Source organism: Ornithodoros turicata, chromosome 1, assembly GCF_037126465.1.
Source record: "Ornithodoros turicata isolate Travis chromosome 1, ASM3712646v1, whole genome shotgun sequence".
NCBI lineage: Eukaryota > Metazoa > Arthropoda > Arachnida > Ixodida > Argasidae > Ornithodoros > Ornithodoros turicata.
This window is the reverse complement of record NC_088201.1, coordinates 91,255,685-91,395,663: the sequence shown is the minus strand read 5'-3', so window position 1 is coordinate 91,395,663 and position 139,979 is coordinate 91,255,685. Positions and strand designations below refer to the sequence as shown.

General features: G+C 46.8%; 5 protein-coding genes, 1 long non-coding RNA gene and 36 other non-coding genes across 42 annotated transcripts in view; 40 read left to right on the top strand and 2 right to left on the bottom strand.

Annotated features, from left to right (window-relative positions):
- Nucleotides 1-870, top strand: part of LOC135378735 (THAP domain-containing protein 1-like) — a 3,234-nt gene extending 2,364 nt beyond the window's left edge. Inside the window, exons 6-8 of the mRNA XM_064611827.1 lie at nucleotides 14-73; nucleotides 191-241; nucleotides 781-870. Coding sequence (XP_064467897.1) covers nucleotides 14-73; nucleotides 191-241; nucleotides 781-822 — 153 coding nt within the window. The 3' untranslated portion in view covers nucleotides 823-870. The remainder of the gene's footprint in view (nucleotides 1-13; nucleotides 74-190; nucleotides 242-780) is intronic.
- A 13,887-nt stretch (nucleotides 871-14,757) lies between these two features.
- LOC135366237 (uncharacterized) lies at nucleotides 14,758-15,179 on the top strand. Its single transcript, XR_010414120.1, has 2 exons — nucleotides 14,758-14,810; nucleotides 14,866-15,179. It is a non-coding gene; the product is annotated as an uncharacterized LOC135366237 (long non-coding RNA).
- A 20,959-nt stretch (nucleotides 15,180-36,138) lies between these two features.
- Trnap-ugg (transfer RNA proline (anticodon UGG)) lies at nucleotides 36,139-36,210 on the top strand. The gene has a single exon. It is a non-coding gene; the product is annotated as a tRNA-Pro (tRNA).
- A 5,272-nt stretch (nucleotides 36,211-41,482) lies between these two features.
- Nucleotides 41,483-42,358, bottom strand: LOC135378706 (uncharacterized). The gene has a single exon (XM_064611800.1). The coding sequence runs from the start codon at nucleotides 42,356-42,358 to the stop codon at nucleotides 41,483-41,485; it is 876 nt and encodes a 291-aa protein (XP_064467870.1).
- Nucleotides 42,359-47,334: 4,976 nt separating this feature from the next.
- Trnap-agg (transfer RNA proline (anticodon AGG)) lies at nucleotides 47,335-47,406 on the top strand. The gene has a single exon. It is a non-coding gene; the product is annotated as a tRNA-Pro (tRNA).
- Nucleotides 47,407-47,529: 123 nt separating this feature from the next.
- Nucleotides 47,530-47,601, top strand: Trnap-ugg (transfer RNA proline (anticodon UGG)). Its single transcript has one exon. It is a non-coding gene; the product is annotated as a tRNA-Pro (tRNA).
- A 123-nt stretch (nucleotides 47,602-47,724) lies between these two features.
- Nucleotides 47,725-47,796, top strand: Trnap-ugg (transfer RNA proline (anticodon UGG)). Its single transcript has one exon. It is a non-coding gene; the product is annotated as a tRNA-Pro (tRNA).
- A 123-nt stretch (nucleotides 47,797-47,919) lies between these two features.
- Nucleotides 47,920-47,991, top strand: Trnap-ugg (transfer RNA proline (anticodon UGG)). The gene has a single exon. It is a non-coding gene; the product is annotated as a tRNA-Pro (tRNA).
- A 4,866-nt stretch (nucleotides 47,992-52,857) lies between these two features.
- On the top strand, nucleotides 52,858-52,929 carry Trnap-ugg (transfer RNA proline (anticodon UGG)). The gene has a single exon. It is a non-coding gene; the product is annotated as a tRNA-Pro (tRNA).
- A 123-nt stretch (nucleotides 52,930-53,052) lies between these two features.
- Trnap-ugg (transfer RNA proline (anticodon UGG)) lies at nucleotides 53,053-53,124 on the top strand. The gene has a single exon. It is a non-coding gene; the product is annotated as a tRNA-Pro (tRNA).
- A 123-nt stretch (nucleotides 53,125-53,247) lies between these two features.
- Nucleotides 53,248-53,319, top strand: Trnap-ugg (transfer RNA proline (anticodon UGG)). The gene has a single exon. It is a non-coding gene; the product is annotated as a tRNA-Pro (tRNA).
- Nucleotides 53,320-53,442: 123 nt separating this feature from the next.
- On the top strand, nucleotides 53,443-53,514 carry Trnap-ugg (transfer RNA proline (anticodon UGG)). Its single transcript has one exon. It is a non-coding gene; the product is annotated as a tRNA-Pro (tRNA).
- Nucleotides 53,515-53,637: 123 nt separating this feature from the next.
- On the top strand, nucleotides 53,638-53,709 carry Trnap-ugg (transfer RNA proline (anticodon UGG)). The gene has a single exon. It is a non-coding gene; the product is annotated as a tRNA-Pro (tRNA).
- Nucleotides 53,710-53,832: 123 nt separating this feature from the next.
- Trnap-ugg (transfer RNA proline (anticodon UGG)) lies at nucleotides 53,833-53,905 on the top strand. Its single transcript has one exon. It is a non-coding gene; the product is annotated as a tRNA-Pro (tRNA).
- Nucleotides 53,906-57,664: 3,759 nt separating this feature from the next.
- Nucleotides 57,665-57,737, top strand: Trnap-ugg (transfer RNA proline (anticodon UGG)). Its single transcript has one exon. It is a non-coding gene; the product is annotated as a tRNA-Pro (tRNA).
- A 121-nt stretch (nucleotides 57,738-57,858) lies between these two features.
- Trnap-ugg (transfer RNA proline (anticodon UGG)) lies at nucleotides 57,859-57,930 on the top strand. Its single transcript has one exon. It is a non-coding gene; the product is annotated as a tRNA-Pro (tRNA).
- Nucleotides 57,931-58,053: 123 nt separating this feature from the next.
- Trnap-ugg (transfer RNA proline (anticodon UGG)) lies at nucleotides 58,054-58,125 on the top strand. Its single transcript has one exon. It is a non-coding gene; the product is annotated as a tRNA-Pro (tRNA).
- A 123-nt stretch (nucleotides 58,126-58,248) lies between these two features.
- Trnap-ugg (transfer RNA proline (anticodon UGG)) lies at nucleotides 58,249-58,320 on the top strand. Its single transcript has one exon. It is a non-coding gene; the product is annotated as a tRNA-Pro (tRNA).
- A 123-nt stretch (nucleotides 58,321-58,443) lies between these two features.
- Trnap-ugg (transfer RNA proline (anticodon UGG)) lies at nucleotides 58,444-58,516 on the top strand. Its single transcript has one exon. It is a non-coding gene; the product is annotated as a tRNA-Pro (tRNA).
- A 2,792-nt stretch (nucleotides 58,517-61,308) lies between these two features.
- Trnap-ugg (transfer RNA proline (anticodon UGG)) lies at nucleotides 61,309-61,380 on the top strand. The gene has a single exon. It is a non-coding gene; the product is annotated as a tRNA-Pro (tRNA).
- A 123-nt stretch (nucleotides 61,381-61,503) lies between these two features.
- Nucleotides 61,504-61,575, top strand: Trnap-ugg (transfer RNA proline (anticodon UGG)). Its single transcript has one exon. It is a non-coding gene; the product is annotated as a tRNA-Pro (tRNA).
- A 123-nt stretch (nucleotides 61,576-61,698) lies between these two features.
- On the top strand, nucleotides 61,699-61,770 carry Trnap-ugg (transfer RNA proline (anticodon UGG)). The gene has a single exon. It is a non-coding gene; the product is annotated as a tRNA-Pro (tRNA).
- Nucleotides 61,771-61,893: 123 nt separating this feature from the next.
- Trnap-agg (transfer RNA proline (anticodon AGG)) lies at nucleotides 61,894-61,965 on the top strand. Its single transcript has one exon. It is a non-coding gene; the product is annotated as a tRNA-Pro (tRNA).
- Nucleotides 61,966-67,021: 5,056 nt separating this feature from the next.
- On the top strand, nucleotides 67,022-67,093 carry Trnap-ugg (transfer RNA proline (anticodon UGG)). The gene has a single exon. It is a non-coding gene; the product is annotated as a tRNA-Pro (tRNA).
- A 123-nt stretch (nucleotides 67,094-67,216) lies between these two features.
- Nucleotides 67,217-67,288, top strand: Trnap-ugg (transfer RNA proline (anticodon UGG)). The gene has a single exon. It is a non-coding gene; the product is annotated as a tRNA-Pro (tRNA).
- Nucleotides 67,289-72,292: 5,004 nt separating this feature from the next.
- On the top strand, nucleotides 72,293-72,364 carry Trnap-ugg (transfer RNA proline (anticodon UGG)). The gene has a single exon. It is a non-coding gene; the product is annotated as a tRNA-Pro (tRNA).
- A 123-nt stretch (nucleotides 72,365-72,487) lies between these two features.
- Nucleotides 72,488-72,559, top strand: Trnap-ugg (transfer RNA proline (anticodon UGG)). Its single transcript has one exon. It is a non-coding gene; the product is annotated as a tRNA-Pro (tRNA).
- Nucleotides 72,560-72,682: 123 nt separating this feature from the next.
- On the top strand, nucleotides 72,683-72,754 carry Trnap-ugg (transfer RNA proline (anticodon UGG)). Its single transcript has one exon. It is a non-coding gene; the product is annotated as a tRNA-Pro (tRNA).
- A 123-nt stretch (nucleotides 72,755-72,877) lies between these two features.
- On the top strand, nucleotides 72,878-72,949 carry Trnap-ugg (transfer RNA proline (anticodon UGG)). The gene has a single exon. It is a non-coding gene; the product is annotated as a tRNA-Pro (tRNA).
- A 123-nt stretch (nucleotides 72,950-73,072) lies between these two features.
- On the top strand, nucleotides 73,073-73,144 carry Trnap-ugg (transfer RNA proline (anticodon UGG)). Its single transcript has one exon. It is a non-coding gene; the product is annotated as a tRNA-Pro (tRNA).
- A 123-nt stretch (nucleotides 73,145-73,267) lies between these two features.
- Trnap-ugg (transfer RNA proline (anticodon UGG)) lies at nucleotides 73,268-73,339 on the top strand. The gene has a single exon. It is a non-coding gene; the product is annotated as a tRNA-Pro (tRNA).
- Nucleotides 73,340-73,462: 123 nt separating this feature from the next.
- On the top strand, nucleotides 73,463-73,534 carry Trnap-ugg (transfer RNA proline (anticodon UGG)). The gene has a single exon. It is a non-coding gene; the product is annotated as a tRNA-Pro (tRNA).
- A 108-nt stretch (nucleotides 73,535-73,642) lies between these two features.
- On the top strand, nucleotides 73,643-74,662 carry LOC135378681 (uncharacterized). The gene has a single exon (XM_064611765.1). It carries the CDS (start codon nucleotides 73,643-73,645, stop codon nucleotides 74,660-74,662), a length of 1,020 nt encoding a protein of 339 aa, XP_064467835.1.
- Nucleotides 74,663-82,681: 8,019 nt separating this feature from the next.
- Trnap-ugg (transfer RNA proline (anticodon UGG)) lies at nucleotides 82,682-82,753 on the top strand. The gene has a single exon. It is a non-coding gene; the product is annotated as a tRNA-Pro (tRNA).
- A 123-nt stretch (nucleotides 82,754-82,876) lies between these two features.
- Trnap-ugg (transfer RNA proline (anticodon UGG)) lies at nucleotides 82,877-82,948 on the top strand. The gene has a single exon. It is a non-coding gene; the product is annotated as a tRNA-Pro (tRNA).
- A 123-nt stretch (nucleotides 82,949-83,071) lies between these two features.
- Trnal-uag (transfer RNA leucine (anticodon UAG)) lies at nucleotides 83,072-83,143 on the top strand. The gene has a single exon. It is a non-coding gene; the product is annotated as a tRNA-Leu (tRNA).
- Nucleotides 83,144-106,591: 23,448 nt separating this feature from the next.
- On the top strand, nucleotides 106,592-106,667 carry Trnap-agg (transfer RNA proline (anticodon AGG)). The gene has a single exon. It is a non-coding gene; the product is annotated as a tRNA-Pro (tRNA).
- Nucleotides 106,668-106,981: 314 nt separating this feature from the next.
- On the top strand, nucleotides 106,982-107,053 carry Trnap-agg (transfer RNA proline (anticodon AGG)). The gene has a single exon. It is a non-coding gene; the product is annotated as a tRNA-Pro (tRNA).
- Nucleotides 107,054-107,176: 123 nt separating this feature from the next.
- Trnap-agg (transfer RNA proline (anticodon AGG)) lies at nucleotides 107,177-107,248 on the top strand. Its single transcript has one exon. It is a non-coding gene; the product is annotated as a tRNA-Pro (tRNA).
- Nucleotides 107,249-108,770: 1,522 nt separating this feature from the next.
- On the top strand, nucleotides 108,771-108,842 carry Trnap-agg (transfer RNA proline (anticodon AGG)). The gene has a single exon. It is a non-coding gene; the product is annotated as a tRNA-Pro (tRNA).
- Nucleotides 108,843-109,219: 377 nt separating this feature from the next.
- Nucleotides 109,220-110,404, top strand: LOC135378674 (uncharacterized). Its single transcript, XM_064611752.1, has one exon. It carries the CDS (start codon nucleotides 109,220-109,222, stop codon nucleotides 110,402-110,404), a length of 1,185 nt encoding a protein of 394 aa, XP_064467822.1.
- A 9,748-nt stretch (nucleotides 110,405-120,152) lies between these two features.
- On the bottom strand, nucleotides 120,153-121,741 carry LOC135378651 (THAP domain-containing protein 2-like). The gene is made up of 2 exons (XM_064611742.1): nucleotides 121,592-121,741; nucleotides 120,153-120,791 (listed from the first exon to the last, which is right to left on the bottom strand). Exons 1-2 carry the CDS (start codon nucleotides 121,739-121,741, stop codon nucleotides 120,153-120,155), a joined length of 789 nt encoding a protein of 262 aa, XP_064467812.1.
- Nucleotides 121,742-139,979: the final 18,238 nt, after the last annotated feature.

Below are 139,979 nucleotides of genomic sequence, written 5' to 3'. Positions count from 1 at the left end.
AATTTCTTTTCAGGGCTCTTCCGTTTGTCTGTTCACAAGCTTGACTCCGAACACTAGCAGGCCTGACCCCATGGTAAGGATTGTGCTCTCAGTGGAAAGACTAGGATGTACATAACTAACGCACAGGGGTTATGATCATACTGAACATCCTGTGTGTTACATTTGTACTGCTATTTCCACGTCTTTCCAGGACACAACCCCCAGTGGCTCAACTCCAAGCACCAGCAGATGTGAACCTTTGGTAAGAATTATACTCGACGTGGAAAAGAATTGCATGTTCATAACTAATACGTTAAGATTCCACTGTAGGTGCTGACTGCACCATTCAAGTATATGTTCCAGGAGCAGGCTTTCAAATACCTTATTTCATACAGTACAGGTGCATAAGGGAAAACCAATTAGACTTGAGCATACAGTTTAAACATATTATTGCCCCTTTCACGTCTACATTTCAGTACAGTGCAGTGCCGTTAGTTGCAGCCTGTTGTATAGTTACTGGCCCGAGGAAACATTTCTCAAATTATCTGTTGCCAGCACTTATTGGTGTTAGCAATGGGTATGAGGGTAGTCTGAGTGAACTAAGAGGGACAGTCTTTCTGACAAAACTGATCTGTCTCTGCTGCAGCGATGCTGGCAACACTTGTAGCCTAATAGTTATAGTTACAAAGCTCAGAGAGTGCTCTATATCATGGAGGGAATTCCCAGCTTGGTATGCATGCTGCTGATTATTACTAACCCCAATACTTGTCACAATGAATTGTACTGTTTGAATCAATAAAGATGGATTTGATCAAGCGCAATGGCGTGGAGAAACTTCTGTGATCTGCATGGCTGACTTTTTGTCATCTACTGTGACCACTGCAATGTGGATCTCTCCTCTAGTGAGTATATGCACAGTGCGTCAAAAAAGGAGCAGTGTTGTGCTACTGTGTCTCGTGATACTAGGTCCTAATTCACAAAGATATAAGGGTGCGATTGCTTCCATTCAGTGCTAGGTAAGTACGTCAAGAGTGCTCATAGTAAACAGTTAAATTCGAGACATCCAAGGTCTGTTTATCTGTACGAGTGATACGCTGAGAGCTGGCAGCTCACTATAGGCAGGCTAACTGCCGCATCAGATGTTTTTTTTAAATTTTAGTAAACATAATGTTAGGACAGTAACTGTAGACCTTCATACTTTCTTCGAATAGCCACCATATGAGTAGGTCCTGTACCAGACAGGCAATCATGCTGTGTTGTAAAGGAACTCTGAGCAAGCAGCTCCTACATGTATCTGACCAGAAGCACAACCTGTGCATGACTGCATGGCCTTGCATGTGGCTGCCACGTACTATCTAAATTGTTCACAGCTGAGTATTAATGAGGTTATTGGTACCTGTTGTCTCAGGCGACATCCTCTGAAGACACGCCAGTAAAGGCCTTCCTCAAAAAGGATGTCAAACGTATAGGCAACCTGCATACCCTCAGCAAAAAACGAATCAAGGCCTTGCAGCAGGCACAAAGACGCATCAAGCAGAAAGTTGCAAAGCTACAGCATGTGATATCCCATCTCACATCTCAGAACATTTTACTTCAAGAACACGCAAGCTGCCTCGAAAACATTGCCGGTGCAAACAAGGACTTGCTGATGAGGCAGTCAGCAAAAAGTGAGGGGACAAGCTTGCCTCATAAGTACAGCCCAGAGTTACGAGCGTTTGCACTTACCTTACATTTCTATTCGCCACGTGCATATAACTATGTAAGGCAGGTCTTTGACACGTGTCTACCCCACCCACGTACGATACGGAAGTGGTACCAGTCAGTCGAAGGTGAGCCAGGGTACTCAAAAGAAGCGCTGTTAGCCCTGCAGATGCGTGTTACGGACAACAACCAGAAAGCACTGTCAACTGTATGCAGTCTTATGGTTGATGAGATGGCGATTAGGAGGCATGTCGAGTGGGATGGGAAAAGGACTTATGGCTTCGCAACCGTTGGGCCAACCTCGGAGGATTCTTGTGCTGTAGCAAAGGAGGCATTTGTCATCCTACTTGTTTCGTTACATGAGCAGTGGAAGCTGCCGATAGGATACTTCCTTGTAGATGGAATAACTGGCGAGCAAAGAAGTAACCTTGTCCTTCAAGGCTTGTCTCTTGTGCACAATGTTGGAGTGAAGGTTGTATCTGTTACCTGCGACGGTGCTGCAGCAAACTTGTCAATGTTGCATAACTTAGGATGCTCGCTGCAGTTTGAAAATCTAAGGACCAGCTTTCCCCATCCTGACACAGCCGAGCCCATAAGCGTATTTCTTGACGCTTGCCACATGCTGAAGTTAATACGAAATGCATTTTCTCACTTCAAGTCCTTCATTGATGAAGATGGCAAGGAAATATCATGGGACTACATAGAGGCACTCCACTCACTTCAACAGAAAGAGGGGCTCCATGCCGCAAATAAACTAAGGAGGGCGCATGTTCAGTGGCAGCGGCAGCCCATGAAAGTCAATCTTGCTGCAGAGCTTTTAAGCATGAGCATTGCAGATGCCATACATGAGTGTCGTGATCTAGGTGTATCAGGGTTTGAGGACTCGGAGGCAACTGAGAGGTTCCTGAGAGTTATCAATAATGTGTTCGATGTGTTGAACTCCGTCAATATGCACCAGAAGTCATGGGAGAGGCCGCTCTGCCCGGAAAACATCGAAAGGGCACGCACAATGTTTCAAATAGCCACAACATACATTTGCAGTCTACGGAGGAGCAACTCTGGGCCACTTCTTGTGCAGACTAACCGGAAAACTGGGTTTCTTGGTTTCATCACATGCTGCAAGAGTGCCATCGAGCTCTATGACTTTCTCCCACTCTAAGAACCTTGTGACATACTTCCCAACACATCGCGTCAGTCAAGATCATCTGGAACTGTTCTTTGGTTTAGTACGTTCGCACGGAGGATACAACAATAATCCTACTGCAAGGCAGTTTGCAGCAGCACACAAAAGATTGATCATTAACACCGAAGTGGAAGCCTCTCAAAAAGGAAATTGTTTACCACTCGAAAATGTCTCCATACTGCACGTCAGCAGCGCTAGACAGCCCCTATCGGAAGACATAATTAACTGGACATCAAGAGGAAGAAGCATACCTGCAGAAGAAGTGACTCTACAGGAGGATCTACGTGAGCATAACTACTTCTCAGACCCAACGGAGCCATCAACTTTTGGTGAAAGAGTGATAGTGTACATTGCAGGACGTATAGTGTGCTACCTATGCGAGTATCTGAAATGTGACATCTGCATCTCCCACCTGACAGTCCGTACACCTTCCCTCTACCATTCACTAATACAACAAAAGGATTACTTTCACAGACTTCCCTATCCATCTGATGATGTGATCACCATTTGCAGGAAATCTGAGAAGCTGCTGCGTGCAGCTCTTTTCCAGGAGGGCATATCATCGGCAACACTTCTGCAAAGGTTAATCTTACAAGTGCTGGAGTCTATGATGGACAGGGGTGTGTTCAGCTCCATACGTAATGACCACATGCTCGAACAGACGTCACTTGAAAATCACTACTTTCATCTAATACGATCTATTGCTCACAAATACTTAAGCATACGCATTCATCACGCTTGCAGACTACGTACAGAAGAGTTGCACAAGATTAGATGCCGGCAAATGTACACTAAGCTTACCCAGTTCAAAGGACAATAGTTGCCTTAGGAGCCAAAGTACATGCCACTGTGATTTGTTATTATATTTGCCCTAATAAGTTGTTGTTCCCAATGATAAATGTGTACTAATTGGGCCATAATACTGTCATCTGCATTCATATTCCAATACTATACCCAGACGTTGCCCCAGTCCTGAAGCAGTGTCAGCAAAAAGGATTTCTTAGCACGACAGGAGAGAGCAGCCCTACAGCTATAATTACAGGAGAAACGCAAGTACTGCAGCTGATAGACTGGAACAAACGCTGGCAAGCTGCTTGAGGAATGATTGTGTGTGCGCATGAAAGTGAGATTTCGGTGCCTGATGCTGAAAACTGCTACAAGCTTTGTTGCTTTCGGGGTGATTTGGAGGTAAAAATTTTCGAGCACAGTGAGAATGCAGTTTATTGCTTAGAACGTTTTGTCAGTTGCAAAAATGCAGAAGTCACACTGCCTCCTTCCTTTGGTTGTATAATCAGCCCGGCTTTTGCAAGCAAAACAAAGCAGTCTGTTGAGAAATCAGCTTTACAGGCACAGTATGAGGTGACAGAAATCAGCAGACCTAGCGTGAAACAATGCGCGCAGGCTGCATTTCAGGTACTACGGTAATTCTTCAAATGTATTATCAGTGATTGTGCCTTATAAATAATGTGAGGTGAATGGAGGAATTACAGTTTTACCCAACAAGTAAAGTGGCACAAGTAATAAGCTCTCCTACAGCATTATTTCGTTTTTCAGACATCCCACTGTCTTCTAATTGTATTACACTTGGAGACCTACTTTTCTACTACAACGCGACAGTAATAACCAAAGCTGGATGATCTTATAAAATGAAACGGACAAAAACAAACGAACGGCGTTACAATGTTTACATCGACCCAGGTCGCGGTTCGTGGGCGCCGCCATGTTTATGGTCACGTGTGAACACGACAAGATGGCGCCTACTGGCACGCTCTCGTGCAGGTCCCCCAAGGTCGCCATTTTCCCATGTATTTGTTCCTATCCCGATGCGTGCAATGCCTATGGTGGGCTAGAAAGACTGGTGTGCTTACCGCCATATTCAATACATGGAATGCGCGATGCCCCTGTTTTGAAGCCAAGCTCCTGAGCTCCGGCGCTATGCGCTCGCTGCGAACCAAGCGGGTTCTCGTTGAACTAGTCCAACATGTGCCGTGTGTGACGGTGTATGTGTGCTTGACTATTTTTATAGCGAATATATTTGGACCAGCACTACGTTGGTTTGCCGCACTGACTGTTTACTAGCATCCGCAGTTCTTTGTAACTAAACCACGTGACATTTGCTACCGTCACGTCTGCCTAGCCGACGACCCCTGCAAGCGAAAGATATCGGAATGTTGCGAAGCACGTGACCGCATGTCTTATCTTCGTTGGATGATGACAGACGGGTCGAAAAACAAAATAAAGAGCGGTACTGCGTCCGAGAGCTCGCCTCCTTGATGGTTTCTTTCGCTTCACTCTTTCTTTTCAGCCTAGATTATCGAGTTGCTGTGTACAGGAAGCTGGGAACACTTTGTCACGGAACATAGGCCGATGGTAGATTGTTCAACTAAATTGTCATTTAGCTAAACTATGGCGCTTTCTATACAGTGTACCTCGCCGCACATCTTAGTTGTTATGTAATTCTTTTGTTCCCTATGTAACTATAAAGGAACATGGTGTCGGCATAAAAACCAAATTGTAGCATCGCAGTAGTATTCTCTCTGCACGCACGGTTTTACTGTTGACCAGTAGAACGACCGAGTCATACATATATATAGCGCGAAAGATATATTCCTTATTTCCTTGCTCCTTCTTCCTTGCTCCTTATTTTGTTGCAGATAGAGAGAGAGAGAGAGAGAGAAGAAAAAATGCCACACTTGTATTATTAACCGAAAATGCTTGAATGGAATTGATGTTATACAAAGGGTTCCTAGACCATCATGTAAAACTCATTTTATCCACTGATTGAGCGGCTTAAGAGCGCTGCTAGCGTGACATTATACAATAACAACGAATACACTGATGATGATAAATGGGGAAATTCGCCACCTGGGTTTGTGGCCCACAACCGACAGCCTTAATGCCGTCATTATAGATTATAAAGATTCAAGTTGAAAAGCGTAATATACATGTGCCCTATGACTTGCGAAGTGCCCGCTTGGTGTGCCCCCCCCCCCCCCCCCCCGCCATATTACTTGTGTCATACTACCCTCACTCGTTCTGAGACCTTTGTCCTACATTTTGCAATCGATCCGTTCACCGTATGTGCATCTGTTTGCATTTTCGTCGCTTGTAGGCGTCCTGGGGTGGCCCCGACTCTGTCGCGACTCATATCCCCATCTTTTCTGTTACCTCATCACCGCCATCATCAGGTTATATTAAAAAGGGCGTAACATAAGTTACAAATGAAACCTATTGACATTGAACACGGTTAAGGATATAATGTCATGATTGTTCAGTATATGGCCCCATGTTGAAGTGTAAATTAGGAAACCCCAACCGGAGTTTGAGACTTCATAAATGAAAATGCACTACTTGATATTGCCTTTTGCTATGAGGTACACTAGAAGTCAAGAGTCTTCTGCTTCAATACGTGATCTGTTCCTGGTGCCTAACACCCTTCACTGGAAATGGGACTGCCAAGTACTTGGTTGACATTCAGATCACAAGATGGTTCTTGAGATGCACCATATAAAATTTAAGCATGACAGACCTAAAATCCAGATATTCCACGATATTCCTTGGGCAGATCCTTGTACAAATTTTAACTGGGTCTGTAGCATCTGGAGAAATGTTAATATGACCTGAAATTTTTTCAAGGCCACTGTACACATGTCCACAAGAAAGTTCGTGTCCAAGAAGCCTTACAGGGGGAGGGGGGTAATATGTTTATTAAGAAAAAAAAGAAGGAAAGGCTAGCCAGGCAAAGAGCCGGCTTGCTATTTAAAAAAAAATGGGAAAAACGAAAAAGAGAAGGAAGGAAAGATAAAGGAAAAAACGTGGAAAACGAAAAAGACAAGGTCTACACTCAAAGACCATGGCTGACACGCGAAGCTTAGCATCTTAAACGTCGCATAAACAAAATTAGACCGCGATGGAAACTAACCCTGGTTTCAGGTTTGACGAAGGCACTGAAGGCGAAATGAGGAAATTAAGTGAGACTAAAAAGAAATATTATAGCTACGTCTTTGTTGCGTACTCCCAGCAAATTTGGCATATGACTACTCAAAGTATCGAACAAAAGAGGAACAAAATGACGCACAGCTGAGAACATATTATATAGAAGATGTGGGAAACTCCTAATTGATCTATCACCGTTGTCGCACAACTTAAAGTCCCGAATTATTATTAGTATGACATTACTTTAAAGCAGCACTTGTATCTCTATTTCTTATTAGGTCACTGTGGGAGGTAAATATGAAGAAGTCTTCTGCGGGTAGATCGGCAAAGGAAAAAAGTGGATATGCTAGTCCAAAAAGTCTCGGGACTGATTACTTCAGGACGCGATATTGTGGTCTTCTGGGCAAGACAATATTCCGAATGATTTTCTTAGAAGGTACGCCGAGTAAGCTGCGCAATTCCTCAAAATTATTTTCCAGATATCGCTGGACGAAGGGACTGTCCCGAACGAATGTAAATGCGCTCGTATAAAACCGATACGTAAGGCAGGAGTCCCGACTTTGGTTTCGAATTTTCTCTTCTTTCCAGCTTTTGTGAATTGCTAAAGCACATCTTTTGCAAACAATTAACATCATGATCAAGTAACAGCATTCCTTGCAGCATATCTTTCGTGGGGGCTACTCCGCTGTCATGGCCCTGTTTGATTTCATCCACGACTTTACATTTGCTTTATATAATTGAATTATATATTTATATAATATTACAAATTGAAATATTGGTTTTGCATCTCTCCAGGGCATTTGACCGTGTACGTACCCTATAGAAAGCTGACACATAATACCAAGATCATGGATTGGCTTCGGGACTGATTCCCTGTCTGATCGAACCCCATACATCTGGGGTATACGTCAGGAGTCAGCCTTGAGACTTTTGCTGTTTCTTGTCTATATGCACGATATGTTAAGTAACATTAATTGTAAAGCATGTTTATTCGCTGATGACTGTGTAACATATCGCGCGATATATTCCGAAAAACATAGTGATGTCTGGACGTGCGTCCTCAATATGCCGATCGTTCTCTCTCTCTTTTTCTTTCTTTTTTTTCTGTGTGCTTTGCTTATGGCTCACCTTGCTCGCCTTATATTACGCACCTTTGCAAAGCAGTTTAGAACGCATCAACGAGTGGTGTTACAAATTGCAAATCAATTTGAACACCGACAAAACTGTGTCTATGCTGTTATATGTAGAACAAAGGCTTTGCCAACATCATAGTATACTTGCAAGGGAGCTTAGTACAAATATCTTGGGGTCGCCGTCCCGTCCGATTTTAGATGGAATTTTCACGTGCACTTAATAGGCATCACAGTCAAGAGAAAGCCTGCTGCCTTCATTATGCTACTGCTTAGGTCAGACTACCGGTATATAGAACACTCGTGTTACCGATCGTCACGTTCGCGAAGGTAACTTGGGACCCCTTTGCTGCGTCTCTTTTGCGGGTTTCTTTCGAATTGTCGCCACTATACGAGTGTATTATGTGTATATATTATATAATTAATGCACGTTCCCTACTCCTTCCCAGGTTCTTTCTGGGACCAGTATTCTGAAATAAATGTATAAATCGTTATATTTTCGTGTCGTCCCCTTTGTCTACCGGATTCCTTCCCTCTACTGACTGCTCATATGCAGACTGTACAATTCTATCGCTTCCGTTGGTTAACTGCAGTTAACGTATGTCTCACGCTTATAGCCCACCACAGACTTAAACATTTCTATCACAATCCCCCGTCACCGGACCTCGCAACCTGGAAGGTAAAGGTCGCTCAGATGAAAGGAACGATGAGCACATATCACGAATATCACTACCCAAAGGCAGAACCGGCTGCTCGAACACGTCTTTATCGTTATCAAAGTACACGTGTCCCAGACCCGAGGGCTGATAGGGACACGCCGACGAATGTCAGCACTGATATCTGGGTGTGCCATTCGTTTGCTCCTGCAGGTAACACTCAAGGGGCATTTTGCATGCAGAGCAAAGAAAAGGCACGCTCATGGGTTAACGGCAGGTGTGTAATCACGTGACGAGTAGCACTGAAATGAGCCGCGAGAGGCGATTAGATCGCATAGCGCCGAGATACGCTTGGCGCCATCTCTCGGCAGGAACATCGGCGGGTACATTCGACAACCGCCGAACGGCTCACCAGTCCTTCTAGCCCACCATACAATGCCGGAGGCCGCCCTTAGATACCCCATTGTTACCAGACGTTGGCTTGCGTGGATTGTAGCGCGCTAAAGATCCAGTTGAAGCACAATCCAAGCCAGGCCAAGTCACCGAAGGAGAAATGGACGACTGCAGCGCCTGCGGCGCCTGGTCCGACAGGTACGCTATGTGATGCACGCAGCCGTGCATTAGATCCTTCCGATCGCTCAACACGTTTAAAAACGGACCAAAAAGTGAAACACGACAGAGAAAGTTGTTATACGCGTTTTATTTGGACATATAAAGACTAGATTCATTCGCAGAAACAACAAAAACATTTTGCCGCTAAACTTAGCGGGCTGCAGTGATCCGGAACGGCAACAGTGGGGTATCTAGTGGCGGCCTTCTTCATTGCACGCTTTTCCGAGGTGAATTTGGGGGACCTGCTCTCGTGTATGGGCGATTGCATTGAAGGGCCGCCCTGTGCTGGCAATGCACCGAAGGTCACACAGTCACGGAAAATTCTTGTGTCGTTACGAATCCTCTCTTCTTAGTCACTGTATTTGAAAATGCGACAGCGCTCGAAAGTTTTCCTCAGGCGTCAGCTCACCAAGCATTCCAGTTCCGACTTGGCTAGAATTTCCGTAGGTTGATACTTTATCGGAGATCAGTACATAGACATAGTCACTATAACTCACGAACAAACCCGCGAATACACTTCCTCTTTGGTCGTTGTGGCCAACCGACATCGGCGAGCCGCGGAGACGCAGCCACCTTGCTTGGAGCCTGGCCGACTGCCCGCGAAAAGTGAGCTGTCAGGTATTTCGAAACTTTGTCAACCAATCCCGGAGCGCGCAACATCCTTCGGCCAATGGGCATCCGTCATGATGCCTGACGATGCAATACCACGTGACTATGACGTGGTTTTCTTTTTCTACTACCGCGAATGCGGGGAGCTATGGAGGCCTGATATTTTCTCTACGAATAACGATCACTTTGTGTAATACTTAGAGAATGCAGGCATTCGTCGGCTTGTTAGGCTAGGGATATGATTCTCGCTTAGGGTGCGAGAAGTCCCGGGTTCAAATCCCGGACTACCCCTCAGTTTTGTGTAGGGTTGTCTGATGTGCTTCCTAAAGTGTGGGTTACACACCGCCGCGGTAATTCTTTTCTCTGCGAATAACGATCGGTTTGTGTAATAGTTAGAGAATTCAGGCATTCGTCGGCTCGTTGGTCTAGGGCAGTCTAGGGGTATGTGTTCTCGCTTCCAGGTAGTGTGTCTTACAATACTCTTTTGCTCCATGCTGACCCGTTTGGGAGACCATACAACGTTGGCAGCTTCGGTGATGCTCCGAAGGACATTGTTTGTAAAGAAGATGCAAGGTAAATGTAGATGGTAGCGATGGATGTAGATGGTAGCTTGCATTGGCCACCACGTCTTCAAGGGCGGCCATGATAAAGACCGTCAGCGCCATCCATCCGTTGCGGGGCAAACTACAAATTCCGTCATAATGACGTCACCTGGTACGTCACCATTACGTATAGCGCGGGGCGGGCGCTCGCGCTGCGCGTGCGTTCCATCGCGATGTCGAGCCGCGGAATGTCAGAACCGCTGTTGAAAGCAAATCCAAGAGCAAAAACTCGAACAATTTGTAAACAGAGAAGAATCAACACTAGCGACATGCGTGCAACAAAGGACACAGGAGACCAGGTGGGGGCTTGCTCTCTTTTATCACAGGTAAATTCGCCATGCCGTTGTAAACAGTATAAATACCCACATGAGACAATTGATGTTCTGAGGCTGGAACACAGAGACTTTTCAGTGACTTCCATCTTTCATCATAAATACCCACGACGGAATACTGCGCAAAATAACCAGTATGACAGTCCATGTACTGAATAAGCACGAAAGGATAACGTACAAATTCCAGCAAACACAGGTGGGGCCCAGGACCTTAATGTCGAATGCATGCTGCTATAGCTGTCCTTATGTACATCTGGAACTTACCACATATCTCTCGTACAAAGAAGGTGGAAGTGAACATATTTGCACTTGAAGATCACATTATATGATATTTGCATACTGTGTGGTGCTATGTCTGCCCACAGTTTTTGGCACTGTAACGAATGCTATGGGGGAATAAGAAGGCACAAGTCCATTAGCTCATTTTAGAAGTCTGTGATACTTTATCTTGCAAAACAGGCACAACAGTAGCAGCTTCCAGCAATGACAACCTTGTTCAGTGTGTACACACCCTGCAGATGACTACTTCTACTTCGATTACAACAGCATTTTTGTATTAAAGGAATGTCAAAGCATCGACAATGTTCTGTGCTTCTGCTATTTTATGCACATTTTGCCATGCGGTGTAGATTTGCAAGCTGCACAAAGTGCTTAGCCCTGCACATAACTGCTCCTACATACTTGCACACAACTACTGAACTCAGCGCAGGATTCAAAATATAAAATTACCTGCCAGGGATCTATGTACACAGGTATACACTTAATATGTATCAAAGAATAGGCAAACTGCTGAAGATTCAAAATAGAAAATGTATGCTAGGTATCTATTTACACAGGTGTACAAACACTAAACATAAATAATTGGCAGCACAGACTACTGAACTCTGCATGACTGTCAAAATACAAATAACACAGTAAGGAACTATGTGCAAAAATGCACTTTGACAAATCGTATGCTTCACAGGAATGAAAGAATTACAAGAGATCATGTGTAATCTAGGTTACAACTGAAAGCACTGGATAGACAACAGAACCATGCATATCCCTTTGCATGGAAAGAAAACTTCTGGTTACATCACAACAACGTGCAGAGATTATGAACTTAGTCTCGCTGCCTGCTGCAGTGCCTTCTGACGTAACGTACTACTTCGTACTTCCTCATTCCTTTCTCGTGCAAACCAGAACAGTCGTACCCTCAGAAAAAAGTGAAATACATCATCATACACGGATGCAAAACACAAACTCAATGTCTTTGGCACAAGTATGTCCAACGCTTCACACAGCTTGGACCTGACCCCTTGGGAGGTGAGGAATGTCTTAACGTTGGCTTTGAAGACTTCCTCACACGCACCCACAAACGTCGCAAAGGCAGGAAGAGGAACCGACAGCTCCAAAGTCAGTACTGTCCACATTCTTGACACTCAAATAAAGCAATAGCTGGCTACTGTCCTGAAATGTGGCATTCCCCCGAGGAATGTCACAAGTTGGACTTGGTGGTTTGAAATTGAAAAGACGACCATGAAGAAGAAAACGGCTATGAACAGTCACAAAGTGCGCAGTCAACGTACAGCAAACTCGTAGCTAACAACATGGAGAGCGACAGGAACCGGAAGAGTACTCGGCTCTGTCTATAATCTTACGTATTACGGGCAGACCGCGCGAATTCCTACATTAAAAACATGCATATTGTATTAGTACAGACATTATTCGCGCCTCCGATTAAATTATTTTTGTTTACCTTCGTAGTTTGCCCCTCAACAAATGGTTTCCTATCTCTGTTTGCTCGGCGCCGAAGTCCGTGATAGTCAGCACTTGAAGCCCGTTCCGGTTCCGCCACCGCATCCGTTACGCCGCGAACTCCATGGCCGCGAATCACAGTGTTGAACACGTTGCCGTATCGGTGGGTGTCAGTGTCCGTTGTCCCAAAAGTTCTCTACTTTTATGAGTCCCTGTCTTTGACCTCCGTTTCGTTTCACATATTTCTTGCTCGCCATCGTTTCCGGTGCCAAATCCCAGGGCCACTTGTAGGGAGCACTGTCTCGGAGCGCCTAGCGCTTTGCAAACCAATATAACATGTGCCGCTGATTCCAATTCACCAGATTCAGATAGCGGACATTTTTTATCACAGCTCTCATATTTGCTTCTCAGTGTTCTCGTATGTAGCATTCCACTTCTGGCGTCGAACAATAGGCCGCTCTCCGGAGAGTTATCATAGAGGTGGAGCACATTTCCTATGTCAGTTTTCCAGTCTCTGTAGGTCGCCAAAGCTGGCTTCTGTTCCATTCGTCTCCTCTAGTCACGCGTTTCTACTGTAATTATCTGTTCACGTATTTGTTTGGCCGAGGGTTTTGGTGAGTCCCGATCCAGAAGCATAACTGGTATTTCGTACTTCTCCGACAGTTTTTTGGCCCTCAGTTTCCATTTCGTAGATAATCCCATTAAGTGTATAGCCTTGTACAGAATTCTTGGCCATCTATGTTCGTCCATAGTGCTCAGTCTCACCTCGTACGTCACCTTGCTGCAAGCTTCTCTTGCTTCGAACGTAGATACTCCCATGTCGCCGAGTACAGCTTCATTAGAGGTAGACTTGTGGGCCCGGAGTGCCATTCGGCCTATTTCCCTTTGTTTCCTCTCCATGTATTCTCGTGTGCTTGATCCAATACAAATTATTCCATTGCCGAAAGTTAGGCTAGGAACTACTACAGTTTTCCACAGTTCCCTTACCACTTGTGGGTAACTGTAACTCCACTGCGCAACTCTGTTTAGATACCCCATTGCCCGCTGTGCCTTCGTTCGCAGCTTCTGCTCATACTGTTGAAAACCAGTTGCAGCAGTTTCGATGTTGATTCCCAGATAGGTATAAGAGTCCAGATTCGGTATATCCAATCCTTGAATTGGGAGCTTTGGGGGGTTACCTTGCTTCCCTATGTATAGAATTCCAGATTTCTTGGTGTTGAAATCCAGTCCTCTCTTTGTTGCAAAACTTCCACATCCAGGCAGAAATCAGGACTGGTTCCCGAATGGTCCCCAAGTGGTTCCATTTGCAGTTGAATGGTCCCAGATGGGTCCCCAAGTGGTATTAACGGTCCCACTCTGGCTTTAAGCGGGTTCCATTCTGGTCCCCGATGGGTCCCCAAGTGGCGTTAGTGGTCCCATTGTGGCTTTAAGCGGGTTCCATTCTGGGCCCAGATGGGTGCCAAAGTGGTGTGTGGTTCCCACTCTGGCTTTAAGTGGGTTCCATTCTGGGCCCAGAAGGGTGCAAAGTGGTGTGTGGTTCCCACTCTGGCTTTAAGCGGGTTCCATTTTGGGCTCAGATGGTTCCAGCACTTCCAGCTGGAGCCTCACAGGTACCATTTTGTTCCCAGAATGGTCACTTGAGACTCCAAGTTGGGCAGCTTCCCAGCTTTCCCCTTTGAGATTTCATCTTGTCCACACTTGCCATATATCCTTCTGGTTTTGTTAGATCTATTACTCTGATCTATTTTAGCACGTGCATGATCTCTTTTTATTGCTGTTTATCCAGGTGCGTGCGACTGCGATCAAATATATGCTGTATCCCTGTAACTCCAATTCGAGCACATATTCTCATCTCAAGGTGCATATCTTAACATATAAAGTACCAGAGAAAGGTAAAAAATACATCTCAACAACAACAAAAATTAAGCTAAATAACTAGAAGAAAGACAACGAAAAAAAGAAAAGGTAACTGCAGAGGCTGATGCAATGTGAAGACGCTACGGCGGCTACAAATTCAAACTTCAAACGGCGAGAGCCGAGAGGGAGAGGAGAGGGCGAGAGAGGCGAGAGTGGCATGGCGGCATGGCAGTTGGTGCTTGAACGCGTCGCAACAAGTTGGTTTGGTCTTCAGTTGCCGTCGCAAGGATGGTGTATCTCCTGTGCAGTATTTACGTGTGTTTTAGTGGGCTTTGTAAGACAATGTGATGACAATGGTTCCTATGCAACACATTGTCGATTTCCCGGAAGAGTTTTGACGCCAAGAAGACGTAAACGGCGTAGGGCAAAACGCACTGTGAAACGCCAATCGGACTGCACGTCGCGAATGTTTGCAGGTATGAGTGATTACCGTGATGTTTTGATTACTATTAAATAGATGTTTCATTTTAGAAACTTAGGAGGAACTTGAAGAGAAACAGGATAAGAAGATTCCGAACGTACGGTGAAGAGGAAGGGGGTGTCGCGACCCGCATGGAAAACAGGAGTGTCATGTGTCATCTTCTCTAAGAAAATACAAGATGTGAGGTGGCCAACGAACGAAAGCTCCCTGTATTCCGTGAGTGCATCGCACAGTCAGGCATATGCTTTGTCAAGACACAGTGAGTGATCAGACTTATACTACGTAGTATGAACATGTAGAGATGTATTGATTATTTCTTTCTGCTCAGTGTATGCTTTTAGCAGAATAAACGGTATTTACTTGAGCAATATCTGCATTTCTACGCATTATTTTCAGTCATGCATTCAGTGGCCTCAGCTGCTAAGTAGCCGGATCCCGGACCACTGGATCAATTCCACTGGTTCCAGTTCAAGTGGGACCATCGTGAAGCTGGTTCCACTTTCAACTGGTCCCAGTCACTAAGTGGGACACACTCAAAGTGGGACCTGTCCAATAAACCACTTTGAAGTGGTCCCACTCCAGAGTGGTCCCATTCTGAAGTGGTTTAACGAACTGGTCCCCCATGGGACCACTTGGCAAGTGGGACCAGAGTGGGACCATTACTGGGGTGGGACCAGGGTGGGACCATTACCAGAGTGGGACCAGTTCGTTAAACCATTTTGAAATGGTCCCATTTTAGATTTCTGCCTGGGTATGTTAAGCATGTTTTGTAGCTCTTCCTCTCGCTCCGAAATTAACAAAATGTCGTCCGCGTACAAAAGTCCTGGTATAGTTAAATGTCGTTGCTTGCCGTCTTCCCAGTATTCCAGTTGGAGTCCCATTTCCGATTTCAGGAGAAGTTCTTCCAGTTCCGCTATATAGATATTGAAGAGTGCAGGCGATAGTGGGCAGCCTTGTTTCACCCCTTTCTTGATTGGTATGCTGCTTGTCGTCTTCCCTTTCCATTTTGCAGCTGCTGTTGCACCATCATACATAGCCTGAATCATTACAGTTAGATCATCTTCAATTTTGTATTGTTTAAGTATATCCCAGAGCTTTTCCTGTTGTACGGAATCATATGCCTTCCTGATATCAAGGAATCCGAGATACAAAGTTCCGTTTTGTTTTCTTTTGATATCTATCAGCTGTGTTAATTCAAATAGGTTATCCTCCAATATCCTGTCCTTTCTAAAGCCGTTTTGCATCTCTCCAAATATTCCTTGTTCTTCCACCTGTTGTTCAAGTCTATTTCCAATTATCCGTGCAAAGGTCCTGTAGGCTGTAGATGTCACAGTTATTGGTCGATAGTTGTTGAAGTCTTGTTTATCCCCCGTTCCTTTATATAGCAGAGTTATCCGTGACTCCTTCCATTTCATTGGGATTTCTTTTGTCCTCCACACATTATTGAATAACGTTGTCAGCCACTTCTTTCCTTTGGGGCCTAGCTGTTTCAGTATCCTTGGAGATACCCCATCGGGCCCTGCGCTGCTTGAGGCATCCAGTCTCTGCAGTGCATGATCCACCTCTTGTAATGTGATTTCCCCTGTGGGGATGCTTTTGTTGTTTTCCTTGGTTTGTGTATCCAGTTGTACGGGTATTGTAGTTCTACCTCCTGTCTCACTGGACATTTGACTGGTCAGCCATTTTTTGGAGCTTCTTAATTTCCTCTATATGGGCTGGGGAACTAGAGTCTGAGTGCTTCTGCGGTTTTTGTGTCAATGACTTGATATAGCCCCAAAATTTTGTCGGTGCCTTTCTGCCTGCTGTCTTCAATGACTGGATAAACTTTTGGTCCACTTGTTTAATCTTGTTTTGTATCATGCCTGCAGCTTGCTGTTTAGCTGTCCGATATTCTTCCCATGGCCCCTTGATTATATCTTCTGGTTCTTGGTTAGCTACTGCTTTCCTGTGTCTTGCCAGTGCTTTCTTCCTCTTTTGAATGCTGTTTTTGACTTCATTGTCCCACCAGCTCTTTAATGTTCTATTCTTTGAGGGAGCCTCCTTAATCCTTGTCTGTACTTCAGTCGCTAGCATGGAGGTCCATTCATCATAGGCTGTAGTCACTAAGTCCTGTTTCTCCAGTTGTTGTGCAATTTCCTCCTCCTCTTCGGGCCGGATAGACCTCCTGCGGTGTAGTTCTTGATTTGTTGTCTGATTACGTCCCCCAAAGGATACTGTTATTCTATTGTGATCGCTTCCAACACTCCACTGGCCTTCTTCGTCTATGTGAATCGTATTCACTCTCTTTGCTAGATGTTTTGAGAGCAGGCAGTAGTCAATACATGTCCTCTTTCCCCTGGCATTCCACGTCTACTTCCCTACACATTTGTCTGTTAGGTTGCCGATGGTAAGGTTATGCTTCTCCGCAAACACTTTTAGTGCAGCTCCCTGTCGATCAGTTTCTTCATCTAATTCTTCAATATGTGTATTGAAGTCACCCATTATTAGGATTTCGCCCTTGTCTTTTATCTCTAGTATATCTTTATGCATGCACGTCAGTATCTTGTCATTATGAGTGGATGAATCATGTCCGGTCCAAAGGTATATTACTGCAAAGTACACCTGGGTTGCTCCAATCCTGCCTTGCATCCATATGTGTTCCCTACATTCGTGTTTCATCCGGCTCCATTTCATTGCTTTCCCTGTGAGGATTCCAAGCCCCCCCCCCCTTGCCGTTCCCCGCCATTGCGGTTACATCCTTCCCAGTGTATTCCATCCAGTGGGGGTGGGGGTTCTTCATTTCGTAAATGGGTTTCGGTCAGTCCATATATGTCTACCGCTCCTGTGCTAATGATGTCTTGTATTTCAGTCCACTTTTGTGCCCTTCGTCCTCCTTGCATGTTTAGGAAGCCAATTGTAATTTGCCTTTTTGTCTTCTTACGTCGATGTCTTCCCCCCTCCCCCCTTATACTTCGTCACTCCTTTATGTTGGTCTGGATCCTGGTGTTTTACCATCTCCCTCGATGGGAAGGGGTCCAACCTCCCCGGTTGGATCCATTCTTGCAATTGATAAGCACTGATGATTACATCCACCAAATCTCTGCCTTGTTGGTGGCGGTGATCCCTGTATCTCCAGGTCTGTCTCCTTTCGAGGTTCTTCAGTGGGAGAGGAATGTACACCATGGGAAGCCCTAAAAAACTTGCTGTCCTGTTCCCAATGGTGACACCAAGCCTTGTGGCAGTCTCTTCGCTGTAATGGATGCCATCCTCATCTACGTCCTGTGGCCTCCATGGAGTCCTGAGTACCTTGCCTCTTCCTCCCAGCATTTCTCGCAGTGCATATATTTCTCTATTCAGGGTTGCAGCAGCGGTCTGCATTTCGGGCCCCCTCTCGTAAATTCCAGGGATGGTGCAGATTTCAAAAGTGGCCTGTGGGTACTCCGTTGATGCCCGTTCGAGCCAGTCATGCGGTTTGTTAACCACAATATCTGCTGTGGCACCAGCCAGCAGGTCATTAGTACCTGCTTGGATTGTCATCCGAATTTCATCCTCTCTGGACGTTTGCAGCTGAAGTTCCGCTTGCTCCAGGATGTCATCCACTCCTGCTCCACCTTTGGCATATACAGTCAACCCGCGTTTATCCGGACTTCATTTATCCGGATCCTACGCTATCCGGACAAAAAAGCATGGGGACGGATTTCTCCCAATGTATGTCGCCCTCGTTTATCCGGACTTCAGCTTCAGGACTCGAACGGGAATTCCAGGGAACAGAAGGGACTAATACCCAACAATCGGCTTCAGTTATCCGGTCATTGTCCAAGAAGGACACTTGGCCCAGGCCCTACACCTATAGTCAAGCGAGGTCGAGAACCCTGTTCGTGGACTCCTTTTTACTGACACAAAGAGGGTGTTGCTAGGAAGAGTTTTCTCCCTTTCCGACTTTGCACGTTACACAAAAGTAATCCACTGAGCAGTCTGGTTATTTCAGACTGAGAAGGTCCGCAACAAGAACCCCTGCGCTGCAATCACTGATGATGACATCGTCAGTGTCGTCGCTTCCGATAGTGTTCAAGAAGAATCTGATGATGAAAGCGGAGATGGCACCAGCTGTGACGGTAGAAAATGCGTGGGCGGCACTGAGAACAGCGCTAGTATCTTTCGAACAACAGAACAATATTTCGCAAGTTAATACCATTAGCAAAGTTTTGCACGAAGTGAATGTGCGTATTAAAACGAAACAGATGACAAGGGATAGTTTTCTGTGTAATGGTCAGTAAAGATGTAATTTTAGGATCACTCTGGATTATCGTGTTTCACTTATCCGGTTCCCCCGCTATCCGGACATTTTCACAGGAAACGGAGCCGTCCGGATAAACGCGGGTCGACTGTATTCTGACGTCGCTACTCTTCTGTGTTTTCTCTCTAACGGTATTGGCCAACCGGAGCATATTTGAGTCTCCCACGAGCACTGCAATCCTGCTCCGGTTCCGGGCACTTCCGCTTTCGAGTTGTGGTTGTAGCTTGCGTCGGGGGCTGTTGTTTGTCATGTTCGGATCTAGGTTGTGCACCTTGTTGCTTGTTTCTACCGTGTTATCAGTGTCGGTTCCAGGTTCCTTTATCTTGGTGTCCTGTTGCACCCCACTGTTGCATCTCATTGTGGCTGGTGTTCCCCCTTGGGCTTGGCAGCGCGGACTGCCGTCACTGCGTTGCGTCGTGGCCTTCCCTTCTCTGTTGGGGGTGTTTTCTTCGCTATATGGAGGGCCGAGATTCCTATCTTTATCTGCACACTGCAGCGCCTCCACTTGCGTCTGTAGCTCCTCTATTTTTTGCTGCATCCTTTCAAGCTCCTTATTGTGGATCTCCTTCATAAGTTGCAGTTCCACCTTCGTGTCGTCTCGTATCTTGTTGTGGTCTGCAAATCTTGCCTCTTCCATTTCCCGTATTTTGTTCTCCCAGGAGGTCTGAATAGCGGCGATCTCAACACATACGGTGCACGTGAATGTAACCTGTTCCGCATCTTTGAAGCTCGAGAAGGGAGTTTCGTCCGTGTAGCACCAGCGCTTGCAGTTGCCGCACTGCACCATGTCTGTCGACGTTCGCTTAGCCATATTTCTCGCCACGTACCTCAAGATTGCGTACCGCACGGTTTACTCTATTTATCCTGCAGTTGGACACAAGTAAACTAGCTTACACTTACTAACTTTTCATGAAAAACTGGAGAAAGCGAAACCACCACCTTCAAACCGCCGCTATGTCGCAAACCCCCGTTTTGCAAGTGTATCATGAAGGGCGTGTATCATGAAGGGCGCAGGGTTGCTAACACAGATTTCGTATTTTTTCCCGCTTTCGCTACCATTTATATTTACCTTGGAAGATGTGGCGAGGTTTGGGTTAGAGCCCTGCGCGGATGAGGTTTTTGGCATCCGCATCCGACCCGCATCCGCGCACACGTTATCCGCATCCGACCCGCATCCGCACCATACACAACAGTTTACATCCGCATCCGATCCGCTGAGCAAAACGCATCATCCGCATCCGATCCGCAAAAATCCGCACGTTTCGAAAGACGCGTAAAGACCGCCGGAAGCATGTTGGTATAATTTCGGATGCCTCCATGCTGTCACGGAAGGACTCAGTCATGACGACAAGCAAAGGTAAACCTTTCAACAAACGCGATATGGAGAGACTTCTGGAACGCGTGGAACGCTACCTCGTCGGCGCTCGCGCGGTTCGAGACGCCTGAATGCCACCTCTCCCGTCTTGGCGCCGTGCATAGTCAAAGATGAACCAGAGCATGCGCTCGCTGTCGGCTGTCGGCGCGCAATACAAATAAATTGCGGGTGGAAAAATGACAGCACGCGGTATATCCGCATACGATCCGCTACCGATCCGCTGCCTTCGTATCCGATCCGCATCCGACCTCGAGCCATCCGAATCCGATCCGCACACCGCAGGAAGTGCTAAATTTTCATCCGAATCCGCAAGTATATTGCGGATATCCGCGGATATCCGCTTCCATCCGCGGATGGTGCAGGGCTCTAGTTTGGGTCATATCAGTTCAATCATGTCTGGGCCATAACATTTCACCGACGTCTTGAAAAAGAAAAGTTGCTAGCACAAGGGGAGCTGGTTGTGAAAGGAAAAAGGTGTATTATGGTTGACCCAAATAAGAAGGAAGTCAACATAAAGATCAATTGGATTCCCATACACGTGCCAAACGAAGACGTTGTGCGGCTTTTTGGATCTGTGAAGGAGGTGGAACGTGTCAAGTGGAAAAATACCTTCTTTAAGGCGTAGAAACTACAACACGAATTGCTCAGATGGAACTGAAAGGAGGAATTACCGCGGATAACGTTCCCCATCTCATAAACATATCAGAATGCCAGGTCTTGCTGGCATTACCAGGTAGACCGCCCTTATGCCACAAGTGTAAAATGGTAGGGCACATTCGAAAACAATGTAGGACGCCCTGGTGTAAATCGTGCCGTACGTTCGGACACACAGAAGACGAATGTGTGAACAGTTATGCATCGAAGCTCCGCAGGTCCACCAGGGAAACAACTGACCACGATGCCCTAGATCTTGCAGACGATCCGGAGATGCAGATTAAAGCACATGAACGTGTTGGTGAAAAAGAGGAAGAACCATCTACTGCAGTGGCTATAAACAACGAGCATATAGAGGAAGAAAGTATTCTAGGCGAAAGTAGCCAGGCAATAGAGAAGGATACCAATGATGAGCCAATAAAAGGGAGGATGCGAGAGAAGGATTCCAGAGCGCTGGACGACACAGACAAACAAAGGAAGCAACAACGAGATGATGTAGTACCGACGGAAAGGGACGAACTTGCAGATGGAAGGAACAAGAGGAGGGAACCAGAAAGCAACACTGGGAAAGGCCTTGAAATTGTGTCTGTAGGACTGTCGGCGCTGGAGAACATGGACTTTGGGGACATTTGATGTGAACCATGTGTCGTGAGAGTGAATGCCCATCTTCACTGTAGTAATGAGGTAAGCTAAACAGTTTCCTCCAGAGAAGGAGAACGGGTATGTGATCCTTTTAAACATGATGGAAGGGCATATAACTGTCGCGACAATCAACGTACGAGGTCTGTGTTCACGGAAAAAGCAGTATCATTTGAAAAGGTTTTTAGATTCGCAACCTGACATAGATGTGATAGCATTGCAAGAAACGAAAATTAGTAGTGATGAAGGGACTAAGGAACTGCTTGAAAAATTTTTCCGACCGCAATATGAGGCAGTTGTAAGCCATTCATTTCAACACTCTGGAGGTTGTTTGCTGCTTGTAAAAGATCACTGAAATATGTACCTGTTTACCATCATGCTGATAGTAGTGGTCGTATGGCTCTGTTGGACATTGCTTATGAAAATGAAATCTGGTGACTCATATGTATTTATGCACCGAACGATGCAAAGGAGAGACAGTCCTTTTTTAATTCTGTGGAAAAGTATGTTGACACAGACTACACAACAGTGCTGCTGGGTGATTTTAATTGTGTGCTGAATAATGGGGGGGGGGACACATGTACATGTAGTTGCCGATTACCGCCGGATGTAGGCATCGAAGCATTGAGGAATATCACACGAGAGTGTAATATGGTGGATGTAGCCGAATGTGCGAGCCAGACTATCAAGTACACTTATTTCCAGAAGGGATGTGACGCGCGGCTCGGCCGCATATACATTTCAGGAAATATAAGGGGCGAAATCAGCAAATACAACGTCATACCAGTTCAGTTCACCGACAATTGCATGGTTATCGCTTCCATTGGGGATATTCCGGCCAAAAGTAAAAAGTTTGGATGGGAACACTGGAAGCTTAACAGCAACCTATTGGAAGATGAAAGTTTTAATGACCTTGTAAGGGAACAGATTGAACAAATGAAAAAGTCGGATGAAGAATAGGGTATCAAGTGGGAACGTCTGAAGTTGAAAGTTCGGGAGGTGGCTATTAAAAAATGCAGTGTGATGGCGTATAAAAGAAAATACGAAGAAAACAACTTGAGGAAAAGGCTATGCACGCTGATTACACTAGAGTGCAAGATGCCTGGGGAATTTTGTGATGACATCCAGCATACAAAGCTTCAGCTGAGCCTGATAGACGAAAACAAAAGCCAGGGCGCACTGATAAGGTCAAGGACACAAAACTTCCTTGCGGATGAGCAGCCAAGGAAAACATTCCATCAGGAGGAAAGGAAACATGTGGCTCGAAACAAGATTACGGGAATAAAAGTCGGTAATCGAAGCACTGATAACAAGAAAGAGGTCGAAGAATGTATTTGGAACTATAACTCGTTACTTGGGGCTGAGTCTTCGGATGGTGACAACATGATCTATGAGCAAATGAAGGATACGATGCCCCAACTGCACAATAAAGAGAAGGAAGAGCTAGAGTTACCGATCACTGCGGAAGAAATGCGGAATGCCATCAATTCTCTTCGAAATAATCGGTCACCAGGACCGGACGGATTAAGTGCGGAGTTTTATAAGAAACACGTCCATCTGCTAACCACTGTCGTGTTGCGGGTCTTTAACGAAGCAGAAGAAAAGACGATGTTACTCAAATCGATGAAGTGCTCGAAAACTGTCCTGATTCCCAAGGAAATACCCGAAGGGTCCACACCAAGAGTGACAGATTATAGACCCATCACACTGAGCAACGTTGACTACAAAATATTCGCAAAGGTTATGGCCGGACGGTTGCAAAAGGTGATACCTCAGCTGGTGGGGGAGCATCAAACGTGTGCAGTGAAGGGACGTAGCATACAAACTAATATACATGTTGCACGAACAATACTGGACTTTTGCAAATTTGAAGGTGACCAAGTGGGCATGCTGCAGCTTGATTTGTCGAAAGACTTCGATAGGGTCAAACATAACTTCCTGTTCTTCTTGCTTCAAGCTGTCAACATGGGACCTCGTTTTATAAATAGAGTGCGCATGTGCTACACAATGGCCCAAACCCAGCTGGTTATCAATAACGTGATCACCAAACCAATAATTCTAAAATCATCAGTCCGTCAAGGATGCCCAATGTCTCCCCTGCTCTTCAACTTATATCTGGAACCTCTATGTCGAAGTATTAATAATTGTGCTAGTGTACATGGATACTCTCTTTACAACGCTGAGATAAAGACACTGGCATATGCAGACGACCTGGCCATCTTCGTCAGTGACAAGAAAAGCATCACGAGAGTTATGCAGATAGTTGAAAAATGTTGTGATGTTTCGGGAGCTCAACTGAACAAAGAAAAAACGGTAGGTGTCTGGGCTGGTTCATGGGGATCCACACCAGCATTGTACGAAGACATCACGTGGCAGACTGGGTTGCCCAAATATTTAGGAGTGCCAATGGAGCAAAGTGTGAACACCAGCCCCGTGTGGAAGACTGTGAGGGACAAAGTGCGCAAACAAACGTTCACGTGGAGGCAAAGTGAACTCTCCATTTTTCAGAGAGCAAATGTGTGCAATGTTTTCCTGCTCGCAAGGATTGTGTATTTGTTGCATGTATTGCCGTGTACGCGGAAGAGCATTCACGCGCTTCACAGGGTTTTTGCCACATTCATTTGGTGCTCTAAGTTTGAGCCAATGCGTCGGGAAAATATCTTCAAAAGTGTCAATGATGGCGGCCTCGGACTGCATCATTTATTTGTTAAGCAAATCGTACTACGACTTTTCTTTTTTCGTAATGCGAGCCATCCTGTTTTAAGAACTATGATACAATGCATAGCTGGTGAATATCTGCCAGGTGTAGCTGTGTCGGTGATAAAACTAAGGCCTAAACTTCGCGGCTTTTACAAGGAGATTGTTGAATGTGTAGATTTTCTGTTGAATATGTTTTTGAGGTCGGAAGGAACAGACTGACAAATGATCTTATAGATTCGCTGTTCCCAACACCCATCTATCGTAGTGCTCCACAAATAACGCACGGCACTGATATATTATGTCGCGTTAAGAAAATGCCAATCAGGTCGAAAATCAAGACATTTTTCTTTCGACTCCATACGGGTACGCTTCCAGAGAAAACGTGGCTGGCCTCAAAAGGTATATTCGTGCCATGGACTGTTAATTGGATTGTATATTGGACATGGACTGTTGTTAAGCGTGTTGACGTTGAAAGGTCAGCTGTTGCACAATGATTGGTCTGAGACGACCCAAATGTACACCACTGTTGTCACTGATCCCGCGAATGATCAGGAAGAGGAGCAGGACATTGGGGATCCTTTTACCCTTGTCACGTACAAAAAGAACAGGCCTCAGGGCATCCCAGTTCTGTTCAAGCCGGTGCAACCGGACAAGTCCTTCTGGAAGGTGAACCCCAACCTGATCGCGAAAGACATTCGGTCTGCTGCGCAGGAGCTAATAGCGCACCATCGTGTAAATAAGGACGGCTTGATGTGCATCTTCGTCACCACGGAGGGCGCAGTCTCCAACCTCCTTTCACTTCGAAATGTCGCTGGTATTGACGTCGAAGTCAGCATCCCTTCGTCATATGTGAAGAACCAAGGAAAAATCAATGACGTTCCGCTTGCTTATACCAATGAGGATCTCACCTCCTACTTAGAAGGCGAAGGCGTCATAGCGGCTCGTCGGCAAATGCGGTACGTCTCCAATGACGACGGCTCGGATCGCTACGTCCCTTTGAGAAGTGTGATCCTGACGTTTCAGTCCAGTCAAAAGTTACCTATGGAAGTTCACTTGGGATTCTCAATCCATAAGGTACATGAGTACGTAGAAGGCCCGCTACAGTGCTTTCACTGCCAAAGGTTTGGTCACCTCGCACGCAACTGTCGCTGGCCCCAACGCTGCAAAATTTGCGCCGGCCCACATAATTTCAAGGAATGCACGGCTCGGCGTCAGCCGAAATGTGCTAACTGTAGAGGACCCCACGTTGTCTCGCATTCCCAATGCCCTTATAAGCGCCAAGCTATCAAGCGTTTTCAAGAGTCTGTTATCAGCATATCCCAACCTGTGAGAGACCATTATGCGTCCGATACTCGTGTGCAACATCACCGCCCCCATGTGTCTGAGGGCCCCGCTATGTCACCGCGGCCTTCTCGAATTGGACAGAAGTCTCCTCGTCAGCTTGATGGCGACGCAGCTCGCGTCTTCCACAGTAGTAATGGGAAAAAGACGCTAATGCCACCTACACCTGACGCCGATACACCCCAGCTTTCACGGGCAACTTATGCTGAGGCTATACGAAGGCCTTGGAAATGCGCTACGCCGAAGCCAGTGATTTCCCGACGATCGAAGCACGCACACACCGCAGTATCGAGTGACAGTACCACAATTTCTGTCCTCCTCCCTCTAGTTCTGGCCGCACTCAAAGCGATTGTGTCCTCTTTCCCTGCTGCTGCGTCCTTACCCGAAGTTCAGCACCTTCTTGCTGCGGAAGGAGTGCTAACATCCCTGCATGGACAGTCTTTATAGGAGAGCTATCAGTGCTGCAGTGGAACGCGAGGGGCATTCGCAATAAGCTCCCCGACCTCAAGTTGTTTCTTCTAAAATATCCCATTCCCATACTTGCCATAAGCGAAGCGTACATTAAGGACGACTTTAGACTCAGCGGGTACAACGTATTTACATCTGGCAGCCAAGGCGTATCAAGGACTGTGCTTTGTGTTCGGAAGGACCTAACGGCTGCCCAATTACAGGAGCCGCATATTTCTTCCGCTGACCAAGTGAGATGCAAGGTTCGACTGGACAACATTGTACTTACTGTTGTAAGTGTGTATCTCCCGCCCTCTATTACCTTGTCGCAGCAGAGCATACGGGACATATTTCTTGGGCTACCACCGCCGTTCCTGGTAGTGGGGGACATCAATGCCCACCATCCACGGTGGGGAAGTGCACGTACAGACAGGAGGGGAATAAGATGGGTTGACATCATCGACGAAATAGACCTGTGTCTGCTCAATGATGGTTCACCAACGTTCCTGCGTAGAGATTTCTCAACTGACGTCCTGGACGTGTCCATCTGCTCAAAAGATGTTTCCAGGAGTCTCTCGTGGTCGACTGATGTCGATGGGAAAGGAAGTGACCATTTGCCCATCTACATTTCATGCGACAGGTATACTGGCCAACCCAGGACCAAATTTGTTAGGTTAATTAACTGGAAGGACTTTCGAACGTCTTGTTCAGAATTGGCGCAGCCGAACATGTCAGCAGAGCAGCTAACCGAAACGCTGACTACTTCTCTTCGATGCTGTTCGCGAACCGTAAAGGTCGCGACAGGACATATGGGAACAAATCCTCGCGTGGAACAACTACGAGCGCAAAGGCGGAGAGCTGAACGAAAGGCTAGACGGTCGGGGCTGTTTCAAGACATCATAGAAGCCCGGCATACTGCCAGGGTAGTACAGAAGGAACTAAAGAATGTTGACAGAGAGCGCTGGCGTCAATTCTGCGCAACGCTGTCGCCTTTTACTCGCGCTGCCAGAGTGTGGAGCGTGGCCCGGAGTCTGAGAGAGACCCTCCCGCCCAAAAATCCTTTGGGAGTGCTAGCGCTGTCTCTCATGCGGTCCGAGAACTCTGTTGCGCTGGACTTCTGCAAGATTATATCCGCAAATTCGCAAGCTTCAAGCACTGACGTATTCCGCGCTTCCACTTCCGAGATACAGGAGGCGATCTCACGAAGAGAACCAGTGGTGAACGAACAGATGGATATGGACTTCACATTGGGTGAATTCAGAGCCGCGGTGTGCCTGTCACGAGTACAATCGACGCCAGGTGGAGACGGAATCTCCTATCGAGCCATCCGAAACCTTAGCGACGGCTGTGTTTCCTGTGTGATCCATGTCTTCAATACATCATGGAGAAGCGGTGAAGTGCCGCAGTCTTGGAAAGATGCCGTAGTAGTCCCGCTGTTAAAGCCTGGAAAGCACCCATCTGACCTGTCATCCTTTCGTCCAGTTAGCCTGACGAGTTGTCTTGGTAAAGTCTTGGAGCGAATGGTCTTGCATAGACTGGAGTGGTGGCTTGAGGGTCATCGTACCTTCCCCGAAGAGATGGCAGGCTTCCGTCGGAATCGTAGCTCCATAGACTCTGTTCTCGATCTCGTCACCACCGTCGAGCAAGCGAGGAGCCAGAAGAAAATAGTCATGGCAGTGTTCCTGGACGTCAAGAGAGCCTACGACACCGTCAGTCATGCCAACGTTCTGCATCTTTTGTTGCAAGCAGGCGTTCCCGACAGAATGTTCTTGTGGCTGGCTGATTTTTTGCGCCATAGAACACTCTCTGTTCGCACAAAAGAAGGAGTCACTTCGAAAGTTGTCTTGACTCAGGGCGTACCACAAGGCAGCGTTTTAAGTCCTATCCTTTTCAACCTTGTAATGGCAGGCCTAAAGCCCTGTATCGCCCCTAAAGTCAATATATCTATCTATGCTGATGACGTCTGCATTTGGACTGTTGGGAAATCGAGGCCTGCAATCCTACGCCGTCTCCAGCATTCCCTGGATAACATCTTGCGGTACCTAACGGAGGCAGGCATGGATATATCAACTGAGAAAACAGCAGTCATGGCTTTTACTCGGAAGCATATGCATCGGTATCAGCTCTTCCTTGGCGATACGCCTCTTAGGCTGGTAGCACACCATAGATTCCTGGGTGTCATCCTAGACTCCAACTTGTCCTGGAAGAAACACATCGATCACCTGGACACAAAGGCACACCGGTGGATTTCCGTCATTCGCCACTTTGCTGGGCCGAAGTGGGGAATGAATGATAAGTCTCTCCTGGCCATCCACAAAGCCCTAGTCCGAGGGACTCTGCTATATAGCCTACCAGTCTTGCACGGAATTTCACAGACGCAAGAACAGCGACTGCGGTGTATTCTAGCACGGAGCTTAAGGGTATGTCTTGGCGTCCCGAGAGCCGCGGAAACGCGGATGGTGATAGCAGAAGCCCGCGAAATACCCATTGAAGTCTTACGGCAGAGGGAGACCATTCGCCATTACTTGCGCCTCAGAGCACACCACCGCCGCCATCCACTAATAGCAAAAGTTTGTCGCCGGAAGCAATGTAACGCATACAACTGTTTCATCGAAGTGAAACCTAAGGTTCCCCCGTTTTCTGCAAGATCAGTGGTGCCCACGACGCCTCCGTGGTCGCTTCCAGTACCATCGATCGCATTGTCAATCCCTGGTCTTAATGTCAAACGAAACCAAGTGCCTACATCAGTTCTGAAACAGCTTGCAGCGGATATGATGCACAATCGCTATTCTGACCACACTGCAGTTTTCACTGACGGATCCTCCAGTCATGAATGTTCATCGTCTGCATTTGTTATTCCAACTGACGGTGTGTCACATGGATACCGTCTCTCACATCGCACATCATCAACGTCGGCTGAGTTATATGCTATCCTGTTGTTTCTACGTAAGACGCCCTGTGACGATCCGCGGGCCTGGGTCATCTACTCAGATTCAAAAGTTGCTCTTCAATGTATAGCCATCATGGGAATACGTGGATGGCTCGCCCCAGTTGTCACTGATATCCTCCATCAGGTTCAGCTTCTAAGCGATCACGGTCATCATATATCCCTGCAGTGGGTCCCGGGCCACTGTGGTTTGAGCGGAAACGAAGAAGCCGACAGAGCGGCAACGGCTGCCCAACAGTCTCGGACTGTTGTACCAACGGTGTTATCAAGAGGAGACAGGAGATCACTTCTGAATGAGCTCATTCGGCCACTAGCTCGCCAGCAGTGGAGTCGGGACATCACTGACAGGTCTCTCATGTATTCGGTGGATCCCACTATGTCCTTCTCAGTTCCTGACCGTTTACCACGCTATTTTACGTCCCTCCTGCACAGGCTTCGTCTCAACGTTGCCTTCACTTCCCAATTCAAGTGCCGAATCGGATACTGTGACAGCTGCCTATGCTCCAAATGTGGCGTTGAAGCGAACATTGAGCACGTCCTAATAGAATGTAAGCTCTACGAAACGGAGAGGCGGCAACTCTGTGCTCAGCTGAGTGGTGCTAGCCGACAGACGTTCAACCTGGCTGCAATTCTTGGCGTCAGAGCCATGTCCAACACCGTCGAGGACTTCTGATGTTCTTGGAGTTCCTCTTGGCTACCGGCTTGCTCCAGACGCTGTAGGGTCCACCCCTGCATCTCAAGGACCATTGGCTTCTTTCATGTGCTTCTTCCTTTTGTGCGACGTATAGCGTTGCGCAACCAGACGACGGGAGTTCGAGTTGTACTTGCACATAACTTCATTTTCATATTTCACATCTCATGCTTCTCGTGTAATGGGGTAGGGTACTGCTCTCAGGCGGTGAATCACCCCAGGCCATAGTCATGATTTAGTTGTTGTTGTTGTTGTTAATTGCCGTTTCTGTAAGGTACCGGAAACCATTGACCACGTCTTCCTGGATTGCACAGAAGCAACCTTTTTCTGGGATGATGTACAAAGAAAGCTGAAGAAAAACCTGTACTTAAATCCTCACACAATCCGGTTTTTACCCTTGGCTGGAAAAACAGGTGCACGTTACGATATGGTCGTTCTAATTGGACTCCATGCGTTGTGGAAGCTTAAAGTTCGGGACAGGAATGAGGAACCCCTACAGCCTCCGTTTGTGTATTTCAGACAGGAACTGGTAGAAACTTTCAAAATAGCCCAATACAGGGACGATGTGCCTGAATCGTTTCCGTATATCATTAGAAATGTGTGTGATGAACAATATCTTCCTTGGATGTAGCATGACGAGTGCACAAGATATTTTAACATTAATATTGTGTTGCGACGTGCACAAGCGTACGCGGTTTGCGGAATAAAAGCTTTAAAAAAAAAGGCTCGTTGGTCTAGGGGCATGATTCTCCCTTTTGGGTGCGAGAGGTCCCGGGTTCAAATCCCTGACGAGCCCTGAATTTTGTGTAGGGTTGCCTGATGTGCTTGTAAAGTGTGGGCTACACACCGCCGCGGTAAATATTTTCTCTGCGAATAATGATGCTGCTTTTGGTTTACAGCCTGTGCGTTTTGTCAACGTGTATGCCCCCACTGATGAGCATGAGAGGAGGTGCTTGTTTCAGGGGATGAGGTCCCTATTAGAAGTTCCGGGCACGCTTGTTGTTCTGGGCGACTTTAATTGTGCTCCGGTTGCGCATGCTCCCCATGTCGTGTCGGGGGCTCAGGAGAGCGCCCTGATTCTTGCCGCAGTGGCTGAGGCCGCCGGTTGTGTTGATGTGAGCTGCTTTGCGGATGCCCCACAATTGCCCTTCACTAGGGAGCAGGCGGGGTCGCACTCCTGTCTGGATCGCATCTACACGAACCACTCCTTTCGCTCCCCAGCTGTCTTTCGTGTACGTCCGCTGCACTTTTCAGACCATCTCTGTGTGTCAGTGAACTTCCCGGAGCTAAATAGGTCACGGCGTAAAGTATCTTTCGAACTCTGGAAGCTGAATAACGCTCTTTTCACGAAGAAAAGTTTCTGCACTGAAGTCGCCAGTATGCTTGCGTCGCTGCATCGATGTACTGGTATCCTGGTTGGTTGGGAAGAGTTCAAGTGCGACCTCAAGTGGATGGCAATTCGTGCTGGCGTAACTGCGGCGCATGAATACAAACAGCTGTTGCGGACTCTGAACGTGCAACTTCGTGAGTTGATGCAGTTGGAGGCGCAAGCTCCGGGTTGTTTCTCTGATGACATTAGGCAGCTGAAGCGAAACGTCGACGACCTGATGCTTATACGGTACAATGGAGCAGCAGTGCGAGCACGGTCAAGGACACTGATTGATAGTGAGCGACCATCCAAGTCTTATGTCGCTGCTGAAATACGCCATGCGACGGATAGCCACATTTCGTCTCTTAACGTGGGCGGACGGATTGCATCATCATTTATGGATATTCTAAATGAATTCAGCAAGTATTTTTCTGGAATACTGGGACGTACAGTTCCCTTGGTGAATGCCTCTCTGGTTGCCCTATTACCGACGGTTGCCCTATTACCGACGGTTGCCCTATTACCGACGGTACCCCAAAGTGTTGTGGACTCTCTAAGTGGCCCCATTACAGCTGACGAGGTTGTCAAGGCCATCACTGATCTGCAGCCGGGAAAGGCTCCTGGTCCCGACGGCTTGACGTCGGAATTCTACAAGCACTTCAAGGATTTACTAGCGCCAATACTGACTAAAGTCCTCAACGCTGCTTTCTCTTGTGGATCGTTGCCACCATCTTTCACCAGCACCCGCACAGTTCTCATTCCGAAGAAACGTGATGCTGACTCCCGCGTATTGATAAGCAACTATCGACCAATCACACTAGCGAATGTGGACTATAAAATTCTTGCGAAAATACTGACTACTCGCTTCCAAGAAGTAGTACCGTACGTTGTTGGGGAGCATCAAACGTGTGGTATTCGCAGTCGTACCATTTTCACAAATGTACATGTGGCGCGAACGGTCCTCGACTGTTGTAGTTTCTTTGGACTGCGAGCCGCTTTAATCCAGCTAGATCTGGAAAAGGCATTTGACAGAGTCAGCCATACGTTCCTTTTTCTCGTCCTGCGCCATGTGAATGTAGGACGTGTTCTCTTGAAGTGGGTTGGCATGTGCTATCGTGATATTAGTACGAGGTTTCAAGTCAATGGCGTTCTGTCTCAGCCTCTGCCTGTGAAGTCGTCTGTCAGGCAGGGTTGTCCGCTTTCACCCTTACTGTTCGCTCTCTATATTGAGCCACTGTGCAGGGCTATTCTGGGGGACCCACATGTCCGCGGCTTCCGGAGACACGAGTTTGAGGTCAAGGTTCTTGCCTACGCCGATGATGTCACTCTTTTTTGCTCAACAGTAGGTAGTGTTCATCGTGCTATTTGTCACGTACGGCGGTTCTGCGAAGCTAGCGGTGCGTGTGTTAGCTGGCCTAAATGTAGTGGATCGTGGCTAGGTAGGTGGGACAACACGCCCAGCCTCATGGCAAATCTGTCCTGGTCCAACCAGCCCCCAAAATACCTAGGGATCGAGCTGCGCTGTTCTCGAGCATCTGGTCCTTTCTGGACGTCCTTCCTTGCCCTGCGTGTTCGCCTGCTGATCCCGAGATCGCGGGTTCGAACCCGGCCGAGGACGCCAGCAACTTGGTGGCAGGGTACAAGTTGCTTAGACACGCCGTCTTCCGCGAGGGACGTTAAATACGGGGTGCCGTGTGATGAGCTTTCATCGCACGTTAAAGAACCCTCAGGTGGGCAAAAGCAATCCACAGACCGACCGCTGTGGCGTCGCTCATGATCTCAGTTGTCTCGCGACGTAAACACCCAATTATTATTATTATTATTACCTTCCTTGCCCGCTTCCGACACCTCGTGGCTGCTTGGAAGCCTCTGGATTTCTCCATTTTTGGCAGGTCCTACGTTGCGAACACGTTTTTTGCGTCGCGGGTAAGCTACTACCTGCAAGTGCTCCCGTGCGCTAGAGTCTATGTAAATCGCATTCAGAGGTGCCTGTGCACCTTTATATGGAATTCCGCGTATGAGCCGATGCGTCGTGGCAACCTTTTTAGGCCGATCAAACTGGGTGGCCTAGGTGTGTCTTGCCTGTTTGTCCGGCAAATTGTTTGGCGTTTTTGTTTTGTACGCGAGCAACTGAATCCCTTCCTACAGCATTGTATCGCTGCGATCCTTCGTGACGAAGTCCCTGAAGTATTTGTGTCCACGGTTTATGACACACCAATGTCTGTCTGGGGCTTCTACAAGGAAGTAGCCGCCTCTTTCCGCTTTCTGTTAGCTTGTTTCTCGAGAGAATATCTGTGCGAGACCACTCGGAAGGGGTTGTATCACGCCATCTTGGACTCACTTTTTCTGCCACCAATGTACCGCACGGTGTTTGAACCCCAGCCCGGGGGTGACATCCTTTTACGTGTGAGCCGCATGCCTATTAGCGCAAAAGTGAAAACATTCTTCTTCCGTCTTCACACGGGGACGTTGCCGCTACGTGCATGGCTTCGTGACAGGGGCTTCTGGGTTCCCTGGAACAATTTCAACTGCCGTCTCTGCCCTGAGGAAGAAACAATAGAACATGCTTTTCTCGGCTGTAGGGATGCCATCTTCTTCTGGGATGTCTTCCAGCGCACATTCAAGGAAGATATTTTCTTGTCTCCCCGTTCAATTCGCTATCTTCCTGTGCGGAGTGGTAGTGCACTGCCGTGGGATATTTTAATCCTATTGGGATTATATGCGTTGTGGGTCGCGCGTAAGATATATGACGCCAATGAACCGCCTGTAGGATCGTGGCCAATAATTCGGCGAATGCTGTTTTCACTGGGAGATTTTTTAATCTGCACGTCTTGTGAGGAGACATCCCAGAAGTGGCTGCACGTGATTGACCTCCTTCGGGCGGGACCCGTTGACTACTGAGACATTTTTGTGTTTTTTTTTCCTTTGTATTGCTCCATCCCTCCCGCCCTTTTGGGTTGTGCTGTACGTTAGATGCCTGTTCGCAGAGTGTCAATGGAAACTATAGGGTTGTAATGTAGATAGTGTACATATCTATTGTTCTACACCGCATCTTGTATATACCATTGACACATTAAAATCAGTTTGAAAAAAAAAAAATCGGCTCGTTGGTCTAGGGGTGTGATTCTCGCTTTGGGTGCGTGAAGTCCCGGGTTCAAATCCCGGACGAGCCCTAAGTTTTGTGTAGAGTTGCCTGATGTGCTTTCTAAAGTGTGGGCTACACACGGCCGTGGTAAATATGTTATCTGCGAATAACGATCGGTTTGTGTAATAGTTAGAAAATGCAGGCATTCGTCGGCTCGTTGGTCTAGGCAGTCAATGCGCGCTATGCGACGAAGAAGAGACGCTGCAACACGTTTTCCTGGGTTGCAAGATTGCCTTCTTCTTCTGGGGAGATCTCGGCGAGGCACTAGGGAAGTCTATGAGGCCTGCCTGGCTGGAACTAAAAACGTTGAGGCCTGAGAGGGAAGACGAGTCAGAACGAATCATTCTGATATTAGGTCTACAAGCTATTTGGAGCACGAGGACTGCGCTAGAACATAAGCACGAAAATATCATTGAGGCCTGGGACAGTTTCTTCATCAAGATCCGAAGGCTAGCGGAAATCCTGAAAGACCAACCGCAGAGGGCACCGGAAGGATGGGAACATATAGTTAAACAGATAGAGAAGTTCAACAAGCTGCGCATGGGCCGTGAAGAAAAGAGAAGGGCCAGGAAAAGAAAACAAACTTGCTACATATATGGGTCATGACGGCGAGCAAGCACACGCGACAGCGTACGAGGGAACAGAAGTACCCTTCGGCATTGCGTGCTCAAACCTAAAAGTGACAGCTGTTTTTCTACCTCTGCTGAAAGACTGACAAGGGCGTATGCCTGTGAACAGCAAGCTGCATTTCAGTGCCATGAAGGCATAAACGCCGAAAAGAAATTCGGTATTATGTACATATGTAAATATATGTAAATGCCCTTTCCTTCGGTCCACATGTGAACACCATTGTGAACAATGCTGTCAGGTCTCTGGGTGTTATAACGCGATTTACTCGTGGCTTCACTGACCCTCGGTGCTTGTTAGTGCTGTATATGAGCCATGTCAGGAGCAGACTCGAACATTGCAGTATTGTTTGGAACCGTTTGACTAAAACGCAGTCAGACCAGATTGAACGTGTACAACGTAAGCTGGTCACTACTGTTTATGACAGATATATTGGTAGGAGGTTATACTATGACTATGAGCGCATTCTTGATTATATAGGACTTCCGTTATTGTCGTGTCGAAGACGATGTATTGATTTGCGATTTTTGGAAAAACTAATTAACGGTGAAATCGACTGTCCCATGTTGTTATCATCCGTTAATTTTCTGTGTACAACAAGGACAAGGGCACGAAATTTGTTCTACATTAGTCATTCAAACGTTGCTTCTCCTTTGTCTCGGTTATTGAAAGTGTATAATGACTACGGTTCTGATCGTGCGACATTTCGATAGTATATCTTTCTCTTAATTTAGTTATCTCGGAATCTTTAATTAGCCAGCATTATGCATCTGTAGTTCCCTGTTGTATATAGAGTATGTATTGTGTTTCGTGCACCACACTAAAGGCCACGGCTGTTTGTGGGCACTTTAAATAAAATCAATCAATCAATCAATCAAATACACAAATAAAGAATTTTGGGAAAAAAAAGAAAAAAAGGCTTGTTGGTCTAGGGCCGTGATTCTCGCTTAGGGTGCGTGAGGTCCCGGGATCAAATCCCGGACGAGCCCTGAGTTTTGTGTAGGGTTGCCTGATGTGCTTTCTAAAGTGTGGGCTACACACGGCCGCGGTAAATATTTTCGCTGCGAATAACGATCGGTTTGTGTAATAGTTAGAAAATACCGGCATTCGTCGGCTCGTTGGTCTAGGGGCATGATTCTCGCTTTGGGTGCGAGAGGTCCCGGGTTCAAATCCCGGACGAGCCCTCGATTTTGTGTAGGGTTGCCTGATGTGCTTCCTAAAGTGTGGGCTACACACCGCCGAGGTAAATATTTTCCCTGCGAATAACGATCGGTTTGTGTAATAGTTAGAAAATGCACGCATTCGTCGGCTCGTTGGTCGGCCAAAGTACTTGCTGCCAGGCTCCAACTTGTGGTGACACAACTTGTTGGCGATCATCAGACATGCGCAATCAGGAACAGGACCATACAAACAAACATCCATGTTGTCCGCTCAGTTCTAGACTGGTGTCGACTTGAAGGAAGTCATGTAGCCCTGCTGCAAGTGGACCTCTCTAAGGCTTTTGATCGGGTGTGTCACAATTATTTGTTTTCGCTCTTGCATTACGTCAACATGGGAGACAAGTTCGTAAGCCGAATCAAGTTGTGCTATGAACAGGTTGCAACGAGCCTGGTAATTAACGGCACTCTTACCGCGCCAGTGCCCCTTCGAGCTTCAGTACGACAAGGCTGTCCCATGTCGTCCCTACTATTTGATCTATACCTTGAGCCGTTATGCCAGCGTATCATCTCTCGTGATGACATACGTGGTTTCGAGCTTCGCGATGCTGTGGTGAAGGTCGTGGCGTACGCGGATGACCTTGCGTTTCTCGTGACAGACAAGCCAAGTGTCGTCAAAGTTATTCACGAACTTCATGTGTTTGGTCAAGTCTCTGGGGCACGTCTAAACAAGGACAAATCTCTGGGGATATGGTGCGGTCAATGGGGAACAGCCCCGGAATTCTTTTGTGGCGTTCAGTGGCAAACCCGTGGTCCTTGCTACCTTGGGGTCCCGTTAGACAAAAGTTGTAACACGACCTCCTTGTGGTCGGAGCGATTACAAAACATTAGGACACATGCTTCGACCTGGAAAAAACAAGATCTCTCAATGTTTCAACGAGCTTCTGTGTGCAATGTTTTTCTGGCCGCTAAGCTGATTTACCTCTTGCAAGTTCTGCAATGCTCCCGCAAAATTATACATCGTTGTCATCGCATATTTGCCACCACAATATGGTGTTCAACGTCCGAAAGGATGCGAAGACAAAACCTGTTCAAGAAAGTCAAGGACGGCGGACTAGGCTTACAGCATCTCTACATCAAGCAACTCGTCATGAGACTGTTTTTTTATAGGCAGAGTTCACACCCGATTCTGGAAACCATCAAGCGGGCCCTTGCGTACAACTACATTCCCGATATATATGTTGGGTTTCACGAAGAAAGTCTACGCTTAAGCGGGTTCTACAAAGAGGTTGTCGAGAGCCTAAACTTCTTGAAGGCTAGATTCAGCTTAGAGTACCTCTTTTCTGTCGCCAAGAAAACGTTGGTAGCTCATCTTCTCGATGTACTCTTTCCTGTGCCCATCTACCGTCAAATCCCCTCCGGATGGCACGGCACGGATGTATTGTGCAGAGTCAGGAAGATGCCGGTCAAGCCCAACATGAAGTCATTTTTCTTTAAATTACACACGTCCACACTGCCCGTGAAAGCTTGGCTTCAACAGAAGGGATTCTATGTTCCGTGGTCCGTGAATTGCAGATTTTGCAATACGCCCGAGACTGTCGATCACCTTTTTCTGGACTGCACATAAGATTTATTCTTTTGGGATGACTTACAGTTCAAAGTCCTTAAGCGCCGTCTTTCGCTTAATCCTCACACTATCCGCTTCCTCCCATTACGCCCCGGTGAAAATGTGAGATACGATATCGTTCTTCTTGTTGCCATGTACTGTTTGTGGAAGCTTCGTATGGCCGATAGGAACGAAGAGCCCTTGTGTCCTCCTATGAAATATTTCAAAGCCGAACTACTGCAGGTAAAGTTAGCTTGTACTCAGCTCTTAGAAGTGCCTGAGTGGTTAGATACAGTCTGCGAAAGGCTGAATGTTTTGTAGAAATTGTGTTATTAACGTGTCCGGTATAGAGGAGAAACATCGTATTCTCTCTCTGTGATTTTGTCGTATTGTGTATGGTATTGTGAGGTTGTAGCGATACAAGTAAGAGACAACCTTCCTGGTAGCTCGCAAGGGAGCAAGTGTACGAACGTTTATTTTGCTCGCGCCTCAACAACAGCGGCGCCGCGATGCCGATGGCAAAGCCGCCACAAATTCCCCCCCTCCTAGCGCGTCGCTGGAAGGCGACGGGTGCGGACCAGGTTTTTGGACCAGCTCACGGAACGGCGTATGGTCGATGGAGGGGATAAGCCTGGACCGGGCGAGGAAGTTGAGAGGGCGAGTTCGGGTGGTCGATGGAGGTCGAGGTCGATAGAGGTCGAGGGAGGTGGATGGGTGTCGAGAAAAGCAGGCTTTAGGCGCTCGATGCTGACATTTTCCTCTTTCCCGTTGACGAGAACGGTGTAATAGCTGGCCGCTCGGCTCAAAACACGTTGCGGGCCGGTGTAGGGGGGCTGCAGAGGTTTTCGCACTCTATCACAGCGAAGGAAAACGTGTGTAGAGCTGCACAGGTCAGGATGTTGGTAGGGACGCCCAGAGTAGGAACGGGAAGGTGCAGGGCGTAAGGCAGCCATGGCGCTGCGTAGGCGGGTGACGAAATCGGATGGTGGGAGTACGGCGGGAGTAGATGGGGGTGACACGAGGTCACCGGGCAACCGGAGCGCCATGCCATACACGAGCTCTGCCGAGGAACACTCGAGATCTGGCTTGAACGCAGAGCGGATTCCCAGCAGGACAATGGGGAGGGCTTCAGGCCAAGGAGTTTCGGGGGATGACCGTAATGCGGTCTTGAGCTGCCGATGAAGTCTTTCCACAAGGCCGTTGGATGCGGGATGGTAAGCGGTTGTTCGAATGCGGCGAGTCCCAAGAGCGTTGGTAAGGCTGTAGAAAAGCGCCGACTCGAACTGCGGGCCCCGGTCAGTGGTGATAATCGACGGGACTCCGAATCTGGAGACCCACTCACGGAGAAGAGCCGCTGCGACAGTTGGGGCCGTGGAATCTGAGAGAGGAACTGCTTCCGGCCAGCGGGTATATCTGTCGATGATAGTGAGGATATATCTGAAACCTTGAGCTGGTGAAAGCGGGCCCACGAGGTCCACATGTATATGGTCGAAACGTTGATCGGGCGGGGGAAAAGGAGAAGGCGTCAGGCGAGTGTGGCGGTGAACTTTGTTTCGTTGGCAGGGCAGACAGGCCTTCACCCAACGGCTGATGTCGCTGTTCATACGCGGCCAGACGTAACGCTCGCAAATGGCCGCTCGCGTCGCGCGGACGCCGGTATGGCACAAAGCATGGAATGTGTCGAACACAGCGCGACGGAAGGCCCGAGGAAGGAAAGGGCGGGGACGTCCTTGGGAAGTGTCGCAGGCCACAAGCTTGGACGCGCCTGGCAACGCAATGTCTTGGATGACCAGGCCAGACGACGAGTTGGCGCGGAACGTGGCGAGTTCAGAATCCATGGATTGGGCTTCGGACAAGGTGTCCAAGGACAGCGTCGACGGGGATTTGGCAGAGTCAACGGTTGAGACAGATCTGCTGAGGGCGTCAGCGACTGGGTTGTTGGTGCCGGTGACGTGACGGATGTCTGATGTGAATTCAGCAATGTAGGCCAGATGTCGGGTTTCTCGTGGCGTATAACTGCTGCTGGCGGATGACAGGGCGTACGTAAGGGGCTTGTGATCGGTGAATATGATGAAAGAACGTCCTTCCAGAAAGTGTCGAAAGTGCTTTACCGAGAGGTAAGCGGCCAGCAGCTCGCGGCCGAAGGTGCTATATCGCGTCTCAGGTGGTTTCAGCTTCTTCGAGAAAAAAGCGAGAGGTTGCCACCCGGATGAGACCTGTTGTTGCAACACTGCGCCAACCGCGGCACCCGAGGCGTCCACCATTAAGCTTGTGGGGGCGTCATGTCGAGGGTGGACAAGGAGTGTAGCTGCGGCGATATCTTCTCGGATCTTGTCAAAAGCCTTGGTAGCCTCTGCTGTCCATTGTAGGGTTGGTGGCGGAGGTTTGCGTGAACAGAGAAGCGCTTCCAGAGGCTGGAGGGTAGAGGCGCAGGCGGGCACAAAACGGCGATAGAAGTTAGCCATTCCGAGGAACTGCTGGAGCTTGGTGGCTGAAGTTGGGCGGGGAAAATCGCGGATGGCAGCTATCTTGGATGGTAGTGGTAAGATTCCCGCGCTGTTTATGCGATGGCCAAGAAAATCGAGCTCTGCTACACCGAACTCGCTTTTTGCAGCGTTGATGACGATGCCATGATGTTCCAGGCGTGCAAAGAGGGCACGGAGGTGTTGGGCGTGGTCTTCTGCAGAGCGACTGGCCACCAGCAGGTCGTCTAGATAGGCGTACACGAAAGGGAGCCCGCGGGTGACAGAATCTATAAACCTTTGAAAGGTTTGGGCCGCGTTTCGCAACCCGAAGGGCATCCGTAAGAATTCAAAGAGGCCAAATGGGGTGGTGAGGGATGTTTTAGGGATGTCCTCCGGCGCCATAGGAATCTGGTGGTACGCGCGAACCAAGTCAATTTTCGAAAACGTTGTGGCCCCTTCCAAGCTGGCTGCAAAATCGAGGATGTGCGGAATTGGGTAGCGGTCAGGGACGGTGATGCGGTTTAAAGCGCGGTAATCACCGCAAGGCCGCCAGTCGCCCGTTTTCTTAGGCACCATATGGAGGAGTGATGCCCAGGTGCTGGATGATGTGCGAATGATGCCGAGCTCCAACATGTGATCGAATTCGGCCTTGGCAATCCTGTACTTCTCGGGAGCGAGACGACGTGGTCGAAAGTGAACAGGAGGGCCAGTAGTGAGCACATGATGTAAAACGTCGTGTTGGACGGGCTGGTTCCAGTCAGGTGGTTTGGTGAGTGCGGGAAACTCCTTTAGTATGAGAGCATAAGGAGGAGATGGCTCAGCAAGCGAAAGAACTCGTTGGGGACTTGCCGGGGCGCGAATTCCGTGCACAGACAGGTGTGTCAAAGAGTCGACGAGGCGCTTCCCAGAAACGTCGACGAGCAGGTTAAAGTGGTGTAAGAAATCTGCTCCTAAGATCGCCTGGTGAACATCGGCGATCAGGAACAGCCAGCGGAAGGTTCGTCGCAATCCAAGGTTTAGGGTTAAGGACTTTTGGCAGTATACAGGGATGGTGGTTGAATTGGCCGCCTTGAGGGATAAGCAAGGTTCTCGGGAGCGGCGGCTGAGTTTCGAGGCAGGGATTACGCTAACTTCAGCGCCAGTATCCACGAGAAGACGCATGCCGGAGGTATACGGTCCACGATGTGAAAAAGGCGGCAATCATTAGGGCCACGTCCACTCGCCGCCACTAGTGGTTGGCCGGCGGGTTTCCCGACCACGCGCAAGGTTGGAAGCAGTGTCGGGCTTCCTGGCCGAAGCGGTGATGGTACCAGCAAAGCCCGTTCCTGTCGCGTGAACCTGGGCTGCGATGGCGAGGAGACCGGTTGCGGGAGCGGAAACGCTGGCGACGTGGTGACGGAGAGCGGGATCGGGTGGACAAAGCCGCAACTAATTGAGTCAGGTGAGCGACTTGTTGGGAAAGAGTGGCGAAATTCGAGTTGGCGTCAGGGAAGGGAGGTACACTTGGGGGAGCATCGACTTGAGGCGCTTGGACGGAATCCAAGGTCATAGTAGCAGGTGATGCGACTTCCATGACTGCGTCAGCCAAACTCGCTAGCTCTTCAATGCCGAGGTTGTGAGTGCTGGCAAGAACCATCTGGACATTTTTAGGGAGCCGTTGGAGGAATAGCTCGCGGAGGAAACTGTCGGTACTGGCATTGCTTCCTTCGCCGAGTAACTGTTTCATTCGGCGCAGCAGTTGGGTTGGGCGCCGGTCGCCTAGTTCTTCAGCTGACAACAGCTGTTGCAGACGGGCGCGGTCGGACGGCGATGTACGCTTCAAGAGTGCCGCTTTCAGGGCTTGGTACGGGGTATCGGCGGGAGGGTTGGCAATGATATCAAACAGTTCTTCTGCCGCTGATGGTGAAAGGGCCGCGATGACGTGGTAATACTTGGTACGTTCGGCCGAGATGCCGGAGAGGTGAAACTGTGCTTCCGCTTGAATAAACCACGTCGCGGGGTTGCGATCCCAATACGGAGGAAGTTTGACGGCGATGGAGGATACCGGTGTAACTGAGGTTGTCGCTAAGGCTTGTCCAGTTGGGGGAGCATCGCCAGTAGACATAATGGCGGATGGAACGTTAGGGTATCACTTTCGGGTCACCAGTTGTAGCGATACAAGTAAGAGACAACCTTCCTGGTAGCTCGCAAGGGAGCAAGTGTACGAACGTTTATTTTGCTCGCGCCTCAACAACAGCGGCGCCGCGATGCCGATGGCAAAGCCACCACAAGGTATTGAGTCGACGTGACTCAGAGTAGTAAGCTCTGAAAAATAAAGATGGAAAAGAAAAAAAAAAGTCGGGATTCTGCTTCCGGCATTCGATGAGTGCAGTCGCAGGTACCTTGAGCTCCGGTGGAGCGACTAGCATGGCTAAGCCTAGCCGGGTGTCTGAGGAACGAGGATCGCCATCTGACTATGTGACAATTCTGCCGACGTTACCTACAGGTATTTCATCTTTGAATACGCTATTTTTGCACGCGGATCCCAGGGCTAGACCCTACTATGTAGACCATTTTGGAGAAGCCCTGAAAGATATTGTGAGAAAAGAAGAAGTGGCTACCTTCGGAGTCTTCCAATATAACCACGTGTGGATGATTCGTTTTCACTCTGGAGCGGAGAAAGAACGGCTTTTGTCTAGAAAGGAGGTAAAAGTTAAGGGAAGGCGCTGCCTAGTTGTCGATCCCAACAAGCAAGAGGTCAACATCAAGCTACATTGGGTATCCGGTAATACAAGTGATGACGACATTCGTAAAGCGATGGCTGGATATGGCCATGTTACCGAGATAAAGAGGGAGAAGTGGGCGGCATCTTTTTTTTAAGGAGTGGAATCGACAACGAGACTGATAACATTACGGATGAAAGATGGAGGGACTGTGGATGGGTTGCCCCATCTAATGCAGATTGGCGGATCTCGCGTGTTACTTGCTGTGAACGGAAGGCCACCCCTGTGTCTGAAATGTAAGCAGCTCGGACATATTCGTAGACAGTGCCACACGCCATGGTGTAAGACGTGCAGAAAGTACGGTCACGATGAGGAAGAGTGCGTGGTAACATATGCATCGAGACTGAGGCAACCGACACCAACAGAAGAGCATATCATGGATGTCGAAGAAACGGAACAAGCAAGTCAGTTGCTTGTAACGACTGGGAACTGCGAAGGGAATGAAGCTAATCTTGTCAGCAACGTGGAAAGTGGAGATAAGAAAGTAGATGAACAGCTGCGTGGTCTAAGCGATTCGGAGACGAGTACTGCCGAAGGGAACATCGTAATGGAGGACAATCTGTCGGACCACACCCAGGAAGAAAGAAATGGGAAAAGGACAGTAGGAACGGAGCGGAAAAGACGAAAGACTGGAACTCGTTCATCCCTTATGCCTCCACTGGACGAAGTAGGAGCATCTCGGCTTGACGATGTGAGCTTCCTAACAGCAGAGTAGACTCGGTTCCGATGGATATGAGGGGATGCAGCAAGACGTAGCACTCGTAAGTCTAGTGGATTCTTCATCACATCTTAATGAGTGGTAAAAATATAACTGTCGCTACACTAAATATAAGAGGACTGAATGCTAGGAAGAAACAGTATCAACTCAAACGTTTCCTAGAGCATTATTCACACATCGATGTCCTAGCTATTCAAGAAACGAAAATTAGCACCGAAGAAGATACCACTAGGCTAATCGAATATATTTTTCATAAAGATTATGATGTTGTAGTGAGTCATGCTGTCGGACCCTCAGCTGGATGTATTTTATTGTTGAAGAAAACTGATTACTTGATACCCGTATCTTACCGAACTGATAACGATGGAAGAATAGCTTGCCTTGATGTGCAGATTGAAAACGAGTTGTGGCGGTTTATATGCCTTTACGCACCGAATGTTGTGATGGAACGGAAGATCTTCTTCGAAGGCGTTGGAAAATTGATTAGTAACCCGGGAAATACCGTCCTACTGGGAGACTTCAATTGTACACTTAAAGACACAGACAGGAGCAGCAACTGTGCGCAACGTGATGCTAGCACGGCTACGTTGGAGGGTATTCTCGAAAGTCATAATATGCAAGATGTCCTTGAAGATGATGCAAAGACAACCACTGTGTTTACGCACTTCCAATCCCGTTCTCATGCAAGACTTGACCGCATATATACTTCAATGGGAAGAAGCCCAGTTGTAACCAAATACAGCGTACATCCGGTATACTTTAGCGACCATTGCATGGTTGTTGCTACGCTCGGTGAGACGCAGAAGAAAAAGAAAACAGAAGGCAACCCATGGAAGCTGTGGAAACTCAATTGTAAGCTTCTGGAAGACGAGGCATTTGCCAATTTTGTCAAAGACCAAATTGTGGAAGTTGTAACTTCCGCGTCGTCGTGGTCCTTGGCCTGGGAAGACTTTAAGCTGAAACTTAGGGCCTACGCGATACAAAGAAGTAATGTGCTGGCGCATGCCCGTAAGGGACAGGAGGAGGGACTCAAAAGAAGACTGTTTAAAATAATACAGCTAGAATCTTTAAACCCAGGAGAGTTCCATCAAGAAATGGAAGCAATAAAATTGGAGCTGCAACTCATTAATGAATGCAAATGGGAAGGTGCTCGTGTAAGGTCCAGAATGCGCTATTTTCTACCGGACGAAACTCCTAGCAAGAAGTATCTCTATAAGGAACGACAACACGGAAGCGGAAAAAAGATAGATAATATTGAATATCAAGGCAAAGTAATCAGCCAGGAGGAGGACATACAGGCGGCCTTTGTTGGTCACTATACGAAACTACTGGGCATGACCCATGGACTGCAGGTGGACACAGATGAAAAGCTGGGAGAGTTGAAATTACTGACTTTGGATGGAGAACAACGGCAGTTTCTAGAAGAGCCCATCACGAGACAAGAGGTCCTCGCCACCATACGTTCGCTCACTAAAAACAAAACCCCAGGACCTGATGGCATCAGTGCTGAACTTTACCAAAAGTTCAGCGATCACATCGCCTCGATACTGTGGAACGTTTACCGAGAAGCTGAGGAAACTGGCACCTTCTGTTCATCGTTTCGCCGTACACATACTGTGCTCATTCCGAAAAAGGTAGCGCCGGGAAAGGTTCCCCGGGTGACAGATTACCGTCCGATAACCCTGTGTAACGTGGACTACAAAGTTTATGCAAAAGTGCTTGCGGCAAGAATTCAAAAAGTGATACAATCAGTAGTAGGGGATCATCAGGTGTGCGCCATCAAAGGACGTAGCATTGAAACGAATATTCACGTACTACGAACTATTCTGGACATTGCAAGAACGGAAGGTGATCAAGTTGGTGTTGTCCAAGTAGACCTGTCCCAGGCATTTGATAGAGTTAACCATGCATACCTATTCTCGGTGCTAAAGAAAGTTGGTTTTGGTGACATAATTACAGGCAGGCTCAGGTTGTGTTATGATGACATGTCAACGAAGCTGATTTTAAACGGTAATTGTAGTGACCTGATACCTGTTAAATCATCGGTGAGGCAGGGATGCCCCCTTTCCCCCTTGCTTTTTGCCATATATCTAGAACCGCTATGCCAGGAAATTATCAGTTGTGTAAACATTAGAGGGTTTAAATTAGGTAGTTCAGAGGTAAAAGTGCTTGCGTATGCAGATGACATTGCTGTAGTGGTGGAAAACAAGCAAAGTGTGAATATGGTGTTTGAAAAAATTGAGCATTTTTGTTCTGTATCCGGTGCCAGTGTAAACAAAGAAAAATCACTTGGAATATGGGGTGGGGTCTGAGGAACAACCCCAGAGAGGTACGCTGGTATAACATGGCAAACTGTACCTGGGACGTACCTAGGAGCCCCGTTAGGAGAGAGCAAGAACACGAACGGCATGTGGAATGAGATCACAAGTAGACTGCGTAAACAAGCCTTCGTGTGGAAGCAAACCACGCTTTCTATCTTTCAACGTGCAAGTATTTGCAATATCTTCATGCTTGCTAGGATCACATATCTGCTGCATGTCATGCATTGTTCTCGCGCAAATATACAAAAAATGCACAGGATTTTTGCAACTTTTGTATGGGGTTCTTCGTTTGAACCGATGTCTAGGAACAACTTGTTCAAAACGTTGGAATGTGGCGGGTTGGGCTTGCAGCATGTCTTTATTAAGAAGGTTGTAATGAGGGTTTTGTTTTACCGGACTAAGGCACACGCTCTGCTAGAGCATGTGAAGCAGTGCATAGCGTTAGATCATTTGCCTCATATAACAGTTGCAACAAGGATACGCCATGTTACACCCAGCGGATTCTTCAGAGAAGTTATAGAAAGCGTCCAGTTTTGTTTAGCGAGATTTTCATGTGATTACATCATGTCTGTGTCAAAAAAACGATTGTATGGAGACCTGATCAACGTGTTGTTCCCAATGCCAATGTATAGGAGCATCCCACACGAGTGGCCTGGAAAAGACATACTGTGCAGGGTAAAAAGGATGCCAATCAGACCCAATCTGAAAACGTTCTTTTTTAAGCTGCATACTGGCACGCTGCCCGTAAAAACGTGGCTCGAACAAAAAGGCATATTCGTACCATGGAGTACCAATTGCAGATATTGTAAAGTACCAGAGACTATAGACCATGTGTTTATTGACTGTACGGAGGCGGCTTTCTTGTGGGATGATTTAAGTAGGGCTATTGATGTACGACTCAGGCTAAACCCTCATACAATACGCTTCCTCCCCTTAATTGAGAAGAATGGTCCGAGATATGATGTTATATGTGTTATTGCTATGTTTTCCTTGTGGAAAGTACGCATGCTGGATCGAAATGAGGAACCTCTCATGCCTCCCATGTTCTTCTTACGAAAAGAGCTTTCAGGTATGATGACCATGGCACAACACAGAAACGAGACTCCAGCTTGGCTTGCATCCGTATGTGAGAAGCTTGGTACAAAAAGACACAAGTCACTGTAAATCTCACGGTTTCATATTCATAATGTAAATATTCATCTAGCACTGATGTAAATCACATAGTGAGCGAAATAAAGTAATTTTGTTCAAAAAAAAAAAAAAAAGAAAAAAAAAAGTCGGCTCGTTGGTCTAGGGGTATGATTCTCGCTTAGGGTGCGAGAGGTCCCGGGTTCAAATCCCGGACGAGCCCTGAGTTTTGTATAGGGTTGCCTGATGTGCTTTCTAAAGTGTGGGCTACACACCGCCGCGGTAAATATTTTCTCTGCGAATAACGATCGGTTTGTGTAATAGTTAGAAAATACCGGCATTCGTCGGCTCGTTGGTCTAGGGGTATGATTCTCGCTTTGGGTGCGAGAGGTCCCGGGTTCAAATCCCGGACGAGCCCTCAATTTCGTGTAGGGTTGCCTGATGTGCTTCCTAAAGTGTGGGCCACACACCGCCGCGGTAAATATGTTCTGTGCGAATAACGATCGGTTTGTGTAATAGTTAGAAAACACCGGCATTCGTCGGCTCGTTGGTCTAGGGGTATGGTTCTCGCTTTGGGTGCGAGAGGTCCCGGGTTCAAATCCCCGACGAGCCCTCAATTTTGTGTAGGGTTGCCTGATGTGCTTCCTAAAGTGTGGGCTACACACCGCCGCGGTAAATATGTTCTGTGCGAATAACGATCGGTTTGTGTAATAGTTAGAAAATACCGGCATTCGTCGGCTCGTTGGTTTAGGGGTATGATTCTCGCTTTGGGTGCGAGAGGTCCCGGGTTCAAATCCCGGACGAGCCCTCAATTTTGTGTAGGGTTGCCTGATGTGCTTCCTAAAGTGTGGGCTACACACCGCCGCGGTAAATATTTTCTCTGCGAATAGCGATCGGTTTGTGTAATAGTTAGAAAATACCGGCATTCGTCGGCTCGTTGGTCTAGGGGGCATTCCACTTCCGGCGCTTGTGCTAACCGGTTGTGTGCGACATGAGCTCTGTTGGAGCGGCTGTTACGGCTAACCCTAGCCGGGAGGAATCGTCTACTGTGCCTCGGAAGTCCTACAGGATGATTATGCCTACGTTACCAAAAGGCGAAATTTCACGTAACACTGTTTTTCTGCACGCGGACCCTGATGGGAGGCCGTATAAAGTTCAAGACTTCATAGCCCCTCTTGGAGTGGCAGTGAACAAGGCGGACATCGCGGGATTCGGTTCGTACCTCTTCAACCATGTGTGGGTGGTTACCTTCCACTCGGAGACGACTAAAGAGAAATTCCGGCAACTTGGCGAACTGGTAGTCAAAGGAAGACGGTGTGTTGTGGTGGACCCAAATTCCAATGACGTTACGTTTAAACTGCATTGGCTGCCAACGAATGTGACTGACGAGGCGGTTCGTCGTTGCCTGTCATTGTACGGGAAGGTTACAGATATCGTGCGGGAAAAGTGGAACTGTGCGGGTCTGGAGGGGGTGGAGACGACGACACGTTCCGTCACCGTGCAGCTTCACGATGGTGTAACTTCGGAGAGCATCCCATACCAACTGAAGATAATGGGTGTGACAGTGCTGGTGTCGGTCCCTGGAAAACCTCCCCTCTGCCTACGATGTAAACAGGTAGGCCATATACGCAGTCAGTGTCGCACAGACTACTGTCATAGCTGTAAGGGCTACGGCCATCTAACGGAAGACTGTGTCCGCTCCTATGCTTCGATGACAAAGGGCACGTCGAGGAAAAGTAACGAGGAGATGGTAATGGACATTCAAGATACTGAGGCGACCTTGCAAAGTGAAAAGGAAAAATACCCGCACACAGAAGAAAGTGGTCTACCGCAAGAAAACTCATCGATAGTACTTCAAGAAGAGGAGGGAAATGCTTCGCACAAAGACAAACGGACAGATGAACAACGAAAGATTGACTGCTCACAGGAGCAGGAGTCAACCGGAAAAAGGAAAGGTGCTGAAATTGAGAAAACTTTGGACAGATCCGTTGAAAGCCATTTGGGAAAATCTGATATTACGGGGAAGAAGAAAGTAAAGCAGGTTCAGGTGCTGGAAAGGCAGCTGCCCCTTCAAGAGGTTGGGCTGTCACAACTGGACGACCCAGGTTTCTTCTAATGGTAAACAGCATTACGATTGTCGGCCGAGATAGCAGTATGATAAGAAAAAAGAAAATAAAACTTGCAACACTTAATGTCGTCAGCCTGATATCAAGCAGACGAAAGCACTGGATTGGAAACATGTTAGCTGCTGAAAAGGTCGACGTGGCATGCTTTCAAGAAACTAAAATTGCAACGATAGAGCAAGAAAGAGAACTTGTTAATTTTTTCCAGTGAAGATTCTGGTGTTATTGCTCGTCGGCGATAGGAGGAAGTGCGGGTACTCTCATTCTTATTAGGAAGAAAGCAGGCTTGGTGATGGTGGACTGCGTGCTGGACGAGAGCGGTCGGTTGTGCGTGGTAGATTTTTTGTTCCGGCAAAATATGATACGGCTTATTTCTGTATATGCACCCAATGAACCTACGGAAAGAAAAGACTTCTTCGCGTCACTGAGTCAGTTTGTGAACGTATCATGGGACGTCATATTGTGCGGGGACTTTAACTGTGTTCTCAAGAAAGCGGACTGCAGTTACAGGCAGGTAAAGAGTGACGTGAGCAGAAAGGAGCTGATAAAACTCACAACGAATGCCGACCTGACCGACGTCTGGGAAAAAATGCCCGGAGGTAATATCGAATTCACGCATTTTCAAGGAACCTCCCATGCAAGGCTCGACAGGTTCTATACATCGGGGCGGCTTCTCCCTATGATTGGAAAATACCAAGTAAAGCCACAGTTTTTTTCGGACCACTCTTTAGTCAGCATGACAGTTCAATGTCAGAACCGTACAAGTAGGGTCGGAAAAGAGGGCAGAACCTGCTGGAAGATGAATGAGAGTATACTGGAGGAAGAAAGTTTCTGCGACAAAATGAGAAGTATGATAGAAGAATATCAGAAAGAAGGAAATGTCAATGCCGTGACCTGGGAAGAATTTAAGCATGCGTTAAGGAAAGAAGCCATTGAATATTCACAAATAAGAGCCTTCAAAAGGAATCAGCGGATAAGGGATCTGATGCGGACACTGACGTCTTTGGCAGAGGTTGAGTGTAAACACCCAGGCTTCTTTAAAGAAGACACCAAGAAAGTTAAGCAAGAACTTCAGAAACTGTTTGAAGAGAAACACCGTGGAGCGCTCATACGAAGTAGGGTGCAGACAGTAGCACGTGAAGAAACACCATTTACGATTTTCCGGTTTAAGGAGCGTGAACGAGCAGAGGGCAACGCTATCAAGTTTATTGATACAGGCGAGCGCATCGTCAAGGAGGATAACGAGATTGAAGATATCTTTTATAAACATTACCTTAGCCTTTTTCAAGAGAAGGACAGCGACCGGAAGCAGTACGAAATCTGGTTACAAGGTTTACCAACAGTAGGTGAGGAATGTATGGAAACGAACAACGCAGAAATAACGGAAGAAGAAATCACGAAGGTCATAAAAAAATTAGGAAGAAATAAGTCTCCTGGGATTGACGGGATTGGCGCAGGTTTTTACAAGGTGTTTTCTGAGCAGATATGCAGTATACTGAAAATTGTGTACGACGACATTTCAAGAAGAGGACTGTTACCGCCAAGCATGAGACAGTCACTCACGGTCCTGATTCCAAAAAAGAGAGAGGGCAAGGAGAACCCATCCGTCACTGACTACCGACCCATTAGTCTTCTGTGCACGGACTACAAAATTTTAGCAAAAATTCTGGCGGGCAGACTCGAAACAGCAGTTCGGGGAATTATTGGAAATCATCAACCATACGGTCTCCACGGCAGATCCATTGCCAGAAACCTCCACGTAATGAGAACAGTCTGTGAAATAGCCAACTGTACTTCTCAGCAGTTTGCAGTGCTCCAGACGGATCTCAGGCAAGCCTTCGATAGAGTTAACCACGAATTCCTCTTGGCTGTTCTACAGCATTGTCGGGTAGGGGACTATCTGAGTAGGTGGACCAAAATGTGTTATAATGAAGTCACCACTCGGCTTTTGGTAAACGGAAAGCTCGGAAAAAGCATACCGATCCGGTCCTCCGTCAGACAAGGCTGCCCACTTTCACCCATTCTGTTTGCCATGTACCTCGAACCCCTGTGCCGCAAGCTAGCTATGAACAAGAACATTAGAGGTGTAGTGATCGGTGCAGAGCACGTCAACGTTCCGGCATATGCGGACGACGTCGCAATAATCTGCTCAACGAAACTGCAAGTATGTGAAGCTATAGGTACCATTCAAGAATTCACTAAGGTTTCTGGAGCTGAGCTGAACTTGAGGAAATCAACAGGAGCCTGGCTAGGGAATTGGACATATACACCGGAGCAGTTCATGCAAATCACCTGGACCACAAGCATTGGAAAATACTTGGGTATTGCCTTCAACGGGCAGGGTACCTTAAACATGTGGTGGACACAAAAAATGAACCTTCTACGTGGAAGTCTGGTCCCCTGGCAAAGCAGATACTTGTCTTTCTGCAACAGGGCATACGTTTGCAATGCAGTGTTGTACCCTGCTGTACTTTACGCAGCTCAGTGTACTAGCATTGATCAACGCTTCCAAGCCAAGTTCCACAGGATTTGTGCGACTTTCATTTGGCGTTCGTCTATGGAAAGCATGAGACGTTCAAACCTCTTCCTTAACCTGAAGCAAGGTGGCATAGGCCTCGTAAACCTAACGATCAAGGTAAGAGTGCAAAGATTCTTTTACTTCAGAGAACAGAAAGATCCGTTCCTTAGAGCAGCACTTCAAGTTCTAGGCGGCGTATACCTCAGGAAGTGGACAGTAACATCTGAAGATAGAAGCCACCACATTCACTCTTTAACTTTCTATAAAGAAATAGCAAGTGCAATATCCTTTTTTGAGGACCTCTTCTCACAGGATTATCTCGTATCTGTTTCAAGGAAAAGACTGTATTGGGACACTATAGCTAAAGTTACGCCAACTCCGTTGTATAGACAGTGTAAGCCACCCTACGGCTCACAAGACGTGCTCAGGAAAGTGAGAAGGTTAAGGATCCCAACAGGGTCAAAGGATTTCTTCTTTCGGTTCCATTGGGAGGTCTTACCGGTTAAAACCTGGATGAGACGGAAAGGCTTCATAGTTCCCTGGTCCCTTAACTGCGTTGTGTGCCCCGAGGAAGAGGAGACTCTCATTCATGTGTTCTTGCTGTGTAAAAGAGCCATACAATTTTGGGGTGCATTCAGGAATTTCATTGACGTGGACTTGGATCTACATTGGACCCGCATGAAGTTTCTACATTTTGGTGACACACTGGACAGTTTTTTAATTCTTGCACTACATTCCCTCTGGAGCTATCGCATGGACTATGTTGAATGTCGTGAAGGAAACGGAACAGCGTGGGAGAAGTTTGTGCAAAAGGTGTTATGGACAATTACTGTGCTACCAAACGAGGACTTGGGGGGTTTGTGGGCCGAGGTCCAAAGCAAGATCGAACGCGGTGAAGGCAACCTCAGTTGCCAGGTGTATGGTAGGAGAGTAGCAACTCGTTTGTGAGGCGGAAGCCAGCAAGGAACCGGAAGAAATGTAGCGTGGTTTTACATATCTTAGTAATAATAAAAACGTTCAAAAAAAAAAAAAAAGCTCGTTGGTCTAGGGGTATGATTCTCGCTTTGGGTGCGAGAGGTCCCGGGTTCAAATCCCGGACGAGCCCTCAATTTCGTGTAGGGTTGCCTGATGTGCTTCCTAAAGTGTGGGCTACACACCGCCGCGGTAAATATTTTCTCTGCGAATAACGATCGGTTTGTGTAATAGTTAGAAAACACCGGCATTCGTCGGCTCGTTGGTCTAGGGGTATGATTCTCGCTTTGGGTGCGAGAGGTCCCGGGTTCAAATCCCGCACGAGCCCTCAATTTTGTGTAGGGTTGCCTGATGTGCTTCCTAAAGTGTGGGCTACACACCGCCGCGGTAAATATTTTCTCTGCGAATAACGATCGGTTTGTGTAATAGTTAGAAAACACCGGCATTCGTCGGCTCGTTGGTCTAGGCGTATGATTCTCGCTTTGGGTGCGAGAGGTCCCGGGTTCAAATCCCGGACGAGCCCTCAATTTTGTGTAGGGTTGCCTGATGTGCGCCCTAAAGTGTTGGCTACACACCGCCGCGGTAAATATTTTCTCTGCGAATAGCGATCGGTTTGTGTAATAGTTAGAAAATACCGGCATTCGTCGGCTCGTTGGTCTAGGGGTATGATTCTCGCTTTGGGTGCGAGAGGTCCCGGGTTCAAATCCCGGACGAGCCCTCAGTTTTGTGTAGGGTTGCCTGATGTGCTTCCTAAAGTGTGGGCTACACACCGCCGCGGTAAATATTTTGTCTGCGAATAACGATCGGTTTGTGTAATAGTTAGAAAATACCGGCATTCGTCGGCTCGTTGGTCTAGGGGTATGATTCTCGCTTTGGGTGCGAGAGGTCCCGGGTTCAAATCCCGCACGAGCCCTCAATTTTGTGTAGGGTTGCCTGATGTGCTTCCTAAAGTGTGGGCTACACACCGCCGCGGTAAATATTTTCTCTGCGAATAACGATCGGTTTGTGTAATAGTTTGAAAAAGCAGGCATTCGTCGGCTCGTTGGTCTAGGGGTATGATTCTCGCTTTGGGTGCGAGAGGTCCTGGGTTCAAATCCCCGACGAGACCTGAATTTTGTGTAGGGTTGCCTGATGTGCTTCGTTAAGTGTGGGCTACACACCGCCGCGGTAAATATTTTCCCTGCGAATAACGATTGGTTTGTGTAATAGTTAGAAAATGCACGCATTCGTCGGCTCGTTGGTCTAGGGGTATGATTCTCGCTTAGGGTGCGAGAGGTCCCATATTCAAATCCCGGACGAGCCCTCAATTTTGTGTAGGGTTGCCTGATGTGCTTCCTAAAGTGTGGGCTACACACCGCTTTTTTTTTTTATTGGCAACAAATGTTCGAAAACATATTGTTTCTCGTCACAGTTCGATAAAAACGCAGTCAAAACTAGGCCTACTTTGGCCCTTCTTTTCCACCTAAGTTCATCGCAACACTCCCCATTGTGGCGGGGTAGGGAGCTTCACTCCAAAATGCCAAAGCCCACGATCCGCACTGCGATATCATTGGGTACGTCAGTTAGTGGGTGAGGGCCCTCATTCCCTAAGATGTGCTACATATATTGTATGCATCAAAGTTACATCACTAGACATATTCCGTGTTGCGCGCTGTAGAATTTTCCAATCACTCTCGAGACGCTTCGTTTATCATCAGTAGCTTGCACACGGTTCCAAATGTCTCTGGTTTGAGGTTTCTGACGATGTTGGCGAGCCTGATCCAGCGATGCTCGTCCTTTAGCTTGTTGTGCCCAGCTAGTGATGCCGTCCACAGTAACTTCTCTTTCAGGTACGTAACCGGTGGCGCCGCTCTTACGTCGCACTCGACTCGTGCTGTGCGTGCCTTCCACAACGCGTGTAGTCCTGTCATTGCGATCACACTGAGAAGTTCGGCGCTTGGGTCATTGGTGAACATAAGAAATTTGAGGTTTTCGTACGTGAAGTCCGCCGTAGTCTCCAGCGACACACGGAGGTCACTCCAGAAGAGCAGCGCCGTTCTGCAATCGGAGAAAACATGCCTTAGTGTTTCGTCGTGGCCACAGACATCGCATTTCCCATTGTTCGGCACAAAGAAGCCTTTCCCCATCATCCACTTTCTCACTGGGAGGACTTCACAATGGAAACGGACAAAGAAGTCCTTTGTCCCCGTAGCTACTGGCAGCTGGCGAATTCGCTTCAATGTATCCATCCCTACCGTGTTCCCGCCTAATTGGCGATATAGTGGAGGAGCAAATGTACTGGATATCGTGTCCCAGTAAAGCGTTTTCCTTTTCACGCTTGAGAGGTATTCCCACGAAAACCTTTCCGTGAAGAACTGGACACTTTGATTAACCTCCTTATAGAAGCCCAAGACTCGATGATTATTCACCCCGTCTTCTGTGGTGACGATCCATGGCAGGAGATGGTGCGCTCCCAGCGTCTGCATGGCGACCCTGAGTTCTGACCTTGCCTCATCTCTAAAGAACATGAACCTTTGAACCTTGATCTTGATTGCCAGGTTGACCAGGCTCAAACCTCCTGCTTCGAGAGGCCAGAACAGGTTTGACCGACGCATCCTCTCGAACTTGGATTGCCACAAGAAGACGGCGCATATCCTTTCAAATCGACGCATTGACAGTGTGTCGATGGTGGTTGCCTGTGCAGAGTACAAAACCGCTGGGAACAGCTCGGTGTTGCATATATAGCTTCGGTTAATTAGTGATGTACCTCTTCCCATGTAGGGCTTTTGCTTTGCGTGAAGGGAGTTAATCTTCCGCTGCCACTTCGTGGCGTCCGGAGTGCACCAGTCCAGATTGACTCCTAGATAAGTTCCAACTTCTGACGTGCATTTCATCTGCATGAACACTGTTGACCTGTCGTCCCAGTCTCCCAAACACGTGCCTTGAGACTTCTTCACATTTAGTTTGGCTCCCGAGCAGACGCAAAACAATTGCAAGACAGCAAAAGCCTCCTCCAGTCCCTCCCTGCTAGTGCAGATAAATGCCACATCGTCAGCGTAAGCCAGCAGCTTCACTTCTGTCTGCGCCAACTGCAGGCCCTCGATTTTTTCATTGTTGATAATTGCACGACATAGCGGCTCAATATATACGGCAAAGAGAACCGGTGACATAGGGCAGCCCTGCCGGACAGACTTTTCAACTGGGAACCTAGCTCCAATTTTTCCGTTGATAATGAGTTGCGAAGATATGCCTTTATAGCAGATCTTCACCCACTCGAGCAGGTCCTTCCCGACATCAATCCAGCACAGGGGGTCATCAAGAAATGCATGACTTACGCGGTCAAAAGCCTGACTGAGATCAGCCTGGAAGACGGCTAGAGGTGTCCCAGTAGTTTTCGCTACCTCGCACGCAGTCCTCATGATGTGGAGATTGTCAGAGATCTTCCTTCCTTTGATTCCGTAGGCCTGGTGGTTTCCTATGACCCTCCATAACACAGAGTCCAACCGTCTTGCTAGCACCTTGGCGAGAATCTTGTAGTCCACACATAAAAGGCTTATTGGGCGATAGTCTGATGTACTGGGTATTCCCGCCTCCTTGGTCTTCTTTGGGATGAGTACCGTGTGGCATCTTCTCATAGATGGGGTCATCATTCCTCTTGTTCTGATATCATCAAACACGTCTTCCAGGATATAAGAGAGATCTTCTTCAAAGGTTTTGTAAAAAGCAGCGCCAAGCCCATCTGGACCAGGTGCCTTATTTCGAGACAACTTTCTTATGGCGGCTCTAATTTCCTTCTGTTTGATTTTTCCTGTCCCTTTCTCCCTGTCATCAGGGCCCACCTTTGGAACGTTCTTGAATATGTCTCCGGTTTCAGCGTGTGGCGTCTCTCCTTTACCAAACAGCTCACGATAGTGCTGATAGAAAGCATCAGCTACTGCCCCAGTCCCCTTCTGATCCGTGCTTTCAGTGCGAACTCTCTCTATTTTGTTTTGACACCTTCTTTCTCGTTCTCGCAAAGAAAAGACCTTTGTGGGAATTTCATCCCTTTCGATGACTTGCAGACGACTGCGAACCTGTGCCCCTCGCCACTTCGCACGCATTTGTTCATGTATTTTCTTCTTAATTTCTTTCACGTCTTCTGCAAACACCCCGGGCGTTTTTTCTTCTTCTCTTACGATGGTTACAAGACTCCCCAGTAGAGCTTTCATTTCATTCTTTCTTTCCTTGGCCTTTTTCTGCCCGTACTCAATCGCTTTTTCCCGAACTGCTTCTTTAAACGTTTCCCAAGCCGGAGCATTCATGTGCGTCTTGCGTAGATCACCAATCCTAAGCTTCAATTCGGACGCGAAGTTTTCATCTCTTAATATACTTTCATTCATCTTCCATGGCAATTGGCATTTTCTGACGTTCGACGTCCTGTTTGCATTTAGCAGCGCCGTTACTAAAGCGTGGTCGGTGAAGAAGAGTGGCTTAGCTTGGTACTCCGCAATGCTTGGGTTCACTTCACCGGAGCAATATATGCGATCCAACCTGGCATGGGATGTACCTTGCCAATGAGTGAATCTGATCTTATCACGTAGTTTTCCGGTCGCCACGTCTTCCAAATTATTTTCCTCGATTATCCTTTTAAGGACGGATACGCTGCTGTCTTTAATTTCCTTCCTGTAGGTGCTGTCTGACTGGCGCTCCACGCAGTTAAAGTCTCCCGCCATAATTAGTGTACTCGATGTGTTGGCAAACTGTTTTACACTGGTGTCGAAAAAGAGCTTGCGCTCTGCGGACTCATTGGGTGCATACAGACTTGTGTGGGCTACACACCGCCGCGGTAAATATTTTCTCTGCGATTAACGATCGGTTTGTGTAATAGTTAGAAAATACCGGCATTCGTCGGCTCGTTGGTCTAGGGGTATGATTCTCGCTTTGGGTGCGAGAGGTCCTGGGTTCAAATCCCCGACGAGACCTAAATTTTGTGTAGGGTTGCCTGATGTGCTTCGTAAAGTGTGGGCTACACACCGCCGCGGTAAATATTTCCCCTGCGAATAACGATCGTTTGTGTAATAGTTAGAAAGTACCGGCATTCGTCGGCTCGTTGGTCTAGGGGTATGATTCTCGCTTTGGGTGCGAGAGGTCCCGGGTTCAAATCCCGGACGAGCCCTCAATTTTGTGTAGGGTTGCCTGATGTGCGCCCTAAAGTGTGGGCTACACACCGCCGCGGTAAATATTTTCTCTGCGAATAGCGATCGGTTTGTGTAATAGTTAGAAAATACCGGCATTCGTCGGCTCGTTGGTCTAGGGGTATGATTCTCGCTTTGGGTGCGAGAGGTCCCGGGTTCAAATCCCGGACGAGCCCTCAGTTTTGTGTAGGGTTGCCTGATGTGCTTCCTAAAGTGTGGGCTACACACCGCCGCGGTAAATATTTTCTCTGCGAATAACGATCGGTTTGTGTAATAGTTAGAAAATACCGGCATTCGTCGGCTCGTTGGTCTAGGGGTATGATTCTCGCTTTGGGTGCGAGAGGTCCCGGGTTCAAATCCCGGACGAGCCCTCAATTTTGTGTAGGGTTGCCTTATGTGCTTCCTAAAGTGTGGGCTACACACCGCCGCGGTAAATATTTTCTCTGCGAATAACGATAGGTTTGTGTAATAGTTTGAAAAAGCAGGCATTCGTCGGCTCGTTGGTCTAGGGGTATGATTCTCGCTTTGGGTGCGAGAGGTCCTGGGTTCAAATCCCCGACGAGACCTAAATTTTGTGTAGGGTTGCCTGATGTGCTTCGTAAAGTGTGGGCTACACACCGCCGCGGTAAATATTTCCCCTGCGAATAACGATCGGTTTGTGTAATAGTTAGAAAATGCACGCATTCGTCGGCTCGTTGGTCTAGGGGTATGATTCTCGCTTGACAGAAGAGGGAAAAGAAAAAGGAGAAGGGAAGATAACAGAGAAAAAAATTCAAGCTGTAGTGAAAAAGCTCCCAAGAAACAAAGCACCGGGGCCGGATGGTATTGGCTCGGCGTTTTATAAGAAGTTTGCTGCGGAAATAGGTCCCATCTTAGAAACCGTCTTCGAGGACATGAGAATAAGAGGTCTAATGACGCCATCGATGAGGAAGAGCCTTACGGTTTTAGTGCCAAAAAGAAAGTGCCTGCAGGAAAGAATACAGACAGTGTCCGATTTTCGTCCAATAAGCTTGTTATGCACAGACTATAAAATACTCGCAAAGGTGTTGTCACGACGGTTGGAAAGTATCCTGGACAAAATCATAGGGGAGCATCAGTCGTATGGCATAAGGAAAAGGTCTATAGCAACAAATCTGCACGTGATGCGAGTGGTAATAGAAACTGCAGCGGCAACCAGCTCCAAGTTCGCGGTTTTTCAGGCAGATCTCAGTCAGGCATTCGATCGAGTGTCTCATGCTTTTTTATTTGATCTACTACGTTACGTCGAAGTAGGACAAGACCTCCGCCGATGGATCCAAATCTGCTATCGAGATATCTCGGCACAGCTTGTGGTTAATGGAAATACAGGAGAGAGATTTCCCATCACTAACTCTGTACGGCAGGGATGCCCAATGTCCCCCACACTCTTCTCGCTATACCTGGAGCCTCTATGCCGTGCAGTCGTGAAGAGCCAATCTGTCAGCGGCCTAAATGTAGGGCAGCGAGAAGTCAAGTTACTGGCTTTTGCGGACGACGTGGCGCTCATTTGCGCAAGTGCAGGACAAGTGGAAGCTGCCTTCGGAATAATCAAGACCTTCTGCGAGGCGTCGGGGGCCAAGATCAACCTCAGCAAGTCAAAAGGAACCTGGCTCGGTAACTGGGAAGTGAAGAGCAACAGCTTTCTCGGCATTGGATGTACGGAAGCAATAGGGAAATATCTCGGCGTCAACATGGATGAGAAGCCAGGGGACACTGGTAGATGGAAACCTAAGCTGAATGCTATGCACGACAAGTTGCAGCCCTATGGAGGACGTCAGCTCTCTCTGCTTAACAGGAGCTATATATGCAATACAGTACTATACCCATCGCTATATTACTGGGCGCAAGTGATACCACTGAGCTCTGATGTTGCGCAGCTTTTTCAGAGAACATGTGCTACCTTCGTGTGGGAGTCGAAGTTCGAAAGAATGCGAAGGACGAACACCTACTGGCCTCTGCAGGCAGGAGGACTGAACGTCGTCAACCTGGAGATAAAGATCAAAGTACATCGTTTCATCTTCTTTAGAGATGAGGCACGGCCTGAGTTACGCGCGGCAATGCAAAGCCTAGGAGCCAAACACCTGATACAGTGGATTGTGACCACTGCGACACCAGCGGCGGAGACAAAAACGCTACGTTTCTACAAAGAAATCGAGCAGAGCATAACCTTTTTCCTTACGAAGTTCTCGTGGGAATATCTGGCAAAGGTGAAGAAAAAAACGCTGTACTGGGACACAGTGACCAGTCTGTTCCCTCCACCGCTGTACAGACAGGACTTTGCTGCTTCAGCTGCAAATGACGTGCTTAAGCGCGTGAGAAGCCTACCGATACCCGTGGGAACAAGGGATTTCTTCGTACGGTTCCATATTGAAGTACTCGCTGTAAAGGTCTGGCTCCAAGGAAAAGGATTCTTTATGCCACAGGAACCAAGATGCCATATTTGTGGAGAAACGGAGACCGTTCGACATGTATTCTGGGATTGCAGAAACGCTGTACTGTTTTGGGGTGACCTTCGAGCCTCGCTGGAACTAACTGACGATTTTTCGTTTGAGACTCTGAAGTTGTTAGACTTCAGAGGACAAGTTCACGAAGAAATGAGGAGCGTCATCGTCGCAGTGGGACTGCATGCCCTTTGGAGAGCACGTACGGCAAGAGTTGAGTGTGATGTTAATGCCAAGTCGCCAGTAGTTTACATGAAGAACAAGCTCGGGTGGACACTGTCCCTGATAGGCACCGGAAGGCTTAGGGATGAAGAAAAGTGGAAAGACCTAGCTCCTGTGATCATGGCGCTGCAACCCGAATCCTTCGGACAACGCTTTAGGTGTCGTAGAAATCGTGGGCTAAGCAGAAACAGCAAGTGGTAGGAAAGAAAGTGGGCGACAGAACGCCACTGTAGGGTTTTAAATATCCAACACACAAGTTGTGTATGAGACGTTTTTATGAACAATAAAATGGCAAAAAAAAAAGGGTATGATTCTCGCTTAGGGTGCGAGAGGTCCCGGGTTCAAATCCCGGACGAACCCTGAGTTTTGTATAGGGTTGCCTGATGTGCTTTCTAAAGTGTGGGTTACACACCGCTGCGGTAAATATTTTCTCTGCGAATAACGATCGGTTTGTGTACTAGTTAGAAAATGCAGGCATTCGTCGGATCGTTGGTCTAGGGGTATGATTCTCGCTTTGGGTGCGAGAGGGCGCGGGTTCAAATCCCGAACGAGCCCTTAATTTTGTATAGGGTTGCCTGATGTGCGCCCTAAAGTGTGGGTTACACACCGCCGCGGTAAATATTTTCTCTGCGAATAACGATCGGTTTGTGTACTAGTTAGAAAATGCAGGCATTCGTCGGCTCGTTGGTCTAGGGGTATGATTCTCGCTTTGGGTGCGAGAGGGCGCGGGTTCAAATCCCGAACGAGCCCTTAATTTTGTATAGGGTTGCCTGATGTGCTTTCTAAAGTGTGGGTTACACACCGCCGCGGGAAATATTTTCTCTGCGAATAACGATCGGTTTGTGTACTAGTTAGAAAATCCAGGCATTCGTCGGCTCGTTGGTCTAGGGGTATGATTCTCGCTTTGGGTGCGAGAGGGCGCGGGTTCAAATCCCGAACGAGCCCTTAATTTTGTATAGGGTTGCCTGATGTGCTTTCTAAAGTGTGGGTTACACACCGCCGCGGTAAATATTTTCTCTGCGAATAACGATCGGTTTGTGTACTAGTTAGAAAATCCAGGCATTCGTCGGCTCGTTGGTCTAGGGGTATGATTCTCGCTTTGGGTGCGAGAGGGCGCGGGTTCAAATCCCGAACGAGCCCTTAATTTTGTATAGGGTTGCCTGATGTGCTTTCTAAAGTGTGGGTTACACACCGCCGCGGTAAATATTTTCTCTGCGAATAACGATCGGTTTGTGTACTAGTTAGAAAATGCAGGCATTCGTCGGCTCGTTGGTCTAGGGGTATGATTCTCGCTTAGGGTGCGAGAGGTCCCGGGTTCAAATCCCGGACGAGCCCTGAGTTTTGTATAGGGTTGCCTGATGTGCTTTCTAAAGTGTGGGTTACACACCGCCGCGGTAAATATTTTCTCTGCGAATAACGATCGGTTTGTGTACTAGTTAGAAAATGCAGGCATTCGTCGGCTCGTTGGTCTAGGGGTATGATTCATTTTCCACTTCCGGCGCTTGTGCTAACCGGTTGTGTGCGACATGAGCTCCGTTGGAGAGGCTGTTACGGCTAACCCTAGCCGGGATGAATCGTCTACTGTGCCTCGGAAGTCCTACAGGATGATTATGCCTACGTTACCAAAAGGCGAAATTTCACGTAACACTGTTTTTCTGCACGCGGACCCTGATGCGAGGCCGTATAAAGTTCAAGACTTCATAGCCCCTCTTGGAGTGGCAGTGAACAAGGCGGACATCGCGGGATTCGGTTCGTACCTCTTCAATCATGTGTGGGTGGTTACCTTCCACTCGGAGACGACAAAAGAGAAATTCCGGCAACTTGGCGAACTGGTAGTCAAAGGAAGACGGTGTGTTGTGGTGGACCCAAATTCCAATGAGGTTACGTTTAAACTGCATTGGCTGCCAACGAATGTGACTGACGAGGCGGTTCGTCGTTGCCTGTCATTGTACGGGAAGGTTACAGATATCGTGCGGGAAAAGTGGAACTGTGCGGGTCTGGAGGGGGTGGAGACGACGACACGTTCCGTTACCGTGCAGCTTCACGATGGTGTAACTTCGGAGAGCATCCCATACCAACTGAAGATAATGGGTGTGACAGTGCTGGTGTCGGTCCCTGGAAAACTTCCCCTGTGCCTACGATGTAAACAGGTAGGCCATATACGCAGTCAGTGTCGCACAGACTACTGTCGTAGCTGTAAGGGCTACGGTCATCTAACGGAAGACTGTGTCCGCTCCTATGCTTCGATGACAAAGGGCACGTCGAGGAAAAGTAACGAGGAGATGGTAATGGACATTCAAGATACTGAGGCGACCTTGCAAAGTGAAAAGGAAAAATACCCGCACACAGAAGAAAGTGGTCTACCGCAAGAAAACTCATCGATAGTACTTCAAGAAGAGGAGGGAAATGCTTCGCACAAAGACAAACGGACAGATGAACAACGAAAGATGGACTGCTCACAGGAGCAGGAGTCGACCGGGAAAAGGAAAGGTGCTGAAATTGAGAAAACTTTGGACAAATCCGTTGAAAGCCATCAGGGAAAATCTGATATCACGGGGAAGAAGAAAGTAAAGCAGGTTCAGGTGCTGGAAAGGCAGCTGCCCCTTCAGGAGGTTGGGTTGTCACAACTGGACGACCCAGGTTTCTTCTAATGGTAAACAGCGTTGGGATTGTCGGCCGAGACAGCAGTATGATAAGAAAGAAGAAAATAAAACTTGCAACACTTAATGTCGTCAGCCTGATATCAAGCAGACGGAAGCACTGGATTGGAAACATGTTAGCTGCTGAAAAGGTCGACGTGGCATGCTTTCAAGAAACTAAAATCGCAACGATAGAGCAAGAAAGAGAACTTGTTAATTTTTTCCAGTCAAGATTCTGGTGTTATTGCTCGTCGGCGATAGGAGGAAGTGCGGGTACTCTCATTCTTATTAGGAAGAAAGCAGGCTTGGTAGTGGTGGACTGTGTGCTGGACGAGAGCGGTCGGCTGTGCGTGGTGGATTTTTTGTTCCGACAAAATATGATACGGCTTATTTCTGTATATGCACCCAATGAACCTACGGAAAGAAAATACTTTTTCGCGTCACTGAGTCAGTTTGTGAACGTATCATGGAACGTCATATTGTGCGGGGACTTCAACTGTGTTCTCAAGAAAGCGGACTGCAGTTACAGGCAGGTAAAGAGTGACGTGAGCAGAAAGGAGCTGATAAAACTCACAACGAATGCCGACCTGACCGACGTCTGGGAAAAAATGCCCGGAGGTAATATCGAATTCACGCATTTTCAAGGAACCTCCCATGCAAGGCTCGACAGGTTCTATACATCGGGGCTGCTTCTCCCTATGATTGGAAACTACCAAGTAAAGCCACAGTTTTTTTCGGACCACTCTTTAGTCAGCATGACAGTTCAATGTCAGAACCGTACAAGTAGGGTCGGAAAAGAGAGCAGAACCTGCTGGAAGATGAATGAGAGTATACTGGAGGAAGAAAGTTTCTGCGACAAAATGAGAAGTATGATAGAAGAATATCAGAAAGAAGGAAATGTCAATGCCGTGACCTGGGAAGAATTTAAGCATGCGTTAAGGAAAGAAGCCATTGAATATTCACAAATAAGAGCCTTCGAAAGGAATCAGCGGATAAGGGATCTGATGCGGACACTGACGTCTTTGGCAGAGGTTGAGTGTAAACACCCAGGCTTCTTTAAAGAAGACATCAAGAAAGTTAAGGAAGAACTTCAGAAACTGTTTGAAGAGAAACACCGTGGAGCGCTCATACGAAGTAGGGTGCAGACACTAGTACGTGAAGAAACACCATTTACGATTTTCCGGTTTAAGGAGCGTGAACGAGCAGAGGGCAACGCTATCAAGTTTATTGATACAGGCGAGCGCATCGTCAAGGAGGATAACGAGATTGAAGATATCTTTTATAAACATTACCTCAGCCTTTTTCAAGAGAAGGACAGCGACCGGAAGCAGTACGAAATCTGGTTACAAGTTTTACCAACAGTAGGTGAGGAATGTATGGAAACGAACAACGCAGAAATAACGGAAGAAGAAATCACGAAGGTCATAAAAAAAATAGGAAGAAATAAGTCTCCTGGGATTGACGGGATTGGAGCAGGTTTTTACAAGGTGTTTTCTGAGCAGATATGCAGTATACTGAAAATTGTGTACGACGACATTTTAAGAAGAGGAATGTTACCGCCAAGCATGAGACAGTCACTCACGGTCCTGATTCCAAAAAAGAGAGAGGGCAAGGAGAACCCATCCGTCACTGACTACCGACCCATTAGTCTTCTGTGCACGGACTACAAAATCTTCGCAAAAATTCTGGCGGGCAGACTCGAAACAGCACTTCGGGGAATTATTGGAAATCATCAACCATACTGTCTCCACGGCAGATCCATTGCCAGAAACCTCCACGTAATGAGAACAGTCTGTGAAATAGCCAACTGTACTTCTCAGCAGTTTGCAGTGCTCCAGACGGATCTCAGGCAAGCCTTCGATAGAGTTAACCACGGATTCCTCTTTGCTGTTCTACAGCATTGTCGGGTAGGGGACTATCTGAGTAGGTGGACCAAGATATGTTATAATGAAGTCACCACTCGGCTTTTGGTAAACGGAAAGCTCGGAAAAAGCATACCGATCCGGTCCTCTGTCAGACAAGGCTGCCCACTTTCACCCATTCTGTTTGCCATGTACCTCGAACCCCTGTGCCGCAAGCTAGCTATGAACAAGAACATTAGAGGTGTAGTGATCGGTGCAGAGCACGTCAACGTTCTGGCATATGCGGACGACGTCGCAATAATCTGCTCAACGAAACTGCAAGTATGTGAAGCTATAGGTACCATTCAAGATTTCACTAAGGTTTCTGGAGCTGAGTTGAACTTGAGGAAATCAACAGGAGCCTGGCTAGGGAATTGGACATATACACCGGAGCAGTTCATGCAAATCACCTGGACCACAAGCATTGGAAAATACTTGGGTATTGCCTTCAACGGGCAGGGTACCTCAAACATGTGGTGGACACAAAAAATGAACCTTCTACGTGGAAGTCTGGTCCCCTGGCAAAGCAGATACTTGTCTTTCTGCAACAGGGCATACGTTTGCAATGCAGTGTTGTACCCTGCTGTACTTTACGCAGCTCAGTGTACTAGCATTAATCAACGCTTCCAAGCCAAGTTCCACAGGATTTGTGCGACTTTCATTTGGCGTTCGTCTATGGAAAGCATGAGACGTTCAAACGTCTTCCTTAACCTGAAGCAAGGGGCATAGGCCTCGTAAACCTAACGATCAAGATAAGAGTGCAAAGATTCTTTTACTTCAGAGAACAGAAAGATCCGTTCCTTAGAGCAGCACTTCAAGTTCTAGGCGGCGTATACCTCAGAAAGTGGACAGTAACATCTGAAGATAGAAGCCACCACATTCACTCTTTAACTTTCTATAAAGAAATAGCAAGTGCAATATCCTTTTTTGAGGACCTCTTCTCACAGGATTATCTCGTATCTGTTTCAAGGAAAAGACTGTATTGGGACACTATAGCTAAAGTTACGCCAACTCCGTTGTATAGACAGTGTAAGCCACCCTACGGCTCACAAGACGTGCTCAGGAAAGTGAGAAGGTTAAGGATCCCAACAGGGTCAAAGGATTTCTTCTTTCGGTTCCATTGGGAGGTCCTACCGGTTAAAACCTGGATGAGACGGAAAGGCTTCATAGTTCCCTGGTCCCTTAACTGCGTTGTGTGCCCCGAGGAAGAGGAGACTCTCATTCATGTGTTCTTGCTGTGTAAAAGAGCCATACAATTTTGGGGTGCATTCAGGAACTTCATTGACGTGGACTTGGATCTACATTGGACCCGCATGAAGTTTCTACATTTTGGTGACACACTGGACAGTTTTTTAATTCTTGCACTACACTCCCTCTGGAGCTATCGCATGGACTATGTTGAATGTCGTGAAGGAAACGGAACAGCGTGGGAGAAGTTTGTGCAAAAGGTGTTATGGACAATTACTGTGCTACCAAACGAGGACTTGGTGGGTTTGTGGGCCGAGGTCCAAAGCAAGATCGAACGCGGTGAAGGCAACCTCAGTTGCCAGGTGTATGGTAGGAGAGTAGCAACTCGTTTGTGAGGTGGAAGCCAGCAAGGAACCGGAAGAAATGTAGCGTGGTTTTACATATTTTAGTAAAAATAAAAACGTTAAAAAAAAAAAAGTCTAGGGGTATGATTCTCGCTTTGGGTGCGAGAGGGCGCGGGTTCAAATCCCGAACGAGCCCTTAATTTTGTATAGGGTTGCCTGATGTGCTTTCTAAAGTGTGGGTTACACACCGCCGCGGTAAATATTTTCTCTGCGAATAACGATCGGTTTGTGTACTAGTTAGAAAATGCAGGCATTCGTCGGCTCGTTGGTCTAGGGGTATGATTCTCGCTTTGGGTGCGAGAGGGCGCGGGTTCAAATCCCGAACGAGCCCTTAATTTTGTATAGGGTTGCCTGATGTGCTTTCTAAAGTGTGGGCCACACACCGCCGCGGTAAATATTTTCTCTGCGAATAACGATCGGTTTGTGTACAAGTTAGAAAATGCAGGCATTCGTCGGCTCGTTGGTCTAGGGGTATGATTCTCGCTTTGGGTGCGAGAGGGCGCGGGTTCAAATCCCGAACGAGCCCTTAATTTTGCATAGGGTTGCCTGATGTGCTTCCTAAAGTGTGGGCTACACACCGCCGCGGTAAATATTTTCTGTGCGAATAACGATCGGTTTGTGTAATAGTTAGAAAATACCGGCATTCGTCGGCTCGTTGGTCTAGGGATTCTACTTCCGGCTTTCAGCGAGAACGGTTGTGGGATGATGCGCTCCTCGGAGCAGGTTACACCAGCTAAGCCTAGCTGGGGAGAACAAGTTGTGAATGCGGCTACGCAGGAATACAAGATGATTCTACCGAAAATACCAATGGGGAACTTTATGATGGATACAGTTGTTCTGCATTGTGATCCGGCGGGACGTCCCTACAAGGAAGAGGATGTGTGTGAAGCACTGAGGCAGTGGGTGGACAGTGATGACATCGTCTCGCTGGGTGTGTTTCAGATGAATCACGTGTGGCTTGTCACTCTGAAATCGGCGGCATCAAAACAACGACTTCGAAGCAAAAGTGAGATCAGCGTAAAAGGCAAGCGCTGCATTATTATTGATCCCAACGACCGCGAAGTGACTGTAAAGCTGCACTGGATCCCGTATCATGTGCCCGACGATCTCGTTCGCAACGAACTTAAAGCGTATGGGAAGGTCAACGATGTCATTAGGGAAAAATTGCGCGGTAATGAGAAGGTGGAAACTACCACAAGACAGGTTAAACTGTCGCTGGCTGATGGCGTGACGGTGGACAATGTCCCCCATCTCATGACATTATGGGGATGCCGGATTCTACTCTCGATTGCGGGCCGTACTGCTCTGTGTCTGCGTTGCAGGCAAAAGGGCCACATCAGAAAGCATTGTAAGGCGCCACGTTGAGAAGAATGCAAGAGGTACGGCCATAAAACAGAGGATTGCGTAAAGTCGTATGCGCAAATTACTAGACCATCGACAGAACACGACACTTTAGAAAACACACTAGACGAGGCTGAAATGGACGACATCAGAAAGAACGGGGAAGAAACTGTGCCTACCATGGAAACAGAAGAAAACAGCGCACGAAATATTACTCCACCAGGCAAGGAGGAGCAGCAAAGGTCAACGGGTTCCGAAACGGACTCGCTTTTGGGGAAGAAGGAAGAGGCATCTGAGAGCGAACAGGATGATGATGTTCAGGATAACGTTGAAGGAACATGGAAATCGACATTAAGAAAGAAGCGGAAGTACACTCCGACTATCCCTGTAGATTCAAGGGACAGAGCCCAACAAACAGGACAGCAGTGATGGCCAGAGTCATTAAGGTTGCAATTTTCATTATTTATTTTATGCCCTGGGTTACATTTGCGACACTGAATTGTTGTAGTTTGGTGACCTGGGAAAGAAAAAAATGGCTGCTAGGAAAAGCACTGGAGGAAAACATCGATATTCTGTGCGTTCAAGAGACGAGGTTATCATCATCATCAGAAGAAGACGCTTTGACTCAGGTTTTCAAAGAACATTACCAGGTATTCCACTCGAAAGCAATCGGAAATAGTGCAGGGACGGGGATTCTTATCAGACGGAGACCACATATTCGAGTGGTGCCAGATATCGGGAACGATTGTAGCGGACGCGTGGCCTTTGTAGATTGCCTGATCGGAAAGGAACTGTCACGTGTGCTTTCGGTGTATGCTCCGAACGTGGCCTCAGAAAGAAAAGACTTCTTTCAATCTTTATGTGAACTCATAGACGTCCCTGGGAATATTTTTATGGCTGGAGACTTCAATTGCGTGCTAGAACCAAAGGACTGCACGTATTCCACCTTCAGATGTGATCCAAGTGTACGTCAGCTTAAGTGGTTACTGAGAGAAGCTGACCTTGTGGATGCAGAAAAAACGGCAAAACATGAAGAATGCCGGTTCACTCACTGGCAGGGCAATTCCCACGCGCGGCTTGACCGAATATATATCCCAGGGGAAATCTCGATACCTCGTGTCAAATACAAAGTGAAACCAGTTGCTTATTCAGACCATGCACTGGTTAAGGCAACGATAAATGTAGGGCCTCCGCAGAAAAGGACTGATAGCGGCAGTGCAGTATGGAAACTGAATGAGAGTATTCTGGACAATGAGGATTTTATCAAAAGGTTAAATCAGACCGCATCACTCTATTGGTCAAGGAATACGCCGGATGCATGTACGTGGGAGAATTTCAAAGAAATCGTTAAAACAGAAGCGATATATTTCACACGAGAGGTCGTTAATCAAAGGAAACAAGAAAGGGACGCATTAAGAGAGACATTGGTCGTTCTTGTTAAAGAAGAAGAGAATGATCCCGGAAGATTCATTCAAGATATCAAGCAGTGTAGAGACCAACTAAGGGAATTTTACAAAAACGAGTATAAAGGGGCCCTAATCCGAGGCCGAATTCAAGCAATGGAAAGAGACGAGGAACCTTCGAAAATTTTCAGTTGATAGAGCGAGAAAGGAAGAAAGAGAAGATGATAGCAAGAGTCAAGATAAACGGTGGAATTGTTGAAGAGCAAAAAGACATGGAACGGGTGTTCGTTGACGCATACAAACAACTTTTTGGCAGAAAAGAAACTGCGCAACGTGGGACATGCAGCAAATATCTGCAAAGCGTTCCGAAAGTTACACCAGCAGTGCGAGAAAGGGAGAACGCCTCCATAACAATAGCAGAAATAGAAAGGCAAATTAGAAAACTTCCCAATAACAAATCTCCGGGACCGGACGGAATAGGGACGGCGTTCTACAAGAGATTTGCGTCGGAACTCAGTCCAATACTGCAACAGGTTTTTGAAGACGTGAAGAAGAGAGGCCTACTTCCACCAACCATGAGAAGATCACTAACAGTTCTGATACCCAAACACGCAATGGCGGGTTCGGAGCCGCCAGATGTGGGAAACTACCGACCAATTTCTCTTCTCTGTACAGACTACAAGATTTTAGGCAAGATACTCGCCGTACGGTTAAGCAGAGCGCTTCAAGATGTTATCGGGGAGCACCAAGTGTATGGTGTAAAAGGAAGGAGGATATCGTCCCACTTGCACGTCATGAGGTGCATGGTGGAAACAGCGCAAGTCCTCGGCAGTCCCCTTGCTGTTTTTCAACTCGACTTAAGTAAAGCGTTCGATCGAGTTAGTCACCGTTATCTGTTTGCTTTGTTAGAAGAATGCAATGTAGGAGAATACCTCCTCAGCTGGCTCAAGATTTGCTACAGAGAAATCACCACTGAACTACTAGTCAACGGAGTACTAGACAGACAGAATAAAAATCCGGTCATCCGTCCGACAAGGGTGCCCTCTTTCACCGGTATTATTCGCGCTGTATTTGGAACCTCTCTGCAGAAATATTATACAAGACAAAAGACTAACTGGTTTTAGGGTGCATTCAAGCAATGTGAAGGTCTTGGCCTATGCCGACGATGTTGCGTTAGTAGCCTCCTCCCGGCCGGACCTCAGTATGATGCTTGAACATGTAACGCTGTTTACGGAGATGTCGGGGGCCCAACTGAACATTAAGAAGTCATCGGGAACATGGCTTGGACTGTGGACAGAGACGCCCAGTAAATACTTGGGGACGGAATGGGGCGAAAGGCTGACCAAATACTTGGGAATCAACATGGAGGTTGAAAACAAGATGGAGGACCGGTGGTCTAATGTGGTACAAGGGCTAAATGGGAAGTTACAAGTGTGGCGTGGAAGAACTCTCACTATCCTGAATCGAACAATGGTCTGCAACACTGTTCTTTACCCGGCTGTATTATACAGAGCACAAATGATGCCACTCCACTCTCAGACGATACAGAGAATTCATAGGATCTTTGCGACTTTTGTATGGGGCTCAACAATGGAACGTATGCGCCGCACGAACCTGCACTTGCCTGTTAAAAGAGGAGGCTTCGGCCTTATCAATGTCATGGTTAAAACCCTTGTTCACCGATTTTTGCTATTCCGCGACGAAAACAACGCACACGTAAGAGAGGCGATACAGACATTAGGAACATCTTATCTCGCGCCATGGGTTGTCTCGACAGCACAACAGAGGAAGAAAACAGCGGAGTTAAGCTACTACAAAGAGATAGCTGACGCAGTGAATTTTTTCACTGGGAAGTACTCCTGGGATTACCTTATGACGGTTAAAAGGAAGAAATTGTACTGGAACACGGTTAACAGCATCTTCCCTACACCGCTCTATAGAATAAATGAGCATATGGAAGAAAATGGTGTTCTACTTAAAGTGAGGAAAATGCCAGTAAGCACAGCTTCGAAGAATTTTTATACCAAGTTTTATACAGAAACGCTTCCAGTGAACCTGTGGTTGAAAAAAAAGAAGTTCCACGTCCCACAGGGAAGCAAGTGTGTGATGTGCAATGAGGAAGAGACATTGGCACATGTATTTCAGGAGTGCAAAATATCGTACTTCTTCTGGGGGGACCTCGGTGATGCATTAGGAAGGACAATGAGACCAGACTGGATGCAACTTAAAACTTTGAGTGGTGACTGCATGGCGAATGAGTCTGAACAAATCATAGTTTTGTTAAGTCTACAGGCAATCTGGTACACACGAACAGCAGTATCTGAGAGAGACCTTCAGATTGTCGATGCATGGGATAGGTTCTACTTCCAGCTACAGAAAGTACAAGAAGTTTTGACCGAGTACCCAGGCAGGGAACCACAAGGCTGGAAAAACGCGATTAACCAAGTGGAGCAATATCAACGTGTGCGAGCAAAGAGAGAAGAAAGAAGGAAAGTAAGGAAAAGAAAACAAACAAGTACTGTCCTACTAACGCACGACAAGAGGCGAGCTCTCGTGGGCTGGTGAAAAAGCAAAAAAAAAAAATGCTGGCAATATGCTGTCTGAAGTACTTCCAGAGTTTAACTATCGTTCATAGTTCACAAAGGTATATGATATGGCTTTGAAGAAACCTGCTTTGTAAATGTACCGTCGAGGGCACCCACGAGGATGTCTGGACAAGAAAGTCCATGGCGTTTTTTGTATATATGTAAATAAGTAAAGAAATAAAAGAGAGAGAGAAAAAAAAAGGCTCGTTGGTCTAGGGGTATGATTCTCGCTTTGGGGGCGAGAGGTCCCGGGTTCAAATCCCGGACGAGCCCTCAATTTTGTGTAGGGTTGCCTGATGTGCTTCCTAAAGTGTGGGCTACACACCGCCGCGGTAAATATTTTCTCTGCGAATAACGGTCGGTTTGTGTAATAGTTAGAAAATACCGGCATTCGTCGGCTCGTTGGTGTAGGGGTATGATTCTCGCTTTGGGTGCGAGAGGTCCCGGGTTCAAATCCCGGACGAGCCCTCAATTTTGTGTAGGGTTGCCTGATGTGCGCCCTAAAGTGTGGGCCACACACCGCCGCGGTAAATATTTTCTCTGCGAATAGCGATCGGTTTGTGTAATAGTTAGAAAATACCGGCATTCGTCGGCTCGTTGGTCTAGGGGTATGATTCTTGCTTTGGGTGCGAGAGGTCCCGGGTTCAAATCCCGGACGAGCCCTCAGTTTTGTGTAGGGTTGCCTGATGTGCTTCCTAAAGTGTGGGCTACACACCGCCGCGGTAAATATTTTGTCTGCGAATAACGATCGGTTTGTGTAATAGTTAGAAAATACCGGCATTCGTCGGCTCGTTGGTCTAGGGGTATGATTCTCGCTTTGGGTGCGAGAGGTCCCGGGTTCAAATCCCGGACGAGCCCTCAATTTTGTGTAGGGTTGCCTGATGTGCTTCCTAAAGTGTGGGCTACACACCGCCGCGGTAAATATTTTCTCTGCGAATAACGATCGGTTTGTGTAATAGTTAGAAAATACCGGCATTCGTCGGCTCGTTGGTCTAGGGGTATGATTCTCGCTTTGGGTGCGAGAGGTCCCGGGTTCAAATCCCGGACGAGCCCTCAATTTTGTGTAGGGTTGCCTGATGTGCTTCCTAAAGTGTGGGCTACACACCGCCGCGGTAAATATTTTCTCTGCGAATAACGATCGGTTTGTGTAATAGTTAGAAAATACCGGCATTCATCGGCTCGGTGGTCTAGGGGTATGATTCTCGCTTTGGGTGCGAGAGATCCCGGGTTCAAATCCCGGACGAGCCCTCAATTTTGTGTAGGGTTGCCTGATGTGCTTCCTAAAGTGTGGGCTACACACCGCCGCGGTAAATATTTTCTCTGCGAATAACGATCGGTTTATGTAATAGTTTGAAAATGCAGGCATTCGTCGGCTCGTTGGTCTAGGGGTATGATTCTCGCTTTGGGTGCGAGAGGTCCCGGGTTCAAATCCCGGACGAGCCCTCAATTTTGTGTAGGGTTGCCTGATGTGCTTCCTAAAGTGTGGGCTACACACCGCCGCGGTAAATATTTTCTCTGCGAATAACGATCGGTTTGTGTAATAGTTAGAGAATGCAGGCATTCGTCGGCTCGTTGGTCTTCTGTGCTTCTGTGTGCAATGTTTTTCTGGCCGCTAAGCTGATTTACCTCTTGCAAGTCCTGCAATGCTCCCGTAAAATTATACATCGTTGTCATCGTATATTTGCCACCACAATATGGTGTTCAACGTTCGAAAGGATGCGAAGACAAAACCTGTTCAAGAAAGTCAAGGACGGCGGACTAGGCTTACAGCATCTCTACATCAAGCAACTCGTCATGAGACTGTTTTTTTATAGGCAGAGTTCACACCCGATTCTGGAAACCATCAAGCGGGCCCTTGCGTACAACTACATTCCCGATATATATGTTGGGTTTCACGAAGAAAGTCTACGCTTAAGCGGTTTCTACAAAGAGGTTGTCGAGAGCCTAAACTTCTTGAAGGCTAGATTCAGCTTAGAGTACCTCTTTTCTGTCGCCAAGAAAACGTTGGTAGCTCATCTTCTCGATGTACTCTTTCCTGTGCCCATCTACCGTCAAATCCCCTCCGGATGGCACGGCACGGATGTATTGTGCAGGGTCAGGAAGATGCCGGTCAAGCCCAACATGAAGCCATTTTTCTTTAAATTACACACGTCCACACTGCCCGTGAAAGCTTGGCTTCAACAGAAGGGATTCTATGTTCCGTGGTCCGTGAATTGCAGATTTTGCAATACGCCCGAGACTGTCGATCACCTTTTTCTGGACTGCACAGAAGCTTTATTCTTTTGGGATGACTTACAGTTAAAAGTCCTTAAGCGCCGTCTTTCGCTTAATCATCACACTCTCCGCTTCCTCCCATTACGCCCCGGTGAAAATGTGAGATACGATATCGTTCTTCTTGTTGCCATGTACTGTTTGTGGAAGCTTCGTATGGCCGATAGGAACGAAGAGCCCTTGTGTCCTCCTATGAAATATTTCAAAGCCGAACTACTGCAGGTAAAGTTAGCTTGTACTCAGCTCTTAGAAGTGCCTGAGTGGTTAGATACAGTCTGCGAAAGGCTGAATGTTTTGTAGAAGTTGTGTTATTAACGTGTCCGGTATAGAGGAGAAACACCGTATTCTCTCTCTGTGATTGTGTCGTATTGTGTATGGTATTGTGGTTTATGAGTCGTACGTGACTCAGAGTAGTAGGCTCTGAAAAATAAAGGTGGAAAAGAAAAAAATATTCCACCCACTTGGCCAGGCAGGGATGTTTTGGTTCGAGTCCAAAGGATGCCAATCAAACCAAACATGAAGACATTCTTTTACAAACTTCATACGTCAACACTACCTGTCAAGGCAAGGCTCGCGCAGAAGGGCATATACGTGCCCTGGTCGGCAGACTGCAGGTTCTGCAAAGTTCCTGAAACGCATGATCACCTTTTCTTAGACTGCACAGAAGCCCAGTTCTTCTGGGACGATATCCAGTATAAAGTTTTCAAAACTCGACTTCGGCTTAACCCACACACCATACGGTTTCTCCCATTACACCCGAGGGAAACAGTCAGGTACGATATTGTCATGCTTATAGCCTTGTACTGTCTGTGGAAACTTCGTATGGCTGACAGGAACGAAGAACCGTTAATGCCTCCTATGAAATACTTTACGATAGAAATATCCCAACTTAAGCTGTGCCTTATGCGATGTTTAGAGCTGCCAGATTGGTTAGAAACATTGTCTGATGCCCTTACGTACTTGTAAAATCGTATGTGCAAATTCAAAAGGTCTTCAGTTTCCTCTGTAGACGTTTTGTAATGGCCCACGGCGTTGCGACTGTGTGACGTACCTGTAGTTGTGTGCACTTGTGTGTTTTGTTAATAAAAGGTGGAAAAGAAGAAAAAAAAGGTCGGTTCGTTGGTCTAGGGGTATGATTCTCGCTTAGGGTGCGAGAGGTAACGGGTTCAAATCCCGGACGAGCCCTCAATTTTGTGTTGGGTTGCCTGATGTGCTTCCTAAAGTGTGGGCTACACACCGCCGCGGTAAATATTTTCTCTGCGAATAACGATCGGTTTGTGTAATAGTTTGAAAATGCAGGCATTCGTCGGCTCGTTGGTCTAGGGGTATAATTCTCGCTTTGGGTGCGAGAGGTCCCGGGTTCGAATCCCCGACGAGCCCTGAATTTTGTGTAGGGTTGCCTGATGTGCTTCGTAAAGTGTGGGCTACACACCGCCGCGGTAAATATTTTCCCTGCGAATAACGATCGGTTTGTGTAATAGTTAGAAAATGCACGCATTCGCCGGCTCGTTGGTCTGGTTCACTTCCGGCGCTTGTGCTAACCGGTTGTGTGCAACATGAGCTCCCCGAGAGCGGGTGTGACGGCTAGGCCTAGCCGGGAAAATACGGAGTATAAATTTATCCTGCCTTCTGCTGTTCCTTCAGGTACTGTTTCTTTGAACACCTTGTTCTCACACGCGGATCCGTCCGGCCGACCCTACAACGTGCAGCATTTTGGGGAAGCTTTACAAGGCATTGTGCAAAAGGAAGATGTGTCCGCATTTGGAGGGTTCCAGTTTAATCACCTCTGGGCCGTTACGTTCCACACCGGTGCATCCAAGGAAAAGTTATTGGAACAGAAAGAAATAACCGTGAAGGGCAAGAAATGCATGATAATAGATCCAAATAAAAAGGAAGTGGAAATGAAAATCCACTGGCTTCCGCAACATGTGCCAGATGAGTCAGTTGCTAATGCCTTTGTCAAATACGGGAAAGTGTCAAACATTAGGAGGCAGCGATGGACGACGTCGTTTTTTGAAGGTACAGAAACCACGACGCGGCATGTGACCATAACGCTGAAAGGAGGCGTAACCACGGACGGTCTACCGCACATGATGTTCGTGTCAGGCTGCCAAGTATTAGTTGACATTCCTGGTCGACCGCCGTTGTGTCTAAGGTGCAAGGCTATAGGACACATCCGGAAGCAGTGCCATACACCATGGTGTAAAACCTGCAGACGTTTTGGCCATGAGGAAGAAGAATGCGTAACGACATACGCCTCTCGACTCGGGAGCTGACGACGCTATTAAGGACTCCTACATTATGGATGTAGAGGAAGTAAGTGGCTGTGGAGCCGACATTCAAGGGCAGCAGGTCAATGAAAGAGCTTCAGAAGAGGCAGGAGAGAATAATGCATCTAACCCACGGAAAAAAGGGACAGAGACTACATCTGGAATTCACATCCTCGGAAATGAAAGCCAGAGAGATAAGGAGGCGGATAAAACGAAAAGGAAAGGTGACACGGATGGAAACGAGGGCACAGATAAAGGAAAGCACGACGACGGTGGATTTGAAACTGCAACAGCGAAGAAATGCAGGAAAGAGGGGCGACCAAATATCACAGCGGACATCACGGAAGTTGGAAAGTCGCAACTGGAAGATGTGGGATTCTTGAATTCATAAGTGTAATGTTGGATAGAAAGGTGAACCATAAAGAAATAAGTGCAGTGTGAGTGCCGCGTGTACTTTTGTGTACGCAAATAGGTAAGCGGATGGTGTGTTTCCTTAATAGTGATGGGAATGTTCTGTTGTGTTCGGGGAGATGTTGCTTTAGTGCTATGTAGATGAAAGCTCAAGTGCAAGCAAAGTTGTTGTGTGATAAACAAATTACTTTCGGGACGCTAAACGTGCGCGGCCTCAATTCCAGGAAAAAACAGTACCAGATTAAGCGATATCTAGAAAATGTGCCACCCATAGACATTCTAGCAATTCAAGAAACTAAAATAGAGGCAGTCGAGGACACTGAGAGAGCATTGAAATACTTATTTCTGCCGAAATACGAAGTAGTGGTTAGCCACGCCGTAGGTCATGCTGGGGGTGTTTTCTTGATGGCAAGCAAAGATATTCCATATATACCTGTATATCACGCTGTAGACGACAGTGGGAGAGCAGCACTACTCGACGCACTAATTGGAGAAGAGGCATGGCGGATTATAGCGGTGTACGCACCGAATGACCCCTATCAACGTGCGGAGTTCTTTGAAAGCTTAAGAAAATACATGGATCGGACGATGAATACAGTAATGCTTGGAGACTTCAACTGCACCCTGAAGAGCGAGGATAGAAGTGGAACAAACAAGAAAAGAGACCCTAGTTCTATTGCGCTAGAAAGCTTAATAACTGACTTTAATATGAGTGATGCTTCCTCTTACGGACCGTCAAAAGGAGTCAAGTTCACGCATTTTCAGCAAGGAGCAAATGCTAGGCTGGATCGCATATATTTTGCGCTAAGTAAGCGACGGACCACGACGCGATACGAAGTACACCCAGCTTACTTCAGTGATCATTGCCTAGTGACAGCTAACACAAACAACTTCCAAGCGTGGAAGCGCAAGCAAGAAGGATGGGGACGATGGAAATTAAATGTAGAACTGCTCAAGGATGACACGTTCTTAGGATTTATCAGCCAGAAGATGGGCGAAATTCTATCATGCCGAAAAAACTGGACGGAATGGGAAAAGTTCAAGCTGGATGTGAGGTCATTTGCAATAGAACAAAGCAACATTAGATCTTACAAGATTATGTATGAAGAACGCAAGTTAAGTAAAACCTTGTTCGAACTAACGAAGGCGGAATGCCAAAATCCAGGGGAATATTGCGAAGAAATCAAAGATGTAAAACTCCGGCTGGAACTGATAAGTCAAAACAAGTACGAAGGAGCAAAAATTAGATCAAGGACGCAGATCTATATCCCCGACGAAGTTCCCGACAAACGTTTTCTGCATCTGGAAAAACGCCATGTGACGAGAAAAGGGGTGAAAGAAATCGAACACCAGAACAAATTGATTACTGCAGAGGAGGACATTCGAAAATGCTTTGAAGAGTACTATACACATTTGCTGGGGAAAAAGCGGATAAGTGATGAAACACAGATGACAGAAATCATTCAAAACATGCCAAAAATAGGGAAGCAAGAAAGAGAAATGTTGGAAAAAGAAATTACTGTTGAAGAAGTCGAAGCAGCAATCAAGCAACTATATGTAAACAGAACCCCTGGGCCAGACGGTATCGGGAGCGAATTTTATAAGGCACATACGACAACAGTGGCAAAAATACTCACAGGGATTTATTCAGAAGCTGAGAGAAGAGGAGAACTACCAGCATCATTTAGAAGAACACACACGGTACTAATACCAAAGGACATCAAAGATAGACGTGTTCGAAGTGTCAGTGACTACCGACCAATCACGTTATGCAACGTAGACTACAAGATTTATGCGAAGGTCCTAGCTTCGAGACTGCAGAGTGTTATAGGACTGCTCGTGGGTGAACACCAAACATGTGCGATAAAGGGACGAAATATACAAACGAACATACACGTGACCAGGACAATATTAGATTATTGCAGGTACGAAGGAGAACACGTGGCACTCCTCCAGGTAGATCTCTCGAAAGCGTTTGATCGCGTTGAGCACGCGTATTTATTTACACTCCTAAAAGCTGTGAAGCTGTGAAGTGCGTTCGTTAAAAGGATACAAATGTGTTACCACCAGGTTACAACAAAGTTGGTAATCAACAATGCGCTAACCACTGCCATCAAAGTTGAGTGTTCCGTAAGGCAAGGCTGTCCGTTGTCACCCTTACTTTTTGATTTATATCTCGAGCCACTGTGTAAAAACGTAATAGCATCTCCAGAGGTGAAGTGAAGGTACTAGCATATGCAGATGACCTCGCGTTTTTAGTGTCGGATAAAAAAAGCGTTGCAAGAGTTTTTACCGAAATAGAAAGGTTCTGTACAGTGTCAGGCGCGGAGGTAAATAGAGAAAAAACAGTTGGTGTTTGGGCGGGACTATGGGGTGCAACCCCTCAAATATATCTAGACGTAAAATGGCAAACAACGTATCCCACATATCTTGGAGTACCTCTAGAAATGAGCAGAAACTCGAACGCCCTGTGGTCGGATGTAAAGAATAAAGTGAGGAAACGTGCTTTGATGTGGAAGCAGCGACAGATATCTATTTTTGAAAAAGCCAATGTATGCAATGTCTTTCTCGTTGCAAAACTAGTGTACTTGCTTCAAGTGCTCCAGTGCAGTCGGAAAAAAGTGCAGGAGTTTCACCGCATTTTCGCGAGGCTTATTTGGGGCTCAAGCTTTGAACCTATGAGACGCGAAAACCTGTTCAAGAAAGTGAAAGACGGTGGCGTAGGTCTCCAGCACTTGTTTATCAAGCAAATACTGATGCGATTAACTTTCTTTAGGGAAATCAAGCATCCCCTACTAGAGGAGATGAAACGATATATTGGGTACAACTATTTACCCCAGTACACCGTAGCGATTCACCTGGAACATAGGCAGCTGAGTGGATTTTATAGGGAAGTTGTGGATAGCATCAGGCTCTTAGGTGCGAGGTTTTCTGCAGAGTACATCTTCACGGTGTCAAAGAAAAAACTATACCAGGATTTGACGGATGTTTTATTCCCTGTGCCACTGTACAGGCAGGTGCCGGATGAGTGGCCAGGAAAGGATATCTTACTGAGAGTTAAGAGGATGCAAATAAGAGCAAAGTTGAAAACGTTCTTTTTCAAGCTACACTCAAACACGCTGCCCGTGAAAGTATGGCTTCAAGATAAAGGCTTCTTTGTTCCCTGGAACACAAACTGTCGGCTCTGCAAGGTGCCGGAAACGATAGAACACGTTTTTCTAGACTGCACTGAAGCGCAATTTTTCTGGGATGACCTAAATCAGAAACTCAGAAAAGTACTCCGATTAGATCCGTATACGATACGCTTTTTGCCGTTGCACCCCGAGGAAACCTTCCGGTATGATATTATACGCATTGTTGGCATGTTTTCCTTGTGGAAACTAAAAGTGATGGATAGAAACGAGGAACCTCTGATTCCGCCTTATCTTTCACCAGGAGATGACACGCATGAAAAGTGTCCTGAGTTATACGGAACATGTACCGGAATGGCTTGACATATGCTTGTATACGAAGCCCGTCAATATTGACCGTGCATAATGAATGTACTAGTATGTTACTTGTAGCAAAGGGACATGTGCTCTGAGGTAGAGCACATCTGTGTAAATAGCATATTTTAAGTAATAAAAAGTGGGGGAAAAAAAAGTCGGCTCGTTGGTCTAGGGGTATGATTCGGGTATCGGCCTATCACACTCTGTAATGTGGACTATAAGGTGTATGCCAAAGTACTTGCTGCCAGGCTCCAGCTTGTGGTGACACAACTTGTTGGCGATCATCAGACATGCGCAATCAGGAACAGGACCATACAAACAAACATCCATGTTGTCCGCTCAGTTCTAGACTGGTGTCGACTTGAAGGAAGTCATGTAGCCCTGCTGCAAGTGGACCTCTCTAAGGCTTTTGATCGGGTGTGTCACGATTATTTGTTTTCGCTCTTGCATTACGTCAACATGGGAGACAAGTTCGTAAGCCGAATCAAGTTGTGCTATGAACAGGTTGCAACGAGCCTGGTAATTAACGGCACTCTTACCGCGCCAGTGCCCCTTCGAGCTTCAGTACGACAAGGCTGTCCCATGTCGTCCCTACTATTTGATCTATACCTTGAGCCGTTATGCCAGCGTATCATCTCTCGTGATGACATACGTGGTTTCGAGCTTCGCGACGCTGTGGTGAAGGTCGTGGCGTACGCGGATGACCTTGCGTTTCTCGTGACAGACAAGCCAAGTGTCGTCAAAGTTATTCACGAACTTCATGTGTTTGGTCAAGTCTCTGGGGCACGTCTAAACAAGGACAAATCTCTGGGGATATGGTGCGGTCAATGGGGAACAGCCCCGGAATTCTTTTGTGGCGTTCAGTGGCAAACCCGTGGTCCTTGCTACCTTGGGGTCCCGTTAGACAAAAGTTGTAACACGACCTCCTTGTGGTCGGAGCGATTACAAAACATTAGGACACATGCTTCGACCTGGAAAAAACAAGATCTCTCAATGTTTCAACGAGCTTCTGTGTGCAATGTTTTTCTGGCCGCTAAGCTGATTTACCTCTTGCAAGTCCTGCAATGCTCCCGCAAAATTATACATCGTTGTCATCGCATATTTGCCACCACAATATGGTGTTCAACGTTCGAAAGGATGCGAAGACAAAACCTGTTCAAGAAAGTCAAGGACGGCGGACTAGGCTTACAGCATCTCTACATCAAGCAACTCGTCATGAGACTGTTTTTTTATAGGCAGAGTTCACACCCGATTCAGGAAACCATCAAGCGGGCCCTTGCGTACAACTACATTCCCGATATATATGTTGGGTTTCACGAAGAAAGTCTACGCTTAAGCGGGTTCCACAAAGAGGTTGTCGAGAGCCTAAACTTCTTGAAGGCTAGATTCAGCTTAGAGTACCTCTTTTCTGTCGCCAAGAAAACGTTGGTAGCTCATCTTCTCGATGTACTCTTTCCTGTGCCCGTCTACCGTCAAATCCCCTCCGGATGGCACGGCACGGATGTATTGTGCAGAGTCAGGAAGATGCCGGTCAAGCCCAACATGAAGTCATTTTTCTTTAAATTACACACGTCCACACTGCCCGTGAAAGCTTGGCTTCAACAGAAGGGATTCTATGTTCCGTGGTCCCTGAATTGCAGATTTTGCAATATGCCTGAGACTGTCGATCACCTTTTTCTGGACTGCACAGAAGCTTTATTCTTTTGGGATGACTTACAGTTCAAAGTCCTTAAGCGCCGTCTTTCGCTTAATCCTCACACTATCCGCTTCCTCCCATTACGCCCCGGTGAAAATGTGAGATACGATATCGTTCTTCTTGTTGCCATGTACTGTTTGTGGAAGCTTCGTATGGCCGATAGGAACGAAGAGCCCTTGTGTCCTCCTATGAAATATTTCAAAGCCGAACTACTGCAGGTAAAGTTAGCTTGTACTCAGCTCTTAGAAGTGCCTGAGTGGTTAGATACAGTCTGCGAAAGGCTGAATGTTTTGTAGAAATTGTGTTATTAACGTGTCCGGTATAGAGGAGAAACATCGTATTCTCCCTCTGTGATTTTGTCGTATTGTGCATGGTATTGCGAGGTATTGAGTCGACGTGACTCAGAGTAGTAAGCTCTGAAAAATAAAGGTGGAAAAGAAAAAAGAAAAAAGTCGGCTCGTTGGTCTAGGGGTATGATTCTCGCTTTGGGTGCGAGAGGTCACGGGTTCAAATCCCGAACGAGCCCTCAATTTTGTATAGGGTTGCCTGATGTGCTTCCTAAAGTGTGGGTTACACACCGCCGCGGTAAATATTTTCTCTGCGAATAACGATCGGTTTGTGTAATAGTTAGAAAATACCAGCATTCGTCGGCTCGTTGGTCTAGGGGTATGATTCTCGCTTTGGGTGCGAGAGGTCCCGGGTTCAAATCCCGGACGAGCCCTCAATTTTGTGTAGGGTTGCCTGATGTGCTTCCTAAAGTGTGGGTTACACACCGCCGCGGGAAGTATTTTCTCTGAGAATAACGATCGGTTTGTGTAATAGTTAGAAAATACGGGCATTCGTCGGCTCGTTCGTCTAGGGGTATGATTCTCGCTTTAGGTGCGAGAGGTCCCGGGTTCAAATCCCGGACGAGCCCTCAATTTTGTGTAGGGTTGCCTGATGTGCTTTCTAAAGTGTGGGTTACACACCGCCGCGGTAAATATTTTCTCTGCGAATAACGATCGGTTTGTGTAATAGTTAGAAAATGCGGGCATTCGTCGGCTCGTTCGTCTAGGGGTATGATTCTCGCTTTAGGTGCGAGAGGTCCCGGATTCAAAACCCGGACGAGCCCTCAATTTTGTGTAGGGTTGCCTTATGTGCTTCCTAAAGTGTGGGCTACACACCGCCGCGGTAAATATTTTCTCTGCGAATAACGATCGGTTTGTGTAATAGTTAAAGAATGCGGGTATTCGTCGGCTCGTTGGTCTAAGGTTCTCGCAGCTAGGCTTCAAAGAGTAATACCAAACATCGTCGGCGAACGCCAGTCATGTGCCATTAAGGGTAGAAACATTCAAAATAATATCCATATATTGCGAACCATACTAGACATGTGTAGACAGGAGGGCGACCAGGCGGCTGTGATGGAGGCTGATATGTCGAAAGCGTTTGACAGAGTTAACCACGAATTTCTATTTTTCACGCTTCAGCAGATGAATTTTGGAACGAGTTTTACAAGACGTGTACAGTTGTGCTACAAGCAAGCGAAAACAAGACTCATCATCAATAATTGGTGCAGAAACGAAATTCCCCTGAGCTCGTCGGTTCGGCAAGGGTGTCCGCTTTCCCCTCTACTTTTTGACATTTATATTGAGCCCCTGTGCCGAAATGTGTTGTGCAATACGGAGATCAGAGGATACCATTTGGGAGAGAGTGTAGTGAAGGTGAGTAGTAGTTCCTGGACACAGACTGTCCGCAATGCTACAAGGCTTCTGGACACGTTTAATTAGCAATTAGAGCTAATTGGGACCCCCCACGTTAATCAGGACCCTCCAGGGAGTCATTACACTAATTGCGGAGCATCTAACTCGTGTCCAGACCACCCTGTGCGTTGCCGACAACCTGTGTCCATAAAAAATAAAAAATAGGTAGAAAATAAAATAAAAAGATAGAATTAGAGTGGAGAGAAACAACTTATTCGGAAATCAACGATGCCGCGGCGAAGAAGCCGCTCCGCAACACCCGAGTGACCAGCGCCCGCCATGTTGGTAGTTGTTGACGGGCAGTTGCAGAGATCGACGACAGGTGGCCAAGTAGTTGCAAGGCATCACACCAGATGGCGCCACCATTATAGCTCTATGCGAGAAAGAGAACAGCAAGATACTAGCGGCAGGTAAAAATGGCAGCACTGCTAAACAAGTCTAGACATGCGAGAGAAAAGGTTTAACACACAGTACACACAGAAAACAGTACACATCGGGGAAAAGGCAATCGACTAGGCCTAACCACAGCGTCACAACACTATGCAGCTAACACAAGGCGGGAACCGCTAAACGTGCGTCAACACGGAGAAAAGGCTTGCTCTCCGCTAAACAAGTCTAAACATGCGAGAAAAGGCTTAACACGTGCGCGGTGAAACATCGACAAATCACTCGTTGGTCACCGCTAAACACGGGGGGGGGGGCACGGCGAACATGCGGGGAAAAGGTGCGCGGCAAATCACTCATCTTTTCCCCCGCGGCGACTGCTCATCAGCCAGGCAGAAACTGAGCAGGCGCGGGGACGGCGGATCAGCCGAGCACACGTCTGCTCTCCGCGACAGCCAGCCAGAAACTGAGCTAGCGCGGGGACTGCGGAGCAACCGAGCACACGTCTGCTCTCCGCGATAGCCAGCGAGCAACTGACTGAGGCGACGCGCTGCGGCAGCTACGCATACGCATGCGCGCGCACTCCTACCGCCACCTGCGGCGACCACCTGTGAGAGGCTAAGAGAGAAGAGCATTCCTGCGCCCTCTTCTTGCGTTACTCATTGGTCGTGACGTCATCCCATTGTCTCAGGGCTACCCTGCTTTTTTTATTCACACAGTCGACACAACTGGACATGGTCAATCTGCAATGAAGCCATGGCATGACGTCATCATGCACCTGCGTGGCTCAAGGACGCGTGCGCTCTAGACAGGGGACCTATTATTTATTGAATCACTATCCCAAGATTATTTCCGTTATTCTTCTATAACGATTGAATAGGAAACTATTGCAGAAGAGCACCATGCATGAAAGCTGATCGTAGGAATTTCAAAGTCTTACTAAATGAGACTTGCAAAAGAACAAAATATCCTAACATGTAACTCCATCAACGGCTAATAAGAGGCCTAGACACTCAACAAATCAACACAGAGTACGGGTAACAAGGAGCGCAGAACGATGCGTCTACTCCATCCGACAGCCAGGCACGGAACTGAGTCGTAATGCTTTTTCTCCTCTATAAAGTCATGCATCTATCCCTCTTGCGGTTTATTTCTGAACTAATTTAATCGCGAAATTATTAAGAATAGCACTATTCCCATTCAGGGCAGCACTATCGTCAAGACAACAATGTTCCTTGTTAAAAAAGAAAAAATACAAAGCGTCAACAAAGGAAAGCATGCATATTGGGGCATGTCAGAACACGTCAGGACAAATTGCACGACTGCTGGGCAATAGAGGAAAACAAACACTTGAACAGAGTGAAAAGACACTCTATATCATCGGACACGTACACTACATTCCCTCATTGTAAATCCGCTCGTCACAAAATCCACCTGCATCGTCGAACACCATTCACCAGTGACGAACCACACATCTGCACCCCATCAGAGGCAGACAGAACCCCAGTGAAACTAAGCTCTTCCACTGACGGCCAACGCAATTGCTAGGAGCAGAATTAACGTATCCAGACCCGCCAGTGTCCAAGAGAGAAGTGAATCCTTGCGTCCCCTGCAGGCCATTCTCATTGGTCGTGACGTCACCCTATTATCTCACGGCTACACTGTTTTTTTCCACTAATGCTCCTCTAGACAAGGTCAACCTGAAACAATAGTGTTGCGGTATGACGTCATCATGCCTTTTTGCCGTCACCTGTTATTTATTGAATCACTATCCCTAGATTATTTCCTTTATTCTACTATAATGATTGCATAGGGAACTATTGCAGAAAAACACCATAGATAAGAGGAGATTGTAGCATTTCATTCCCAAAGTCTTACTGTACAGGAAAAAACAAAATAGTGGTTCAGCAAGACATACATGTCCATCCCAGCCGAGAGCCATGCACTAACTGAATAATGACGCTTTGTTCCTCCTGAATAAAGTCACACACCTGTCCCCCTCGCGGTTGCTCTCTGAACTAAATGAATCGCAAAATTATTAAGAATAGCTCTACTCCCATTCAAGGCAGCACTATCGTCATCGTCAAGAATATTCCTTGTACAAAAAGAAGAAAACTACATGTAGAAGGAAAGCATGTCAGAACAGGTCAGAGCATGTTAGCGCATGTTTGTCAGACAACAAGGGGGAAAAAAGCAAAAAGAAACAAAGAAGGAAACCAGCATCAAACTATTTCTAAGCACACGCACTCCTCTTATTCAAAAACAGTGCTCATCTTAAATCCGTCCAGGAGAATACACACCATTTTTTCTATTGCTACACCTTTTTCCAGTAACGGTCAATGCATTGCTACAGACTGCGTGACGTCATCACATCCTATCTGAAGAAGACAGCGGCAAAGACAAAGACTCCTATTATTTATTGAATCGCAAGATTATTTCCTTTGTCCTACTCTTGCCCGTGCATATTAACGATTTTCACCCCAATGGCTCATCATGGTCATTAGAATTACAGTAAACTACCACTGCTCTTTAAAATAATAAGTGAGTCCACTCAGCATCACCTCCAGGCTTATGTAATACATGACCCTTTCGATACTCATACATTCGTTGTCCGAGGCTACACCTGCGAGCAAAAAGGTGCGAAAGCCGGGGGGCAAAGTTCCATTCGCGCATTGCGAGCAAAAAGGCGCGAAAGCCGGGGAGCAAAGTTCCATTCGCGCACGCCAAAGCACAAGACAGAACGCCTTTACGGGAACATGATGGCATTCCCACCATATTAATGATTTTCTACCTTGCATTGCAGTTTAGAAAAACTACTACAAAACTATAATTTTAGGAGCCCATTAAAATTCTACTTTCTATGGAAACTATAATTGCCCTATTACTTGGGTCGCCATTAATGAAGCGCTCCAATTTTTTCTCTCTTCCCATTTCAGCCTCGTCATGCAGTGAAGCAGGCTCACATCCAAAATAATTAATTTACACTGAGGGTGCCGTGCTTCAGGAATTCCTATCCTGTGCTCAGATGCAAGCATTTCTGCACGGATACCTATAACAGCTTACTTCTTCAACATACCGAGCTCCTAACAACATCTAACAAACAAGCAGAGAAACCCACTTCTAAGCTTTACCATGCGACTTTCTTCTGCGCAAAAGCAGTGATTTGAGGAAAGAGCAGCAAAAAGCGCGCACTTGTGCTGGACTTTAAAACTGAAGCATATGCTAATAAACTAAGAAAAAGACACTCATGTCTGGTATCTGATAGTGCCACATACACAGACGCATTTCCCTTGCGTAAAGAAAGCACAGGACAGGGATACACAAATTTCCTTAGGTGAGCAGGGAAAAGGCTTAAGACCTCAGGTCACCACACATCGCCACGCGGCTAGCACAACATGAAACCAACAAGATACTAGCAGCGGGAAGAACTGCAACAGTGCAACAAGTCCAGACATGCCATGATGACGTCACACATCAGGAAAAAAGCACACGCATGCACGCACAGAGGACAACGCATTAAACACACGGAGCGCTCAGGAATAATCGTAGCGTTACCGCACATCGCTATACGCTGCTAGCACAACATGACAGCAACAAGATATTAGCGAAGGGTAAAATTTGCAAGACACTACTGAACAAGTCCAGACATGCGACATCGCATACAAAATACTGCTCATCGGGGAAAAGGCCTAAGCCTGCGGCGGATCATCATAGAGCATACACAACTTCATTTTTCTATTTCGCGTAAACTAAACGCGGTTTGCTCGGAAAACGACGTACAAAGTTTCTTAGGGAGCAGAGAAATATAGAAATTTCTACTCCGTGCTCAGATACCAGCATTTCTGCTCAAAGACCCATGACTGCAAAATTAAGCACTGCTTACTTCATCAAGATATTGAACACCCAACAAAATCAAACGAACAACCCCACTTCCACTGATAGAACACTATTCGGCTTTTACCAGGAGGCTTTCTTCTGCGTAAAAGTAGAGAAAATAAGAAACGAGCAGCGAAAATTACACGCACTTTTGCTCGCATAGCTATAAGAGAAAAATAAATAAAATAACGACGCACACGCTAATAAACTGTGACAAAGACACCCATTTCTGCTATCAGATAATTATTGCATAATGCTAAATACTCATTTGCATTGTCCCTGCGTGAAGAAAGCACAGGACAGAGATACACAATTTATCTTAAGCGAGCAGGGAAAGTCACTTCTACTCGAACAGCTTAATACCATAAAGTCTGAATTTTTGCAAAGAAAATAAAGCTTGAACAGCGCTACGAAGGTGGCACAAACAAACAAACAAACAAACAATGCTTCAGGAAAGCGTATCAAATGCAACGCAACAGGACCGGCTCTCATAAAATAGCCTGCCCAAAACAAAGACTTCACCAGGTTCGCGCGGCAATTGCATTAAAAACGCTCGTCCAATCCAACAGATAGCAATGCAAACGCGACTACCCTTATTTTTTTTAAACCACTATTCCACGCAATAGTACATAAATGTATCACTCGTGTCACACGAAAAGGCAAACACTTGTCAAGTGGAGTCCGAGGTTCAGAAAAGCGCGCGCGCCCGCGCGCACACACAGACACACACTCACATTTTCACACTCACAAACACAAAGTCTATTCTCACAACCACATAAATCCATATAATTCCTCAGGTCAATAATTATCCCACCATAGTCAAAAGACGGCTCACACATGTATGCGTACGCAGAAGTCTTCGTTCCGAATGTAATAGGATATCACCAGTCGACCGTCGCAAAGCAAAAAAGAAAGAAAGGAATGCATATTCGCTATACCTCCACGAAGAAAACGGTGCCGTGCTTCTACGCAGCGATCATTATACAGGAGTGAATTCACTTTCGTTTTTCCTTTTATTTCCTCGCACCCATATATGTATTTTGCAAGAATACTATAGAGCAGAACGGGTAAATGTGAACATCATTCGCTACACGCTGTAGCTCTCATCATTTTTAAACGAAACCACTTAACATATGTTCATAGGTCTCCACTAAATAGGTGAGCCGATAATGACTCAAAATAAATAATCATTCCAGCATCGCTGGCTGCAAGCTTGGGTACCCAACAGAGCAGCGCGCTCCCATCAACACGCCTTGGGCTGACCTTACACACCCGAAGCCTTTTCTAAATACATTCTGCTGGCGCTGGAATCAAAGATTTATCGCGAGGGTACTACAATGTCAGCTCTGCTTCTGTTTAAGTGATAAAACAGTGCGCTCACTCGGGGTAACGGATCGCGCGCGTCGCGCGTCCAAACCGCGAGAACGGGTCCGCGTTGCGCTCGCACGGGGAATCGCGTGCGTCGCGTGTCCAAACCGCGAGAACGGTCCCGCGCGCGGCTCGCGTGGGGCGCGGTTCGGGCGCACTGTTTATCACTTAAACAGAAGCAGAGCTGACATTGTAGTACCCTCGCGATAAACCTTTTATTCCAGCGCCAGCAGAATGTATTCAGAAAAGGCTTCGGGTGTGTAAGGTCAGCCCAAGGCGTGTTGATGGGAGCGCGCTGCTCTGTTGGGTACCCAAACTTGCAGCCAGCGATGCTCGAATGATTATTTTATTTTATTTTAGTTTGAGTCATTATCGGCTCACCTATTTAGTGAAGACCTATGAACACATGTTAAGTGGTTTGGTTTAAAAATGATGAGAGCTACAGTGTGTAGCGAATGATGTTCACATTTACCCGTTCTGCTCTATAGTATTCTTGCAAAATATATGGGTGCAAGGAAATAAAAGGAAAAACGAAAGTGAATTCACTGCTGTATAATGATCGCTGCGTAGAAGCACGGCACCGTTTTCTTCGGATGTATAGCGAACATGCATTCCATTCTTTTTTGCTTTGCGACGGTCGACTGGTGATATCCTATCACATCCGGAACGAAGACCTTTGCGTACGCATACATGTGTGAGCCGTCTTTTGACGCTGGTTGGATAATTATTGACCTGAGGAATAATATGGATTTATGTGGCTGTGAATAGACTTTGTGTTTGTGAGTGTGAAAATATGTGTGTGTGTGTGTGTGTGTGTGTGTGTGTGTGTGTGCGTGCGCGCTGGGACCCCACTTGACAAGTAAGTGTTTGCCTTTTCGTGTGACACGAGTGATACATTTATGTACTATTGCGTGAAATAGTGGCTCAAAAAATAAGGGTAGTCGCGTTTGCATTGCTATCTGTTGGATTGGACGAGCGTTTTTAATGGAATTGCCTCGCGAACCCGGTGAGGTCTTTGTTTTGGAGAGGGTATTTTATGAGTGCCCGACGTCGGTCCTGCTGTTGTTTGTTTGTTTGTTTGTTAGTATGGATCTGTCACGTTCGTGGGGCTGTTCAAGCTTTGTTTTGTTTGCAAAAATTCAGACTTTATGGTATTAAGCTGTCCGAGTAGAAGTGACTTTCCCTGCTCGCTTAAGATAAATTGTGGGTCCTTTTCCTGTGCTTTCTTCACGCAGGGACAATGATGAAGTAAGCAGTGCTTAATTTTGCAGTCATGGGTCCTTGAGCAGAAATGCTGGTATCTGAGCACGGAGTAGAAATTCCTATATTTCTCTGCTCCCTGAGAAAAGTGCGTTGTTTTCCAAGCAGACCGCGTCTAGTTTACGCGAAATAGAAAAATGAAGTTGTGTATGCTCTATATGATTTTCTGTCGCAGGCTCAGGCCTTTTCCCCGATGAGCAGTATTTTGTATGCGATGTCGCATGTCGGACTTGTTCAGTAGTGTCTTTCAAATTTTACCCTTCGCTAATATCTTGTTGCTGTCATGTTGTGCTAGCCGCGTATAGCGATAAGCGGTGATTCTCCGATTATTCCTGAGCGGTTCGACTTAAGCCTTTTCCCTGCTCACTTAAGGAAATTTGTGTATCCCTGTCCTGTGCTTTCTTTACGCAAGGGCAATGCGACTGTGTATGTGGCATTATGCAAGAATTATCAGGTGGCAGAAATGGGTGTCTTTTTCTCAGTTTATTGGCGTGCGCTACGGTTTCTTGCAGTTACAGCTATAGTGGGGAACAAATGCCGTGTAATTTTTAGCGGTTCTTTTCTTCTTTCGCTGCTTTTACTCAGAATGTAGGTGAGGCATCCAGGTAGAGCAGGAGAAAGCCGCTCGGCAGAGGAGAGTTCATGAGAATGGAATTTGTTTGTTTGTTTTTTGTTATATGTATATGTATGTATGTATGTTGTTTTGTATGTATTCAGTTATAAGTATTTGCGCAGAAATGCTGGTATGTGAGCGTGGAGGAGAAATTACAATATAGCACCTCTCCTTGTGCATTGCTGAGCTGATGACTGTGTGTGCGTGCTTTTTTCCTGATTTGTGACGTCATCATGACATGTTGGGGCTTGTTTAGCAGTGTTGCAATTTTACCCGCCGCTATTATCTTGTTGTTATCTTGGGTTAGCCGCGTAGCGATGTGTGGTGACCTTAGGTCTTAAGCCTTTTCCCTGCTCGCTTACAGGAATTTGTGTGCCCTTGTCCTGTGCTTTCTTTGCGACAATTCGGCTGTGTATGTAGCTTTGGAACAATGCGGCTGTGCATGTACCAGACATAGCGATGTACCAGCCGCGTAGCGATGTGTGGTGACCTTAGGTCTTAAGCCTTTTCCCTGCTCGCTTACAGGAATTTGTGTGCCCTTGTCCTGTGCTTTCTTTGCGACAATTCGGCTGTGTATGTACCTTTGGGACAATGCGGCTGTGCATGTACCAGACATGAGTGTCTTTTTCTTAGTTTATTAGCATATGCTTCAGTTTTAAAGTCAAGCACAAGTGCGCGCAATTTTTGCTGCTCTTTCCTCAAATCACTGCTTTTGCGCAGAAGAAAGTCGGATGGTAAAGCTTAGAAGTGGGTTTCTCTGCTTGTTTGTTAGATGTTGTTAGGAGCTCGGTATGTTGAAGAAGTAAGCTGTTATAGGTATCCGTGCAGAAATGCTTGCATCTGAGCACAGGATAGGAATTCCTGAAGCACGGCACCCTCAGTGTAAATTAATTATTTTGGATGGGAGTCTGCTTCACTGCATGACAAGGCTGAAATGGGAAGAGAGAAAAAATTGGAGCGCTTCATTAATAGCGATCCAAGTAATAGGGCAATTATAGTTTCCATAGAAAGTAGAATTTTAATAGGCTCCTAAAATTATAGTTTTGTAGTAGTTTTTCTAAACTGCAATGCAAGGCAGAAAATCATTAATATGGTGGGAATGCCATCATGTTCCCGTAAAGGCGTTCTGTCTTGTGCTTTGGCGTGCGCGAATGGAACTTTGCCCCCCAGCTTTCGCGCCTTTTTGCTCGGAATGCGTGAATGGAACTTTGCCCCCAGGCTTTCGCTCCTTTTTGCTCGCAAGTGTAGCCTCAGACAACGAATGTATGAGCATAGAAAGGGTCATGTATTACATAAACCTGGTGATGCTGTAGAGTGGTCTCACTTATTATTTTAAAAGAGCAGTGGTAGTTTACTGTGATTCTAATGACCATGATGAGCCTTTGGGGTGAAAATCGTTATTATGCACGGTGCTTTTTTGTTGAATTTTAATGTGAGAATGAATATTGCCACGAATCGTCATCGCGAAACTTCCAGGGCAGGCAGGAACAGGTACATCTCATCCCGGCGCATGCTGAAGAAGAAGACATTGAAGAAGAAATTGAAAAGACAACGATGAAGAAGAAAACGACTATGAACAGTCACAAATGCTCACAAAGTGCGCAGTCAACGTACAGCAAACTCGTAGTTAACAACATGGTGAGTAACAGGAACCGGAAGCATACTCGGCTCTGTCTATAATCTTACGTATTACTGGCAGACCGCGCGAATTGCTATATTAAAAACAAGCATAATGCATTACTATACACATTATTCGCGCCTCCGATTAAATTATTTTTGTTTACCTTCGTAGTTTGCCCCTCAACAACCTCGCTCGCATGTGCCTCATGAAGGGCGCAGGGTTGCTAACACAGATTTCGTATTTTTTCCCGCCTTCGCTACCATTTATATTTACCTTGTGATCGCCGCCACCGACTACCTGACACGCTATGCTGAGACTAAGGCACTTCCACAGGGCACAGCAACAGAAGTGGCGAAGTTCTTCATCGAGAACATCGTACTACGGCACGGAGCTCCGACTGCCTTAATCACCGATAGGGGAACGGCATTTACAAGCAGGCTAACACAAGAAATCCTTCGACTCAGCCACACCGCTCACCGGAGGACAACGGCATACCATCCGCAGACGAACGGGCTCACCGAACGCCTAAACAAAACCCTTGCCGACATGATTTCGATGTACGTCGACGTCGAGCACAAGACATGGGACGAAATACTGCCTTACGTCACGTTCGCCTATAACACGGCTGTCCAGGAAACAACGGGATTCACACCGTTCTGCCTTGCACACGGCCATGACGCATCGACTATGCTGGACGCGATGCTGCCCCACGAACCCAGTGATGTGGAAAACGACGCTCTGGATTTCACACAGCGAGCAGAAGGAGCCCGTCAGCTGGCCAGACTACGGATTGGTCAACAACAACGCGTCGATGAAAGAAGATACAATTTGCGCAGACGAGACGTATGCTTCAGTCCAGGCGACTTGGTATGGGTTTGGACGCCGATTCGACGTCGAGGCCTGAGCGAGAAGCTACTGAAGCGGTACTTCGGTCCCTACAAAGTACTTCGACGCATTAGAGACCTGGATTACGAAGTGGTACCTGAGGGCAGCGTTCCCCCTCGACGACCCCCGAGGACTGAAATAGTTCACGTCGTTCGACTCAAGCCGTACTACAGCAGGTAGCGCTGAAGACTGGCTGGAAGGAAACAAGATGAAAAAAAAAAAAGAAGGAGAAGAAACGGCATCGAGACGATGCCCCGTCTACGGAGGGGGCAATGCCACGAATCATCATCGCGAAACTTCCAGGGCAGGCACGAAACGGTACATCTCATCCCGGCGCATGCTGAAGAAGAAGCAAGAAGCTTCCAGACACATCGCCTGCTCTCTGGCAACCGCGCGTGCTGTTTCTAGACTTTTCGGCGCGACGCTTAAATACTTGTGCGCTCCAAGCTGGAGCATTCATTCTTTGGACTCAGTTGTGTTCATAGAGCTATCACTCTTGTATTTTGCTACCAAGTAGTCTAATAAACCGTTCGCTGTTTATTCGACGACTCGACGACCCATTTCGCTTCGTGACATTTCTGGTGGAGGTGCGGGGCATTCCTTGCCCAACGGCCTGGAAGACCAACTGCGACAAAGCAGAAGACAGCTTGGTCTGCCTGCAGAATTCGGTTCATTAGAACCCCCTAAACGCAAGAAGAAGATGACTGCGGAGACCAGTACCCAAGTGGCGTAACCTGTTGCTACGCCCATAGCCCCTGCACGGTCGCCGAAGACATTCAGCGGGGAGTATTACGACGACGTGGACGATTGGATCGACCACTATGAGCGGATCGCAAAGTTCAACAACTGAAGTGACGACCAGAAGCTCGTCAACGTCTATTTCTCCCTGGAAGGCACCGTGAAGACATGGTTCGAGAACCGGGAGACTTCGCTCACGTCCTGGGACGTCTTCAAAAGCAAACTCCGCGAGGCGTTCGCTTTTCAACAACGAGCTGAACGCGCTGAACATCTGCTCCAAAGACGGATCCAGCTGCCAAACGAAAGCGTTACAGGCTTCGTCGAAGATGTGTTGCGGCTCTTCCGGCGAGCTGACCCCAAAGCATCCGAGGAGAAGAAGGTTCAGCGACTCATGAGGGGCGTAAAAGGAGAAATTTTTCCCGCCCTGTCCCGGGATCCACCCGCCACGACCGACGCTTTTCTGGACGAAGCCGTCCGCATTGAGAGGACCCTGCTCTCGCGCTACCGTCAACGAATGACACCAGGGCTACGAGGCTTTCTCCACGACCGCTGGCCTCGACGTCAGATCGCTCAGACAGCTGATTCGAGAGGTGGTACGCGAAGAAGTACGAGCTCTCCTCTGTCCTGGGAAGGCTCAAGACCCTTTGTCTTCGATCGGTGCGATCATCAAGGACGAGGTTCAGCAGGCAATCCAGACATCGTCAACCGCCAACCCCGACGCCGAAGTACCGAGACCAACCTACGCCGCCGCTGTGAGACAGGTGCCACCTACTCATCCGTCGTACTACGGAAACCGTTGGACGCCTCCTCGGCCTGTCCAACCTACTCCGAGCGTCCCGCCACACTCTCAGCCGTTTCGCAAAACGGACGTTTGGCGGACCTCCGACTTCAGACCGCTCTGCTACCACTGCGGAGAGGCCAACCACGTCTATCGCCGATGCCCCTACCGGCGACTTGGCCTTCCCGGTTTTTCTCCCGACGCCCCCCGCCCCCAGCGCGGTAGTCGCCCCGCCGCAATTGAAGGCTATCTACGGCAGCAGAATGCTTCTGCTGACTCGCGACGCGACCTGTCACCGAGCGTCCCCCACCGCAGCAGGTCGCCAGGAAGAGCACGTTCACCGTCACCGGCAAGACGACCTGTGTGGCGCAGCCCTAACCGGGAAAACTGAAGACTGCAGCTCCGGGAGGTGAAGCTGCGGACCGACGACAAGTTACAATTCCTCCAACTCGACCAAAAGCAACGCAGCACCAACACGACGCTCGAAAAATTACCAATAACCTGAAAATACTCATCGACGGCCATGAGATGATTGCGTTAATCGATACCGGAGCCGACGACTGTGTTATAAGTGGTAGGTTGGCTAAGAAGCTTCGCAAGGTGCAAACGAAGTGGGATGAGCCTAACATCGCCAGTGCTGGTGGACACGTCGTAACACCGACTGGCCGATGCACGGCAGTCATACAAGTGCGTGTGTGTCGTCCAGTGACATCCAGTACGTCGTCAGCTTTGCCGTCTTGCCGAACTGCCCACGGGATGTAATACTCGGAATGGACTTTCTAGTCGAAAACGAAGCAATCATCGACTTCACAAATGGAGTTATCTCTTTTAAAACGCCGGAAACAGCAGAAGACAAGTGGTGGGCACGAATAACCCCGGAGAAACGCGCAAACACGGACGTAACCGCCGTGACGAAGCAGCACGTCAACCTGCCTTCCTTGTCGTCAGTCCTTGTGACCGTTACGTGCGAGAGAGCACCGACTGGCTGTTTGTTGGCTGAAGGCAACACGCAACTTCTCCTCGAACGAGGAATTGGGATAGCAAGAGGAATTGTGCCCATAACAAACGGAATATTCGAACTCCTGGTCACAAATTTTCGCCCGGCGCCACAACACCTGGCGAACGGCACGAAGATAGCCGTCATCGTAGACCAATACTCCACCACGGATGTTTGCCTGATGGACACTGCTCGCATCGCGGTCACCACGGAACACGAGGCCGAACATTTTGACGTAAACCCTCAACTCAATACAACTCAAAAGCAAACCCTTCTCCAGATGCTCAACGATTTCAGTGACTGCTTCGCTGCATCGTCGAAAGTAAGACAAACGCCCATTGCGAAGCACTGCACCGTTTTCGTCGACGAAAAGGCCCGTCCAATTCACCGCATGCCGTACCGGGTCTCCTGCAAAGAGCGAGAAACGATCCGAACGCAAGTAGAAGAGATGCTAAGAGATGACATTATCCAGCCGTCGACCAGTCCGTGGGCATCGCCGGTGGTACTAGTGAAGAAGAAGGACGGAACACTCAGGTTCTGCGTCGACTACCGGAAACTCAATGAGATAACGAAGAAGGACGTCTACCCGTTACCGCGCATCGACGACACGCTCGATCGCCTTCAAAACGCAAAATTTTTCTCTTCAATGGACCTCAAGACGGGGTACTGGCAAATTGAAGTCGACGAACGGGACCGTGAGAAGACTGCCTTCGTCACTCCGGATGGACTTTACGAATTCAAGGTTATGCCTTTCGGCCTTTCCACAGCACCAGCGACGTTCCAGCGTGTTATGGATACAGTTCTCGCCGGGTTGAAGTGGCAAACCTGCCTGGTGTACCTCGACGATGTTGTCGTCTTCGCAAGAACATTCGAAGAACATGTTGAACGGCTAAAGCAAATCCTCGAGGCTATCAGACCTGCAGGGCTGACGTTGAAGCCTCAGAAGTGTCGATTCGGCTACGAGGAACTCAGATTTCTCGGCCATCTCGTGAGCAGCGACGGCGTACGCCCCGACCCCGAGAAGACGGCGGTCATCGCAAATTACCGTGTTCCTTCTAACGTGAAAGACGTTCGAAGCTTTCTTGGCCTTTGCGCCTACTACCGACGGTTCATTCCGAACTTTTCAAGAATTGCGTCACCCCTAAATGCCCTCACGAAGGACGGATCCACGTTTATCTGGAATGAAGACCAGCAACAGGCGTTTGATGAATTGAAGACGCGTCTACAGACTGCACCCGTGCTTGCCCACTTCGATCCAAACGCCGAAACAGAAATACACACCGACGCAAGCAACGATGGTCTAGGGGCCGTGCTCGTTCAACTGCACGACGGCGTCGAACGTGTCATCGCTTACGCAAGCAGAACGCTAACCAAGGCAGAAAGAACTATTCGACGACCGAAAAAGAGTGCCTTGCACTCATATGGGCCATCACAAAGTTGCGCCCCTACCTGTACGGACGGCCGTTCAAGGTGGTAACAGACCACCATTCTCTGTGCTGGCTGGCTGGTTTAAGGGGCCCCTCAGGACGCCTAGCGAGATGGAGCCTCCGATTACAGGAGTATAACGTAACCGTCACTTACAAGTCACGAAGAAAACACAACGACGCCGACTGCCTGTCCCGAGCACCACTCCAGCGACAGGACAACAGCCTCGAGGACGACGACGCCTTCCTCGGTCTAATGAGCGCGACCAGGGTGTCGGAGCGAACCGAAAACCAGAACCGAAAACCGAAAAAAACCGCTATTTTGGTGCGAACCGGAACAGAATCGAAACCGTATACGTTTTTTTCGCTCAGGAGGGAAACCGAAAAATTTATTTAACGGTTTTCGGTCCAAGAAAAAGCTTCGCCGGTTTGGACTACGAATGAGCGAATGAAACTGACACCGTGTGTTCTGAAGTCATGTCACGGACACTTTACGAGGGTTACGGTTGCGGTGGAATGTATGTCGGTATACTATGACCCCTTGGTAACGTTTTATCGTTCGCGCACATAGACCTACAGGTACATGTGACCGGTTGTGACTCTCTAGCAATGTGCCGTAGTGTTCGTTTTAATTTCATCCGCCCAAACCCTCCTGAACTAAACACGACCCAAGGGGGCTGCGTAACGGCTTCTCTATCGGTAATGTCGCGCAACGCGTCCGTTGTTTGAGAACAGCGAAGTTGAATACATTTACGTATCCGCGAGGGCAAGCGCGTACGAAGTGGCGCCTCTTTTGTGGACAGGACACGAAGAAAAGAAAACGGAGCAGTCAAGCACGTTTGTAAGTGAAGGTGTTCCTCGATTTGCGTCGTACTCGTGCGGTGGTGCTTGTTGGCTAGGAAGCAGCAACAGACATTCGGATGGGACGCGATCGCACCAATCCAGCAAGAAAGTACTTTACGTATGACATCACGACAAACAGGTCCGTCTGTATCATGGGCTTCAAGAAAGGGGAAAGCCTATTTGAACAGACAGACACCTAGAGGAGCCAGGAGCTACCAATTTCACAGCTGCCTATTAATATTAAATACCATGTGTGCGGAATAGACGGGTTTACATTTTGCAACATTGATTTTTTTTTCTGGGAATGAATATGCCCACCAGAAGCGGAACCGGTTCAAAACCGGTATGAACCGTTATTTTTTTGCTCCGGAGCAGAACCGGTACCGGACCGTTTATGATAGAACCGGAACGAAAACCGGAACGAAAAACGTTTCGCTTCGACACCCTGAGCGCGACTACCATGTCTACCAAGCAGTATAACGACCCCGAATTGAAGACACTCGTCGGCTATCTGCAGGGCCGCGCCGACAATGTTCCTCCCATCTTCAGAAGATCACTCCCAAGTTTTTCCCTACGTAATGGTGTTCTCTACAAAGAAAACCACGCACCACAAGGCGCTACGTGGCTTCTCGTTGTGCCTGGGGACATGCGCATCGAAATTCTTGAATCCTGCCACGACGAACCGTCATCAGGTCATTTGGGATACAGCCGGACACTGGCCCGTATAAGGGAAAAGTACTACTGGCCAAAACTGGCCAAGACCGTACACCACTACGTAAGGACGTGCTGGGAATGCCAACGACGAAAAACGCCGCCGGTACGACATTCTGGGTACCTTCAGCAAATCGCACCGCCGTCGGCGCCGTTCGAGCAGATTGGGATGGATCTACTCGGGCCCTTCCCACGTTCGTCTTCCGGAAATCGTTGGATAATCGCCAAGGTAAATATAAATGGTAGCGAAGCTTGCATTGGCCACCACGTCTTCAAGGGCGGCCATAAAGACCGTCAGTGCCATCCATCCGTTGCGGGGCAAACTACAAATTCCTTCATAATGACGTCACCTGGTACGTCACCATTACGTATAGCGCGGGCCGGGCGCTCGGGCTGCGCGTTCCTTCCATGGCGATGTCGAGCCGTGGAATATCACAATCGCTGTTGAAATTCAAAAGCAAAAACTCATAAACAATTTGTAAACAGAGAAGAATCAACACTAGCGACATGCGTGCAACAAAGAACACAGGAGACCAGGTGGGGGCTTTCTTTCTTTTATCACAGGTAAATTCGCCATGCCGTTGTAAACAGCATAAATACCCACGAGACAATTGATGTTCTGAGGCTGGAACACACTGACTTTTCAGTGACTTCCATCTTTCATCATAAATACCCAGGACAGAATTATGTGCAAAATAACCAGTAGTGCAGTCCATGTACTGAATAAGCACGAAAGGATAATGTACAAATTCCAGCAAGCACAGGTGGGGCCCAAGACCTTAGTGTCCCATGCATGCTGCTATAGCTGTCCTCATGCACATCTGGAACTTTCCACATATCTCTGGTACAAAGAAGGTGGAAGTGAACATATTTGCACTTGAAGATCACATTATATGATATTTGCATATGTGTTGTGCTATGTCTGCCCACAGTTTTTGGCATTGTAACGAATGCTATGGGGGAATAAGAAGGCACAAGTCCATTAGCTCAGTTTAGAAGTCTGTGATACTTTATCTTGCAAAACAGCCACAATAAAATCAGCTTCCAGCAATGACAACCTTGTTCAGTGTGTACACACCCTGCTGATGACTACTTCTACTTTGATTACAATAGCATTTTTGTATTAAAGCATGTCAAAGCATCGACAATGTTCTGTGCTTCTGCTATTTTGTGCACATTTTGCCATGTGGTGTAGATTTTCAAGCTGCACAAGGTGCTTAGCCCTGCACAAAACTGCGCCTACATACTGGCGTTTGTGCACACAACTACTGAACTCAGCGCAGGATTCAAAATATAAAATTACGTTCTAAGGATCAAAGGATAGGCAAACTGCTGTAGATTCAAAATAGAAAATGTATGCTAGGTATCTATGTACACAGATGTACATACACTAAACATATAAATGATAGGCACAGACTACTGAACCCTGCATAGCTGTCAAAATACAGATAACACAGCAAGGAGCTATGTGCAAAAGTGCACTTTGACAAATCGTATGCTACACAGGAATGAAAGAATTACAAGAGATCATGTGTAATCTAGGTTACAACTGAAAGCACTGGATATACAACAGAACCATGCAAATCCTTTTGCATGGAAAGAAAACTTCTGGTTACATCACAACAACGTGCAGAGATTACGAACTTAGTCTCGCTGCCTGCTGTAGTGCCTTCTGACGTAACGTATTACTTCGTACTTCCTCATTCCGCTCTCGAAAAAAGAAAATAGATCATCATACACTGATGAAGAACACAAACTCAATGTCTTGGGCACAAGTGTGTGTGTGTGTGTGCTTCACAGAGCTTGGACCTGACCCCTTGGGAGGTGAGGAATGTCTTGACGTTGGCTTTGAAGGCTTCCTAACACGCACCCACAAACGTCGCAAAGGCAGGAAGAGGAACGGACTGCTCCAAAGTCAGTACTGTCCACATTCTTGACTTCTTGGCACTCAAATAAAGCAATATCTGGCTACTGTCCTGAAATGTGGCATTCTTCCGAGGAATGTCCCATGTTGGACTTGGTGGTTTGAAATTGAAAAGACAACGATGAAGAAGAAAACGACTATGAACAGTCACAAATGCTCACAAAGTGCGCAGTCAACGTACAGCAAACTCGTAGTTAACAACATGGAGAGTAACAGGAACCGGAAGCGTACTCTGCTCTGTCTATAATCTTACGTATTACTGGCAGACCGCGCGAATTGCTATATTAAAAACATGCATAATGCATTACTATACACATTATTCGCGCCTCCGATTAAATTATTTTTGTTTACCTTCGTAGTTTGCCCCTCAACAACCTCGCTCGCATGTGCCTCATGAAGGGCGCAGGGTTGCTAACACAGATTTCGTATTTTTTCCCGCCTTCGCTACCATTTATATTTACCTTGTAATCGCCGCCACCGACTACCTGACACGCTATGCTGAGACTAAGGCACTTCCACAGGGCACAGCAACAGAAGTGGCGAAGTTCTTCATCGAGAACATCGTACTACGGCACGGAGCTCTGACTGCCTTAATCACCGATAGGGGAACGGCATTTACAAGCAGGCTAACACAAGAAATCCTTCGACTCAGCCACACCGCTCACCGGAGGACAACGGCGTACCATCCGCAGACGAACGGGCTCACCGAACGCCTAAACAAAACCCTTGCCGACATGATTTCGATGTACGTCGACGTCGAGCACAAGACATGGGACGAAATACTGCCTTACGTCACGTTCGCCTATAACACGGCTGTCCAGGAAACAACGGGATTCACACCGTTCTGCCTTGCACACGGCCATGACGCATCGACTATGCTGGACGCGATGCTGCCCCACGAACCCAGTGATGTGGAAAACGACGCTCTGGACTTCACACAGCGAGCAGAAGGAGCCCGCCAGCTGGCCAGACTACGGATTGGTCAACAACAACGCGTCGATGAAAGAAGATACAATTTGCGCAGACGAGACGTACGCTTCAGTCCAGGCGACTTGGTATGGGTTTGGACGCCGATTCGACGTCGAGGCCTGAGCGAGAAGCTACTGAAGCGGTACTTCGGTCCCTACAAAGTACTTCGACGCATTAGAGATCTGGATTACGAAGTGGTACCTGAGGGCAGCGTTCCCTCTCGACGACCCCCGAGGACTGAAATAGTTCACGTCGTTCAACTCAAGCCGTACTACAGCAGGTAGCGCTGAAGACTGGCTGGAAGGAAACAAGATGAAAAAAAAAAAAAGAAGGAGAAGAAACGGCATCGAGACGATGCCCCGTCTACGGAGGGGGCAATGCCACGAATCATCATCGCGAAACTTCCAGGGCAGGCACGAAACGGTACATCTCATCCCGGCGCATGCTGAAGAAGAAGCAAGAAGCTTCCAGACACATCGCCTGCTCTCTGTCAACCGCGCGTGCTGTTTCTAGACTTTTCGGCGCGACGCTTAAATGCTTGTGCGCTCCAAGCTGGAGCATTCATTCTTTGGACTCAGTTGTGTTCAGAGAGCTATCACTCTTGTGTTTTGCGACCAAGTAGTCTAATAAACCGTTCGCTGTTTATTCGACGACTCGCCGACCCATTTCGCTTCGTGACAATATCATTAAGAGTAGGACAAAGGAAATAATCTTGCGATTCAATAAATAATAGGAGACTTTGTCTTCTTCAAACAGGATGTGATGACGTCATGCAGTCTGTAGCAATGCATTGACCGTTACTGGAAAAAAGTGTATCAATAGAAAAATGGTGTGTATTGTCCTGGACGGATTTATGATGAACACTGTTTTTGAATAAGAGGATTGCGTGTGCTTAGAAATAGTTTGATGCTGGTTTTCTTCTTTGTTCAAGTGTTTCTTTTCGCTTTTTCCCCTTGTTGTCTGACAAACATGCGCTGACATGCCTGGGCCTGTTCTGACATGCTTTCCTTCTACATGTAGTTTTTTTTTTCTTTTTGACAAGGAACATTCTTGACGATGTCGATAGTGCTGCCCTGAATGGAATAGTGCTATTCTTAATAATTTTGCGATTCATTTAGTTCAGAGAGCAACCGCGAGGGGGACAGGTGTGTGACTTTATTCAGGAGGAACAAAGCGTCATTATTCAGTTAGCAGCCTGGCTCTTGGATGGGATGGACATGTCTTGCTGAACCATTATTTTGTTTTTTCCTGTACAGTAAGACTTTGGGAATGAAATGCTTAATTCCTACAATCTCCTCTCATGTATTGTGTTTTTCTGCAACGGTTCCCTATGCAATCATTATAGTAGAAAAAAGGAAATAATCTTGGGATAGTGATTCAAGAAATAACAGGTCCCCTGTCTAGAGCGTAGGCGTCCTTAAGCCACGCACCTGCATGATGACGTCATACCGCGAGACTATTGTTTCAGGATGACCTTGTCTAGAGGAGCATTAGTGGAAAAAACAGTGTAGCCGTGAGACAATAGGGTCACGTCACGACCAATGGGAACGGCCTGCAGGGAGCGCAAGGATTCACTTCTCTCTTGGACACTGACGGGTGCGGACGCGCTAATTCTGCTCCTGGCAATTGTGTTGTGCGTCAGTGGAAGAGCGTAGCTTAGGTGGGGTTCTGTCTGCCTCTGATGGGGTACGGATGTGTGGTTCGTCACTGGTGAATGGTGTTCGACGATGCAGGTGGATTTTGTGACGAGCGGATTTACAATGAGGGAATGCTGTGAACGTGAAAAATGATGGTGAGTGTCTTTTTCACTCTGTTCAAGTGTTTGTTTTCCTCTGTTGCCCAACAGTCGTGCGATTTGTCCTGACGTGTCGTGACATGTCCCGACATGCATGCTTTCTTTTGTTGACGCTTCGTATTTTTTCTTTTTTTGACAAGGAACATTCTTGTCTTGACGATGTCGATAGCGCTGCCCTGAATGGGAATAGTGCTATTCTTAATAATTTCGCGATTAAATTAGATCAGAAATCAACCGCAAGAGGGACAGATGCATGACTTTATAGAGGAGAAAAAGCCTTACGACTCAGTTCCATGCCTGGCTGTCGGACGGAGTAGACGCATCCTTCTGCGCTCCTTGTTACCCGTACTCTGTGTTGATTTGTTGAGTGCCTAGTCCTCTTATTAGCCGTTGATGGAGTTACGTGTTAGGATATTTTGTTCTTTTGCAAGTCTCATTTAGTAATACTTTGGAATTCCTACGATTAGTTTTCATGCATGGTGCTCTTCTGCAATAGTTTCCTATGCAATCGTTATAGAAGAATAAAGGAAATAATCTTGGGATAGTGATTCAATAAAATAGGTCCTCTGTCTAGAGCGTACGCGTAATTGAGCCACACAGGTGCATGATGACGTCATGCCATGACTTCATTGTAGATTGACCTTGTCCAAAGGAGCATTTGTGGAAAAAAACAGTGTAGCCCTGAGACAATAGGATGACGTCACGACCAATGAGAACGGCCAGCAGGGGGCGCAGGAATGCTCTTCTCTCTTAGCCTCTCGCAGGTGGTCGCCGCAGAGGGCGCTAAGAGCGCGCGCGGAGCCTCAGACAGTTGCTCGCTGGCTGTCGCGGAGAGCAGACGTGTGCTCGGTTGCTCCGCAGTCCCCGCGCTCGCTCAGTTTCTGGCTGGCTGTCGCGGAGAGCAGACGTGTGCTCGGTTGATCCGCCGTCCCCGCGCCCACTCAGTTTCTGCCTGGCTGATGAGCAGTCGCCGCGGGGGAAAAGGTGAGTGATTTGCCGCGTTGTTTTACCACGCTCCTTTTCTCGCATGTTTGCTGTGCCCCCGTGTTTAGCGGTGACCACCGAGTGATTTGCCGATGTTTGACTGCGCTCTCCTGTGTTAAGCCTTTTCTCCGTGTTGACGCACGTTTAGCGGTTCCCACCTTGTGTTAGGTGTATAGTGTTGAGGCGCTGTGGTTAGGCCTAACCAATCGCTCCCCCTAAGCCTTTTCCCCGATGTGTACTGTTTTCTCCGTGCTGTTTAGCAGTAGCGGTTAGACCTGTTCTCTTGCATGCCTAGACTTGTTCAGCAGTGTTGACATTTTCTACCTGCCGCTAGTATCTTGTTCTGTCTTTCTCGCATAGATCTATGATGGTGGCGCCACCTGGTGTGATGCCTTGCAACTAAGTGGCCACCTGTCGTCGATCTCTGCAACTGCTGGGTGCCAACTACCAACATCGCTGCCGCTGGTCACCCCGGAGCGGTTTCTTCGCCGTGACATCGTTGATTTTCGTATAAATTGTTTCTCTCCACTCTATTTCTATCTATTTATTTTATTTTCTGCCATGTTTTTTATTTTTTTAGCAGCTCAACTGGCCCACAACTCACACAGTGGTCTGGACACGTCTTAGATGCTCCCCAATTAGTGTAATGACTCACTGAATGATCCTAATTACTGTGGGGGGTCCGAAATTGTTCTAATTGCTCATTAATGGCGTCCAGGCCACTGTGTGAGTTGTGGGCCAGTTGAGCTGATAATATACTACTCGTAAGCTACCCATCCCGCCGGAGTGGAAAGTTTTTTTTCACAAAGCTACACACTGAGGTACTCCCTGTACAGACCTGAAGTGCTAACAAGAACTTTACGGTCGTACACATGAACTATTGTACTTGTGGTGAGCCAGAAACACTGGAACATGTTTTTGTTACTTGCAGAGCTGCAGTGTTGTTCTGGCATGACTTGAGGACCACGTTAGAGATTGACTTGAATGTATCCTGTGAAAACCTTAAGTTCCTTGTAACAGACTCTAACAAGGGCGCCCAGTTAAAAGAAATTGTACTGGTTTTGGCGATGAAAGCTCTGTGGCGTGCCCTGGCCACTGAGACGGAAAACGAGCCAAACATCAGGCCGACCTGGTATTACGTAAAGATAGGTCTGTTGTGGGTCTCCAGCTTGATTGGAAAAGAATGACTGCATGAGGAGTCTGAATGGGTCCGACTTCGTGGGCTAGCCACGTGCACCACCGCTGCCAGGTTTGGGCGCAGGATGCGGGCCCGGGCCAGGTTTTTCATCGCCAACACCACAAGCTCACCTTTTAATGTAAAGGAGTAGAAGCTATGCTCCACCTATCAAATTTTCCTGCAATGTATCTTCATCCCGTCATGTCTTCCATTGTCTGTGCATAATGAACGGTGAATTGTGCTTTTATTAAAAGATTACATAAAGGAAAGAAAAAGAATGCTCGTTGGTCTAGGGGTATGATTCTCGCTTAGGGTGCGAGAGGTGCCGGGTTCAAATCCCGGACGAGCCCTCAATTTTGCGTAGCGTTGCCTGATGTGCTTCCTAAAGTGTGGGTTACACACCGCCGCGGTAAATATTTTCTCTGCGAATAACGATCGGTTTGTGTAATAGTTAGAGAATACAGGCATTCGTCGGCTCGTTGGTCTTGGGGTATGATTCTCGCTTAGGGTGTGAGAAGTCCCGGGTTCAAATCCCGGATGAGCCCTCAATTTTGCGTAGCGTTGCCTGATGTGCTTCCTAAAGTGTGGGTTACACACCGCCGCGGTAAATATTTTCTCTGCGAATAACGATCGGTTTGTGTAATAGTTAGAGAATACGGGCATTCGTCGGCTCGTTGGTCTAGGGGTATGATTCTCGCTTAGGGTGCGAGAGGTCCCGGGTTCAAATCCCGGACGAGCCCGCAATTTTGCGTAGCGTTGCCTGATGTGCTTCCTAAAGTGTGGGTTACACACCGCCGCGGTAAATATTTTCTCTGCGAATAACGATCGGTTTGTGTAATAGTTAGAGAATACAGGCATTCGTCGGCTCGTTGGTCTAGGGGCATGATTCTCGCTTAGGGTGCGAGAGGTCCCGGGTTCAAATCCCGGACGAGCCCTCAATTTTGCGTAGCGTTGCCTGATCTGCTTCCTAAAGTGTGGGTTACACACCGCCGCGGTAAATATTTTCTCTGCGAATAACGATCGGTTTGTGTAATAGTTAGAGAATGCAGACATTCGTCGGCTTGTTGGTCTAGGGGTGGCAGCCTGGTATAAGGCCCAAGCGGTGCAATGTTCAAAGGAGGTTATTGCGAAGTACCACAGGGTTATAGCTGTTTTTCTGTGGAACTCGAGGTTTCAGCGGATGAGACGCTCAAATATTTTCCTTCCTCTCAAAGCAGGGGGCCTAGGCGTCATCAACCTAGAAATTAAGCTTCTGGTGCACCGCTTTATGTACTTTCGTTGTCAGTCGGTTCCCCTACTCCGAAGTGCAATGCAGATACACGGGGCTCAAGTGCTAGACCAATGGGTTGTTCCGACTGGCGTCCCCGAATCTAACACAGGAAGCTTCGCGTTCCTCAAAGAAGTTAAAAGTGCGCTGGTTTTTTTTGAGGAGCAATTCTCCTGGGATTATTTGAGTACTGTGTCAAGGAAAAGACTATACTGGGATACCGTAGCGAAAACCTTCCCCCTTCCACTCTACCGCAACCGTTTTCCGTTACAGACAGAAAGTAATGTTCTCGTAAGGGTGCGTAAGCTACCCATCCCGCCGGAGTGGAAAGTTTTTTTTTCACAAAGCTACACACTGAGGTACTCCCTGTACAGACCTGAAGTGCTAACAAGAACTTTGCGGTCGTACACATGAACTGTTGTACTTGTGGTGAGCCAGAAACACTGGAACATGTTTTTGTTACTTGTAGAGCTGCAGTGTTGTTCTGGCATGGCTTGAGGACCACGTTAGAGATTGACTTGAATGTATCCTGTGAAAACCTTAAGTTCCTTGTAACAGACTCTAACAAGGGCGCCCAGTTAAAAGAAATTGCACTGGTTTTGGCGATGAAAGCTCTGTGGCGTGCCCTGACCGCTGAGACGGAAAACCAGCCAAACATCAGGCCGACCTGGTATTACGTAAAGATAGGTCTGCTGTGGCTCTCCAGCTTGATTGGAAAAGAATGACTGCATGAAGAGTCTGAATGGGTCCGACTTCGTGGGCTAGCCACGTGCACCACCGCTGCCACGTTTGGGCGCAGGATGCGGGCCCGGGCCAGGTTTTTCATCGCCAACACCACAAGCTCACCTTTTAATGTAAAGGAGTAGAAGCTATGCTCCACCTGTCAAATTTTCCTGCAATGTATCTTCATCCCGTCATGTCTTCCATTGTCTGTGCATAATGAACGGTGAATTGTGCTTTTATTAAAAGATTACATAAAGGAAAGAAAAAAAAATGCTCGTTGGTCTAGGGGTATGTGTTCTCGCTTAGGGTGCGAGAGGTCCCGGGCTCAAATCCCGGACGAGCCCTCAATTTTGCGTAGGGTTGCCCGATGTGCTTCCTAAAGTGTGGGTTACACACCGCCGCGGTAAATATTTTCTCTGCGAATAACGATCGGTTTGTGTAATAGTTAGAGAATACAGGCATTCGTCGGCTCGTTGGTCTAGGGGCATGATTCTCGCTTAGGGTGCGAGAGGTCCCGGGTTCAAATCCCGGACGAGCCCTCAATTTTGCGTAGGGTTGCCCGATGTGCTTCCTAAAATGTGGGTTACACACCGCCGCGGTAAATATTTTCTCTGCGAATAACGATCGGTTTGTGTAATAGTTAGAGAATACAGGCGTTCGTCGGTTCGTTGGTCTAGGGGTGTGATTTTCGTTTTGGGTGCGAGAGGTCCCGGGTTCAAATCCCGGACGAGTCCTCAATTTGGTGTAGGGTTGCCCGATGTGCTTCCTAAAGTGTGGGTTACACACCGCCGCGGTAAATATTTTCTCTGCGAATAACGATCGGTTTGTGTAATAGTTAGAGAATACAGGCATTCGTGGGCTCGTTGGTCTAGGAGCATTCTTGCTTCCGGTTTCGTACGGAACGGTCGCAGGTAACATGAGCTCCGATGGAGTGACAACAACGGCTAGGCTTAGCCGGGAAAACGGTGTGAATACGAAGACAACGGAACGCCAGGAGTACAGAATTTTTCTGCCGAGTTTGCCTGCTGGAAAAGTTGGAAAAAATACTGTTGTGCTGCATGGTGACATCACCGGACGACCCTACTGCAAGGAAGACTTCAAACCTCCGCTGAAAGAACTGATCAAAGGTACGGAAATCGCGGCGTTTGGTGTTTATCAGTTGAACCATATCTGGCTTTTAACGACGCACCACGAGGAAACAAAACAGAAGCTACTTAATGCAAAAGAATGCATTGTGAAGGGAAAGCGCTGCTTGATTATCGACTGTTGTCAACAGGAAATCGTAGCGAAGCTGCACTGGTTGCCTTATCATGTACCCGATGACAGTGTAAGGAAGGCGTTTGAGGTGTTCGGACAGGAAATAATTGTTAGTCGAGAAAAATGGACTGACGACTACTTTCATGACGTTGAATCGACAACAAGGGTACTTAAAATGAAACTCAAAGAAGGCGTGACGGTGGACATCATCCCTCACCAGATGAGGTTGTGTGGGAAATCGGTTCTTGTGTCAATACCTGGAAGACTCCCCCTATGCCTGCGGTGCAGGGAGCTGGGTCATGTCAGGAGACAATGCAGGGCTCCGAGATGTAGTAAATGTCGACGATATGGACATGATGATGAAAGCTGTGTACGCTCCTATGCGTCTGTAACGAAGGAGGTGCGTGAAGAAGCTGATGAGAACCTCATGGACGAGGCCGATATGGAAGAAATTCAACAAGACAAACAAGAGGCGGATAAAGAGGGTGATGCAGTAACCGGTGCGACGAGCAGTAAAGTCGACGATGACGGAGAGCTCCTTGAAGCGCAAGTAACAACGCATGAAGAAGATCTTCGGGACGTTCATTCTACTAGCTTCAGCGAACAGAGTTGTGAGGGAGAACATATCGAGGTGGACAGTGAAAAAAATGAAGAAATAAGAAGTGATCAGGCATTACAAGAGGAAACCGTAGAAGATTGGAAGAGCACCTTAACTCCAGTGGAGTCATGGGCCTCACGGAAGAGGACAGGTGGGAAGTTCAAAAAACATGTGAAACCAAATATACCATACGACCCAAGGGATCGTGGGAAAGCTCAGATACAGCAAAACAACAATGACGGATAAGTTAATAGTAGCAACTTTAAACGTTGTAAGCTTAATCTCCAGGAAACGAAAACAGTGGCTACTGGACTTACTGATTAAACAGAAAATTGATATAATATGCATCCAAGAAACCAAGATCACGTCAGTGGAGGAAGAGGATTATCTCATCCAGTTTTTCAAACAGAGTTTTCAAGTATTCCATTCACGTGCTAGCAGCGGGAGTGCGGGAACGGCAATCCTTGTGCGCAGGAATGAGTGGCTGCGAGTCATCCCCGATATAGGACACGACGAAGGTGGGAGGGTCAGTGCGGTGGACTGCTTGGTGAACGATGATATGATTAGATTTATTTCGATCTACGCCCCGAATGACGCCTCCGAGCGAAAGCAATTCTTCCGCAATCTCAAGGATTTCTTGGATACCCCTGCAAAAGTTTTCCTGTGTGGCGACTTTAACTGTGTGTTGACAGTGTCAGATAAGACTGGGAAAGGTGCGATTAACGATGGTAGCACAAGTGAACTGAAGAAAATCATCGAGGAAAACAATCTTATTGATTTTATGTATGTTGCTCCTGAATGCAAGACGAAATACACACACTGGCAGGGCACCAGTCACGCGAGGCTCGACAGAATCTATGTTTCTGATGAGACAGATACGGCAGACGCGAGATACAACGTCACGCCACTCTTCATGTCTGACCATGGGTTGGTTACCGCGGAACTAACTAGACTGCAAAACAGGGTAACACGAAAAAGTAGTGATCTTCCATGGAAATTCAACGAAAGCATACTGGAGGACGAAAGTTTCATCGCGGAGATTAAAGAGAAAATAAAAGAAGTGATAGAAGAAAGCGTGGACGCCTGTCGCTGGGAGTTATTTAAGGCGGACGTTAAAAGAATTGCTGTCCGGTACAGTCAGCTAAGAGCAGCTGAAAGAAGAGCAGAAGAAAAGGCGATGGTAGACACCTTAAAGATGCTGGTGGTTGAGGATGAACGAAACCCCGGTATGTTCATTGAGGATATACGACAATGCAAAAAGAGTATCTTCAAGTTGAAGTTAGAGCACTACCGAGGTGCAATGATCAGAATAACGACGTTAGAAAGTGAGGAGAGGCCAGCTAAAGTATTTAGAACGTTGGAGAAGAAACGGGCTAATAACAATTATATAAGAAGGATAAGGAAAGGGTCAGAAGTTATTGAAGACGCCTCTCGGATCGAAGAAGAATTCCTGAATACGTATCAAAACCTGTTTGAAGAACAGTGTTCGGTAAGAGAAAACTTTGGTCAGTATAGTGCCATGCTCTCCAAAATCAGCGAGGAGAAAAGGGATATAATTAATGCTCCCATAACAAAGTCGGAAGTGGAAGGAGCTATCAAAAAGCTCAAGAAAAACAAAGCGCCCGGCATCGACGGCATAGGCTCCGGTTTCTACATTACATTCTGCGAGGACCTCGCTCCTGTTATAGTGGACGTGTTTGCCGATATACACAGTAGGAAACTTCTTCCACCTTCCATGAGACGCGCTTTGGTAGTACTTATTCCAAAGAAGACACAACACGAGCAAATTCCTGAAGTGAGCGACTACAGGCCAATTAGCCTACTAACAACGGACTATAAAATCTTGGCAAAAATCTTGGCTGAGCGTCTCGCGTATGTACTTCGTGACATCATTGGCGAACACCAGACGTATGGCATCAAGGGACGACCGATCGCAACAAACCTCCATATGATGAGAACAATTTGTGAGGTTGCTAGCACAACGGGTCCCGCTTCAGCAGTTTTACAAGCAGACCTAAGCAGAGCATTTGATCGTGTACGACATGATTTCCTGTTTGCATTGCTTCGGTGGTGCGAGGTCGGGGATTACGTACAAAACTGGGTGGAAATCTGCTACAAGGAACTAGCTATGAACCTTCTCATCAACGGTGAGAAAACGAAGAGCATCCCACTACAGCGATCAGTCAGACAGGGGTGCCCGTTATCTCCTGTACTATTCGCCTTGTATCTTGAGCCGCTGTGCAGAAAGATTATAAATGACGAAATGATTCAAGGTCTGCGGTTGCAGGAGATGGAAATAAAACTTATGGCGTATGCGGATGATGTGGCCGTCATATGTACTTCCAAAAGCCAGATTGCGAGGGCAGTGGAACACATCAAGAATTTCTGCGCTGCGTCGGGAGCTGCCCTCAATCTGAAAAAAACGTTTGGTTCATGGTTAGGACAATGGGACAGCGCACCGAGAGATTTCGTGGGCGCAACCTGGTCGACTGCGGTGGGAAGATACCTCGGTATCCGATTTACAACAATGGCTGTACTCAAAGAAGATTGGCAGGCCAGGATCAGAGGTCTCCAAACACAGCTGCGTCATTGGAATGGCAGAAGAATATCGGCTTTCAACCGCAGTTTCGTTTGTAACACGGCGCTATACCCAGTGGTACTCTACCATGCACAGGTTGGTCCGTGCGATACAGCAACCACGCACAAAGTACACCGAACTTTTGCGACGTTTATATGGAATTCGCAAATGGAGAAAATGCGAAGGGAGAATCTCTTTCATCCCCTATCCCAAGGCGGTCTCGGGCTAGTCAACGTTGCTGTGAAGTTATTGGTGCATAAGTTCATTTACTTCCGAGACCAGAAGAACGAGGTACTCAGGGGAGCGATACAAAACATCGGAGCTGCCTATCTGTTGGAATGGATAGTGACCACAGCTCGTGTCCTGAAGCCGTCAGCAGCCCTGCGGTTTTATAGAGATATAGCCCAAGCTATCCGATTCTTCACTGAAAGATATTCTTGGGAATATCTATCATCAGTAAAAAAGAAGAAACTGTATTGGGACACTATCAGTCTGTTGCTGCCGCTTCCCCGTTACAGAAGCGTTCGATTGGGGAAAGAAGCAGATGTTCTGTGCAGAGTTAGAAGCTTCCCGGTGTCAACATCGGCCAAAGATTTCTTTTGGTCATTTCATACGGAAACATTGCCCGTCAAAGTGTGGCGGAAAAGCAAAGGATTCTTCGTCCCGTGGTCACTCCGGTGTGACAGCTGCTATCAAGAGGATGAAACCCTTCCGCATGTCTTTATGGGATGCCGGAAAGCTATTCAGTTCTGGGCGGCGTTAACAACCTTCGTCGGATCAGACACACAACTGGAATGGAATGACCTCAGGTTCCTCAGGTTTAGCAGCGACAAATGCGAGGTGGCGATGGACATTATTGTGCTTCTCGGGCTATATGCGATTTGGAGACATAGGATGGAATTCTATAATTGTGTGGTGGATATCAGGTCTCCATGGAATGTGTTCGTAAGTGCACTGATCACCACAATCAGCGTGATAGAAGCAAGAGATCTAGACGCAGGACGACCTTGGCTGAAGCTAAAGGAGAGGTTGAGGAAAGCTCCATATCCGCGGTGGTAGGAACTGCAGCAGAACCAGAAATGACTGAATAATCATGGAACGAGGCAGCGCACAGTATAGGAGCTCTACGAGCAGCTTCTGTCGCACACAAGCTTGCTTTTAACAAGGGGTCTCACGCCCGCATCTTCCTCGCTCCAGGGAGCGAAAAAAAAAAGTGTGTGTACAATGTGGTCCTTTTAAATAAATGATGATTAAAAAAAAAAGAAGAAAAAAGCTCGTTGGTCTAGGAGTATGATTCTCGCTTCGGGTGTGAGAGGTCCCGGGTTCAAATCGCGGACGAGCCCTCAACTTAGTGTAGGGTTGTCTGATGTACTTTCTAAAGTGCCGGTTACACACCGCTGCGGCGAAATATTTTCTCAGCGAGTAACGGTCGGTTTGTGTAATAGTTAGAGAATGCAGGCATTCGTCGGCTCGTTGGTCTAGCCACTTCGCTTCCGGCTTTCGTGAAGTACGGATGCGGTGAAATGAGCTCCGGTGGAGCAGCGAGCACGGCTAGGCCTAGCCGGGATACTATTGACCAGCAAGGAGAGAATGTGACGAAATACAGGCTTGTTTTGCCGACGCTGCCAAGAGGAAGTATCTCTTACAACACTGTGTTTCTACACGCTGACCCAAGAGGTAGGCCATATCGTGTTGCTGATTTCGAAGAGGCGATTAAGGCTATTGTTAAAAAGGAAGACGTGTCGGCCTTCGGGGCGTATCAGCTGAATCACGTGTGGGCATTGTGGCTTCATTCAGGGCTCGCAAAAGCGAAAATATTGGAAAAAGGAACACTGAGCGTAAAAGGGAAAAAATGCTTAACAATTGATCCGAATAAGACTGAAGTGGAAATGCTGCTACATTGGCTCCCGACACACGTTCCAGACGATGCTGTAAAAAAAGCTCTGCATGCGTTTGGAACGACAAAACAGATATTGAGAGAAAAATGGAAGGGGAGTTTTTTTGCTGGTGTTGACACGACGACAAGGAAGGTGATACTGTCATTAAATCAAGGCATGACCGTTGACAATCTGCCGCATATTTTACAAATTATGGTGCAGTCAGGTGCTAGCCGCAGTGGAAGGAAGGCCACCACTCTGCTTGCGATGCCGAAGAGTCGGACACGTCAGGAAAAACTGCACTACCCCGTGGTGTAGGGAACGCCGCTCTTTCGGACACGGAGCGGTACACTGCATGAAAAAGACGATATGGAATGCGATGACGGTGCTCTAGAGGAAAGTAAAACGACCATAGGCAACTCTGATCACGCTCTGACAGGGAATGAATTCGGAAGGAAAAGAGGCGGTAAATTCTTCAGAAAGAGAACAGCCAGAGGTACAATCAACTGAGAGGATGCAAGAGGAAGGAGTATCGGACGCGCAGCAGACTGGTGAGAATTCGGCCGCGACGAGAACAGATGAACCAGCGGCAACATCAGGGAAGGAACCCGCAAAGGCAACTGCTGGGGCTATGATTCATGTGGATCAAGGTTTGCACCTACGGGGAAAAGAGGCTGGGATACACTGCGACGGGCAAGGGAAGACGGATGTTCCTGAACACGATTCTGGAAGTAAACAGTGAATCGGACGTTGGCAGTGAATGCGCGCACAGCGACGCGTCGCGTGCGCGGGGACCCATGCACGCGTCCCCGCGGGGACCTTCGAGGTCACAGGAAATTGCCAAGAGATCAGTGGAAAAACAAATGGAAGGAAGTCCGACATCGAAGAAAAAGGTACACTCCTGCGCCACGCTTACCGACCAACAACAGAAACAGACCAGCCCAAGGAACTTCTTCCCATTTTTAAACATGCCCTTCCAGCGAAACATAAAGGTGGCAACACTCAATGTAAACAGCTTACTGTGCTTTAAGCGGAAACAGTGGCTTAAACAGTTGGTGTTTATGAACAACATAGACATAATTTGTGTGCAAGAGACTAAAATATCCAGCTATCAAGAAGAAAAGGACTCTGTAAGGAACTTTGAGGATTGTTTTTGGGTCAGACATGCAACGGGTCCGCCTTATAGTTCCGGGACAGCGATCATGGTACGCAAGAAGGCTGCGCTTCAGGTAATTAACTGTGAGATTGACCAGTGTGGGCGCTTTGTTGTCGTGGATATTATTTTTAGGAAAGAGTTAATTAGAGTCTTATCAATCTACGCCCCAAATGAATGTACTGCAAGAAAAACCTTCTTTGCAAACCTCAGGGCGTTTTTAGCTGTTCCATGCACGCTCATTGTAGGCGGGGATTTTAATTGTGTGATGAAGCGAGAGGAACGTACATACCGAGAATACAAGAAAAACGGTAGTGTTGATATGTTAAAACAAATGGTCCGGGAATTCGACCTGCAAGATGTTGTAGCACCGAGCACGGGGGAATCTTTCCAGTTTACTCACTGGCAGGGCTCTTCCCATGCTAGATTAGATAGGGTGCATATTTCAGCGGAACGAGCTGAGCAAGTCGATGGTTATGAGATAACACCTGTCTGGTTTTCGGATCATGGCATGGTGTCTTTCCGTCTCAAGCAAAAAGCAGGTGAGCGGAACAAACGCGAACGCGCGGGCATGTGGAAACTAAACGAGACAAAACTAAGAGATGATGTGTTTGCGCAGAAAGTTAAAGGTTTAATTGGGCAGTTAAGTGCGAAAAGGGTAACTGCTAAGGAATGGGAACTTTTCAAAGCTGAAATAAAGGTGCTGGCAATAGAAAGATGCCAGGTGATGGCATGGGAGAAACGTCAAAAGAAAAATGCCTTGATGGCCACAATCCAAACTCTAATAAAAGAGGAGGAGAGAAATCCAGGCTCATTTCAAAGTGAGATAGAAGACGTTAAAATGCAGATGATGCGCGGTCTTGAATGCAAACTTAGAGGTGCAATAATACGAAGTCGTTCTGACATGGTTCAAAGGGACGAAGAGCCAACAAGGCTTTTTCTCGGACTCGAACTCGAAAGAGTAAACCAAAACCACATAGACTCGATTCAGCTGGATGGTTCCGTAACCCATCTCGAACAAGAAATTGTAACAAGTTTTGAGAATTATTATAAGGAACTTTTCGCGCAAGAGGAAAACATATCACCAATTGAATCATATTGCTTAAAGCATCTAAAGACGCTAGCAGCGGAAGAACTAGAGTCTGCTATGAGACTAGTGACCGCAGTAGAGATAAGGAATGCTATCAAAAAATTGAGGTGCAACACATCTCCTGGATGTGACGGTTTAGGGTCCGGATTTTATAAAATGTTCAAGGACGACCTCAGTAATGTGCTAGTTGAAGTGTATGATGATATCTGGCAAAGACGCTTGTTAACGCCAACTATGAGGAATAGTACGACTGTGTTAATCCCAAAAAAGAGGAAGGAGAAAAAAGAAGTTTCTAATATCAGCGATTTCAGACCAATAAGTTTGACATGCACGGACTACAAAATACTCGCAAAGATACTGGCCAGGCGGCTAGATAGCGTTCTATGGAAAATAATAGGATCACATCAAAGTTACGGAATAACTGAGAAACGTAGTATTCAGAGGAATCTGCACCTGATGCGGTCCGTATGTGAGGTGGAACAGGCAGCGGGTAGCCCGACTGGCGTCCTCCAAGTTGACTTCAAACAAGCATTCGATAGAGTTTCACATTCTTTTCTTGAATGCCTTCTGAGGAAAGTCGGAGCAACGGAACTTTGTGAGCAGGCAAAAATCTGCTACAAAGATATAGGCACTCGGACCGAGATCAAGGGTTGCGAATATTTGAAGTCAACGCTCAAGTCTTTCTTTACAAATGTTAGTTGGTGACATGATAATGAATCAGTTACAAGTACTCCTTTAAGCAAAACAGAGTTAAGTGGTAAATCCCAATCTCGGTTCAAACATTAATTGGCATGAAACCTGTTCAATATAAAGTACATGAAAGGTTATGAACACAGTTCAGCTGAACTACACTGATGGAAATTATCTTATTTACTCCCTATATACAAGACACGAGCATAGTCTACAAATACAGATATGCCGCCGGGTTGCTTAACCGTCCAGGAACAAACTAATAATTATAATATTCTGTGACTGCAACGAAAAAGCTAGTGGATCCTGTCTGTCGTATTTCGCGCCGTTCCGCCGTACTGCGATGGCACCTCTGCCAAAGAAAAGAAAGTCGGGTACACAATACTGTTGTATTGTAAACTGTTCTAACAGCTTGAAAAACACGAGGGGTCGGATTCCTGCAGTAAAGTTGCACCGTTTCCCCGGCAAATCATACGAGAAAGGCAGGCGAGAAGCGTGAGTAACAGCAGCATATCCCTCTTGGGTTTTCCAGTTGGTTTTTCCCATTGCTGTGGTTTGCTGGTGCACCAACTGTTGTCACTTTCGTTCACGTAGCGGCAAACAGGTGCAGCATGCTTGCATTTTTCAGTTGTACCAGCTTTACGGGTGCAACTGGCTGGACGCACTGTACGAGGGGCTGGTGAGACCTATAAGTCATTACGTGGTAAGGAACAGACACGTATAGTTCAACACGGTATTTGTGTTCCTGTGTAACGATTCAGGAATTATGGGGAGAGGTGGACAAGGGGGGTGTCAAGGTAACTTGTGAAAATTGTGGCTCATGATTATTCTCTGATGTCATAATATGAACCTCTGAACACCCGCATAGTCCGCAACCCCCATTTCCAGGAAAAGGGGTGAGAGGTTGCACGTTTTGACATGGAAAAAAGCCTGGGAATGCCCATGCTGTGGACCGAGTCGAAAGTCCCAAGCGCCGGAAGCGTTTCCATATGCGCGTGAATGCACGTCCAGTACGTAGAGAGGTGCGCTGCATTCTAACGGAATACGGAATTACGACTTACTAAAGGGTTTTTTACCGGTCACGCACACTTTTATGCAAATGATTTGAGGAAATGGTATTCACGTTCAAAGACACGTTCTAGCCGGCGCTGTTTTTCACTTGCGAGATGCATTTCGCCTTGATTAGCGTCACGTCGCCGTCAATTTCTTCTTCTAATTCGTAGATGTGCTTAATTAGCGCATCTCCTTTCCGTAAGTTCGAGTCCTTAAGGAATTTACTCAGGAATTTTATTTCCAGCATCCCGCAATACAGCTGGGACATGATTCCGAAACTGATCGGTTTGCGCGGGTACGCGACCGCGTTGCGCGCTTTCGCCCATATGTGGCGCTGAAGGACATGGTTCGGAGCGCCCCCAAACGTCGTGCAACAGGCCTATGTGATCACGGTAACCCCGGCTCGCGGTTCTGCGGTCGGTCCGCCCGCCACTGTTTTTCAACGTGAGCACGCATTTCTTCTTATTTTCATATTTTACGCTTTATCGCAGAATGCGTGTGCAAAAAGAAAGAAAGGTGCCGGCGTGCTTCGTGAACGAAATACCCACTGATCTCTATGTATAAAGGCTGGATCGCGCATAGGAGAGGGGCTCGAGGGAGAGAGGTGCGGCAACCGGCCGCCATGTTGGAGGGCCCAATGGCGCCGGCTTCTCCCATAGGAAACAATGGGAAGCGATTCGATTTGGAGCATTTGTTACTCTTTAAACGCTCCTCATTGTTGATTAGCACGCATCTTTCTTAGGAATCAGTGTGCTGGTGTATTCCTACCGTGCTTCGGCGGTGTGTCTGTAGTTTTCATAGTAATTACGTTCTTTTTCTTCTCCGCCTCCTGTACTCCGAATATGGTGTCGTTAGTTACGTGCACGGGAAGCATAAAAATAGAGGAATTTGGTCAATGACAACTTATAAATTTAATTCCTTTTGCTTAGAAAGGGTTTGCACTGTTTGTTATTGTTAGGTAGTTTCGTTTGTGTGTGGTTTTCGTTTGTTATTGTGTGGTTCGTTAGGCGCTGTATATGGTTCTCGTTTGGCCTTTTCCATAATCCACTGGCATTCGTATTGTGTTCTACGAGTGTGTTGCAGTTGTTCAGCTGTTGGCGCAGTTCGTTACAGAAATTCGAAGCGCTGTACACGAAGAGCGCATGACGTAACAAGTGCTGCAAGAGTGATTGCACTTGCGAGGTTAACGCCGCAGTTTACTTCCACCCTACCTCACAAACGGCTTGTTTAAAGTGATACCCAGTAAAATTGGATAAAATTGCACAGTAACATCACTGCGAACATGACATGTAGAATTTATCAATTAATATTACAACACTCGACTTCTACGGCCATTAGTCATTGTCATTCATTGTTGAATACCACTATGATTCTTGAGAGCTTCTTTCGTAGTCGTGGTCTGTCATTCACGTTTTCTGTGTGCTCCTTTGCAAGAGGGTGAAGTCGAATCTTGCCATAGCAGTTAGCTATAAGCTTTATGAGGCGAATGACGTGGTTTTCTTCTGGAGAGCACTCGAACATGTGCTCGTAGAGGGTAGGGAAAACGTTGTGTCTCAGAGATGTGGACCTAGAACCTTGAGTGCATCAAAGGCTTCCTGTGTGAAACCTGGTTCGCCGTGTATAGAGCTGTACCACGACCTAAGTGTCGCCTGGTGTGGAAGCGAAAGGTTAAATGTCTTCCTGACGTACTCGTATGCCTTTGTTGAATAAAACTGGAGAGTGAGCGCAAAGCTACGCAGTGACTGTGGATACTGCTCTCTGCTTACTTTTCCAGCTTTGTTCTGTAGGGTGCGCTGTACTAAATCTAGCTGCACATCAGACAAGGTGCCACGAAGCATGTCAGTGCATTGACTTGATACGAGAGATTTCTTCTCGAGATCTTCTATAACACTGTCCGCAGTGAGTACCTTTTTCTTCAGTCTTCGGGCATTTTCTTCTGAGCGTTGCAACTTCTTCTTCACGTTGTCCAGTGCTTCAACTGTGATGTCTATCTTCCTTTTTAAGGTCCGTGGACTGTCTTGCACTGTGTATGTGTGGTCAGCAGCAAGGTTATGTGAGGATCGGACTGGCTGAGGTGACAAGACCCCTGGACCTGCAGCCCACGATGGTCCTGGCTGTGAAATCTCATGGTTGACGTCCTGCTCTACCTCTATGCTATGTCTTGTTGGAGGTGGTTTTCTTGGCTGTACCCTCTGTGATGGAAAAATTAATTAATTATTTTTAGAAGCTGTTGTTCATGTGGGATAAATGACAACATTTGTTAAATTCAGCATTTATTTCCACATTTCTTGCACATGCCAGGAACTGAGGTCATGATGGAGGTCAGTGGGCACTGCAGTGAAAACCTAGAAATTATTATTTTTCCTTCATTATTATTTATTTATTTATTTTTGCATTTCATGAGAAATATCTAACGAGCTAGTATATGTATTGGTTCCTAGAAGCTCGAATATTACGCCACAGGACCCTGACCTTATACTAGGACTGTCTTGAATAATCAAATCAGGGACATGACTCTGCATTTCTAGGTAGTGAATGTAAAATTACATTGCGAAGAACCATAAAAGCAAAAAGTAGTAGTGTCAGTTCAGTCCAGCAAGTGCAATGTGAGTTCGCAAAAAAAAGAAAAAAAGAAAGTCTTACAAGTCTCCATGACTTTGCACCCAGAGCACAGTGCACAAATTCAGAGCTGTTGTGATCACCACCAGCTAAAACTGAGAAGTTGTGGAACCTCAATATAACAGAATTTTGTTTGCACGCTATTTCTTGCATTGTCATGAGCCTTAAAGATGATGACAGAAAGCCTAGCAGGGAATGTAAATTATTTTGTACCATAAATTTTGTCGCATAAGTTTTGTTGTGTCATGTATGTTGACTGATGTTTCACTTCTGAAGACTTGTACTAAGCTTGTTGGATCAACTACCACATTCAGAACTGCTGCACATTACACAGGTTCCCAAGCAAATTCTAATGTGTTACTATTGTGTTTACTTTCAGGAGGTGCTGTGAAAAGCCAAACTTTGTAGGCACAGCATCTCTCTTGAGTCGCGCAGTTTGCCCTGTACGATCGAAACAGGCCTCCTCAAAATGTCTGCTGCAGAGCACCGAAGATTTAGATGGGGCCCACTTTTTGCGATGCATCTTCTGCACCCACTTCTTCGGCACGGCTGGGCAACTGTGAGGGAACCTGTATAGCACAAGCACATTGTGTAGAAAATACATAAATAGAGCAGTCAAACATAATTTCTTAGTACCTAACAGCACCAGCGAAGTAGCAGTGCGAGCAAGCGCGAGTGTCACATACATGCGATACGAATAAACACTGTTTTTCCTCAAAATAAATAGCTTACCTGTGAAAAGTTAACCCCTTTCGTCTGTCCGTGCGTGAAGTGCACTGAAAACTGCAACAAGCTGGCATGGCATGCCCTCTAATTTAAAGGAAACAAAAAAATTGCGGGCAGCCGCGCTTAACTAAATGCAGACGACAGTACGTGTTGGGCCCACCAATATGGCGGCCGGTTTCACGCTGTGTAGTACCCTATGCGCGATCCCGCCATATACTATAGAGATCAGTGGAGATACCTACGCTGTGTGCTGTCGTCGTTGTCAGAAGCGGAAAGAAAGTGAATTACACCGCATCGTAGAAAACAAGGCGCGTCAAACGGATGACGCGCATAAGCATATTGCACTCTCCCAAATTTTCTGTCGCACATTTTCTGTCCAACATTTTAGGCCATATTACCAACTCGCGTAAGTTCGTCAATTTTTCTCGCTGCTTCTAGACTTCTCTCCTAGAGCGGACGACGTTATGTGTACCTCCGCGTTGGTGTCTGATAGGGCGCTACAATTATTCAAATGACGTAACAATGTTTAGAGGTATCTTGATGGGGATACGTCTAGTCGCCCGTGTACGAAAAAAGTCAATTTTTTGTATTAAAGGGACTCTGACCAGAAGCTGTGGAAGCTCTTTCGTACTTGCAGTCGATAAAGCACCCAACAAGGACTCTCCATGCGAAAATTCATGCATTAAAACCCCACGGTTTCTCTAAACTCGAATTTTAAACATTCGACTTCATCCGAGTGCAGCACGCCTAGCGTCAAACCAAGAAAACATACGTTTATATAGAATATCCACCCCGGCCCACCATCAAGATGACGTCAACACGGGGGCCACTCGCAACACCCACAATTGGCTCAAACGCGTCACGTGGTCACGCAATACCTGTCAATTTCCTTCATGAAATGGCATTTCTTTGTTAATATGTTTTTATTACAGAGCCTCAAAAAGAAAAATATACCCTGCATTTATCACCTGCAACAGTTTCTACGATTTTCTTTTCAATCTGTACACGCGTTCCATATATGCTTCCGTATCCGGTCAGCTGTAATGGATGCCGTATGCCGAGCTTGTGAACTGCGAACTTGTGTGACTCCCGGTTCATCCTCTTTGTTCGGGTCATTGGGTTGGTGTTGGAGTTGGTCGCCATATTCTGAACGTTTCACCTATCGTTGCGGTGTACTGTTCTTGATCTGCTGCGAAGCGACGAACCGCAACGGCAGTCACTCGCCTCAGCGAAATTCTCTCTGATGCATCTCAAAGGAGCATGGGGACCTGATGATACCTTCAACTAAAGAGACCAAGTGTGCTCTCGTGTGGTCCTGACGGAAAAGTAGTTTCAACAAGGTTAGCAGATTCATTTTTCAGTTCCAAGTCTACGTACTGAAAACCATGCAAGTGCAGTCGATCATTCTCGTAGCTGTTGTGTAACGCGTATGCTTTCTTACGTATCCCACAGAACCCTCCACTTTTTCAACCAAGTTATCTTTATGAGATCCTTCTGATGGCTTCTTACTAGGCTATGCCGCTCCGAAGCATTGACATGGGGAAGCGTCGTGGTAGCCGCACCTCCGCTTTCGAAAGATGAAACAGTCTTTCCACACTGTGCTTACTGGCTTTGTATAGAGTCTGGCAAATCCGACAGACTTGGACTGCCTGTTTCAAGAAAGTTTGAAATGTAAGTATGTGTGTATTGGTTTCACATATCCACCACATATTGAGCGTGTGTATGACTGTACTTTATATGCTACAGCATATCAGCGTACATTATTATTCAACACGTAGTGTGGCAAACTCGACATCAGTCACACAAAGCCAACAATTGCCTTTTCTTCAATTGCTTATTTTTATCATATCATGTTTTTGTCTATATCTCAATTTACCAACCAATAAAGTATATTATTTTAGTATAATCGTCTGATATTTAACAAGTCCGTGCCCGAGTATTAAATTGAATCATCATCATCTTCAACTGCCATTATTCAATTGAAGTGCCAGGTGGATATAATGATATGGCGAGATATATTTTTTGCTGTCATCCTGGAATTGCTCATTTCAGAAGAATAGTCACCGTGAAGTTTGTTTTCGTTTTCGGAAACATTAAGAGGACTAAAACCAAACACTTTGCTTTCAGAGCATCCCTTATGCACCTGCAATTCAATTCCAATCTGTATTACAAGAATGACAGACCACTCAACAGAGATGAACATCTGAAAGTGAAAGAGCTGGAACGAAGATACGTTAATCTGTGTGAAAGGTGCTTAGTATGTGTGTGAGTCGAGGACATAGGTCTCAAGCTGATTCCTGTCTTCGGAAGAGGTGACAACTATGCTCCTTCTATCTATTAACCAGCTCCACTTTTTAGGGTTCCCTGTAAACTAATGGAGCACATCATGTACTACCACGTTGTCAACCAAGTTGAGTCTGTCGATTTATTTTTAAAAATTCCAGCATGGCTTTAGAAAAGGGTATTCAGGCAAAACTAACGTAGTGGAATTCGTTCACAGCATTTTGAACTGTCTTGATTTCTGGGTCCACGTAGATGTAGTATTTTTTTTATTTCGTAAGGGCTTTTGACACTGTGCTCTATGCTCGCGTGTTGGCCAAAGTAGCCTAATTAAAATTTGATCCTGCTACCTGGATATGCAGTTTCTCAACTAACCGTAACCGTGGCGACAACTCGTGAGGAGAACCTATCATATCGCCACCATGCAGCATGTTACAATCGCTTCACATTTTAATCTGGTGAAAAGCAAGGCCTTTTGGTGATCGGTCTTGTATGATTACATGCCCCTCCGTTATGTAACCCCACACTGGGTTCTTCAACCTATGAGAGATAAGTAAATATATTTCCAAGTACATTGTTTACAAGGCTCGTTATTCCATTTCGCCACAATACCACAAGCAATTGTTAGAGTAGTGGCCCAGGGTATGAAGCTCGCCTCTAATCATCATTCAAACAAAGTTCATAATGTAAAATCCTTTACTGAGAACACCGGCTTAACACAACAATTAAGAATAAAGAGAGTAAACATTTCATTGCCTATCCAGGTGGCATCATCCCTCCAACAGAGAACAATCAAAAACAACATCAAAGGAGTCAAATTAGTGGTGCACATTCCTTTCATCCAACGTATTTCATACGCTATTTGGACAAAACTGTGCCCATCAGGCATTTTGACTGTGCATATCAAGTTGAGTGCATAGAATGTGATGCAACCTACATTGGCAAGATAGACAAAAGACGCGGGACAAGACTAAAAGAGCACACAAGGGACGTTGCCAGGGCTACTAGTGCTTACTAGCTGAAGTACTAACCAAAACCGAATTAGTCTACCATTGCTGTCCTAAGGGACATATATTTTGATGGTGCAGTAACCTTTGCACATGAGTAGCGATGGGGCCCTAGAAAGTCCTTAGAATCCTGCTTTATCAGGCGTGATGCTTCAGCCTGTAATAACAACCGTGGCCCCCTGTCGGATGTGTATGATGCCCTCTTAGATAGGCTGATGTGCTCGTCTTTGGCCTTTGTTGTACTGATGATGCCACCCGGATAGGCGACAAAACGTTTACGTTCCGTTTTTAATCGTTGTGTAGAGCAGTGTTTGCAGTAAAGGACGGTACATTATGAGGTCGTCACCCGGCTTTTGGAATATATTTTCAAATAAAGTTGTTGTTTTACAAAGCTCAATACATTGCAGAAATCATTCTCATTGCCTATCATTTTGGGGGTGCCATTCTTGCAGTCACATGAAGCACTGAAGGGCTAATTTAAAAATTAAACGCTGTCTGATTTATGTTCTTGCCGACATGGCACAGCGTATGTACGAGGTAGCTCCATTTCAGAAGCCTGAGAACACTCGACGCAATTAGTGTGCTAGCATCAGATATGGTGTACAGCATTACATATTTGCTTTTGCTAGGGCCACTAAGAAGGGTGGATAGAAAGGCAGTTACAACCTGTTTCCACAAAAGACACTCAGATTCATTAGCAATTTCCTCCAAGAGAGCCAAGGCTTTTTCTAGATTACTAGAACATGGGTACCTGGTTATAAATAACAAGAATTTATCTACCAGAGGTCAGTGTTTCACACACCCTGCTTTCCATCAACACTATTAAAAGGTGTGACCCCCAAACCTGCACAAAATTCCTGGAGAGTCTTTACTGGACACTGTTGCTGTCCCTCTCACCAGGTGCTCTCTATGAACCTGATTCACAGTTCTGGATGCACTGCCTGAGCTAACTTCAGCATGCTTTCCCAACACGAATGGTAACTGCTATGAGGAGTGTTGTACTTACTGAAAGCAACATGAAATGCTGTACCTTGACAGGTAATGTTGACATCCTTCTTAAGACCGTAGAGAGATGTTCCTTGCTCCCTTTATTCCAAATTGTACTATGAGACGCAAGCCCACTTGCCACCAAGCCAATGAGTTGTGCCTCACAGTCAGTGCAATCAAGGGAATCTATCACTGAGGCTAAGAAAAGCTGTTTTCCATCGGGATCTGATCCAGGACTGAGCCGTGAGTAGCCCCGTGAAAGCACCAGGGTTTCTTCGAATTTCAGCTTTTGTTTTCCTCCCCCTCCTCCTTTTTATGTACAGTGAAACCTTCCTATGTTGGACACCCATGGTGCAGCCGAAGTGTGTCCTACTTATAGAGGTGTCCGAGTTACAGAATATGAGGGAAACAAAAAATCGAAAAGATCACAGCTGTGTTGCCAGAAATGTCCCCATTCTTCAGTTTATGGTCCTTAGTGGTACCTTGTGGTAGTGGTACCTCTACCCACTCTTCAATGATAATTATTACTGTTTTAGTAGATTCAGTTCCATTCAGGTTCCACTCAGTGGCATTACCTGTCGAGCTTTTCGAGCAGCTAGGACTTGTCTCTGAAGCGTCAGCCAGCTTTTCATTGCTTTGGTGCAGTGTGCGTTCAAAGCCTCTAGACAAACCGAAGACAAGTGCTTACACAAAGAATTACAATGTAGACTGACAGCACTTGTTTTTGGACTCTAAAAACTAAAGCAACAAAATGCTGAGACCAGTGTAGGGGGGAAAAGGGGCGAAAGTCAAGGCCACTGGCTTATTTTGTGTCTTTTTGGGCCGATATTGAGGTAATTTGGCCAGGGTTTTGTCCAACATAGCAGGGAAAACCCTGTCCTACTTCCGAGATAGGGAGGTGTCCGACATAGAGAATTCCGTCCCCATGTAGTTTCAATGGGAGCCTGCCGGTGCAATGTAATCTTGTCCGACATGGGGAGTTGTCCGAGGTAGGGAGGTGTCTGACTTTGGAGGTTTTACTGTAGTAGCTGATTACTTTAGCCTTGTACTGCTTTGGGGATTGAAGATGTGGAGATGATGTAAGAGGTGGAACTAGGCTTTAGGCAAAATGTGGCAAAGTGTGACTATGTACAAATCTTCTGAGAATGTTTATGTATCATTCACACAAAGAGAGGTTATGACCTGTGTTGTCAATGCGCCATTAAAACTCCAATCATCATCATCAACACAAAGAGAGGATAGGTGTTACATCTGTTTCCGGTTTTGATATTTATTTATTTATGAATATATCTCAAAGGCCCTCGCAGGCATTACATGAGGGGGGACAACTGCAGTTTACCTGCCCACACCCTGTACATTACTACACATGCTGTGTTCTTTTAGAAACCAACATTGTTTTACTTTTCACGGAATCGACAATCAAGAACACTCAATATCGCTAAAAACCTACGCTAAAACCTTATGCACAGGGCAATGCATAAAAACGTGACTCAGGACACAGCACACTGACAATTACAAATTTGCCTCTATTAGTTTTCTCCAGTTCAGAGTTGTGTACTGTATAGTCTTTTTATGTGCTGCGCCCTGTACTGGAGTTTTTAACGACTTTAATGCAGGACCAAACCAGTTTTGGGCGCCCAAATTTTAACATCGTTCGACAAGGACACATGTGACTTACTTGTGAATATAGTCGCTCATAGGTTCGCGCTGCCCACGGAGTTCAATATGCGACCTTCAGGACAGTCATATTGAAACATAGAAGTTGGAAATCTTCGTGGGTTGTAATGCACTCATACTGCAGTCATTCGGCAGTGTTTTCGAGCTCCTGGCAGCACAAGCATTCGATCTCTTTCGGCATTATGACACACCAGCCACACCGGCACCATGAACAGCAAGTGCGCATTAAATATCAGAACACGAAATTTCAGAGAACGTTTACGTGTTCGATCACAGTGTGCGTTAAAAAGCTCATCGCTTACCTGCAGAAGACAGGCGACTCATGCTGTTTGCTCCATCTGTGACCGATGTTCGTAGAGCTCTAACTTCGTCTCGCATTCGCGGCATCGGCGACGTTTCGAAAGCCTACCGAGCTGTTCAGCACGCAGAATTTTCTTCTCGATCGCAGAAAGGTCAGAAAGAAGTTCCGGGCTCGAAGTCTCCGCATTTCTTCCTTCGACGTCCATATTGAAGATCGCTTTCCGGACGGATGCCGGCGCTCTCACAAACTCACTAACAACATAACTTCCGGTCCGGGCGCCCGATGAAACGTGGACCCCGTGCTTTCGTCACGCACACGGAAATTGGCGGATGTCCACTACAAAGGGGCTAGATTTCGGCCCCGATTGCGCGAGTTGAGGAGGAAAAGCGAAGCCAGTTTTCAGCTCGCCGTTTGGCAAACTTTGCCGCCGCGCACAGCCAAAATATTTCGCGTGTGGCTTGGAGGCATATTATACCTTCGTATTAGATGCAAACGAAAGATTTGTCGAACTTCTGGTCAGAGTCCCTTTAACGCTGCATCCGTTATAAAGGAGAAGTATTGAACAATAACTTGTAAATAGAATTACGCAGCGTAGAAGAACAATATTATATACCTATTGCACCCGTAACTCAATAGCTGCAGCTAGCAGTTCTTACCTCCTTTAAAAGGGCACTAAAATGCAAAAACAAGTTTAATTCGAAATACGTTACACGCTATGTTGACTTCGTACATGTTATCATAATTCAAAACTTTGATTCCGTTACGAAACTACAATCATAACTATACTGGACTCTTTCTTATTTCTTGAAAGCGGGAACCGCATACGACGTTTTCTCGACGCAGATACGCCGAGATTTGAGGTCGTGACGTCACTTCCGATGGAGAAACGTCGGGCCCACCCGCAAACGGCGTTTTCTCGGCGCAGCTTAGGAGCCGGCGCAAAGTTTGTACTCGAGGCCCCTGACGGCATTTCTCGTCATGAGTAAGAGATATTATAGGCTGGCATAACACACGCGACATATATCACTTGAAAAACATGCAGTAGAACTTTGTATAAATACCATATCTGGTAACCAAAGGCAATAACCAAGGCGCGCCGACCATCAACGTGGAAATCTCTTGCTTGTACTTCCGCTTCCGTCCGCTGTTCTCCCGCGTCTCCCAGTATGGAGCAAAGTAGGGAGCCTCCATGCGCGTCCCCTTTTCAGGGAGGCGACTCCGTCGCCTGCTACGAGCGCCGGCATCTTGACTCCCACATCGCATTGGGCGTCAGCGGCGGGGTTGCGTTTATCTCGATTTTTCGCGAGAGGAAGAGGGTAAAAGCGGAATGAAGGATACTGGCGTAGCAAAACTGTCATATATGCTAGTAGAGCTGGTCATGGGTTGTAAAATATGTTGTTAACGCTTTGTAACGTTTGTCTAAACTCATCACTGCACCTGCACATGCAGTCGTGTCTCGACTAACGATTTGCAATACTAAACATGGGAATGTGTATAGACAACAAAAGTATGTTAATTACAAGCAGATTTTATTACAACATCTCATTCAATAAAATAGAATAGAAATAGAAAGAAAAAAATGGAAATTAGGTCGCACTGGTGCCGTTTTGCTTGAAAACGACGTTGTTTTACCGACATGTGCTCCTGTCGCAAGTGCATGCACCCTCAATCGCAGCTGTACAAATCTGTCCACGATTACATGATACAGTTCTTCTTTGTGTTGGTCACAAGTCGGATTATTGCCCACGTTATTATGAATAAAAGTCGACACAGTCTTGAAAGGTGAGTGCATCGCATAAATGCGTTTCGAAGCAGATATCGCCCTGAATGCCTCTTCACATTGTACGAAGAAATGTGCTACGCTGCCCCCGAAATATACCGAAGATTCATTGCACCACGTACGTGTTCACGAAGCTCCATGAGCTTGTTGTGGCTTTCCGGAGACTTAACGTAATTTAATTTAATTAATTTAACGTAAATGACCACTGAGCAACCGGAATACACCGTACACACTGCACGCTGCAAAGGTGCTTGCTTACATCGCACACGTACGAGCTCCTTGGTGGTTCCCGTTCTGCTCTCTTTACTTGCGCGAGCCAAACATCTTTCCGCTTTTTTGATGCTGGGAAGCGATATAAACGCGCACCTTTCCGAGAGTGGTTGGCACACTTGGGCACAACACCCTGGCAATTTGCTGCACGACGTATCATGCGAACAACGCGCATTGGAGATCTCCACGCACGCTGGTCTTCGTCCACCAACCGAATGTATTTGCTCAATCAAATAGGAACTGCTCAAACAAGAGCGAACGCTGGTTCGCGACCTAGCTCTTTAGCCGACAGATCAACGACCTCATACCAACAATACGGAGATGAACTGAGCCCTAGCAGTGGTTCTCAAAGAAATAGAGAAAAGAAAGAAGGAGCACTTTCACGCGTAAATTCCAATGCGAAAGAACTGTGACGCGAACTTGGTACACGCAGAAAAAAATGGGACTGAACACTGGTACCCGAGGAAATGACTCGTGGAACGACCGATTTCAGCAGTAATAGAGGCAGTTCTGACACGCTTGTTGCTCGCTGGATTTAAAATTCCGTAGGGATGTGCTGCGATATTTGTTCCCAAAACATACAATGACGCTAACATACAGAAGAAATGCAATCACTTGCGTGTACATGTGCCGGATGGCCGCTCGAACGCGCAAAATGCACAGCAGGCAATGGTCAGCGCGCAGCAAGTTGGGAGTCAAAATGCGAGGGCGAGGAGGACAGGCGGCGTTGGCACGGTTAAAGGGTGTCTCCTCCCTGAAAAGCGGAGAAGCCGCAGCAACCCATGGAGGCTCCCTAGAGCAAAGGCGAAAATTGCTGCTGCTGTCAAAAAAGAAAAAAACTGCTTCTTCTCTAAAAGCGACAGCTGTTGCGGTATAAGGATTGAAGAAGACCGTCGAGAACACTCTACTGGGTGCTGCGATATCTAGGTCAGAGGGAAACGACAATCGAACAATGGCTAGCAAGTGGGATGGTATGCGGTTTGTCGCTCCCGTGTCCACATTCATTTTCATTTCCAGCCAGTTCTGCCTGGTCCACTTCATTCTGTCTTCCACTTGCGCGTACTTCGCGACCACACCGTCTATGCCCACACAGCTGAGCGGCTGTGGAGACGGTCGTTTCCGGCCAAGCATGCGATTGGTCAAGACCGACACGTCGCTTCCTGCGCTTGCAGCTCCGATCTGTTCACCTCAGATGTCGGCGTCCCCGCTCGACGGCTATTGTTCGTGGAGCTGAACGTAAAAATGCCGAGCGCTCGGCGTTCTTGCGTCGAGAAAACGTCGTATGCGGGTCGCCCTTTCAGCTCGTGCATCGGTGTTTTTAGTCCATGCTGCGCGTGCACGCGCGTGCCACCCCATGGAGCAGTCCCGGTGAAAAACATAGTGCGCGTTGCAAAGCGGACTGGCGTCGCTATTTGAAGGACGTGAAGATAAATGTTGCCAGTGGAACATTCGCGAGAACTGTTGTGGCCTACAATTCAGTGAACCGGTATTGAAAAATGCAGCAGTGCGGATCATGCCGCGCATATTGGGAACTACGATCGGACCCGTTCCAAATTCACACGCGCACGATAGGTATGTGCGCGCTTCTCGGGCTGCCTGATTGGATGGCGCCAATCTTTGCCTCCTGGGGATCGTATTCGTTGCCGCCACAGACTTCTAAACGGTAGCGTTGTGTGAACTAATTTTGTTTGAATGGTGCTAATTGAAACACGGACTTTCATGTGAGAGTAAGTTGTTTTTGCATTTTAGTGCCCCGTTAAGTTCCTTCGAGTGAAATCAAATGTACTACTTTGGAAAAATGAATATTTCGTCTGCTTAAACAAAAGTGTGCACGCACTTCAACAAACGTACGTCATGTCTCGTCATGAAACGTAATTTTTTTTTCGACTGTTGTTGTGCTGCACAGAAGCCTGTTGACGCGTAAAAAAAAAAGAAAAAAAAGAAAAGAACGAAAGAAAGACCGGTAGAGAGATGGAGAACAATAACCAAGTGATTCTCAAGAGTGTCATTTGCGGTCGCTGTTGTAAACATCTCGGTTCTCATGACGAAAGAGGCAAAACTTTGAAACCGTGTGTTAGAGGTCACGGAATCACTGAAAGTCTCACCAGGCGCGGTTCCCATCATTGTCCTAGCCAAGCGGTACGTCAAAGCCGAGTTGTACGTGCGCAATTTTTAGGGCGTAATTTGCTTTGTACCTTCCGCTTGGTGTGTAATAGGAGCGGATACTTCACGTTTTGCTCTTCATTTATTGGGCGCAAGCTGCACAGATTGCGTCTGGAATCACCTGACCAGGACTCTTGCGCTAACGCACATTACAGATACGAACTGATAGTAGGCGTGGGAAATTGAAAAATGTACGAAGAAAACCAAAAATGTGCTTGCGAAACACTTATTAACTTGCACGACATTAATAAGTTATAGTTTGAAAATATTATAACGCTATGCAAAGGAACCCCTATCTCGCATTTCCTCATTGACTCATTTTGAGTGATCTATGTCGAGATAAAATTCACACGCACCCCAGTAAGTAATTTTGTCCCAGACAAAGGTGAGTGACAAATGTCATTTAGGATGGCAGGGGACAGAAGATTGCCTGGCTTCCGTGAAGCAGATCACGACATCATCATTAATCATTTACTTGTTGCTGTTATTCGAGTGACACGATGTTGAAAAAGATATGACAGCACGTTCGTTTTGTAGACAGTGCTGTACACAGTTTTTGTGGTCGGGGATGTAATGAGGCTCAGTATCTGTCATCGAGATCTGTATTTTTAAAGGATTTGTTTGTGATTCATTTATTGTAGAATACGAGCTCCTTTGTGAACACTTACCGAGCACGTTAACGTTATGATCATTACTCCTTTGCTCAAAAAGAGCCAGAGTAGTTGTCAATTTCCTCAATACTAGAGAGCAAGCTTTTGCAAGCAAAGAGTTCTCACCGGGCCGCGGTGCAGATGCGACAAGCAAACCCAACTGCTGTCTTCGTTGTGTTCTTGCAGATTATTGCCTTGCTTGCCGTGCTAGTCAGTGTCCGCCTACGCCTCGGCTGACACAAGGACTGCATTGCTGAACACTACAATATAGGTCGCACATTGCACCTGCCACACACACACACACACACACACACACACACACACACATTGGGTGATGATGAGGTGGGCCGATTCCTCGGATAAGTGAAGGCGGTTGTTGAGAATGTTCACCAGTATTTTCTTAAAATTTCCGTTCAGGCCTGGAAACTGAATCCCGGTAAAACGAATACAAATTGAATGCTGTTCTGACGGTCCCCGTCTGTTCCAGAAAGCGCGAGATCTGGATAAATGATGTCCGGATAAAAATGGGATCGACTATATAAGTATTTATTTATTTATTCCAAAACCGCAAGGGTCCAGAAGACATTACATGGGGGTGGGAACATCAGTACATTGGAACAGCATGAAATGGTACATTGACAAGGTAAAGACACAAGGAAATAAGGAATCAAAGCAACGACAACGTCTTAGAATAACAAGATAAGAACAAGAGAAGCAAGTAAAGAAAGCGACAACGCAGCAAAAACCAACGGGTAAACAAGCAGCAAAAATAATAGTAATAAAGAATAAAAAATACTAACACTGGTATTGCGTATGAAGAAAGCGGGAAATGGAGCTACAGAAAACTGCATGGTCGTCAATATAGTTGCGATTGATGATGGGAGGTTGTTCCACTCAATGGTAGTGGTGCAAAAAAAAAAAAAAAAAGATTTAGAGAATGCGTCAGTAATACAGTGGAACCTAGTGACCTTATTAGTGTGATCGAAGCGAGGGAAAATGGCGCTCGAGCGAGTGATGGGTGATTGTTGAGAAGGCAAGGTAAAAAAAAAAAAAGTCTATGGAAGAGGTGAACCTGGCAACGCGACGACGATCTTCGAGTGGCTCGAGGTTGAGACTTAATTCTAACGCGGAAACGGAGGTAGTGGAAGAGTAGTCGTTGACAATGAAGCGGGCCGCGCGATTTCGAATGGCTTCAAAGGCATATTTCATTGCCTGGGAGCCCCAGTCGGACACTTGTGTGTACACACCAATACTTATTAGTACCATAATAATTCTACCGAAGTATATGCAGAAAGCGCAGATGGTAATTAAAACTCAAGCCAAGTATGAACGAGAAAGAAAGGGAAGAAATATGATCGGTATGATGCCGGAGGGCGTATATATTTATTAGAAGAAAAAGAGAAGAGAAAAAGGGGAGAAATAATTATGTCAAAAGGAGCGTCGGCTTGCTACTCCGCAAGTAATAATAAAAAATAAATGACAAAAAAAAAGAAGGATGAAAGACTTGAAAGAAAACAAAAGAGATAGAAACAGATGAGATTGTATTTAAACACCCATTTTGTTTCTACTTTTTTCAGACGGCTCGTTGCCATGTTGAATCTATGTCCTCACCGTCATTACATGTATTTATTGCTGATGACTCTGTTAACAACGTCTTATGCGTGTCCGCTCCCTCATGTAATAGACTACAGACCTCATGATGGCATAACAAATAAATACATAAGCATAAATGACGCCAATACGTCTTAAACAGGTAAAGGACCCTACAAGACAAGCAACTGACCACTAATATACTATTCATGTGCTTCGATTTAAAGATCATTCCGATTCGCGTGTTACAGAGTTATTTCTTTTTATACTCTGATAAATGACTGTTGAATGTCAGACACACAACGTGGACCTCTATCGCTTATGTCGTTACGATTGCATTCGTTGTTAACGCCGTTTTCTAAGTTCGCCGCTAGACTTCCACATAGCCAACTTCAGCGCAATATTTGAAGGGTCTCTGACCAGAACCTGATCAATGTCTTTGTTTGTATGGATAACGAACCTACATGGTGCCTCCAAGTTACAACTGAAACGTTTCGTCTCTGCGGAGCCGCCAACTATTTCAAACAAGGAGCCGAAAAGCGGTTTCGATTTCTGCCCTCAACTCGTGCGATCAGCGCAAAACTCTAGCTATTCTGCAGTGGTTATCCCATGTGTATGACGTCAAACGCCCGCGACGTTTATTGGTGGGAAGTCCACACCGGAAGTTCAGGTGGTTTCCGCAACTTCCGTATTGCTGGGGGCTTTTTCAATATGGACGCGGAAGCACAGCGGGGTCGAAAAGTCAGCTTTTCAGCTACCTTTCAGCAGCTGAGAGGCACCTGCTACGTGCAGCAGAGTTTGGAGGCCTTGCTTTTGAAATGTTGAGCCGCGAGTCGACTTCAGCATGAAGAGGAAGTTCCAACGACAGACTGTTAGATGAGCTTTCAGCATCCATCACGATGAAGCACATGAACAGTTTGTGTAACTTTCATGTTTGACGGCGCCGTGTAAAGGGGCCGGAGTGGTTCATTGCATAATATTGCCGAAAGAAGTCGAGTGCTTATGTTGCAAGGAGCTGCTCTTAAAGTAGCATATTTAGAACTTCGAGGGCGGCACGAACCTCGCGCTCATATTCACAAGTAAGAAGCGTACGTGTCTCATGTACAATCATGTGGGTTGGTTTCAATACAAAATAGTTTTTCTGAACTTTTCGTTATTGTTCGTCACTTATTCAGAAAGAGTGCAGCTGAATTAATACTCGGCGTCCTACTAGCTTTAGCTTTGTCCAAAGCTTGCGTGTCTCATACAGGAAATAGATACGTACACTACATATCAACAGTTCGTGAGATGGATGTTGCACAAACTTGAAAAAAAAAAAAAACAAGAGAATCGTTATACCAGTCTGCGCGGTGAACAGGATACGCAAAGCCTTTCCTATAGTAACTACTACATGCTTTAAATACCCAAGATACTAGGTGGAAGTACCCCCTACAGGGGGTGCCCTTGCAATTTCAGCTGTAGACAAATGATGTAACAATAATAATGACCCCCCCTCCCCCCGAACTTTTTTCAACACTCCTCCATGCTTGGGATTCTGGATAAACCACTGTGCTGACCCCTGACACAAAGCACCATCTCATCAGCCCGCTCCGCCTGGTAAGAATTACATTGGGCTCTCAATTCCACCACAGACACAAATCCAATCCTGTTCTGACGCATCCTTTTGTCCACCCATTCAGTCAATGTCGTAAGTGTTGTTCGAACTCTTACTGTCTGATAGCACCCAAATAGTATTGTTTAGGCACCTGAAGTATTTTAATGATCGTTATGTGGAAGTAAATCAGACTGTTATGCAGGTTACCCTGTGTGTGACCTCGGTTCCTGCTCTCAGTCCTCCAGAAGTGCTCACTACAGAAGTTGACTATCGAAAACCTCAATCTTCCATGCATGATGCAAAACCCCGGTTCGCTTGCTTCCTAGCCATTTTTTCATTCTCAATCTTCCTTTTGTGTGCAAAGTGCACACCCAGTTCGAGTAGGATGTAGACCTTGAGGAACCAAGCTTTGTATCGAATACTCAAATAGGCATGTTTTAGTCAAAGATGATGTAACATGAAATGTGGTTCATGTAGTTTATTGTGGCACTCAGATAATATCTTCATAATATGTCTGCAGAGATTGCTCCAAAATAGCATATGTCATGCAGCGTTATACATTATTGGGCTTCTGGGAAAAATCATGATTCACCTGACACAGACGGCAGCCTTTGTAACAGTGTTTGACACATTTTTAGCAGCCTGTTTAAAAATATGCATTAAAAATGCTCCAATTATGAAAGTATCACGAAGTTCTTCATTTCATTTGTTTACTTAAAGACCCTTGTGAAGGGATTTACATAAATGCGGGAGGTTTTTTATCCAAAAAGGACAAATACAAAAATGATGTACACAAAATTCGTTCACTCACCACAAAGAAATTCATTCGATCTGAAAACGATCATAGCACTTGGAAATAAATGACGATACATTTTGTTCTGATGCTATGTGGGCAGGAACGTCATTCCAGTTTGACACCATCAGCTGGTGCGGAGAGTAGAGGAATTTTTTTGTTTGTGCGAGTCATCAAGTCTTGGAAGTAACTTGTGAGGGGATTGACAGTAAGTGGGGTGGGGAGGAGTGTGACTGTAATATAACTTATGAAAGAATGCCAGGCCTGATACCTTTCATCTGGTAATCAAAGGAGTAAGAAATAGTTTGGCTTTAATGGCTGAGACGCTGGAAAAAGGATGATAATCACGAGCAACAAACCGTGCGGTTCTGTACAAATTCTACTTTGTCGATTAAGAGATGTTGGGAAGGGTTCCAGATTGCAGAGGCAAATTCCAGTTCTTTTGAACATAGCAGTTGATGTTCTGAGACTGGAACACATAGAAAAGGCAAATACATACAAAGCGTCAAGTGCCTAAGAAATGAATGATGAAAGAAGGCAGTCACTGGAAAGGTTAGCCAGTAGTAGGACTTGAACCCACATCTTCTGCATTACCGATCCAGGGCCCTTACCAATTGAGCTAAGCGAACACGCCTCTCCAGTGATTTCCAAGGGTGCAGATGTAACCTAGGAATAGGTTTATGGCCAGGAGAACATTAGTCACTGTTATTATACAGGCATATAGCTCTCTGTCCAGTATGATCACTGCAGAGCACATTTACAGGAACTCACAGGCACAAACCTTGCATAATAAATATGTAATAACCTCAAACAGCTATTATATATAATAACTGGGACATGGAACTCCAATAGCAGATGGTCTGGCAGTGCAACACAGGTAATCTTGCCATCACTATATTTTCCCAAAATGCTGAAAATAAATCGATAGAATTACTGCAGTGAACTGCTCAATTTTTCACCTCAGATATATTTTTAGCACTCTGTCTTTCATGTTTCAAAATATACATGCATCGAACCCACAGAAGCTTGTGTGTGTAGGTAGAGTCACACATCTCATGTGCAACAGGCAGGTCTAAGTTGTATTGAGATATGTCAATTCCTTACGCGTGCTCACCACCTGTAGATTCCTTTAAAGGGAACGAAAAACTTTTTGTTAGTAACAACTTCACTCTATATGCCCATTTATAAAAGAAATTGGTCTCGTACCTGACGGACAACTGTCATGACCATTGCCAGATGTGTTCCTCTCCTGTTCCTCCACTTCCATGAAGTCATCACCCTAACATTGTTAAAAAAAAAGCCATATAAATGCGATAACTGAGATATTACCACTACGAGCATACAGCAAATCACAACCACATAAATAAAATACACAACTGCACCGAGCTGTCCACATCTTCACACACACACACAAATCCCTTTTTAATTTTGGATGTGTTGAAGGAGTTGAGAGGCTGGCTGGATGGATTGTAGTGGCACCCCTGGTGGGCCTCTTTGCAACGAGGGTCCAGCACATTGCACGTGTAGACAACCTGTAGACATGGTTGTCGTATACTAGGCTTTCTTTCTTTCTTTTTTTTTGTGCACTGCAATTTTATCGTAGTTGCCCTCTGTGGTGTTTCCCCAGATTAGACAACAATAGTACAGCTTGGGGTAAACTAAGGATTTCAACTGCGTTGGTTTAGAACCCAGAACCCTTCTTTACTATGTGCAGTATGCTGCATATTATAAGGAAAACAAACAGAAGAAAACTTGTACCTGATCCCTGCCTTGTATTTCCAACATTTGGTTCCACATCTTACATCTAGATGTAACATGTTACATGTTACATCTAGATGCGGAATACACAGCTTCATTTTACGTACTGTGAATGTTGCTTACTGCATGGCTGCATACTGCTATACTGCATGAATGTTGCAATTGGCATGGCTGCATTCAACAACACTCGGAATTGTACAGTAATCTTTTGATTTAGTGCGTAAACTTCAATTTTCTTTAATCCGTATTTTGCTTTGTTGCGTAAATGGTCTCCTAACATCTGCATGCCACAACGTAATTCTCACAAGGAGAGTAATCACTGTATAAATTATACAGAAGACACTAACCTCGTCACGTCCAGAAGCAACAGTCTTGGAAGATAGATTCAAGGAAAGTACTGCGGACTGCTGTAGGCGGAGGTTCTTTGTACTCAAACTGAGGGGTCCGTCTCATGGTCTGCATTCTTCAAATACGATTGGCAAAATCCGCTGCCAACCATACCTACCGCTGCGGTTGAACGCGCAGTATCGTACGGAACTGAATGCCCGCCGAATAATCTCGCTTTGACGACACAACCGAGACACGTCAAATGAAGTAAGGGCTGTACCTCGATAAATTGGTCGTTGTTCCAAAAGATATAACTAAAGAAACTTGGAAATACACACACTACGCTAACGCAGTGAAATTGCGCGCTGGATCCCGAAAGTCGTCGTAGTTCGTAGCCTCGTAGCTCCTCTTTCCACGGAAGTCGCTAATTGGATTATCGCAGTTATAAAACAGGTCGTAGATTTCGAAGTATATACATACTTTTTATTTCCAGACATTGTGACGACAGTATATCGGCGTAAAGATGTTGGTTCTTGCTGAAAGTTGTTGTTGTAGTGCTCGATCACGTGACGGCATTCTGCGCGCTGATTGCATGGGCGATTGACGTCATCCCGGTGGGATGACCAGATGAGTTTTCTATATATGCGTACGTTTTCTTGGTTGGACGCTAGGTGTGCCTGCGTCGGCGTGAACCGCGATGTTCAAAATTCGAGTTTACGAAAACTACGAGGTATTGAGGCATGAATTTTTGTATATGAAGTTGCTTTTGTGTATTCTATCGGTAGCCACTGCGGAAAAGGCTCTCTAGCTTCTGGTCAGAGACCCTTTAAAGCCCGGTCATGCGTTTCGTGTTCAGTC

Coding starts and splice junctions, on each gene's coding strand:
- LOC135378681 (XM_064611765.1), top strand. CDS start 73,643: ATGCAGGCATTCGTCGGCTCGTTGGTCTTCTGTGCTTCTGTGTGCAAT.
- LOC135378706 (XM_064611800.1), bottom strand. CDS start 42,358: ATGTCTACTGGCGATGCTCCCCCAACTGGACAAGCCTTAGCGACAACC.
- LOC135378674 (XM_064611752.1), top strand. CDS start 109,220: ATGAGCTCCGATGGAGTGACAACAACGGCTAGGCTTAGCCGGGAAAAC.
- LOC135378651 (XM_064611742.1), bottom strand. CDS start 121,741: ATGCATCGCAAAAAGTGGGCCCCATCTAAATCTTCGGTGCTCTGCAGC. Junction 120,792..121,591: donor TTTCACAGCACCTCCTGAAA/GTAAACACAATA, acceptor TTTCCATCACAG/AGGGTACAGCCAAGAAAACC.